The following is a 142,973-nucleotide window of genomic DNA, read 5'->3' as shown; positions in this document are numbered from 1 at the left end:
AAGTTTTGAGATCAGGAAGTTTGAGTCCTCCAACTGTGTTCTTTTTCAAGATTGTTTTGGCTATTTGGTTGGGGTCCTTTGAGATTCTGTATGAATTTTAGGCTGAATTTTTCTATTTTTGGAAAAAGCTCCATTGGAATTTTGACAGGGATTGCAGTGAATGTATAAATTGCTTTGGGTAGTATTGACATCTTAAGCAACATTAATTTTTCCAGTTTGTGAACACAGGATGTCTCGATGTCTTAAACTTCTATTAGCAATGCTTTGCAGTGTTCAGTGTGCAGATCTTTCTTTCCTTTATTAAACTTACTCCTAAGTGTTTTGTTCTTTCTGATGCTGTTATAGATAGGATTACTTCCCTAACTTTCTTTTCAGATTGCTCACTGCTGGTGTATAGAAATGCAACTGGTTTTTAATATTGATTTTGTATCTTGCTGGTTTGCTGAATTCATATGTTAGCTCTATAGTTTTGTGTGTGTGTGTGCGCGCACATAATCTTTAGAGTTTCCTACGTACAAGATCTTGTTATCTGTGAAAGAGATCATTTTCTTTCTTTCCTTCCACTGTGGTGCCCCATTCTCCAGAGCTCCTCTTCCCCATCACCCTCTAGGTCCTTAAGAGGCATCTGTCCCACTAAGTAGAACCTTCTGGAGGCAGACGAGACACTGAGGGTTCCATACTTGGTTCTGGAGATCCGTCAACTTGAGACTAGTTGCTGTGAAGTCCCCCAAGCTTGATAAAGGTTGGTAAGTGGGGCCACCAACCAGGCCTGGACATCAGGAAGGCCCACCACCTAGGACGGGCCACCACCCAGGACAGGCCACCACCCAGGACGGGCCACCACCCAGGACAGGCCTACACCCAGGACAGGCCCACCAAGCAGGACAGGTCACACACCAGGAAGGTCCACCAATCAGGACAAGCCCACAGTACTCCAGTGCTGCCTCCTTGCAAATGGATGATGGTCTGCTGTCTCCACGGAGCTGGGGTCAGGACACAGCCGCCCCTCAAAGTGGGAGCTGCAGGCAGCGTCCCGTCCACACCCGGATGCCCTTTGTCTCCCTTCCCCCTCGGTGGAGACGCGATCTGCTGCCACCACTCCCTCCTCCTCCCAAGACGTGATGTTGCGGAGGTCAGAGGTCAGAGGCCCCGGAATCATGTCCCCTTCACTGGGGGCTGAGGTATCCCTGGCAGGTGGGAAACGGCAGCTTCTGCCTCCTTTCCAGAACCTCCCACCACCTCGGGTGGGACCCTGGCTTTCTGATTCCCACTGAGGTGCCTCTTAATTAATGACACATGTTTGCCAATATAAAAATAAATTAAATATTGGCAGGTTCATAATTTCCTATTAATTCTCAACATCCAATTTGTGTCTTTAAGTTATGAACAATTTATAACTTTTCCCTGCCCAGCAAATTAACACAGTATTGATGGATTCCAGGAAACAAGCTCTAATCTGCAGGCAAGACTTGAGCCTTTACTTGATTCTGGTCTCAGCACAGAATCCCTGTAAACGCTCCTCTTGGCTCATTGGGGTTTACTCTGTCCGTTTCCCTGACCACACCCCAGAAGTACAGAGGAGCAGGGGTGTGACTGAGCAGGTGGGGTGATCAGGATATCTAATTCCAAAAAGAAAAACACCACTTCTAGAAAACAAAGACAGGTACATCTTGTCTCTGAGACAGCATAAATATGATCGTCTCCTCCCCCTCATGATTGAGGCTGGAGGGAAATTAGAACTGTCTGTATTTCACAGTACTACAGAACATTCACTCAGTCCATGTCATTGGTCTTCCGTGAACGGTGTGGATTCGTGCAGACAGAGGAGGCTCTGAGGATTGAGGAGCTCGTCGCTTGCTGCCCGGGAGGCAGTTGTGCCGGGAGAAGCCCGGCTGCCCTGCATCCTGAGACCTCAGGAGCAGGACGGCATCCCCTGGCTGTTCACAGACCCTGATGCTCTGTGTTTTCAGGAAAAGCTGTCCTGGTCCGCCTGTACGCACTTGGCCGGTCCTGGCGTTTCCCCCCGTCCGGTGCCCTGGTCCACTTTCTCCGGGGAATGTGCCCTGACTTTGGATCTTCAGAGCCTCCGGAGGCTGAAGCTGGCTGTGGGCGTCTGCAGCCTCTGCGCAGTGCCGGGCGCGCCCTGGCGCTCCATGAGGCGGCTGCTGCTCTTAGTTTTCTCCTCTTGACGCAGAAGGTTCTGGAAGCAGGTTTGTAATGTCAGCACTGAGAAGCCTGCAGACAAGTGTGGTGGACGCCAAGCAGCCCTGCACGTCTTCAGTGTGCCCAGCGTGTAGACCCCTCCCAAGGGAGAGGGAGCCCTGCTGGTCGCTCCTGTTCCACACGCCTTCTTGCCCTGGACTGGGATTTTGAATCACACTAGGAGGACCACCTGCCAGAAGCTTGCTACTGGCAACTATTCTTGAGTCCAGTCGCCATTTCTGAGTCTCACTGTCCATATTCCAGGCTTCTCCTGAAAGTGTGGAAGCTTCAGTCTGCGCGACTCTCTGTTGGTGCCCAGCGGTTCTGTGGGGATGCTGGTGAGCAGACTTCTGGCCTTCAGGCTTCAGACCCGGAGCTCAAGGGGATGTTCTGAATGTCACGGTCGCTAGAAGCAGCGCAGTGATGCAGGGAGGAAGAGCGTGGACACCGGCCAGGCGGAGGAGGACCTGCTGGCGGCCCTGTCTGCCGGCTGTGATCAGTGGTGGCTTCATTCTCCTCGGGTCCTGCCTGCCTTTCTCAGCCTGCGGGATGCAGATGCGCCCTCCTTCGCAGGACTGGCCTAAGTAGCACGTGGATTAACTCGAGGTGATGCCCCATCGCGGGACCCAGCACGCAGTGGGGTGGAGTTTCGGCTCCGGGGTGAGTTTTGTAACCTAGCTGCAGAGAACTGAACCGTTCGAGGGTGAGTGAATCGAGCTCTGCTGCTGGTGCCCTTCCCTTGGGGAAGGTAGGCTAGTGTTGAGCACTTCTCTTCACCCCAGACCCTTAAAGCCTTTTAGAGATGAATGTCTTTTTACACATCTCAACTTCATCTTCCTTTTAGTTTTTTAGATATAAATTTCCAGAAAATAGTATCATTATTAAGATGGACTCTAAAGAGTAAACTCTCATTCTTTTTTTTCTTTTTAAAGATTTTTCAGAAATACGTGCCTAAGAATAAAAGTTCAGACAGACGCATGGCCTCCCTCCCTCCCCAACACCGTGCAGTCCCCTCCCGGGAGGCAGCTGCCCTCACCATGAGCCACCTTCTCATCTGACTGGCCTGGCTGGGTCTGTTCCTCCTGTCAGTAATGCTCAAACCAGCGGCTGCTCTTCCTCCAGCCCCCGTGCCTCAGCCAGCTGGTCTGGGGGCTGGTCCCTGCCTGTCAGCACTGGGACAGCCGTGAGCTCACAGTGACTTGACTTGGTACTGAAGGGGTGCAGAACACGTCCCCCCAAACGTCCCGCATTGGCATCTGGTCACTCTGGGCCAAGGCACCTGAGGAGCAGCCAGTGCAGGACAGGTTCTCTGACCTCCTCTTTCTGCCTGAAGCAGGGCGTGAACTTCCCGTGAGGAAGGTGCCCTCCCTGCACCAGGAAGGGCAGAGCGTTCTTATCTCCAGAGACGGGGGTCGATGCGACGGGGATCTGGGCAAACCACTGACGTGACCCCGACCTCCCGGCTGTTTCTCGTCTGTTTCCCAGGCTCTGTCCCGCAGCTCACTGCCCCTTCGTCTCATCACGTCCCCACAACTTACCCTCTTTGTGTGAAGAGGTGCACGAGCTTTCAGGTCTAACAACTTCTTTGAGCTGCCATTTTCCTTCTGAAATCTCCTGTGGACATTTTTTAAAAATACTAATAAAATCTGTGTGCTTTTCTTCTGCTAATCTGCCTTGTGTCGGTTTAATTCTCAGGCCCAGCCACAGAACCTAAGAAGGTGGAGGGAACTCTCCCTGCTCCAGTACCAGCAAGAAGGTTGAGTCTCGAGACCTGTTCACAGACTGGCAGGGTATCAGCCAGGACCGAACAATCAGACAAAAACTCATGGGTGCAAGGTAAGCAGAGAGATGGACCACGAATGGCCAGGGAAGAGGTGCAGACGTAGCGGGGATCGTGATGAGGGCCACTGCAGAGAGGAAACGACACTCCTGGAGAGCTCTCAGGGCAAACGCGGAGCCGGTGTGCGTGATCAGGGGGCGCAGCGCGTGGTTCAGGTCACACAGGAGACGGACAGAGCATGAGAAATGACCGTCCCACCAGGAGAGCGGTCAGATAGAAGAATCAGCTGTTCTCAGGGCTTAATTCAGGTCCCACACCGTGACCCCTCTGAGGTTCAGGAGGACATCGTCTGTCCTTGCATGTAGCACTTGGCATTGGCCCTTGTGCTGCCACCTCCCTGGCCCACAGCACATGGCATGGGTTTAGAGTGGCCACTCAACAGATGTTTCTTAAGGCGACCACTTAGGTCTTCCTTCCAGAGGACCTGCTTTGGGAGTGTGGCTGGTGCCGCCGGCCCTTCAGACCCACGTACCACAGGCTGGGTGGCTCGTTTACCAGTGTGGACCAGATGGACTTGTTTGCCATCACTGACTGGGCCCCATACCTGTTCAGACAGGGTCATTCAACCCCTTTCATTTTGGAAACGGGAAGCTGGTGACCAGAGGATTTAAGAGGCTTGCTCACTGTCACACAGGACTTATTAAAGGTAGATGTAGACAGTGAGTCGAGCAAAGGTTAGGTGAGAATATATAGGTGACCTGTTATCAGAATTCAGATGGAGAGAAATTACCTTCATGGAGGAGTCAAGGGAGAAAGACGGTTTCATAAAAGGTGGTAACTGAATGTCTCCCTAAAACACAGATAGGATGAGGACGTCTGGAAATTCGGGAGGAAGGCAGAGGGGCCGGGAGGGACAGAGCAGGTGAAGAAACGGTGTTTCTCCAGACTGTTTTCTGTCTGCACCACAAGAGGGTATTTCAATCAGCAGCTATGCTGTTGACTCACCTCGGCTGACATACTTCTGCTGGAAATTATCCCCAAGAATATCTCCTCTTCACAGTTCATCACCACTGCCCTGGCTGGAAATGTGCCTGTCCTAAAATAATAAATGTTTTCTTAAGGGACTAGAACATTCCAACATGAACACAGACAGTAACTGATGGCAGCTGTCAGGAATCAGCCACCGGAGGCAGTGTTCGCAGAAGAGGTCCAGGGGACACCTGTGGAGATCCCAGGGGCCGCCTTGTCTCCTCCTCCTCACAGACTCAGTAAAATCTTTGTTCTTATCTTGGGGATGTTCTCACTGCAAACCTGGGTACTCATCCGCTTTTTAATTATGCTCTTAATGGAGGATGAAGGGGAAAGGGGGAACTAACATTTATTGAGCACCTGCTGTGTGCCAGGCATGCAATAAATTCCTTACACGTGACACCTCTCTGTTCTCACAAAAATCCATTAGGGATTTTACAGTTATGATCACCGCCACTTTGTGGGTGAAGAGATGTTTGCTTGAGCTTAATTAAGGTCACTCTTGATCGCGAGCACGGAAGCCTTAGAGTTCCCATCACTAGTGCTACCTTGTGGCCACCCTTTCTCACAGACATATCTGTCAAACTCGGCCTCAGCAGTCTGCCAGTCGCCTTTTCCCTTCATCTGAGAATAGCCAGTGCCCATGATGGGCACCTGCAGACCCAGTGTCCCCTGCCTGGCAGTGGTGGGGGGAGGCCCCAAGCAGAGCGGGCTCGTGGCACACGGGGTCTGAATGGCACCTGGTGCACATGGTGTGCTTGTCTTGGACGACTGTCACATGCATCAGGGGCCTGGGAGCGTCCTTAAGGGCCCTTTGGACACTGGCACCGTCCTTGTACCTGACTGTCCCCCTAAATGTGGCCCCATTAATTGATACACTTTTAATTGATACACTTTTAATTGATACATTTGTGATTCAGATGCTAACATCCCAGGACTCTGCTGGGCACTGGGCCACGTGGATGAAAAGTGGGGTCTTTCCCTCAAGGAGCTGATTGTCCTGTTTACACTCTGGGGCCAGCTGGCTGCTGTGTGTTGCGTTGCTACCACGTCGGGGAGTCGTGGATAAAACCCCAGCAGATCCACAGGGGTGAGTATGGTCTCCCGTGGGCATAAGTGCTCACTGGCAGGACCGTGACTGGCGGTGTGTGAGGAATTGCCCCAGACGAGGCTGGCTTGGCTGCACTCGGCACCGGCTCAGGCCTAAAGTGTCCGAAGGGTTAACCGCAGCCACAGAGGTGCTCCAGAGGAAGGCTGATTTTAAGGACCTTGCACCGAGGACACCCCAGCAGGAAGGGCAGAGCAGGGGATGCGCTCCGTCCGAGAGCCCGGAGGACCACGGCTCTGGCCAGCAGCCCAAGGCCAAGTGCGGAGAGAAAGAAAGTCTTGTTTATTGATTGTAAGGATAAAAATTCTTATTTTTTATTATTAATACACATAATCTCTCTCTATTCTCACAACACTTTGTTGCCTTTAGGAAATATTATTTTTCATGCTGTTAAAAATTAAAGCGAAAAGTACAAATAAGAAAGTAAAATACTGCCCCCTGAATCCCCTGACACAGAAACGAAGATGGTTCCTTTTCTGAACACGGAGACGAGAGCCAAGCCGGTGGTTGGGAAGAATTTTGTGATAAAAGACTCAAACGAAGATATTTACCAACACTAATGGGCGTTAGAGTTCATTATACTTGACTTTAACAAGTAAAAATTAGCGTTTGAGGAGAAGAAACTGAAATGAGATTAAAGGAGGTGCTGAACTTTGTAAAACTGTTTCTTCCCCCAAAGAATACTAGTTCCTCAAGGATCCTTGCAGGCAGTCTCCCTGCGGGGCTGAGCCTCTCACAGGGAGCCTCGTAACCTGAGGACCCACCAGTCGCCGTGCAGGACACTCTCCTGCAGCTCCCCCAGTGCCACCTGCCCGCAGGTGTTCCACCAACCTGCACACAGGTGAGGAAACTGTTTACAGCATCTGGGCTCAGCCTCAGCTCTGTGTCACGTAGGAACACAAGGCAGTTTGCGCGCGCGCGCGCACACACACACACACACACACACACACACACACACACACACAGCTGCAGTGTGTCCTGGGGAGCACTGCGTGGGGGATGGTAGTTTCCTTTTGCACCAAGAACTGTGCACCTTTTCTGAAAATAAATCCCCAGGGCAGCGTCACTCGTGTTGCTGGGTCACCATCGAGTGGGGAGGGGAAATACTGGAAGGCCATGCCCAAAACCGCGATGCTGCCCACCCGCACAGTGGGTGGGCTGTGCCCTGTGTGGGATGAACTCCTGGTGCCCACCTGCCCAGTTTCTCTCCCCAGCATTCACCAGGGCCGGTTTGGGCACCCAGCACCTTGTGGGTGCTGAGGACGGGTCTGTGCTGCTGTTTACAGCAGAGTCTGTTTTTAGGAAGCATGTTGGTGGTGCAGGTCGGCAGTGTTGCGAGTGGCAGGCAACTCGGATTGTGAGGGAGCCCAGAACACTCAGGCCAAGTCTGGATCTGAAGAGCAGGGCCGTCACTTTGTCACACCTGTGTCCCCAGCACACCCAGGCCACCAAGGAGAGGCCGTGAGAAGGCCTCTTAAAACTCCTGGAAAAGAAATATCTGCAGGGGTGATTCCCTTTCCAGGTCGCCCATCCCATGAAGACTCCGTGAACCCTGAGGACCTTGTGGAATAAATCCCCCACTTCAGCTCTTGCTACATGAAGGGTGATTTTAATGGTCTCGTTATTTGGCTGAAGTCTGCCTTGGCGAACTGGCAAGAGAAGAATGACAGTTTCCTCCGTGCTCTGTTCATTACTGGAGCTTCCACGTTGACTTCCTCAGAGCACATGCGGCAGAAGAGAGAGTTCAGCCTCTGCCTCTGACGTGGTGCCTGGGACTCGGGGAGGCGAGGAGAACCGGCCTGGAAGGGGCTCTGGGTGCCTCACAGCAGAGGGGACAGTGGGGCCTCTTCTCACTGCTGGCCCCTCACGCTTCCTGGGTGACCACCCACGGGGCCCCCGGAGTCGGGACGAGCCAGTGACCACCACGTCTCAAGTCTTTGAAGTTAGAGAGTCTTGCCCTGTGTGCTCCCATGCCTGGCTCTGTCCTCCCAGGACAGAGAAGGAGGACGGTCCACGTGGCACGGTGAGGCTGGGGCCCCAGAGTCCACGTCGAGGGCCAGCCCCGTGGTGAGAGCTGCATGACCAAACCTCAGAAACTGCCAGCAGCCGCCTGGAGCCTGGGACACTGAGGACAGAGGCCAGCGCCAGCAGTGACCGGGCCGGACAGGACTGTGCTCCCCAAGCCTGAGAAAGCACAGCCCTGGAGGCCTGGGGAGGCCCTTCCTGGTCCCACTGTGCGTGGTGGCGCAGACTGAGCCATGGGCATAGGAGTCAGGGCCCAGGGTGGGGGCGTGGCAGGGCCCGGAGCGCAGAGTCTCCGCCCCTGAACCCACACATGGAGCCCACTGAGAATCTAGACTCTGGTGCTCCTGGGGGCACAGAGTGAAGGCCAGCCGGCAGCACCCCCTCTGGTTCCTCCAGCCCTGAGTAGCTCTCATGTCACGGGAGCAGCAGAAAGAGACGGGGTAGCGGGGCCCATGGCTCAGGGGATGGCATGGGGTGGACGGTGCCCATGGTGACGCATCAGTGGCTCTGTTCCTGGCAACTTGGAGAGCCCAGGCTCTGCTGTCCCCTCTGACTGTGGCTTGTAGCTGCCCCCGGCTTCCCTGCAGCCAAATCCCCGAGGGACACACACTCCTCACACACTGGCAGACCGTCTCTGCCGCAGAAAGGCCACTGCATCCGTTAAGCTCTTCCCGCGGGCTCGGCCTGTGGAGAGGCTGGGGCGCCGAGGGTTGGAGGCCAATGCCCGTGGCTGTGGCGGCCGTGGGCTCTGGTTTTCCATCCTTCCTTTGAGGATTGTCCGGTGGGACAGATGAATCAAAGATTAGACACTCAGTGGAACTTAAAATGCTTAGAATTTTATTTCTCTGTGACATTTTCATCAACAGAGGAAAATTTTAGTGAAAGTTGAAAAGGAGGCTCACAGGAGGCATAAAAGAAACAGAGAAAACGCTTGACTCGTCGCCAATGTGTGCTCACCTGACAGCCAGACCCTGGTGCAGAGAAGGATGGAGACCCCCGGCCCGGGAAGGCTTGGCGCTCAGCAATCCCCCAGTGCGGGGAAGGGGGGAAGATTTGAAAAGCCTTCTTGTTCTCAAACGTTTGGGCCTGTTTTACCCCAACTGGGCAGTCTTTCGGTGGGGGTCACACTAGTGTCGTCAATGCAGACGAGAAGGGAAACAATAAAAAATCCAATCCTGACGAGTTCTCACTCATGTGGCTGGTGGGAGACACACGGCACCCGGACGGCGTTCTAGAAATAATTCTGCAAGTGGCTCTGAGCCTCGGAACCCACCCAGCGTTACATCTCCAACAACTAAGGACGAGTTGTGTGTACATGTCTGCACACACACCACATGGGCATCGTATGTTACGTGCAGTACTGTGTATTGTCTGCAGTAGAAATACAGTGTTGTTATGTAACACGTAACACACACTGACAGTTTATCACCAGTGCTAAAATTCAGATTTTCACTTGAAAGCCCGAATTTTGGAAAACTCATATCCAACACCACTGCTCATATGGCTTCATCTTCCACATTGCAACCAGCCTGTAGAACCTGCAGCTACTGAGGTTGGCTGTTGCATAGCAATTGTCCTTAGTTGTCGGAGAAGCGTATCAACACACTCCTGTCTTTCCCCACTCTACAGTGAGTTTGCTGAAGAGTTGGTTTTGAAAATTATACTTATTGTTCACTAAAATACGTAACTTGTGGTAACATAAGGGGTTTATTATTGTTCTTTTAAAATGAGTTAACATGTATTTCTAAATTTCTGTTTCACTTCGAGCATGGTAAACATCGACAGGCATTTACACGTAAGCGCAGCTCCCGGCGTGCACAGTGACTTCCTGGCATGTCCGCAATCCCAAGAGGCAGAGTACAGGTGAGACTGGAGTACCTTAGCCCAGGAAGCACGTGCGTGCTCAGAACCGCAGAAGAACTCACCAAAGTGTCAGAAACGCCAGCTTAGTCTCCCGCTGGCCACATGTGGAATAACTTGTGCGTTAAAGAGAACAGTGATGTTAACGGATGAAAAGGACCCTCTCCAAGACCTGATTCTGCTGGCACCTAGATCTCGGAATTCCAGGCTCCGGAGCTGTGGGAGACAGAGGTCTGTGCGTAAGCCGCCCCGTCCATGCTGTTTTGTTATAGCAGCTTGCTGTGGTCTGAATGTTTGTGTCTCTCCAGAATTCACATACTGAATCCCCACCGCCATGTAGTGGTGTGTTGGGGGGGGCCCTTTGGGAGGTAATGAGGTGGTGGGTGGAGCCCCCACAAGTGGGATTAGTGTTCTTGTCCTCCACGTGAGGACGCAGGGAGGAGATACTGTCTGTGAACCAGGAAGCTCTCACCAGCACTCCTGGCTGACATCTTGATCCTGGACGTCCAGCCCCTAGGACTGTGAGAAGCAGGTGTCTGTTGTGAAGCCGCCAGCCTGTGGTATGTCGTTACAGCAGCCTGAAAGCCCCAGCTGACAGAGACGCCCAGAAGCTCCACACCAGGCAATGCCAGGTCCTGTAGGAGAAGGGGAAGGTTACAGCTGAAATACAGAGGATCTTCTGAGGTCAGTTAAGAAGCCTTCTGGCCCTCAAGTCCCCTCCCCAGCTCCATGCTGCCCAGTGACGGCACCTTTCTCAACCCTGCAAAGATGGAGCTTGAGTCCCTAGAGAAGGTAAAGCAGAGGTTCCTGGGCGGGGACCGGGTGCAGCTAAGAGCAGGGCCCCATCCTGAGCAGGGCGGGGGCTTTGGGGTGTCTGCCTTGCTTTCTGCCTGCTGCTCACCCCTCAGGCCACGTCCTTGTCACCCTCTTGGGGCTCCCAGCCAGTCCCCAGCTCTGACGGCCCCTGAACTAGTCCTTCCTGGCGCTCACCGCGTCTACCTGTGTGCCGGGCTGTGTGCCGCCCCCTGCGCCTGCGTGCAGAGGTGGTGGTCTCGCTCTGGGAGTGTGTTGTCTGACACGTGTTTACCTTCTGTCCTCAGTGCTGCGGTCAGGGGTGGGCACGTAGCAGGACTCGCTAAGCACTCGTTGAGTGGGTGGTAGATGAAGGCCTGGGACTTGACGTGGGTCGTGGGGCGGGAGGACCGGGCTGAGGGTGCAGAGGACCAGGAGAAAGAGGGGCCCAGGGTAACAAGAGCAGGATGGGCTCCAACCCAGGAGGACCCCTGCCTTCCAGAGCACAGGAAACAAACTACACAGGGGGTCCTTTTGTAGAGAGCTGGTCGTGCCAGGTGTTGGTGAGGCGTTGGGCTGTGCCCGGCTGGAGGAGGTGTGGGCAGGGCAGCCCACCTGGAGAGGATTTGAGAACTCCACAGTTCTGCTTTCGGGTGCCCAGCTCGGGGAAATCCACACGGGTCCTTGAGCTCAGGTAAGAGGTACTCGCTCAAGCACCATCTGTGGTGTCTGGGGGCTGCCTGGCGTCCCCTACGGGCCAGAATGTGGTGTGAGTGTTGGAAGCAGCGAGTGAGATGGGCTGTGCCTCATAGATGGACTAAAACAGCTGCTTGGAGGAAAAGTAAGAAACGTGATGATGACACGTCTGTGTAAAATGTTGTAATAGATTAAAGACTCACGCACACAGAACAATAGAACTTCTGCAAGAATGTATTCAAATAAAAAGATCTGTGGTAGAACGACTGCCTGGCAGAGAGAGGGGCGGGGGTGCAGACGTAGGAAAGGGGGGCGGGGAGGATGGCGAGCGAGCACGTGCGGGCCGGCAGTGGCTGTGTCGGGTGAAGTGAGTGGCAGGACGCACGCAGCAGCTGTGGTCCCGGAAGCAATGGGGAACCGGCCAGCCACACAGCCAGCTAAACTGACGATACGACCAACCAAACACATAACTGAAAACAACCAACTGCGCCAAACAGTAATACAGCCAAGCAGCCAGTCAACCATACAACCAATCACACAACCTACTAGCTAACCACACAACCAACTAAACCAACAATACAACCACCCAAACATACAGCCAGCCTACCAGGCACACACCCAACTAAACCAACCAGCAACACCAACAGCCAAACACATAAACAACCAACTAAACCAACCAACAACATAACCACACAACCCCAGCCAACCAGACAACCAACCACAAGAATGAAGAGTGGGCTGTCCCGTGTGCGTGCGTATTTGGTTGCACCAGAGAGCTCATAGTTTGAAACGTGAAATCCATGCTTTTATAAAAATTGAAGTCCACGTGAGGGAAGAGCAAGAGAAAACTAGTGAAATTCATATCAGATGCTTTAAATGTCAGAGGATCCCGAGACGCCTGGCTGTGTTAACACACACGCACAGTTCTCTGCAGGCTTAATTATTATTTGCTGTGTTTGATTCACTTACCACGTGCCTGCAGCGTTCGGGTGTCTGAGTGGGAGAATAAAGTAGAATTTATTACTGCAAGTCGGAAGGAGCAGTCTCCTGTTGGAGAGGGCAGAGGCCTGGTCTGTCAGAAAATCCAGGCCAAGGCGAGAGCAAAGCCACATGCTGCTCTCTCCCTGAGAAGGTCTGTGTGTGCGGGGCAGCAGGGCTCTCCCCAAGAACAGCCCAGCTGCAGACCTGCCTGGGGGGACGGCGGTGGGAGGGCTCGCGAGCAGATGTGGCTGGTGTCCTGCTGTGCAGCGCTCTCAGCAGCCCAGCGTGACGGTGGCCAAAGGCACCTGTAGCAAACGGTAATTAAAGCCCAAGTTGGCAAACTATTCGCTCTGTAAGATAAGTTCCATCAGATGCCACTCATGTTTTTAATATGTATTCTTTTTTTATAAGATGCATTTTGTCTATGCACATACCATTTTGAGTTAGTAAAAAGTCAACCTTTATTCATAAAATACTAATCAGCATTGAAAAGGGGGTTCAGGGACCCGGGTTTCATGACCAGAACCTGAGGGCCAGTGTCGCAGGCAGAGTTTTGAGCCTGAGTCACACCTGAAGTCTCAGGGAGACACTCAGTCTTGGGCATTCATGTTCCCCCGGGACCTCACAAGACCTCACAAGCCCCCCAGGGCTCAGCAAGTGCCTGTTGAGGATGTGGGGAGGGAAAAGCTTTTCCTGTCTCCTCCCAGGTGCTGCTCTGGGGCCTGGAGATGAAACCTTCAAAAGACAGGTTACAAGAGGACAGCGGACAGTCTGCTGTCACCTGCATCATGCATGGGAACCCCAAGGTGCGCAGTCCAGGGGGGCAGTTAAAGCCTGGCTCACATGGCATCTGAATTTGCAGTAGTTGGTAGAGAAGTGGCGAGATGAGGGAAGGTGCATGTCCGGGGACTGGCGGAGGTGAGGCTGTGGGGATCCCGCCGCGTCTTCCCCAGGCTGGCAAGGGTCGCGCGTTGTCTCCAGTGATTGCATCTGGGAACCGTGGTCCTCTTCCTGCTACTGGAGAGAGAGACACGGTTACAGATGGAGATTTATGTCCCTCTTTTAGGAAAGCGGGGGGTGGGGGGCGATTCCTCAGCTGTCTTCAGCTCTGAGTGAGGCACCTGCTGGGGTGGTGAGTTCAGGTCCCTGCAACCATGGGAAGGAGGCTGTCTTCCGGCTCCTTCTGGGCCATACAGCTGTGGTCAGGATGCCATGTGCCTGCCGGGACCTGGGCTTCGAGGGGGAGCCCAGGCTGGCCGGGGGGCCAGGGAGGCAGGCGGAGGGAGGCCGCTGGGTGGGCTGCTGCCCCGTGTCCCTGGGCGGGGGGTCCTGTCGCAGTGAGCGTGCACCGTCCAGCGTTCCCCACAAGCCTTTCAAGAGGCCCAGAGGACTTTGCGCAAAAGACAGAAACTTAGGGTAAAAGAAACATTACACCTTCCAGGAAAGTCAAAACTACAAAGAGAACCTCCTGGGAAGACAGGCACCCTCATCCCCCAGGAGGTCCTGTTCTTAACTGACAGAAGCCAGCAGGCGTCCGTCCCCTTGAGGGGAGGGCAGAGGGACGCAGCTCAGGGCAGCCCCGCCCCGGAGCAAACCCACAGCCGCTTGTGTCCCGAGAAACGTCTGTTCAAAGCTGCTGCCCAGTGTTTCTTTAAGTTGGGTCTTTGTTGCTGTTCACTGCACGGTTTATAAGCTGTTCTGTACCCTCTGAGCTCTGTGACCCGGGTGCATTCAGGCTGCTGTCTGAACCCAGGCATCTCCTAGAGGCAAAGACGTTCTGCCTGAACACAAGAGTGATTTATACGTCAGAAAGTTAACACTGATTTCCAACTGTGAGCAACCACATGAACTGTCACCTGAGCCATGGCCTCTGGGAGCATGAATAAGGCTGCCCCGACAGCAGGCACCCTGAGGAGATGGCCCCTGGACTTAATATCAGCTCCCCAGGGCCCCAAAAGTGCCTCTCAGACCAGGAGCCACTCGGTCACACTCTGCGTTCGGTCTTGGTCTCTCCGCCCTCCTCCTGCCATTTCGTTTCCTTCTGATGAGCCCAGGTGGGTCTTCTTGAGAATGGCCTGCTCTCTGCCCGTGGTCACTCCGCCCCTGCAGGTTGGGTCCGAAGCCCGTCCGTCCTTCCTGTGGTGCTTATGTCACTGGACCCGCAAATGTTCCCGACTGTGTTAGAGCCGCTCTAACCTCCCCACATCAGCTGTTTCATCTGGGCTGTAAAGTAGTTGCCTTTCCAGTTGTCTTCCCAGCCACACTCACTACCAGGCGCTCTTCTGTGAAAAAGGCCTTTTTCCCTCGTCAAGGAGAATGAACCACGGTTTCTCTGAAGGAGGCAGGTTCCTATTTACTTTATTCCCCTTAGTAACCAATCTCCAAGGAAAGAGTTGCTTTCATGGTGGCTAGTCCTCTCCAAGGGGCACACAGGAGACGTGCCTGTGTGTCTCTGCTTGCTTCTGTCTCTGCCTGTCTCTGCCTCTGTCTCCCCATTATGGACCCATGGGTTTTTCTTTGTCCAGTGGGAGCCCCATCAGGCTGGCTCCTCATCCTTTGACATGTTCCCACTAATCTTTGAGGACTTCCCTGCTGTCTGAAAGCACCAGATATCCCAGGCAACCTGAGAGCTTTCCGTGTCCCAGAGCCGAGAGCAGCCATTTCTCCAGGGAACGAAGGGATGATTTCTAAAGGTAAACATTTCAGAATGAGAATCAGTATTTTGCAAGATCCCTCCTCCCCACGTCCCCACCCAGTGTAACTCATGATACCAGGTAGATTTGGGGTGCCTTCCACCCCTCTAGGTCCTCACAAGGTCCTGGTACATAAAAAAATAAAGAAAATGTCATTTTTCTTCCTGCACCTGGACAGGCAGTTTGAATTGAACCAAAGTGATGCAAGAAAAACGGATGTGGGGCGTGAGGAGGGCCGTGTACCAAGCTTTGGTTCAGCCCCTGAGACGGGCCCAGCCAAGTGTGGGTCCTTGGCTTCGTGCAGGAAAGAATTCAAGGGCAAGTCACAGTTGAGTAAAGGTAGATTTACTCTGAGAGATACATTGTAAGGGAAGAGAAAGGCCACGAGGTTTGGGGGCTGGGTGCTCAGACTAGAATAAAAGTAGGCACACACTCCATAGAGTGCGGGCAACTCTGAAGAGAGGGAGAGAGAGGCAGTGGGGAGGCGCCGTATTGCCAGTTTTTATGGGCTCGGTGGCTTCATATGCTAATAAGTGAAAGGACCAGTCTAACTAGCCTGGGGAAGGGGCTGGAGATCCCAGGAAGTTGGCCATTTCCCACTCTTTGACCTTTTGTGGCCAGCCTCGGGACTGCCGACGTGCCTGTGCGTATGTTGTTCACCATGTTAATACAGTGTTAATTACAACGAGCGTATAATGAAGCTCAGGATCTGCTAGAAGTTAAATCTCTCATCACCTTGAGCCTCAGGGCCTCCTGGGGGTTGAATCTTCCACCACTTTGATGCTAATTGCTGTAGCATTCCTTGAGTGCCCTGCCCCCTTCCTGTCTCAAAAGCATGAATGTAAGCTCAGAATAACCCACATTGATTTGCAGTGTCTAATTCAACTTCATTGAAATATCAGTTTTGTACTGAATCTCCCCATTGAAAAGAAAACCTAATAAACCAGGAGATGCGGCTCCCAAGCAATGTATTTTGCTAAAATCACTGAACCTGGACAAGGCTGGACCACCGACGTTGTAGAATGCACGAGTAAACTAATATCTTCTTTGGTTAAAATCATTTCACTCCCTCATTCGGTGGTTTTTAAACCACCCCATAGCTGGGATCCTAGACCTGCTTCTAAATTGTACTGAAGGGAACTCCACTGTCTCCTTGGATTCTACTTCCAGGGCTTAACTTGGGATCTTTTCATCGCAAATAAGCATATTAAAGGTTTCTTTCCGCATTTCCAGCCTCTTCCTCCTGCTTTATCAAGTAAGATCACAGCTGCCCCCATGTTCTGCGGATGAACGACCAGTGCTGCTCCGCTTCTGAGACCGCTTTCCTGAGCACCTGTCACGGAGGACGGCTGGTCCCCTTACAGGTGTATGTGGACGTCCATCCGCTGATGAAACAGTCACCACAAGTGTCTGTTGAGTGGGCGCGTTACTTGTTAACTGTATTACTGGGCTCGGGTGCCAAACAGAACACCAAAGGCCAGGGCCTTAAACCACAGGATTCACTTTCTCCCGCTTGGGAGCCTGGGAGTCCAAGGTCAGGTGCTGGGAGGCCCCTCCTGGCTGTGTCCTCACTGTGGGAGAGTGAGCCTAGTGTCCCTTCCTCTTCCTGCGGGGACACCAGTCCTGGGGGTCAGAAGTCCCCCTGTGAGAGAACGTGTGACAAGCCTCTGTCTCCAGGCCCCGCTGCCTCTCGTGTCCCCGCCGCCTGCACCCCCTCCCTGGGCGGTCAGTTCTCACCTCCCTTCCCGGTTGGTGAACTTGCTTTTCCCAGAGCTTCTCGCTGACCCTGGGTATGTCTTCTGGGTAGACTCCAGCCAGTCAAGGCTGCTTTAAGTCCTGATGGTCAGCCGCCTGTTTGCCAGGCCTCGGGGCGAGGGGCCCGTGGGACGCGCTCCCCAGGGCCTCTCTGCCCGGAGGGGGGCTAGCCTGTCTTCCAGGAGATGCACTCCCAGGACAGAGAGGACCCATCTTGACATCCCCAAAGACCGGGTGTGAGTCCCAGCACTTGTGCGGCCTCTCCGGCGGCCGTCCTGTTTTCTCACCTGAAGACCTGGTGATAAGTACCCATGGGGATTTGACGAGGATGACACCACAGCCCACTCGACACCTGGGCTGACACGGAACTACTCTGTGACTTCTGGTTGGGCTTCCTTATCGGACGGCGGATGCTGTCTGCCCCGCCAGGCTCAGGCGCCGCGCAGCTGGTCACCTCTTGGAGCCCCGTGCAGTCAGTGCCCCAGCAGGTGCTGAGGAGTCATCAGCTGAATGACCGTTAACGGCTGCACTGCCAGGCACGCCCTCATCCATCAATTTTAGTCTCGGTGAGCTGTGAATATTTTTCCAGTGCTATACCTGGCATGCTTTATTTATTTATTTATTTATTTTTTAGGGGGAGGGAGGTAATTAGGTTTGTTTGTTTGTTTATTTATTTTAGAGGCGGTACCGGGGATTGAACCCAGGGCCTCGGGCATGCTAATCATACGCTCTACGACTTGAGCTGTACCCTTCCCCCATCACTCTTGATAAGACAGTTTTTTGTTTATCAGTGGAGGATTACTCTGAGTACATAAGGTTGCTGCAGGTAGCGAGAAAAATTCTAATTTTCTCTGCTTCTAATTACAGCTTTTGAACCGCCCTGTCGATTTTGCTCAAAGTCATTCTAGCTTGTAATGCTATAAAACAGATTCGCATGAACATACACTTCTCCTGGTTAAGTCTCCTAACAGTTAGGAGTCTTCATTAAGCATCCGCTAAAAAGTGAATGACTTATGATAATTTTCGATAACAGCTATCATTTTGGAATGGCTAATGCCAGGCATTTGAAGGAAGAATTATAGTGGCTCCTGTTTAATTAAATGATAACCCTTTCTCTATGAGCTCGAGGAAGAACTGCATCTTAGAGGCAGCGGGGAAGTTAAAAACGGGAGCCAAGCACCAGGTCAGAATCTCACGGCGCCAGGAACCGGCAGAAACGCCACCCCTTTCTTTCCGGTCTGTAAAAGGGGCCGCATCTCAGACAGTGCGGAGGTGCCTTTGATGGGGACCCTCTGCTCTGCCGGAGAGCTCAGGCGTTGGCACGCTGTGCCCTCCGCCCTTTAACCCTAGAGACTTGCGTGTGAGGCTGTGACTGTGCAGGGCCAGGAGGTGTGTGGCCGTCATTGTCGGGAGGAGTCTGCGGATCAGAACATGCCGGAGGGACAGTGAACGGGTGCATCCTGCTGGCCGGGGCCAGCTCTGCCTGGAACATGGTTAGGGCCGTGTTTCTCGGGCCTGAGCCCCTGTCCCTTTTCCGTGCCATGCATCTTAACACGCCCTGGAGCCACCTTGACTTAGAGTTTTCAGGACTCAGTATGCACCTTAACTGCAGTGAGAGGGAGATGGGAGAGGAGGGGTTTACGGGGAGCATGCGTGTCTCTGCAGGGTCGTGTGTGGCGAGGACTGAGTGCCAGGGCTCTGGGGGCAGCGGACAGCGGGCAGGGCCGGTGTCACATGGCCTGGCGTCACGTGGCCCGACAATGCTTCCCCCGACAGTGAAGGAGTGACTCTCCTACCAGTGCAGAGCTGCAGGCCAAGTGCCCACGCTGTCCTGTCGGGGCCCCGAGACACAAACAGGCTGTAAGGGAAGCCGTTTCCAGAAGTGCGGGATCCCGGGTGGAGGGACCCTGGGAGCTGGCAGCAGCCGTGGGAGGAGGGAGGCCAAGGCTGGCCCTGCCCTTAAACACGGAGCCCCCAGTTATCGGGACACTGCTGTCCCCACTCCCCATTGCCAAGTGCCCCAGAGGCTGTGGCCTCCCCTCCCCGCCTTGAGTGTGAGACTGTCGAGAGGCTAAATGGCTGCCTCGTCCTGGAGGTGCTGGGTGTGGACTGATTTCTGGCCCTGTGGCCCAGGCCCCCTCGTCCCTACAGCGTCTGACAGAGACAGTGCTGGGAGCCAGTGAGCCGTCTGCCCACCCTGTGCAGGGGCACAGAACCGCCCCCAAACGCCCCATTTGGCACCTTGGTCACTTTGAGTGGAATCAGCAGGTGCAGGACAGGCTCTCTGACCTTATGTAAAAGGGCCTATGGCTTCTTTGGGTTGTTTTCCTCCTGAGGACTCTGTGTACACGTGAAAAGATTAAGTAAGTGCTTAGGCTCTTCTGCTAAGCTGCCTTAGGTCAGCTTAATTCTCAGGCCTAGTCACAGGACTGGAGAGGGTAGAAGTTTCCTTCCTCCCACCACTACTGTTCAATGCTTGTTACTGCATCGTTGTGTTTCAGACAGGGCGACCAACAGGAACAGTATTGAAAGTGCTCAGCAGGAGGCGGGACGTGGCACTGGGCAGCTGGAGCGGATGCAGCTGTGGACGGGAGCGGGTCCAGGGCACCCGCCTGTGCCCGGCACGCATCCTTCGCAGCTGGACCGTGAAGCGGGCCTGAGTCCTGGGCCACCACGGCCATTCTGCCAACGGGTGGGGACATTCCCACTCACTGAGGACAACCTGGCAGACCCGTGGGCTCAGCGGAGGCCGTGACCCAGCAGGCATGTCTGAGTCACGCTGCATAGCCGTGGATGAACGGCCTGCAGTCTGGCGCCAGCCTGAGTTGTTCCGTTAACCAGGTGGGTCCCCAAGGCAGCAGACGAGCTTTACTCCATGTTCGACCCTGTCCTCTGGACAGGCTGGGTGTGCGAAGCACCCACTGGACCGACCGTGTCTGAGCCACAGAGTCGTCGGAAGGGGTCCCTTGTGGAGGTGAGTGTGGAATAACACACTTGTGCGTAAGTAAGACCTAACGGCAGGCACGCCGTGGGCTCGTTGCTAGATACTCACCTGCGGTCTCTGTGACTTAAAAGAACCATTTTCGGACCCTGAATTCTTTCTAGGCATGTTCTGAGTAGATGAATTAGAGCGAGCACATCCTTGTGGACGTGGGTCGGCTTGGACCCTGAGGGGCAGGTGTCCGCACGTTGGAATCTGTCTGCACAGTGTGTCCACCACCGGCCAAGTGGCGTGAGTTTTCAGTCTCCACACCCCTCCTGGCACGCACTCGCCGGGAGGAGCAAGGCCGGCCGCACCAGCTCTCTGTTCTCTTTTGACTAGGGTTTGCTATGGCAGACACAGACTGGCTGCACATTTCTGTGCACCAGCCCCGCCCTCCTGCTCTGGACAGCAGGGCAGCTGCAAGTCTCGTCCTCGGTCATTTAATAAAAAAGAAAGAAGCTTGAAAGGGCTGTTGTGCCAAGACCAGGGAGGACCGAAGAGTGAGACAGCCCCTCCCCTGGGGTTCCAAGGAGGTACTCACAGAGGCCAGAGGGAGAGACGGGTGAGGGTGTGTCTGTCTGACCATCCGTCTGTCCTTTCTGATGGGGTGCGGCACCACCAGAGAGCCTCATGGAAGAGGGGCACTGAGACCAGCCTAGAACGGCTGTGGGGCCCCTCGCAGGAGCAGGAACACGGGAAGGCGTCCCCACGAGTCAACAGATGCTGCTAGCAAAGGCAGCGGACGTCTCCCGACAGTATCAAAAGAAGCTCTGACGCGACACCCTCCCCACAATTAATCAGACAATATTACTAAATTATAATTTGAATGATCTTTGCAAAAAGGTCTTGTAGATGTGGGACGAGAAGGACATTTCAGGAGATGCTTTGGGATGCAAGCTATTAACCTTTACCAAGCTAATTAAAGCCACCAGAGTTACCGTTGTCTGGAAGTGCGGCTGTGCTTCGCCTCCTTTTCCCCCAAGATCACCACATACGGAGACTTGGGGATTTCTTCTTTCTTTAATTTTGAAAATGAGGCCTGTCAACCCTGTTGTGTTTACCCACCGAGGGCGTCCCGGACAGCCAGGTCTTCTCAACACTTGAGATCAGCCCTCCCAGCGCCACTGACTGCGAACAGATTTAGACCTTGCTGGGGACCGTCTTCTTCACAAGAATTAATTCGAGGAAATTTGAAAATGAACTCTTGTGACTCAGGCTCGCTTGGCTTGCCCATCCATTTCCATCAGTGTGTCTATGTAAATGTAAACTACAGACTGGAGCAAATGTTCAGTCCTCCGCCTCCACTTGTCCAAGGTGAAGACCCACGGGCCACACCCAGAAAGGAGAAGCCGGGGGCCTGGGAGGAGAGGGGGGACAGGAAGTGGGCAGATCCAAGTGTGGCAGGGAAGTGCACGGAATATCCCTGGAGGCACATGTTTGAAGGCGTGGTTGAAACAAAACTGGGATTTTTAAGAAAAGTGAAAACAACACAATTTCCGGAACTTTAAGATGTGGGCTGTTTTGAACTTCTGTTGGCTTTTGGCAAAATCGAATTGCAGCAGCTTCAGTCCCAGCTGCACCCGAAGCGAAGACAGTCCCAGGGAGCCAGCAGCCAGAACGGAGGAGGGGCCATCGGGCACCTGCTGGGCAGCCTGCCGGCCTCACCCTGTGGCTTCAGGGCGCAGGGGATGCGATGAAAGACGGAGCGAGCTGCCGGGGCTGGGAGTGAGGCCGCAGAGCCGCGGTTTGATCTGCTCACGCTCACGAAAGGAGGGTGACTCTCCTGTCAAAAAACCCCATTCACGCTTGTTTCCTGGGCAATTTTTCAGGATCGCTAGCCAGAAACGTTACGTAAAGAAGCTTGCACATACCTAGCACTTCCACATGCGTTACTTCCGGGGGTTACACGGGAGGAGGAAGAATCACCCCCACCCGGGCCTGGCCCTGCAGGGTCTCTGCCTGGTGCTGGCGCCACACGAGGGTGAGTGTCCCGCAGAGCCCACCGCCCAGGGGCCTCCAGGCCACCAGCTGGGCCTGTGTGTTGGCGGCTCCTGAGAGGACCTGGGAGTGAAAAGCTCAGCCGCAACATAAAGATTCATGTTTTTGGTTTAAGAACGAGCACCTGCCGCCATTTCCTGAGTGCCCCCCACCCCGCCGCCTCCATGTGCAGCTCCTCGTTCCCTGGTGCTTGTCTCCCAGCTCTGCCACTTCCTCCTTGCCCAGGGCAGGATTGCAGCCTCTCCGTCTCCTCCCTGTGGCCTGGGCAGCCGGTGGCCAGCTCCCCTTGAATGACAGACAGGTTGTGTGATACCTCGTGTGGGCCCACAGCTCTAGCCCAGAGGCTCTGAATTAAATTCTCAGTGAAAAGTGCTTTTCAAACCACCGCTTCCTGTGTCTCTGTTTCAGTTCTTCTAGGAAGCTACTTCACCCAATACTGTAGACTGGAATTTTCAAGCTGGAAAGAGTGAGCAACGTGACCAGCGGAAACAGGCAGGGACAGAGCTCCTGGCCAGGGTCCTGTCACGAGACACGGGGCCCAGGAGGAAAGTGAGTCGCCCACGAGCCCCTGGCGGTGAGTACAGAGGGGCTCGGCCTGTGTTGCATCCTGAACACGGAGCAGCGACATGTGCCACGTACGTAACGTGGAGCAGTGACGTGAAGAGAAGCGTCAGCCCAAGGACAGTGTCCAGGCCTCTGGGGTGGGAGCGCAGGAGCAGCATTCCCAGGGAGGCGCGGAGCAGGTTTGCTGCGTGGTTTCCTCTGGTGCCAGTCGGGCCAGGGCTGGGCCCGGGTGCAGGAGACAGCTTGTCCAGCCTGGAGGTGGAAATGTGAAGGCTTGGGGTTGGGGGCTTCCTTGCCTCTGCTGCTCCCGAGTCAGCTCTTCAGCTCAGAGTAAATTGATACGAAGAGGACCTTGGGGCGACACGCACTGGCTTCCTTCAGCCCCGAGCCTGGCGGTGACCCTCACAGCTGCCCCTCGACCTCTGTGGGGGGAAAGAACCCAGGCCAGGCCGCGGGGATGAACCAACAAGCTGGGGCTCAGAGGGGCCCCGGAAGCTGCCAGGTTGGGGCCGGTCGGCAGCTGGAATGGCCAGGCACGTGTCCCCCACAGGGCAGGGGTTTGCCTGCGAGGAGCCGGGGTCCTCAATTGACTGTGAGCACACACTGAATCCATCTGTGAGGCTTGGAGACGTGGCTCACCATCACAAAGCCCTTTCCTGTAAAATCAGTCCAGGCTGTGAGCTGAATCCCTCTCTTGGGACCAGTGTCGTGGTTGAGGGAACCTGTCCACTGGAAGAGAGCAGATTGGTAGAGGGCCTGTGAGCTGCTCTGAGACGCCATCCCCGCCGTGTGTGCGCTTTGGAAGTGGTTCACACGGGTGGTGTGATAGCCGGCTGGGGGTTGTCTGGTCGGCTCCTGGGTAGGCGTGAGGTCAGGGGACCTCAGTCATCCAGGGAAGAGTTCCTTGGAGGTGATCCCCAGCCCCTGTCAAGTCCGGGCCGCATCTCAGTCCCTGGACCGGACCCTGGGCTCCTGCAGTGTTGTGGCAGAAACACACAGTTAATCTTCATCCCCAGCTCCTGGCTGGAGCTCCCCAGTCCTCCGCGGTTTCCGGAGAGAGGAACGTGCCAGAGCGTCTCTCCTCCTGGTGTGTGGTCTTTGTCGGGCCCGGTGTCAGCTGTGGGCTTGTCACTTGCGGTCTGTACTACGTTCAGGTGCGCTCCTTCTACTCCCAGCTTGTGGTTTTTGTCTTGAAAGGATGTTCAGCTTTGGCCAATGCTTTTTCTGCATCTACTGAGGTGATCGTTGGGCCTTTATCTTTCACTTCATGAATATGATGCATCAGAATCGCTGAACCACTTTGCCTCCCAGGCGTAAATCCTATTTGATCATCACGCAAAACCCTTCCAGTGTGCTGCTGACTTTGCTTTGCTGGTATTTTATTGAGAATTTTACGTCGAGGTTCATCAGGGACACTGGCTTGTGGTCTTTTCTTACAGTGTCCTCATCTGGCCTTTGTAACTGGGTAATGCTGGCCTCGTACATTGAGTTTGGGAGTATTTCCTCCTCTTTGGTTTTAGAAAGGATTGAGAAGGATTGGCCCTCAGAGACCAGCCTGTAGGTTGAGTCTGCGAGGGACAGTCTGCGCTGGGCTGGACCGGGAGCCTGGGTCCACGGGAGCGGGCCTGGAGTGTCCACCTGTGGGGCCGGCCTGGGCCTGGGCCTGAGCCCCGTGGGAGCTGCCATTGCTAGGGTGAATGGGGCCTGGGTTCACTGGAGTCTGCTGGCTGCCCGGTGTCACAGGGTCATGTGCACTGGGGGTCTAACACCACCAGGCTGGGCTGAGCCTGGGTTCACGGGAGCCTACTGGGTGCCACCGGGGGTCATGGGGTCAGCCTGCTGGGTGGGCTCGTGCTGGGGTTCCCAAAGAAACCAGGCGCACAGTTCACTCTCCTCTGCCGCGGGGAGAGGGTCTCCCTCTGCACAGGGCACCCGTGTGGGGGTGGGGGGGGTGGGCGTGGTGTGAGTCCATCTCCCACCCTCCTCAGTGGTCCCTTCCCTCATCTTTGGAGAAATGTCTATGCAATTTTTGCTCGTTTTAAAATCAGGTTGGTTGTAGTTTTGTTGAGTTTTAGGAGTTCTCTATATTCTGAATATTAATCACTCAAAAGGTACATGATTTGCAAATATTTTTCCCATTCTGTGGGTTTTTTTTTTACTCTACTGACAGTGCCTTTTGATGCACAAAATTGTTTAATTTTCATGAAGTTCAATTTGTCTGTTTTTTTAATTGTTACTTGTACCTTTAGTGTCACATCCAAGAAGTCACTGTCAAATCCAGTGTCCTGAGGCTCTTGCCGTCTGCTCCCTTCTGAGTTTTAAGCATTTAGGTCCTTGGCTCATGTTAAGCTAATTTTGTAGCTGGTGTGAGCTGAAGGTCCAACCTCATTCTCTTGCATGAGGGTGTCCGGTTTCCCAGCACCATTTGTTGAAAAGAGTGTCCTTTCCCCATGGAATGAATGGTCTTGGCACCCTTGTGGAAAACCGTTTGACCTCATGTGTGAGGGGCACTCCTGGGCTCTCTGTCCTCACCCACTGGTCTACGTGTCCTTTATGCCAGAACCACGCGTTTATTTCTGCAGCTTTGTGATGAGTTTGAAATCAGGCAGTGTCATGCCTTCACCTTTGTTCATTTCAAGATTGTTTGGCCATTTGAGGCCCTTGAGATTCCATCTGAATGTTTGGATGGGATTTCCTGTTTCTGCAAAATGTCATTGGGATTTTGGCAAAGAGTTAGCCAGCATTTCCAGCATGTCTTCTTCTCAACGCGATGCTTGTGAGACGTACCCATAGGGCGTGTGTAGGTCACTCACCTTAGTGCAGTGTGATACTATGTCGTGTAAACATGTCGTCCCTTACTTATCCACACAGTGCTGCACAGACATTCCTCGCTGTGTCTCCTTGTGTTGCACGTGAGAGTTTTTCTAAAGTATAAACCTCAGGATGGAATTACGAGGCCACAGTCTGTGCACAGCTTTGTCTGTACGAGGTGGCCTCAAACTGGCCTCAGCTGGCCTCCATCCCCACTTGCACACCGAGCAGGCCTGGCTGCCCTCCGTCCCTCCACCATGTCTCGGGCTTCCTGTCCCCACCACAGGAACACACGGAGCTGGGTAACCCTCTGTGGGGGTGTTGGCCTGTGCACTGCAGACATTGAGCCCCATCCCTGGCCTCCCCCTACCACATCCCAGTAGTACCCCTTGTTGTGAGACCAAAATGACTCCAGACACAGCCAAACATCCCCCACGGGCAAAGTGCCCTGGCTCTAGCACCCTGATGTGCTTAATTTTTGTCAGCTTCATGTAAACGGCCTCGTTATCTCCACCTGCGTCCCCAGGCACCAGGGAGGAGGAGTGTCCTTTCAGGACTTTTGGCCGTCGTATTCCTCTTTCGTGAGTTTTCTGTTTATAACTTTTGCCCATTTTTCTATTGAGTTGTTTGGTTTGTTCTTATCAATTTATATATTCTTTAAGCATTTTCTATACTTATCTAATGGTGGGAAATAGAAAGCATATCGAATTAATAAAACCCCACACATTTTTAGAATAGATTTGGCCTCTAAGACCCTGGACTGTTTGCTCTTCGCTTTGTTTTAGATGTAAGTAAGAGGAGACGATGTTTGGAGGTTTTCCTCTGGCTTGGCATCATGATTCCAATGCACAGAACGTGACAGTCTGCCTTTTCCAGGTAAAATACTAAGACCCAGAGAAGAGAGCCTGGCTACCTGGCAGCCATGTGGCCATTTTGTCCCCAGGACCTTTGGATGCCCAGGCCAGCAAACCCGCGATGATGTTTGAACTCTCCTGCCCTCAGAGAATACCAGGCAGCAATGGGCAAAGTGACTCTGAACCATCACCACTAAGGAACCTCCTCCTCAAGATCCGCTATGTGATGTGTAAAATATGTATTATTACCAGAGGCTGTCTTTTCTGGAGGAAAAGCCCTCAGTAACCCTTTCCTACCGAGCTCCTATTTGTGTTTTGGGTTTGTAGCCTAATTAACCCTAGAATGGATGTTCGTTCACACAACTAACACACAGAACAAAAGGAAATAAAGTGAGAGAACACCAGCTTCTGCCTCGTGAGCACCTGCCCTGCACAGGCTGGTCTCGTCCTGAATTAGGTCATGATCCCCCGGGGCACCGAACAGCCGGCCTCTGGAATTGGGGCAAAGCACTTTACTTTCCCACTAAAAGCATTAGAACCAAGTGTGTTTAGCTGTTTTGCATATTTATGTGAAAGGAACTGAAAGAAGGAATTCTCGGGAAAAGGCAGAGATTTCCCCAGTTCACGCGATACCCTAGCGAGATGCAGCTCTGACCTCGGAGAGTCCCGGAACCTGAGCAGGGACCCCACGGAGGCTGGGACTGGGATCCACTCACGCTGCTCCCAAACCAGCAGAGTTAGAAGCCACTTGGAAAAATAACTTCGGGAAATGGTTCATGAGCACTCAGAGGCCCGCGGCAGGAAGCAGAAGCTGGGAACAGGTGAGTGACGCAGTCAGCAGCCCCAGCTGGTCCCCCAACAGCCCAGGACCCAGCGGGCCTGTGCCTGTACCCGCTGATTGCTGAGCCAAACAGGCCTCAGGCGCCGGTTCATTGTGTCCTTGGTCCTGAGTCTCCCTTCCTCACGGAACTGGCATGGTTCCATCTGGGGAGGGGCAGGATGGTAAGTTTCCAGCTGGAGGAAGTGCAGTTATCACTAAATTCTGATGCCCACATTCCCCAGGCAAAACATTCTAGAAGAAAGAGAGGGAGACAGAGAAGCAGCAACTGAAGAGGGCTCCATTCTGTGCACACAGGGATCGCTGCCTGGGAACAGTAACATCCAGAGAGTCGCACTGCAAAGAACCAGAGTGCAGGGGACCTCTCAGGCCCGCTGTTTCCTTTTCTAAAGGGGGCTGAGCTCACCTTGCAGCCCCTCCCTCAGCTCCCACTTCCTGAATGAACACTGGTTTCAGCCCAGTCTGGGGTCTCAGGGTCTGTGAAAAATAGCTGATCTCTAGCAACTTGAGACAAGATAAGAGATTTAGGGAAAGAGTTTAGAGAAAGCTCAGCAATCTATTATCTGAAGGAAAAGGGCACTTTCACAGAAGAAGACAGCAGAGATGAATGAGTATGTTAAAGCTCAATAGTTCATTGTCCATTTGGCACCCCGGCAAAGATTGATTTCTTTTGTTTTCAATTAGGAACAGCTTCTGCACCCCCAGATGTTTCTCTTTTACCTCGACAGGTAAATTTTACCTCCAAAAGGTCCAACGTTGTTTTTCTGCTTCCTTTTCTCCTGCAAAAATCAAGACCCTTTCTGTGTCCTTGTTGCACTTTATGTTCATCTTCCCTAATCACAGTCAGCATATGGTTGAGACAAAGGGATATTCCCCCCTTCTTCTTGGGCGAGGCATCCTGTCACAGGAAAGTAATTCCTGCCTGTTTTGAAGGCTGTGGGCACCACTTTGAAATGATGGTTAATCACTGAGCTCACCATTTGGAATCGCAGTTAGAGTATCTGCAGTTTCGGAACTGGGGGTGCACCTGCCCAGAGACGGACCTGTGGCAGCACTGCCCTCTGTGGGGTGGATGGACCTCAGTGTTGTTTAACCTAAGGGACTGGATCACCCACAAAACGACCCAGGAAAATGAAAGCAGACATGAGAGAGAGGAGAAGGGGAGGGAGATGGCGTGTGAGCTGCCTGCTCTGATCAGAAATGGCTTTAAGATGACGTCTAAGCGGTGCCAGCCACGTGGTCGCCTGCTCCGTGCTGCGCTTCCTGTGAGTCGGCTGAGCCATTTTCTCCAGGACATTAATAGGACTTTCCTGATGATTTTTTAAATCTAGGAAATACTAACTCCCTCTTAAAGCTCTTTGTAGAACAGCATCCTTTCTACCCACTTGTATCTCTCCAATGGGAAGGGAAAATGTATGATCTGTAAACCTACGGGAGTGCCTGCAGACAAGGACATGCCAGCATCTCAGTCCACCGGGGAGATGGGAGTATGAATGTTACTTTGAAGGAACTCATACCCACATTAGACCCCCCCCCCACGTGGGGTTGGAAAGTGGGAATCACGTGGTCCCTGCTGTCACACGAAGTGTGTGTGTGGGCTGCAGCCCCGTCAGTTCAAGAGCCAGTTTTTAAGGGTTACATTCTTAACACATATAGTTGGGATATGTTCCAAGGGCCCCGTGGATGCCGGAAACCGCCTCAGGTGGTACTGAACCCTCTACACACCATGTTTTCTCCTGTCCCAGCATCCCTGTGATAGAATTTAATTTATAAACTAGGCACAGCATGCTGAGTTGCCAGCATCACTCCTCTTGAGCTTTGGGGTCCTTACCAAGTAAAATAAGGGTCACTTGAACACCGGACTGTGACACCTTGGCAGTCGACCTGGTAACCAAGACAGCTACTGAGTGACTGATGGGCGGAACGTGCTGGACGAGGAACGATCCACGTCCCAGTGGGATGGAGCAAGATGTCATCACCATACTCAGTGCACAACTTAAAACTCATGAATTGCTTATTTCTGGAATTTTCCATTTGATATTTTCAGATCACAGTTTACTATAGGTAACTCAAGTCACAGAAAGTGAAACCATGGTGGGGGGTGGCTACTGTATTTATACAAACAATGGCCAGACATATAAAGAGTAGAAATCTGACCACAACCTGCAGCAACCAGCCCAAGGAACCAGCTGCTCCTCTGCGGTCACCAGCCCAGAAACCAACCCATCACGTGCAGTCACCAGTCCAGGGAGCCAGACTGGAGGTTGGACGTGTACGAAGTCAGGCTCTGTCTCCAACAACCAGTCCAAGGAGCCCAGCCACAACCCATGACAGTTGACCAAACAGCCACGACTAGATCATAGCCGACAGCTGCCCTGGTTCTGTCCCCAGGCCCACCTGAGGACCCGCCAAACACACTCCCTAACCAGCCCTGAGGAAGCCCTGTCTAGCTGGTCCATTGCGATGCCCCACCCTTAGCCTCCATCCGGGCTGCCTCGAAATGCTGGACCCTCCCCACCTTCCAGAGAACCTCCCCTCTGCCCTGCCTACCTTGGAGCCTCTGCCAAACACTGGTGACGACGGCGGCCCCATCCGCAGCGGGCTCTGTGTGCACGGCCTCTGCCTGCTCTCGTGTGGATGGTTTTCATCTATTTCCACAAGACTGAGAATATGCTGGCTTCTCTTGGTGTCCTGACATCGCAGTCCCTAGGCACTGGTATAGATCTTTTAGTTTTCCCTCCTCAAAGTGTCAATAATCTAATATCTAGGGATGCATTGATCTGACTAGCAAATACTTTCCCAAGGCACTACATACATCTTTGAAGAAAGCCCCTTAATCAACCCAGAGAAACTCTGGGCAGCTTGTAGAATTTTCATTATTTGAGGCCCAACTTCAAATACTGCAGCAACACACCATCAGATTACTCAGGATGGAAAGGGCACAGCTGCATTTGCCTCAACTCCCCCTGCACGCAACGTATTTCAGATGTGGCACATAGTTTCCTCTGTTCCTGGACCTGCTCATCTCAACCAAAAGACATTCATCCAGTTTGCAGCATGAATACACGTCTTTAAGACCTGTCTTTTCTAAAGCCCTTCTTACCAGTATAATTACTGTCTGTCTGTGTCAGCCGGGCATTCCTTCCACAAGGGAGTTCTGCGTCCCACCCATGAGTGCCATGTCCTCAATGAGTTCCACACCCTGGATTTTGCAGGAGAATCTCTTTTTTAATGAACAGGACCCTTCAGGAAGATGTAGAGACGTGAGGGGTAGAATTGCTTTGCGAGTTGATTCACTTAAATTTATTCAGTCAACTAATAGTTTCTAAGTACCTGTTCTGTGACGATTCTGAACTCAGTTCTAAGCACACATATGAGTCAGACAGTGTGCGCCGCCCCCTGGGGGGGGGGTCTCGGTCCCGCTGGACACAGTCTTGGGACCACCGCCTGTGGTGAGGTCTGTGGTCAGGTTCTCCCAGCACAGAGAAGAACCTACCTCTCCCTGATTTCTCATGACTCACATGTTTATTTCATTCTTATGAAAACAGGGAAACACTGTGCAGAACAGAATCTTTTCCTCATTTCTCAGTATCTAGCACTTGCCCAGTACATGTTTGTTGAATGAATGAAAGAAGGACGGGATGGAGGCCGACTGGAGGAGGCCAGCTGCGCCTCCGAGTCCCTCACTGTCTCTGCGGGGCTGACGGTGGAGCCTGAACAGTGGAGCAGGTGTGGAGACCACCACCGACCACTTGTCCCCGATGCTCTTCTTTAGCACGTCCGGAAAGAGGTGCCGTACTTCTGGCTGGAAGCCACCAGGGCCGACTGGACCTCTCCAGTGGAGCTGCTCCTGGTCCATGGGCAGCCTGACCCTGTGGGACCCTCACTAGAGATTTTTATGGTGTTTAGAGATTTGGCTGGGAACGTTCCTAGATAAATACAGATTTATATTCTTGAGAATTGTCAGTGTCATTGGAAAGTTCTAACTACATGACATTTGACGAAAAAAGTCAGGATGAAAAATTTGAACTGAGAGAATAATTTCTTAAAAAGACAGAGAAAAGAGTGACCAGGAAAATTCTTACACATTTAAACAGGGATTTGGAGTGAGGTTCCCCAAATGCAGTGGTTGCCTGAGCGTTAGTTCCCTATTGCCTCTGACAAGTCACCGCGGACCATGGTTTACGAAGACACAAGCCATCTTACATTCCTGGAAGTCGGAGGTCTGGAGGGGGTTCTCGCTGGCCAGACATCCAGGTGTTGGCCAGGCTGTGCTCCCTCAGGAGGTCGGGGGAGCCTGTCCATGCCTTTTCCAGCTTCCGGAGGCCACTGCCCAAGGGCTCCAGCCCACCTGTGCTCAGTGGTGGGGCTGAGTGCTTCTCGGTTGGCTCTCCCTCTGGTTTAAGGAGCCTTGTGATCACACTGGGCCCACCCAGGTCCTCCAGGTGATCTGTCTCTTCTAAGGTCAGCTGTTAACAAACGCAAACTCATCTGCCACCTGAATTCTCCTTTGACCGAACGTATTGGTAGGTTCTGGAGATTAGGGTGTGGGCATCTTTGGGGGCCTACACACAGGAAGTGGTGAGACTCAACATTAATTTTACTTTAGTTTGGTTTTTTCCGAGTGTTGTTTAGCTTCTTTTTAAAAATAAACATATATAGTTTTTAGAATAAAGACATTTGTTTTAATTTTCTCTTAATTTTTTGGAAAAATCTTCCTATGAACTGAATGACAATGTCTGCGTCACACTCACTCTGCGGGTGTGCCCATCTAGGGCCTCCACGAGTGGTGCTCAGGGGGAAGAACCTCCTCCCGTGTGTAGGTCAGCCTGGTCCCTGCAGCGAGACTTCTGGAGAGGGATGTGGGTGTCAGGTCCCAACCTGCCCTCTCTCCCTGTCACCATGGAGCAGAACGGGCGCCCACAGCCTCTTTAGGGCACCCTGTCACTTTCACACCTGTTGTTAAGGGAAAGGTCTCCCTAAGCCCCAACCCTCAAGACAGCGTCCTTCTCATTGAGACACTGAAGTGGGTGTTGTGCGTCACAAGTGTTCGGTCTTGGGCCTGGGTGGGCCGGGCTGTAGGACCTATCTGAGAGGAGTCCCGGGGGTCAGACCTGGACTTGCACGGGTTTTAAACAAAACAAAGTGGGGCTGGGCAAGAGGAAGGGGGCAGTGAACTGTGGGACAGAGCCTGGGAAACAGACAGGAAATGGCTGGGAGGTTGGGGTCATGTCAGTGGTTTACCCAGATCCCTGTCGCATCGACCCCCGTCTCTGGAGATAAGAACGCTCTGCCCTTCCTGGTGCAGGGAGGGCACCTTCCTCATGGGAAGTTCATGCCCTGCTTCAGGCAGAAAGAGGAGGTCAGAGAACCTGTCCTGCACTGGCTGCTTCTCAGGTGCCTTGGCCCAGAGTGACCAGATGCCAACATGGGATGTTGAGGGGTGTCCTGCACCCTCCATGGACATCCCAGGGACCCAGCCTGGACATCACAGATGAGCATGTGAGCTGGGAGCAGTACTTGCATGTGGGGGCCGGGCTGGGACCCAACCTGCCCATCTGAAGGGGGCTGAGGAAGACAGTGGGAGCTGAGAAGGGGCGACCATGTGCCCTTCCTCTTGCCCAGCCCCACTCTGTTTTTTAAAAAAATTGTGCAAGCTCTGGATCCCTACTGTTTCTTCAGGTCTTCATTTTTCTTACAAAGACTCCCCTGTGCACATAAAATTTTAAATAAAATCTGTAGGCTTTTTCCCTGTTAATCTGTCTCATGTCAGTTCAATTCTCAGACCCAGTCACGGAGCCTAAGAGGGTGCAGGGAAGTTTTTCCTCCCCTGCAGGACTGCAAAACCTAATTCCTGTGATGGGAGAGTGATGGCTTATTTGGGACGGTGATCCACTCTTCCAGTGAGTGGAATCATCCTCATCTCCCCTGGGAGGTGCTCCCACTACCACTGCCGGGAGAGTCCTGGCTCAGCACGCTTAAGGACTCCCCACAGTCAGTAAGTCAAAGAGCAGAACTATTTATATTTTCCAAGGATCTTTTTAATTTGAAAAATACAGAAAAGTACAAAAACAGAAAACAAGTTTCCCATAAACAGGCATGTGACTGTTAGTAACATTTATGCTGTACCTTACATTTAACTGCCAGAACGTGAGCTTTTGTATATTCACCATCATTATGTATGCATTTGGATGTAGTCACTGAGGTCATTGTAGGGTTTTAACATGAAAAATAAGATAAATAAATTAGAACAAATCATTTAATTTAAATGTAAATTAAATCACATTGTGTAATTGTTGCAAATTCCCTGTTGCAATGTATAAATGGTTTATATTTTATAGAGTAGCAAATTTCTTAAAAATTCAAAACAGCAAATACTTTTTGAACACCCTGCATACACACTAGACATATGACATACATGACTTGTCCATAATATGATGTCTATGTGTGTCAACATTCATATATATAACTGCATAAACCTAAGCGGAGTTTTCCCACCCTGTTACTTCCTGCAGGTAACCAGTACTGAAGTTTGGTGCGAATCCTTTCAGGTTTTTTTTTTTAAGTAGAGCTAAATTGTAATTGTAATCCAGGTCAGTGTGCTCCAAATTCTGTGTTCTTTCCATTAAATGAGATAATGTGTATAAAATAAAATGGGTGCCTGGGATGTAGCAAGACTCAGTAGCAGCTGTAGAGCTCAGTTTCACTTCTGCCAACACTGTTAAGTGGAGTCAGCTGATCAGTCAGTGAATACGAGGTGCATGTGCTCTTCTCGGCACCACACCAGGTATAGAAGGTATCTGAGAGGGTTTGAGAGCTGTGAAGGCCATGGAGTGTCATTTTTATTTTGATATACACCCACAGTTAAGCTTGGCACAGACAGAGACCACTGTGACATATCAGGCTGTGAAGTAGATCTTCAAGGCCACGTTGATCTTAAAGTTTACAGATTGCCTCGGTCTCCACATGTTACCAACGTCCCTCCCTCAATTTCGATAAAGACTGATGGCAGGGGCGTGGCAATTTCTGTGTAGGTCTTTGCTGTGGCAGGCGTAACCAGCAGCACATGGATACAGCTGGCCTCTTGGCCCACCCCTCTGGAATAACATGATTTCAAGTCCAGCTGCCTTCCCTGTTCAGATCAGCCTCTGTGCCAGCCCCCCGGGATGAGGAACTGTCCTCTGAAGCAGCTCAGATAGCCCTGGTTGCTAGAAAATTCTATGTGGTGCCCTTTAAAACTAACTTTGCCATAGTAAAATCTCACCAAGTTGAGCCTTCAGACAGAGATGGCACACTTGATCTTTGTTAACAGAGAACGTACACCAGCAAATTGTCAGCACTCTCAGCCAATAAAGGCCATTCAGGCTAATGTTAGTGGCTTCCTCCAAGGAGGGCTCAGTACACGGAAGTTTCTTTAACCACGTCCTTCTAGATCCAGAGACGGGCTCTTAAGTGTAGGGGTTGTATTTTGGTGACACTGGGTTGTGAAAGGTGCACCTCTTATGAACTTTAACGATAGCATTAGTTAATTTTATAAAACTCATAAATGAGTGTATGACTAAGGTCACATTCCTAGAACTCCTGAGAAGCCCTCAGAATTCCAGAATGCCTGAAGCTCACCTGCCCCCTCCCCTTGCCATAGGTACTGTGCTTTGGGTTGCTGGCCTTCCCTGCTGTCTTCCAGAAATAATGCAAAATGTTGTTTAAGTATTCTGGAATTTAGTTTTTTTAATTTAGTCAGCCTGGCCTTCTTATTCCAGATAAGATGGCCTGGATGTGCAAGGGGTTACAGTTTAACTTGCAAAGAAAATGTTCAAAGCACAGGAATGCGGATATGCAGATGTTTCGAAAGGAAGCCAGTGGTCTGGGCACAGGCCCCCCCCCCTCTTTGGGAGAATCAAGGGATCCGTGTTATTTATTGAAGTGTTCTGAGTTGGGTTTCCACATTTTGTTTGCAGTGACCTGGAAGGGGCTGTGTTTGGATCCTGGCTTTGTTTTCTAACCTCTACTTTATGGTTTTTGACTTGTATCAATGTTTTTTCTTGCAGTGGGTTTCTTTTGACAGTAGCCTGTGGGCCCTGGGGTACAGGTTCATCCTGTGTTGGTAGTACCTGCCACAGCCATTGCCATGTGGACACTCAGGATTTCCATTCCCGAAGCCTCCCCAGCCCAGAAGGCCAAGCGTATTTGACCTGCTTTGAAAAGGTGTGTATACATACATTTTAAACATTCTTCTACATTCCCATGAAGAAGGAGGGCTTTAATTTCACCGGGTTGGGTGTTCTTTAGTAGGTGTTCTGTGGTTTTACATACGTTTGTAATCTTTGTGCCCAGTAGGTTGAGAGATATTTGGGGTCCTGGTAAGTGTCTGTGTTTATCTTATGAGCCTTGTGACTCACTGAGAATGGAAGGTGGGGACTCCTGGGCTTCTTGCCACAGTCTTGCTTTCCAGGTGACATTTAAAATTTGGTTTATCCCACTCAGCTCCTTGGCCCCTCCCAGGCCCTAACCCTAACCCTGTAACCACTGTGTCTGTCCTTGGGGCTCCTGCAGGCCTCTCCCAAAGACAAACTTAGAGCCTCTTCTGTTTCAAGTTTTGCTGCTTATCACTTCTGGAAAAACCCAGAAGGGACATTTGATATTTTTCTTTTCAGAGTCGTAAAGTTACAAAGTGTAAGAGAATGTTTATAGATGCCTACAGTTCTGGATTCTTTTTATAAAGTGTATTTTTAAATTCCTCAGTTAATACATACTTGGTGTGAAAACATAAGCAATGCTGAAATACACGGAATAAAAAGTTTCTCTGTAGATGTTAATTTGATAGATGCTAACAAACTGATGCTTTCCAGAAGCAGTGTGCCGTTCACTGCCACCCGCAGCCTGTGAAGAGTTCCCGGCGTAGCTCCTGACGCGGAACATCTCTGCAAACGTTTCCCACTTTGATAGGTGGGAAAATGGCATTTTACGCTCTTTTGTATTTCTCTGATTACAATGGAGTTGACTGTCTTTCAATATTTTATTGTTTGGCCCCTTTCTGAGACAGGAAGTAAAAGCCATCCTGTACTGGGAATGTGTGAGGTGCCTTTTGGTGAGAAGTAAGAGGGTGCCTCAGGGTGGGTCCTCCTCCAGCCCTGGCTGGGGTTCACCGTGACTGTGGCAGAACTGATCTCCTGCAGAGAAAGTGACAATTACCAGTCAGAGTCCCTTCTATTGCCTGTAAGCTACACCAGGTGGAGGGGGCACATGTCTCATCATCCATCGACGGTCAGGCTCCCAGGATGGAGGGACCAGCATGGTCCAGGCGGGTTCCAAGGTGGCCTGGCCAGCGCAGCTGTCCGCTGTGCTCTCAGGCCTTGGGCTCCTAACTGGACACTTTCAAAGCTCCCGTCCCTCGTCCCTCTGCCCCGCACGACTGAACAGGGTCCCTGCACCCACCTGGGCCGAGCTCAGGCTGCCTCCAGAGGCTACAGCCTGCTGTCCATTCCTGGGCTTAACTGCACCCTCCCTCCGCAGGTCCGTGCGCTCAGCGCCTCCGCCTTTGGGGTCCAGAACACCAGCCGCACAGGCAACCACCGGAGTCCCGCTGGCGGGCGCCAGCAGCACCCAGAGCCCTGGCTCAGAAGCAGCGCTGGGCGCGCGGGCGGGAACTGGAACCGCCCCCAGCCCCGCCCCCCGCGCCGCGAGCCGGGGACACTGGGCTGTGCGCACGCGCACTGCCCCCCATCGGCGTCTGGCGGCTGTCGCCATGGTGACCGGAGCCCGGCCGCCCCGCCCCCCAGGGACCTGGCCTCGCTGGACAGCGGGGTGAGGGGTGAGGGGGTTGGCTTGGGGTGGGGGGCGCGCTCGAAGTGAGGGGGGAGTCCCGCGGTGAGGGGGGACAGCTGAGGGGTGAGGGGCCTCTCGGAGTGAAAGTGACTGGGCCGAGGGGTGAGGGGTCCGGCCCCGGGTGAGGTGCGCTTGGGAGTTGGGGAGACCCCTAGGTGAGGGGGTCAGCTCGGGTTGGGGGGCTGCGCTCGGAGTGAAGGGGACCTGGCTGAGGGGTGTGGGTGACCCCGGGTGAGAGGTGAGGGGACCATCTCGGGATGGTGGGGGGACCCGGGGTGAGGCGGGAGGAGTCAGCTTGGGGTTCGGCAAGCAAGGTTAGGGCCTGGAGGGGCGGGGTGTGGGGGCGGGGACCTTGCTGGGGGAGGCGGAGCCTCGTCCTTGGGGTCCGGCCGGGAGCGGGGCCTGGCGGGGAGGGGGGAAGCAGTGACGGGGGTGGCCGCAAGCCGGGGGAGTGGGCTGGGGGTGTGGCCTGGCCTCCCGGCGGGTGGTGGGTCCGGTTGGGTGCCGGGACCCGGTCGGTGGCGGGTTGGGGTGTTGGGGTTGGGGACCTGGCCGGGGCGGGGGCGGGGGCGGGGGCCGAGTCTGGGGGGTGGGCCTGCCCCACAGCCCGGCCCAGCCTGGCCCCGCCCGGCCCCACTCGCCGCGTCCGGTGCTGCAGGAGCCGCAGCCCCAGCGTCCGCGCGGGGCGGCCGAGGAGGGGCGCGCACGGACGCGCGGACGCGCGGACGCCGGAGCCCGCCCCGAGCATGTGGAAGCTGGGCCGGAGCCGGGTGCTCCTGGACGAGCCCCCCGAAGAGGAGGACGGCCTGCGGGGGGGGCCGCCGCCTGCCGCCGCCTCCGCTGCCGCCGCGGTGCAGGTGAGGGGTCGCAGGTGGGGGCGCGCAGGTCGGCGAGCCGGCAGGTGAGGCCTGGGCTGCGCAGGTGGAGAGGCGCACAGGTAGGGGTGCGCAGCCAGTGAGGACCCTGAGGCCGGTCGGGGGGCTGCAGCTGTGGTTCGTGGTGCCCCCCACATTAATAGTCACTGAACCCTGCGTCCTCGCTGTCCCCTACACGCCGGTTCGGGAAGGCGGGTGCAGCCCGGGATGGGGAGGGCGACGGTCGCCCCCCGGAGCTCTTCCGAGTGGCCCTCAGGCCTCGGCCTTCCTGCGTGGGTGGACCCGCCCGTCTAGTGGAGGCCGCCCGAACCCTGGGCACCGGCTCCGCGCCGGCGACTGGGCCGGAATAACGGGCGAGGCCCGGGCCTCGGGAGCTGGTCGGCCTGCCCGGAGATCAAGCGCTTTTGGCGACCACAGCAGCGTGCGAAGTGGACTGAGTACTTGTTTGGATAACAAACAAATCTTAACCTTTGTGTGAACCTTTGGTTGGAGGAAGAAGGCAAATGTCCTTTATACAGAAAATCCAAAGACACTGGCCTTACTGGTTCAGAGATATGCCTGGAATGTTTAGAATTTTTTAATTAAAAAGGATCCAGGTGGATCCTGTATGCGTTACTTGCGCTGCCCCCACCCCTCTTCCTAGTGCAGCGTTCCTTTCCATGTGTATTGAATTTAGGTCAGAAATTCAGCTTTTTATTTTTTAAAGGACGATGGTCATAAAATTTATTTTTTGTTAGACGTTTGTAAACTCTCTTGCTGTTAAACCTGTTATGGAAGTTAGGGGTGATCTGTGTCTTTCTTCTCAGGACTTTTAAATAGTTCACAAGGTTCTTTCTTTCCCAGTTGGCGCTAAGTAACTTCCCTTGGGACTGAAGTTGTTTCATCTTGATAGATACTTTTTATAGGATTTAAATGCCCTTGATTAAGCATTTAAATATGATCTCTATCTGAAATGTCCTTCAGAAACCACTGTTTGCTAGTATCAGTGCTCGCCCTACTTCTTATTTTTTAAATCTCATAATTTTATGGTTACTCTAAACAGCAACTCTTAAAGATAATGTTGAGAACTTATGTGCGGTTTAAATGTGGTTACAGAGTTATTTAATTCTGTAAATGACAATTGTTGGTCAAAAATGAGCAATATTGTTTTTTCTGAATGAACTCTTACAAACTTTAAATTGATTCTTCCTATGTTTTGCTTTCTTTCTCCTCATGAATCCTAAACCTCTTTTTTTCCCCCTCTCAGATTTCTAGCAGGGAACAGTGGGAAGGGTAGGAGATTGATCATCCATGTATATCCCAAGATTCAACTATATTAACATTTTTTTTCCCTGATCTTCAAGTTTACAGAATTATAAGCTATACTTTCTTTTTTCTCTGTATTTCTTGTGTGTATTTTAGTTGACTTTATGTTTTTAGGTACCCAACAAAATTAAGTAGAAAATATAGAGAGTTCCCATATACCCTCTGTCCCCGCACACGCACAGCCCCTCCCACCCCACAGCCACCCCGCCTCCCCCTCGCGCTATCAACACCCCGTTTGTTACAATCAGTGAACCTCCATGGACACATCATTTTCGCCTGGAGTCCATAGTTTACATCATAGTTTCCCTCTCGGTGTTGTACATTCTGTGGACAAGCATATAATGACATGAATTCACCATTACAGTGTCATATAGCATAGTTTCGCTGCCCTAAAAATCCTGTGCTCTGCCTATTCATTCCCCCCAACCCCCAAAACCTTGATCTGTTTACCAAAACCTTGATCTGTTTACTGTCTTTATAGTTTTGTCTTCTCCAGAATGTCAGAGCTGGTGTGGGGGAAGAGGATAGCTCAAGTGTTAGAGCACACGCTTAACATGCACCAGGTCCTGGGTTCAATCCCCAGTACTTCTAAAGAATAAATGAATAAATAAACCTCATCACCTCCCCCAACCAAGAAATAGAACTTTTTTTAAAAAAAAGGAAAATATATATAAAAAAGCAAGCAGAATGTCATAGGGTTGGAGTCACACATTATGTTTATTAGCTTCTCTTATGGATTAAGCAGTATGCATTTAAGTTTCCTCTGTGTCTTTTTGTGGTTTGATAGTTCATTTCTTTTTAACACTGAATAATATTCCACTATCTGGATGTACCAGTTTATTCGTTCACCTACAGAAGGGCACCTTAGTTGCTCCCAAGTTTTGGCACCACAAATAAAGCTGCTGTAAAATATTGTGTGCAGGGTTTTGTGTAGACATTAGTTTTTAACTCCCTTGGATAAATACCAAGGAGAGTGCTTCCTGGATCACAGGGTAAGGAGTATGTTTAGTTTTGTAAGAAAGCAGACTGTCTCCAAAGTGGCTGTACCATTGTGTGTGCCCACCAGTAGTAAATGAGAGTTACTGTTGCTTCCTGCCCTGGCTAGCTCTTCGCGTTGTCAGTGTCCGGATGCTGGGCACCACCATAGGGATGTAGTGGTGTCTCACTGTTTAATTTGCATTTCCCTGATGACATATGATGAGAATCTTTTTATTTTGCTTGTTTGCCATCTGTATGTCTTAACTGGTGCGCTGTCTGGATTTTTTGCCCCACTTTTTAAGTGGGTTGCTTTTCTCCTTATTGTTGGATTTTAAGAGTCCTTTGTGCATTTTGGATTACGGTCCTTTATCAGGTATGTCTTTACCAAATATTTTCTCTTCTGTGGCTTGTCTCTTCATTCTCTTAAGGTTATGTTTCACAGAGCAGTTTTTAATTTTGATGAAGTTCCCAGTCATCAGTGATTTCTCTCATGGGTCCTGTGTTCGGTAGTGCTGTCTCTGACGTCATCACCACACCCAGCGCCATCTGGATTTTATCCTGTTATCTTCTAGGCGTGAGATTTGACTGCAGTTTTTATGTTATTTTATTAATGGTATCTGTAGTTTAATGTGTTGAAAGGACTTTAATATAGAAAAACAGACTTTTTGTGACAGGTTAGTCATACTCTAAATTTAGTTCATTTCATCAGGAAGATCGATCTTTATCCCAAAACCAGCTTGTCTTAAAATTAAATTTTAAAATTCATGACAAGTCTACCATAAGACTTCTACCTACAAAACTTTAAAGTCGAAAGAGGTAGGAATTATTACATGAGAAGGATTTAGTGTATTTGTTAAATTCAGTGTCTCATTAGAAAGTTCTCATTCTGTTTCATTTTCAGTCTTTTGCGCCGCCCCCCCCCCCCCCAGTCAGTCAGCCAGTTCATGTTAAACATATGGGCTGGGAGTACAATTTGCCTTACCGTAGAAAGGCATGTAGTTTGTATTCACATCTGCTCTGTTCAGCTTACTTGAAAATTAGGTCAAACGGCTGTAATCTGTGTTTTCTTTTAGAAAAGAAAGAGTAGTTTAATGTTAGGTTCTGTAAGTGTGAAGCGTGAAGCGTTCAGTCATTGCTCGTATCTAAGAAGCACTGTTACCACAGTAGCTCAATATTGTGGGAAACGAGTTTCCCTGAGCTGCGCTTAGCTGATTGCCCTTTTTTGTCATGAACACACGTCCATTTCGTATGAAGGTGTGACAGCGAGGTTTTAAAGGGTGAATCATGTGTCGTAATCATTTAACAAAGGGAGACTTAAACATTTTAATGAGTCTAATATTTATTTAAAAAGCAAATCTGCTCTGCATATGGTAAAAGATTTCTGGATAGTAAATGTTAGGTCATCTTCCTTTTTCCAGAGGGAAGAATTGTTACATTTTTTGTGTGGCCATCCGTGAAACATTTGTGCGTATACATAAATGTGTGTTTGAGTCATACATTTGCTTTCCCACTACGAACATTTTTCTGCACTTTGAATTGTTATCTCAAAAATAGAATGTGTATATCATGGAGCACTTCCCGTCTCAGCACTGCAGCTGAAAAAAAATCATGTTTAAGGCTGTGTATTAGTAAAGCCAAAATTTGTCTAACTGGGCCTCTTCTGATGGATTTTGAGGTCCTGAGCCCGGTTTAGGCACTGCCGGCAGTTCTGGGGGGAGCTGCAGGAGGAGGGTGCCCGCTGGCCAGGCTGGTGCTTCGTGTGTGTGTGTGTGTGTGTTTCAGTGTTGTGGGCTATTTTCTGGTGTGGAGATACAGATTTTTAAACCCTAGACTTCTATCAATGGCCTTTAGGAGGTTATTTCTAGTCTCTTTGTATTACAAACATGAGCATAAATCGCTTCACTTATCTGTGGATAAATGTTCAGAAGGGGAGCTGCAGAGGCCAAGGGGACAGACATTTATAGTTTCAACAGATGTCTCTCAGTTGCCCTTCTAGCTGGAAAATAGATTGTTTTATCCAAATTGTTCTAAACATACATAAAAGTTTTCCAATAACTGAATTGAGTATCTTTTTTTAAATTGACATTTTAATAACTTAAAATGCATTTCCTCAGTTGTCCCAGCCCTGTTCCAGCTCCCAGGAGCTGTGTTTAGCTACTGGTTGCTGAGTTGGACAGCACAGTTCCAGACTCTCCCCCGCAGACTCAGCTCAGCTCCTTCAGGGTTTGTGGATTCTCTCGGTGCCTGGGCCGTGGAAGCTCTGTAGGAATCAGTGAGGCAGGTCCCAGGGGTCCCCGGTTCTCCGCGACGTCCTAGCACAGTGAGGACCTGAGGATGGAAATGACTAGGGTCAGTGTCTCTCTCAGGCCCTCGCACGCTGCTCTGTGTGGTGTTTACCTGTGAATGCTTGTGTTCAGCATTTAGATTGAAATTGTTATTCCTCAGAGTTCAAAATCCTAACTCATATGATTCACTTTTACTGATTTGTTACTAGATCTTAAGGTCATGTGACTTAGAATATTCTTTAAAAATTGCTACGTATTATTACACTTGTGTTAGACTCTGGGTTTCAGTATGTGCATCCAACTGAATTTGAAGATCACCAAACAGTGTAGCTCACCTGTCCTCCTCGCCTCGCCCAGACCTTCCCAAGGTGGGTGCTCTTTCCCTGGAGTGAGGCTGGCGGTGCTGACTCTGCCTTAATGAGGTTGTCTGCTGGGAAGGATGCCTGCCTTTGCCTTACGTCTGGGCTTGGGGAGTGAGGTGGGTGCGCAGGGGTAAGAAGCCCTCGCTTTGGGACTGAGAGCCAAAGCCTGAAGCTCAAGAGGGCGTCTGTCCATTACTTCTGAGTGAGCCAAGATCCAGGGACAGCCGCTTGAGTCCTGTGCACCTTGCCTCGTTCCCTGCTCCCGGGTCGCACGTCGAGTGAGCTCTTGTCTGACTGGGTGCCGTGGATAGTCTGATAAACCAAAGGGTCTGCCTTGAGTCTGCAGAATCTGAGGAGAAGAGGGATCCAGCAGGCAGAGCAGAAGACAGGGTTCTCACCGGAGACCCGGGAGGCTCTGGCCAAGGCAGAGGAAGTGTCCCTGGGAACTCCTTCTCTTTCCTTGATGATAATAAATATGTGTTAAAGAAAGAAAACTATGGTTCAGCTTTATAATCTTACAGACGGGAGTACGATATTCTGTACAAAATGTACACTATTGCAACTAAGTGGCAGATACTGATCTGTTGTTGGGCTACAACATACAGCAGATGGAAGTCTTTATTTGGTAGAGGTGTTTCTTAAAGTAAGTGACGGTCTGGAGGTGGGATTCCGGCTCCCGCCGCCTGCCAGGCACTGTGGTGAGGGCTTCCTGTGTTGTTGCAGAGCCTGGCGGCAGCCCGGAGGGCCAGATGCAGTGGATCCTCGGTGGTCGTGCATTCCATCCTTGCACAGTTACTAGCAACCCCCAAGCCAGTGGTTGTGGTGCTCGCAGTCTCTCAGAGACGTCTGCAGAGCGGAGAACATTCTGAGTCCCACACACGTTCCCAGCCAAGGGTGAACAGGCGAAACCCTGACTTCTCACTCTAGCGCTCACGCTGTAAACAGGTGTCCTCTCTGCAGTCGGGTGCCATGTTTTTCATAGTTCTGTTCTTTTTTATTGGTGATTTTGCTGGTTTAATACCCCCAGGCTCAGTGCTGAAGTGCCGTCTGGTGTCCTGACTGCTGGAGGATGGGGATGTGTCTCAGGGAGGAAGTGCGTGTCCGGGAGGCTTCGTTCAGGGTGTGTTGGCCATGGGTCCAACATTAATGACTGGAGAGCATGTGTTAAATGAGTGCTTGTCCAGAAAAACGCTTACAAGGTCATGTGTTGATTGACTGATGAAGACGCTGTGGCCAGAGGCCGGCAGGGAGCTGACTGATGTTTCCTCCGAGAGCCCTGACTCAGCGCTTGCTGACTTGTTGTTCACGGTGACCTTTATCTGCGTACTCCAAATAACAGCCATCAGCTGTATTTTGCAGTTGAGGAACTTAGGAAGTTGAAAGCTTGTGTAAGTTACGTAGCTGCTAACAGGGATCTGAATCCAGGTTTCTCTGAGTTCGTATTTTTTGCTACACTCTTTCTCTTACCTTACAGGTCATTATAAATTTGGGATAACATTTGTCTTCGTTTTCCAAATATTCATATTTTATATTAAAAAATACTAGGGCTTCAACAATTAATGCTTTAAAGAGCATTGATAAAATTGTGTTTTGGCTCAAATTTCATTATAAAGAACTTCATCGTATGCTTTTACTTTTTGCTGTGTTTAAGTTTTATAATAATGAGTGTGTTTGCAAAAGTCTTCCTGTGGGAGGTGGATGGTTCTCTGGAGAATTAGTGTTTGAAAAGCATGGGAGCATGGTGAGACAGGAACTGTTGGACATCCGCCTGCCTTTCCTCCATACACCTCCTTTTCACTTAAGTACTTGAGGGGGAGCAGGTAGAATGTCAGCTGGTTCTTGAGGAATGAGAGTGAGAAAGGGAGGAGATGGCAGCGGACTGGGAGCAGAAGACCCACAGCAGGTTTGGGGGTGGAGGATGAGCCAGCTGGACTGGCACAGGAGGTTTATACGGGGAGAACTGGGAGGCCGCATCAAGGAGTTGAACCTCACCTCTTAGAAGAATTTTGAAGGCTTTGGAGTGAGGGCTTTCTGCTCTTTTACAAGGAATCCGTGTCTGAGGAGGTGGGATTAGAGGCAAGATGCAGATGAAACAGGATTCTAGTGTAAGGGTTCAGATGGGAGATAAAAGCCTGGGTTCTGGATTGATTAGAAGCCAAGAAAAACGGGAAGAAGTGAGCTTGCCAAGGCCGGTGGAAGGGAGCTGGTGCCTTTGGAGGAGAGGGTCAAGGCTGAAGGGCAGCTGGAGTGACCGGGACAAAGGTGTCACCTGTGGCAGCAGCTGGGGAGCCAAGGGCTTCGGTGGCAGGATGCTGAGTCGGTTGTAGCCAGGTCGACATTGAGACCACGTCTAACATCGGATCGAAGGGCCTCGCAGCTGTTGTGCTGGGGGGAGAAACTGAAATGCTCATCATTTGTGTGTAAAAAGTTGCAAGAACCTGGCTCTCCATTTCAGAACTTGCTGGTCAGCTGATGGGTGAGCTGGGACGGGGGAAAGGGGGTGGGCAGCGTGGTGCCAGGAGGCTGTCCCTGATTGTGTGACGTTAGATGACTTAGTTACTCCCTCTCCAGAATCCCTGATTTAAGTTTCGGTTTAGGGCAGGCATGGGCAGGCTTACTGTCAAGGGGTGGGTGGGCCGCACGGTCTTCGTCACAACCGCCCAACTTGCAGCTGTCTGTGCTGCGCGGCGAGGACACCTGTAAGTGAGCAAGTGTGGCTGCATTCCAGTAAAATTCTACTCACACAAACGGGGCTGGGCGTCACTTGCTGGCCCCTAGGGTAGACTAAGGGACCTTTGAAGTCTCTTCTGACTCTGAGGTGGCTTTACTCATTGGAGGTCTGACGTGGAAGGTGTTACGATTTAGGGCACAAATAGGAGGTCTTAATTGCTGAACTTGGAAGTAAATGGCAGTCCTAGAGCTCATCTGTATTCTCCCTGGGCTTACATTTTATTAATTAACAAGTGTGCCTTTGTGTAGCTTGGCGTGCTGTCACGTAAGTTAGTTGTCTTGTTTGGTCCTTTCTCTCACTCCATGATGAAACGAGTGATGCTTTTATGGTCACGAGGAGACGCTAAGAACAGCATGTGCCCATAGGCACCATCTTAGCCCTAACAGAGCACAGAGGTGAGAAGGAACTGGGAGACTTTTTTTGTAGATAGTGAGAACTCTGTGTAACGGTGTTCATCATCTTAGTTCTGCAGAGCCTGGGGGCTGAAAGGTACCCTTCTGAGAAAGACTGCTGATTTCCCCTCAATGTCAAGTGTTCATTGGCTGCACAGCTCCCCAGCCGACACTGCAATTTCCAGCATCCTTTGCATGAGCAGTGGCTCTGGGTCCAAGAGCTGGTCAGTTACGTATGAGAGGAGGCCGTGTGTGCACCTCCCGGATGTGTCCTTCTCTCCACGTGGGCTTGTGGTTTTGGCGGGCCATCTTCTGCCCCGTGGAGGAGAGCAGAATCCAGAGGTGTGTTGTACTGTGCTGTGCTGTGCTGCAGGAGCAAATTTTATTATAGCCCAGAGGCTTTATTACACAATTCTCCCCAGTGGCCCACTGTTAGTCATGTACCAGTTACTTCATTCTACCTCTTCTGTATCAGTTACTTAAACTTTAAAATAATTCTTGGTGTGATTTAGTGTTTCCTTGTAACTGTTTACATCTCTTTTAAGATCTTTGCCGAGTATTTGGCTGTCGCTAATACTAAGCTTGTTCACTGAAGATGAATAATAGTTTTTTAAAATAAAAAGTTGTTTTATAGTGATGGTGTTTTAAAAAATAAATGGGGAAGTTTGGCCCCATGGTATGATTACAGACATTTTGTTTGATGGGGCAAGAAAGTATGCTAAGAAATGTTACAGGGAAAAGACTGTGTATGACCATAGTTAAGAGGGATGATAACCCACACCTTTCCACTTTTGTCATAAAGATGTATATCCCCGTGTTGGTTTTTTTTTTCCCTGATACCAAGCAGTTCTCCAGTTCCCCGACACCAACTGGGTGTCCCTTCAAGTCAGTTCTGTTCTGACACTAACTACCTAAAGTTAGCACAGACCTGCAAGTTAAGGGCTGGGTCTCACAGGACTTCAGGGCTCAGCCACAGACGGGGTGCCCAGGCAGACTTGAGAGCAGTGATGCCAGCACAGTGGTGGAAAAGAAGCCCCAGACCTGCACCCCCACAGACACTGACTCAACAACACACGGTCCAAAAAGCCTTTATGACTCCAGCAACCAGTTAAGCAGTTGCAGTTAAGCCAGGCGAGCATGAATCCAGGAACATCTGTGTTGAAACAGGCACGGAAAGCTGCTTCATTTCACTCACAATAGCCACCCCCACAAGTGACACACCTCAGTGCACCTGGTGGTAGGCGCCAAACTCGGGCCTTGTCCTTCTGGAGGGAGACGGCAGCGTGGAGCACGTGCCCAGTGTTCTGGCTGTCTGAGAAGCTGCTCGAGGGACTGGTTTCTGGCTCACCTGATTGGCCCACTGGGTATGCTGGGGGCCACTGAGGACAGACGAGAGCCCAGCTGCTGGCTGCAGAGCCAGAGAACCTGGGGGACAGACAGATGGCAGAGGGAGGAAGATGAAACTGGAAAACTCTCTAATGCACAAGCTCAGAGAAGGCACTCCCAGAGAAGATTTGAGAGGCTCCGAGTCTCTAGCCAGGCTGATGGGTGAAGGTCTTTCCCCGTATGAAGCCAGTCTGTAAAGACTGGTAGAAGGGGCTATTTTTTCAAATCCCCAAATCCTAGCAAAAAATAATGAGGCATATGAAGAAACAGGGAAATAAGGTCCCATCACAGGAACAAAATAAATATCCAGGAGCTGCCCCTCTAGAAGCTGAAATCTCTGAGCTTCCTAGGAATTCAACATAATTGCCTTAAACTCAAAAAACTGTAAGAGAACATAAAGAACTAACTGCAATCTTGAAAATGATGCATGAACAAAATGTGAATATCAACAAAGTACAAAAAAGAACTGAACAAATTCTGGAGCTGAAGAATTCAATAACTAAATTGAAAAATTCTCCAGAGGGGTTCAACTACAGAACCAACCAAGCAAAAGAATCAGTGAATTTGGAGACAAGTCACTTGAAATTACTGAGTTGGGAGCAGAAAGAACAAAGAATAACAAAGCGTGTAGAAAGCATAAGAGACTTGTGGGCCGTGAATAAGTGGACTGACATATGCAGTACGAGAGAACTAGAAGGAGAAGAGGGCAGAGAGCATGTTTGAGGAAACAACAGCACAACACTTCCCAAATCTGAGGAAGGAAATGAACATTAAAATTTAAGAAGCTCAAAGAGGCCCAAACCAAGACACATTATAACAAAACTGTCAAAAGGCAAAGGCAGAGAGAGAATCTTGAAAGCAGCGAGAAAAAAGCGAGTTGTCTCATACAAGGGAGCTCCCATAAGATCTTCAGTGGGCATTTTGGGTGTAACATTACAGGCTGGGAGGGAGTGGGATGCTGTATTCAAAGTGCTGACAGAAAAAAAAGAAAAAGCCAACCAAGAAAACTGTATCTGGCAAAACTGTCCTTCAAAAATGAAGGAGAAATAAAAGCTCCTAAAGAAACAAAAGCTGAGGGAGTTTATTGCCACTAGACTTTGCTTTACCAGAAATACTAAAGGGAGTCCCTTCAGGTTGAAATGAAGGGATGCTAGGTATAACATGAAAACATGTGAAAACATAAAGCTCTTTGGTAAAGGTAAATATATAGACAGACACAAAATTCTGTAACACTGTAATAGTGGTACATAAGTCACTTTTAGTTTTGGTATAGAACTTAAAAGCATAAATAACTAACAACTATAAGATATTAAAAGATGTAATTTGTGACATTGGTAACATAAATGGAGGGGAGATGTAAAGGAGCAGAATTTCTGTATGTGATGAAGTTAAATTGTTATCAGTTTGGAATAGATCATTGTAACTGTAGAATGAATTATGTAACCCCCCATGAAGAAAATACCTACAGTAGATACACAAAGGAAAATGAGAACAGAGTCACGGCGCAGCACCGCAGAAAACCAGTGACATACAGAGGGAGGAAGTGAGAGCAGACAGAAAAAGGAGCAAACTGTAAGAGAGGCAAGAAACAATCTACAACATGGAAATAATAAGTGCTTCCCTGTTGGTAATGACTTCAGTGTAAATGGATTAAACTCCCCAATTAAAAGACATAGAGTAACTGAATATATTTTTTTCAAGTATGGCAGTATATCAGACAAATAAGTCAAACTGTCAGAAGAGACAGAGAAAATCATAATACAACTGTATGTATATTACATATATAATATACATATGTGTTACAGATATGTATAAAATCAGGGCTTCCAAATATATGAAGCAAACACTGGCAGAACTGAAGACAGAAATAGCAACATAATAATGTAGGAAGCTTGCATACTCCACTTCCAGTAATGAATAGAACAACCAGACAGAAGATCTGTAAGGAAACAGTAGACATGAGTAACACTCTGGACCAAACAGACCCAACTGGACTATACAGAACATTTCACCTAACGACAGCAGAATACACACTTTTCTCAGGTCTACAGAGAACATTCTCCAAGAGAGATGACATGTGAGGCCATAAGACAAGTCTTAACAAATTTAAGAAGACTGAAATCACACCAGAGATCGTTCTGAACCACAGTGGAATGAAACTGGAAACCAGTGGTTAAAGGACAACTGGGAAAGTCACAGATATGTGAAATTAACACACTACCGAATGACCAATGGGCTAAAGAAAAATCACAAGACCAGAAAATATCTTGAGACAAATGAAAACAAAAACACAAGATACCAGAATTTATGGGATGTGGCAAAACAGTATGAAGAAGGAGTTTATAGTGGCAGATGCCTGTGTTAAAAATTAGACCTCAAGTCAACAACCTGTATTTACACTTTAAGGAACTAGAAAAAGAACAAACTAAACTCAAAGTTAGCAAAAGGAAGGAAATCGTAAAGATTAGAGCAGAGATTAATGATTAAAGAGTAGAAAAATATTAAAAAATTAATCAAACTAAGAGTTGGTTTTTTGAAAAGATTAACAAAATTGACAGACCCTCAGAGGGAAAAAACCAAAAATCAGAAATGAAAGATGTGATATTATAACTAATGTCAGAAATAAAAATGATAAAAGACAGCTACGAACAACTAGAAGATATGGATGAATTCCTAGAAACATACAACCAACCAAGGCTTAACATGAAGAAATAAAAACCTGAACGATGTATAACTAGTGATGAGTTTGAATCCGTAATCAGCAACCTCCCAACAAAGAAAAACCTTAGAGCAGATGGTGTCACTGGAAAATTCTGTCAAACATCTAAAGAAGAATTAACAGCAATACTTCCTGAACTCTTCCAAAAATTGAAGAGGAAGGAACAATCCCAAACTCGTTTTATGAGGCCAGCATTACTCTAATAGCAAAATCAGAAAAAGATACTATAAGAAAAGTATATAATATCTCTCATGAATATTGATACAAAAATCCTCAACAGAATAGTAGCAAGCCAAATTCAGCAACACGTTAAAAGGATGATCACTAGGACCAAGTGGGGTTTAGTCCTAGAGGGCAAGGATGACATTTGAAACATTTGAAAATCAATGTGTAACACACGACATTAACTCAGTGAAGGAGAAAAACCACATAATCATCTCAACTGAGGCAGAAAAAGCGTTTCACAAAATTCAGCACCTTATCATGACAAAGCATTCAACTAATTATAAATCGAGGGCACGATCACAACATAATTAAGACCATATGTGGAAAGGCTACAGCTAACATCCTACTCAGTGGTGAAATACTGAAAGCTGCTTCTCTAAGATCAGTAATAATGTAAGGATGCCCATTCTTACCTCTCCTGTTCCATATAGTACTGGAAGTCCTAGTCTGAGCAGTTAAGCAAGAAAGAGACATAAAAGGCATCTGAATTGGAAAGGAAGAAGTAAAATTACCTCTGTTTGAAAATGAAATGATCTTATACATAGAAAACTTAAAGATTCCACAAAAACCTGTTATAACCAGTAAGCAAATTTGAAAAGTTGCTGGATATAAAGTCAGTTGTGTTTCTATATAGTACAGTGAAAGTTCCAAAAAGGAGATTAAGAAAAAAAATCCCATTTACAGTAGCATCATAAAGAATGAAAAACTTAGGAATATATCTAACCATGGGGACAAAGAAGCTGTAATGCTGAAACTAGAAAACATTGCTGAAAGGAATTAAAGAAGACAAGGGTAAGTAGAGAGACATCCTGTGATCGTGGAGTGGAAGACTGAACATTGTTTAAGTGTCCACGCTGCCCAGAGTGAGCTGCAGGTTCACTGCGTCCCAACCAAATCCAATGGCTGTTTTTGCAGAAATAGAAAAATCTATTTTGAGATGGACATGAAGTCAATCCTAAAGAACCATGACTAGCCAAAATGCTTTCTGAATAGGCCCCAATTTTTTTCTTGAAAGACAAAGCTGGAAACCTCACACTTCCTGACCTCAAAACATTACAGACTATAGTAACATAAACATTATGCTACTGGCATACAGACAGACATACAGACCTGTGGAACAGACTAGAGAGCCCAGAAATAAACCCTCACTTGTGTGGTCAGATAATCCTTGACAAGAGTGAGAAAAACACACAATGGGGAAAGAACAGTCTCTTCAGCAAATGAAATTTAGAAAACTGGCTATCCAAATTCAAAAGAATGAAGTTGGATCTTGATATTATACCATATACAAAAGGTAATTCAAAATGAATTAAAGACCTAAATGTAAGGCCTGAAACTAGAAGACTCCTAGAAGAAAACATAGGTAAAATGTTCTTCATGTTAGTCTTGGAAATGATTTCTTGGATATGCCACCAAAAACACAGGCAACAAAAGCAAAAATTGACAGGTTAGACTACATGAAACTTAAAAACTTCTGTGCAGCAAAGGAGACAATCAGCAGTAAAAAGGCAGCCTGTGGAGTATTAGCAAACCATATGTCTGATAAGGGGTTAACATCCAGAATATGTGATGAACTTCAACTCAACACCAAAAACAAAAACAAAACAAACCCCCCCCAAAACAAGCAAAAAAACTTATTAAAAAAATGGGCAAAGAACTTAAGGATACATTTCTCAAAAAAAAAAAAAATTATGCAAGTTGCCTGTATTTTACTTGCTTGGAAATGCAAATCAAAACCGTAGTATCACTTCACACACAGGATGGCCACTATCAGAAAAACAGAAAATAACAAGGGTTGGCAGGGATGTGGAGAAATTGGAGCCCTGTACACTGTTGGTGTGGATGTAAAATGGTGCAGCTGTTGTGGAAAACAGGATAGAGATTCTGAAAAAGGTTTAAAAATAGAATTACCATATGATTCAGTAATCCTGTTTCTATCTTTCTACCTGTCTATCAACCAATCCATCCATCCATCTGTATCTCACAATGGCCAGAAACTTGAAACAGCTGTAATACCTATCAAAGCGTGAATGGATAAAGAAAATGTGGTGTATACACACATTGTTGGAGCAGCAGTGTTTAGCCTCTGAAGAGAGGGAAATGTTCCAATACTGATGAGCCCTGGGGACACTGTGCTAAGTGGAAGAAGCCCGCCACACAGAGACGGGCACTGCACGATTCCACTTACATGAGGTATTGAAACAATCAAAGTCTCAGACACAGAAACTAGAGCTGGGTGCCAGGGGCTAGGGAGGTCAGGGAAAGGGGGCGTGCTGCTCAGGGGGTGGCAGTCTCAGTTTTGCAAGATGGAAGAGCTCTAGCGTTCTGTTGTAGAACAACATGATGTAGTCAGTACTGTACTTGCTACAGACTGAAGGTCCCTATCTTCCCCCAGATTTGTATGTTGGAACCTAGTCCCCAAGGCAGTGGGGTTAGGAGGAGGGGCCTGTGGGAGGTGATCAGGTCATGAGGGTGTGGGGCCTCATGAATGGGATTAGTGCCCTTAGAAATGAAGCACTGGGGAGCTCCCTTGCCCCTCCTGCTATCTGAGGACACAGGGAAGATGCCGTCTGTGACCCAGGAAGGGGCCTAATCACACACTGGATCTGCAGGCCTCTTCATCTTGGATGTCCATCCTCCAGAGCTGTGAGAAATTTCTGTTGTTCATAAGGCAACTGGTCTGTTGTATTGTGTACGGCACAATCCCAAACTGAGACAGCACTATATACTTAGAAATGGTTAAGACGGTAAATTTATTTATTTATTTTTTAACCAAAATTAAAAAGTGGGTGCCCAGGCTGCCCATGCTTCAGTCCAGCTGACTGCAAGTCGGGTTCCGTGTTCTCACATCAGGTTCCATAACTCACTAGGACAGCTTACAGAAATGCAAGAAGGCACTTTATCTAGGATTACTGGCTTATCAGAAAGGATGAAACTCAGGAACAGCCCATTGGAAGAGATGCAGGGAGCCCGGTGTGTGGGGAGGGGCACCGAGCTTCCTTGACCTCCCAGCAGGTGAGTGCCAGCACCAACCTGGAGGCTCCCAGACCCTGCTACTTAGGGGACTTTATGGGGGCCCCGTTGCCTGCGCAAGGCAGATTAGATTAAATCCCTGTCCACTGGTCCTTGAACTCAGTTTTAGTCTTTCCATCCCAGAGGTCGGGGCGGGGCAGGGGAGGCACTGAGAGTTCTAACTGTAGGGGTTGGCTTTTCTGGTGACCAGCCCCTATCCTGAAGCTCTCTAGCCCCCTCAGACCCCTATGCGTCATCTCATTAGCATACAAAAGACTAAATTCCAGGCCTTTGGAAGCTTTGTGCCAGGAAACAGGGACACAGACCAACTATTTTTTACTGTACCAAACCCTCAATATTTGGTTTGTTATAGATGTGCATGGATTTCAAATTAGACTTTTAATTAAATATGTAAGTGTTTTATTTAAAACTTTTAAAGAGGATAAAGTCTCAGTTTTTCTCTGTGTTGTTCCTCTTGCTTTTATGCTTAGAAAGGCATTTCCTTCCTTGAGATCAGATTCTTCCAGTCCCTTTATGGCTTCACTTAAAAGGAACAACTCTTTCATCCGTGTGGAATTTATTTTTCTGCCTGTTATGAAAATAAGATTTAAGTTTTTTTTCTCTCAAAATAGATAACCATTTGTCCTAAATCTGTTGTTTTTTTTTTTTTAATCATTGTTCTTTTACCCTCTTTGTCATGTCACTCTTAGTAAGATCGCTGTGTGTTAGGTTTGTTGGGTTTTCCATTCTGTTCCCTTGAATTCTGCTGTATATTCTTGTTCCCCTTCCACAGCCCTGCTTACTGAAGTTTTATATTTAATAACTGGTGGCACCCGTTGTCTTTCATTAGACTTTTAGAAATGTCTTCCTTTTCCTGTTTACTTTCTGTGTGTCTGTGTCTTACTGAGCTAGATTATTATCTTTTTTGTTTTTAATACAACCTTATTTTTTAGAGCAGTTTTAGGTTTGTTGCCAGAGAATAGGTTCTTTCCTCATGCAGGAAAGAATTCAAGAGTGAGGCATAGTAAAGTGAAAGCAAGTTTATTTAGAGAGATGCACACTCCATGGACAGAGTGTGGTCCATCCCACTCAGAAGGGGGAGTGGCTCAGGAGACACACAGTCCATAGGCAAAATGTGGGCCATCTCTAAAGGCGAGAGGGAGAGAGGCCGAGAGGTTTGGGGGTGTTTAGGTTAAAGTAAAAGTAGATACACACTCCACAGAGTGCGGGCCGTCTCAGAAGGCAGGAAAGAGAGTGACCACGAGGGGTGAAGTTGTTGGGTTGACGGGCTGAGTAATTTCATGTGCTAACAAGTAGGAGGATTATTCCAACTCTTTTGGGGAAGGGGTGGGGATTTCCAGGAATTGGGCCCCCTCACCCACTTTTTGACCTTTTATGGTCAGCCTGGGAACTGTCATGGTGCCTGTGGGTGTGCCATGAGGCTCAAGGTCTACTGGAAGAGGAATCTTCCACCACCCTGGTTCTAACCAGTTTGTCCTGTCCTCAGTTGCTGTGTCATTCCTTCAGTGATTGTGCCCTGACCCTTCCCTCCTGTCTCAGGTTCACAGCAAAATTGAGGATAAGGCACAGAGATTTCCCACATACCCCCTGCGTCCACCCATGCACAGCCTTCCCCACTATCAACATCCCCACCAGATGGTACATTGTTACGACTGGTGAGCCTCTGTTGACACAGTATACAGCCAGAGTCCATGGCTTACATTGGAGTTCATGCTTGGTGGTGTACAGTCAGTGGGTTTGGACAAGTGTATCATGACATGTACCCACCATTATAGTGTCGCACAGAGCAGTTTCACTGCCCTAAATACGCTCTATGCTCTGCCTGTTTCTCTCTCTCCCCCCTCAGCCCCTGACAACCACTGGCCTTTTTTCTGTCTTCTTGGTTTCACCTTTTCTAGAATGTCCTAGAGTTGGAATCACAGACGTATCCTTTTCAGATTGGCTTCTTTCACTTAAGATGCATTTAAAGTTCCTCCATGTCTCTTCATGGCTTGAAGGCTCATTTCTTTTTAGCTGAATAATACTCCACTGTCTGGACGCAGTGGAGTATTATTTATTTATCCATTCACCTGCTGAAGGACATCTTGGTTGCTTCCAAGTTTTGGAAATTATGAATGAAGCTTCTGTAACATCCATGTGCAGATTTGTGTGTGACAAAATTTTGGGCTTCTCTGGGTAATACTGAGGCATGTGATTGCTGGACTTTATGGTTAGTGTATGTTTATTTTCATAAGAAACTGCCAAACTGTGTTCCAAAGAGACTTTTTCATGTCACATTCCTGTCAGCAGTGAGAGCTCCTGTTGCTCTGCACGCTCAGCAGCATTTGGTGGTGTCCGTGTTCTGCAGTTTGGCCGTTTTCATAGTGTGTAGGAGACCTGTTGTTTTAATTTGCAGTTTCCTGATGAGATATGATGTTTGTCATCTTTTCTTATTTACTATCCATATATCTTTTGTTTAATGCTTAATTGTTTTCCATGAAATAGATGTGTTGTGTACCCCCTGATATTTAAATGAGCACACACTAAGGCTGGGACACTAGTTAAAACTGACCTCTGTGATTATTCATTCTTGCACGGGAAAGTGGAAAACAGGCTGTTTTTGTATGGGAAAGTAGAAACTCACCTTTTTGGTTTCACCCTGTATATCATCTTTTGTGAGGGGTCTGTTCAGGTCTTTTGCCCATTTTTAAATTGAGTTTTTATCTTCTTATTGTTGAGTTTTAAGAGTTCCTTGTATATATTGGACAATAGTCCAAATACCTGATAGATACTTGTTTTGCAAATATTGTCTTCAGGTCTATGGATTTTTTTCTCATTTTCTTGAATTTCACCTTTTCTTCTTGTATCCCCCACTCCTGAGGACCATGATGTAGAGCAGATGGCAGTGGCTCACTATCCGGAGGGACTTGGGGAAGAGGCGAGTGGGCTTAGATCCGAGTCTTCTGACGCCTGAGTGACTTGGAGCAGCGCTGTGTCTGCCCCCACTCCATGTGGAAGTCACGCTGCCAGACCAGTAATTTGAGAAGAAATTGTTCTCTAATGCTTAGTCTTGCCATTCAGGTAATGATTTTTTATCTTCATTTATTCAGGTCATCTTTTTAAAATAATTTGTTAAGGTAATGTGTAATTTTTTTTCCTGGACATGTTAAATGTTATTGTTTTGAGAGTAGCATTTTTTTCTATTCTTTTTAACTGCAATAAAACTTTATTTTTGTATGTTTAGTTTATATTTAGCCATTTCACTAGGTCTGATGATTCTTCATTTGGGGCTTTTCCATTTTCTAATTATATGGTCTTTGCCTAAATAGTAATAATTGTATTTTCCTTCCCAGGAGTCTTACTCGTTTCTGTTTTATGCCTTATACTGATTAGAGTTTACAAAGTAATGTTGGGTAATAATGTTAGAGAGTTACCATGTCTTTCTGACTTTAGTGGGTTATGCTCTCTAGAATATCACTTACTTTGATGGTACTGTAAACATACTAATATACACAGTATTTTAAACGCCGGTATCTATGGTGTTAATCAGAGAAGGAGAGTTCATAGTATCGCAGGCAGAGTTTTTTGGCTAGCCAGGAGATTGATTAGTGAGCATTTAAAAATTATAGAAAATGTAGATCAGAAAGTGCATTTAAGGTGAGGGTGGAGGAGGGGCCTGTTGGGTTTAATCCCACAGCTGTGTCATCAGGCAGAGGTCAGTGTGGTCTGTGAAATGCAGGCCAGGGCAGCACTAGGGAGTTTCCACTAGGTTTCAGACTTTGCCTGCATTCCCAGCATGTACGGCATCTCTATTCAGAGGTATTAGCTGAAATGTCATGAAGTCTGAATTGTAAAACTTTTCTAGATTTTTTTTTCAGGATAAACTCCGTCAAGATCCAGTTCCTTTGATTTACAAAATAAGAACCTTAATTTCAGGTTTCCTTTAAGCTCAGAAACCAGTGCTCTCACTGCTGGTGCTGGGCCCCTGGAGGGCTAGGGGAGGTGGGGCTGTGGGCGCTGTGTCGCTGGCTCACTTGACATATGTCCACATGGTCCTGGGGTGGGAACTTCATCCCCTAGAGTTGGACAGCAATTTTGCCGTTTCCCAGTGTCTGTGTCATTTCTCTAAGGCTGCACGTGGAGGTACTAGTCCATTTTGCTGATGTGGATCTTGGAGTCACAGAGAGGCTTTGTAGCCAAACACTTCCTTGTATTTTCACCTGTAAGGTAAGGTAATGTTGACCTGGAGTCTGCAGGATAGGCAGAAGCATCCTGGCCCCTGGGTTGGTGTTGATCTTGAGAAGCACTGAGGATGGCGCCCTCCTGCTCCTCCGGTGTTGTGGTGGTGAATCGCTGGCTGTTCCCGTCTGGTCAGCTCTGGGGCAGATTTCTAGGAGCCGTTCCTGCAGGCTCAGCATAGAGCCCATCCTTCAGTGTTACAGCAGTTTGACATGCAGCTGGTTCTCTGTGTCCAATCCCCGGGTTCATGTAGGCCCTGGTGTGCCGTTACCAGGACTGGAGCAGATGAGTTATGGCAACGAGCATCCATGCTTGGGCATCGTGACCCGTGAACAGAAAGGGTAGTGCACACCGTGGCTGTGCTACACACTGTCCCAGCGTAAAATTACTAATAAGAGCTGGGCATTTTCCTCCATTGCTGGGCCAAGGCTGGTAGAGCTGTTGGGAGTAAGATCTCTGGGCTTCTGAGTTTCATCTGCACCCCTTCCACAGTATTTTTAAATAGAATCACTGCCTCTTTTCTTTTTCAACAGCTTTATTGAGATAGCATTCACATTGAATTCATTCACTTAAATGGTACGATTAAATGGTTTTTAGTGTATTCATAGATATGTGCAACCTGCCAACTTTAGGAATTTTCAGGACCTCAAAAAGAAACCCTGTGTGCTGTAGCTATACACCCCCCATTTCCCTCCCCAAGTGCTTTCAGTGACAAAGTTTTGAACTTTTGTAAAACATATTCCTAAGTATTCTTTTTGATGTGTTCGTAAGTGGAACTGTTTTCTTAATTTATTTTTTGATTGTTCACTGTTGGTGTCCAGAAACACTGATTTTTGTACATTGATCATGTACCCTGTCACCTTGTTGAACTGGTTTTTAGGGGATTTATCAGGATTTTCTTTGTAAAATATGATGTCATTTGCAAATAGAAGTATTGCACTTTTTCCTTTCCAATTTGGATGCTTTTTATTTCTTGTCTAATTGCTGTGCTGGCACCTCAACATAGTGCTGAACAGGAGTGATGAGACAGGCATCTGTCTCAGTCCTGATCTGAGGGGGAAGCTTTTAGTATTTTACCATTTAGTATGGTGTTAGCTGTGAGTTTTTCATAGATGCCCATTATCAGATTGAGGAAGTTCTCTTTAAAAAAAAAAACAACACTGATTTAAAAAAATAGCATAATAAGCAAAACAAACACTTTAAACTTTTTGCTTCTTTACTTAGAACATATGACAGTTTTATTGTAACTAGACAGCATATGCAAATTGTACTTGAAACTTGAATGTTTGTTTTCACTTTAATTCATTTCAGACTATTTCTGATTTCCCTTCCGAGTTCCTTTTTGACTCTGGTTATTTAGGAATGTGTTGTTTAATTTCCACATAGTTGCGAGTTTTTCCTGCTGTTAATTTTCACTTTAATTCCTCTGTCATCAGAGGATCTACTGTGAATAACTTTATCACATTAAACGTGCTGAGGTTTGTCTTATGGCCGAGTACGTGGGCGTCCTGGAGACCGCTCCATGCGCACCTGAGGAGGACCCGCCGCTGCTGGACAGAGTGCTTACTGCACCTGTAGGTCTCATCGGTTTGTGGTGTTTCTCGTGTCTTCTGTCGTTCTGGTTTTATCCGTTATTGACAGTGGCATTCCAAAGTCTCTTTCATTGTTGAATCGACTCGTTCTCCTTTTATTTCTCTGCATTTGTGCTCCTTGTATTTTGCTGTTGTGTTATTATGTGCCTGTATGTTTTTAATTGTTATATCTCCCTGATGGTAAAACATTTTCATTATGAAATGATCTCTTTAGCGACTTAAAAAATCTGAATGTTCATGGATACAGCCACTCCAGCTTTTCTTGTGGTTGCTGTCTGTACGATGTATCTCTTCTCTCCCTTTTACTTCCAGTCTCTTCTTCTTTGGAGCCTTTTGTGCGTCCAAATTTTAGGGTGTTTGCTGTGTTTCTGTGAAGAAACTGGACACTTTAGATACTGTATTGTGGGAACTCTGGGTGCCACCCCATTCCTGTTGTTTGTTCATTCATTACTTGTTTGTTTGTTTAATGTCAGCTAGATTGTTTTATCGAGGTCCATTCCTTCCCCACTGCCCCCACCCCAGTGTTGAATGTCAGGTTTTGCTTCTTGGGGAGGTGCCGCTCTAGGTGCACCCGCCTCACCTGGGATGGGGTGGGTCTGGTGGCCTCCTTTCCTCTTTCCCTGACAGCATCCAGCTGTTAAACTCCACTGACTGCCAGCTGGCTGCTCTGTTATTGTCAGCAATACGCTGGGGCATACATTGCCCTACAAATGAATGCAGTCTGACTGGCTCCTTGGAGGGAAGCATTTCTGAGGCCCCTGTTTGATAACTGCTCTGAACTCGAGGGGCCCTTGCTGGTTTCTCTTGACCAGTTCTCTCCGGCAAGCCAGCTGCTCAGTTTACCAGAACCTTGAATCCTCCCTTGACTGCCTGCCTTTCACCACAACCTCCCTGCTCCTGACAGCACCCTTGGTTTTACACTTCTTTCTCTGTGCTCTGTTCCTAATGTCAAGTCAGGGCCTTTGGGAAGAGAGCCTTTTGTCCATAGCTCCAAACCCTACCTCTGTCTCACAGCTGTCTTGTGCCCTGCTCCTGCCCCAGGCAGAATCTCAAAGCCAGAGCTCTGGAGCTCGGGGTGGAGACCACGACAAGCTTCTCTCTGCATGGCCCCCCCACCTTAGGGGCAGGGTGCTTGGTGGAGGGGTGGGAAGCAGCCTGGCGTTGCCTCGTTTGCTTCTCCGGGCGTGTATTAGCTGCCACTGCCTAAGCCAGGCCAGGAGACCAGACCCCAGACTCTCTACAGTTCCATACCCAGGTGAGTGTGAAGGCTGGGGAGCCACTGCTCCTGCCAAGGGAGGCCTGGAGCTGAGACCAGTTTGAGTCCGAGCCTGCCCCTCCTCCCAGGACAGTGGGGAGGGGCCCTGGGAGGAAGACGAGCTGGAGAGGGAGCAGGAGGAGAGCAGCCCTTCCCACACCCAGGTCTTCCTCACACTCGGGGCCTGGTTTCAGGTTTCCAGCCCACCCAGGCCCGGGTGCTGCGTCCCGGACAAGGCCTGACCCTTCCAGGCCTGTTCGCACTTCTTGCATGATTTCTGTTCTGTTATGCAGAAGTTCCGGCTTTGAGGATAATTACTGGCCCCTTTTTCTCACCCTGAGCCTCGCTGAAGTGTTGGTTATCCAATGACTCTGGTTTCTGTCAGCTGTGTTCCCACCGCTGGAACTGAAGAGGGTAATAATCACAGGCTGTACCAAGTGCGTAGGCGTTCGGGGGGCTTCCCTTTGGCTTCTGGCAGCAGGTGAAGTTCGTCTGCCTGAAATATTTCTAGCAAGTAAAACCCCCGTATTTTGGATTTTAGTGGCAAAGTGATGGATTCTGTCTCTTCAGCAGGATTGCCTTGTCCAGTTTCTTACCAACAGAAGAGAAATTTAAAGCATCTTCCTCTTAGCCTGATGAGGCTGCTGTAACAACACACCACAGATGGAGTGGCTTGCACAGCAGAGCTCGTTTTTCACAGTTCTGGGGAGGGCCTTCTTCTGGGGGTAGACCTCGTGCTGTGGCCGTGTCCTCACGTGGAAGGAGGGTGAGGAGGCCGTCCGCGGTCTCTGTTAGAAGGGTGCTAATCTCATCTCCAGCTCCACCCTCAGGACCTGGTCACCTCCTCAAGCCATCACACTAGGGTTTAGGGTTCCAGGATGTGGATTTGGGGGGAATATACATTTACTCCAGAGCCTCTGATGCATGAAGAACAACACTCCTCCTGTGGAAGGCCCTGGGCCCCAGAGTTTTACAGGAGGGCGTGTGTAACAAACCTGCTGTTAAAGCCAGTTCACTCCTAATGACAGATGTGCATGGATTTGTGCAGGACACTCAATGCACTTACTGGATTAGTCCTTTTCAGCGCTTTGCAAACCTGTTGGACAAGAGTATTTGTACCAAAGAAGGTTGTAGTGAGCATGGTTTTTAAGTTTTCAATTACATGAGTACTCCACATGTATTAATTAATGTTTGTTTTCATCAGGCCTCCAAGATTATGTCAAGGCTATATTTTATATTGGGTACACAAATGAATATTAAGTAATCTTTTAAGAAGGCTAATTTTTATTTCAGTGAAATATTTTGTTAAAAGCTTGGGTGTGGGAAGTAAAAATTCCTAACCTAAATTCTGCCTTAAGTAAATAATTATCATCATTATTACTGTACAACTAGCCATTTAGTCTTCAAATAGATATTTTTAAAAGACAAGGTAGAAGTTTTTCAGAACGGGAAGTGATTAAAAGTGCAGCTTAAAAGCTCTGAATGAATTTATTAAGTTTGGGTTCCAAAATGTGCGTAAGCAGAGAACACAAGTTCTTCTGTCACAATGACTGTCTGTTACCGTCTTTGAATACTTCTGGTGTGTTAGAATGTAAGGGGTACCCCAAGCTTTATGTTGACTTTCTGCGATAGCGGAGCACAGAGAAATTGGTTAATTCAGGCTGTGAACTGCCTGTGTGCCTGCAGGCTCAGTGCTGATTCTATACCGTAGAGTCAGGACCACGCAGGAAGAGCCTCGGTGGAGACGAGCACCCTGGCCGAGTAAGCTGTTTGCTCGCTGCTTGGAGTTTCAGAGCAGCGCTTTTCTGCAGCGTTAGAGACGCTCCCCGGGGGCTGAGACTGCTCTGTTTCACCTGTTTCCTGAGGTGCAGAGTTCTGGGTCACTTGGAAGACACATTTCATTCCAGCCTGTGTTGCTGGTCACACTGGCTGATGACCTGAGTGCGCATCCCTGGGAGCGTGTGCCTGCAGCGGCGCTCAGCCTGAGCACGTTCCTTCAGTCTGTGGTGTGGGCCGCGGAGCGAGTTTCATTCTGAGCCCAGTGCTGCTCCGTGTGGCCACTCCACGTCTGTCTTTGATTCTGGAAGATTCGCAGCCATCCTCTTGCCCTTCCTGGGGAGACTTTTCTGGGATGCACAAACTGTTCTGAGATCAGCCCTGCGCCAGGCTCCATCTGGTGGCTCCTCCCCCCGCACCTGGTTCTCGTTTGGCAACACCTCGCACCCCGCATGTCCATCCCCAGCATCCGGTGTCCCTGGGCCGCCTCTCCTCTGCCCCCATCAGCCAGCCCTTCAGGGATGCCCTCTTCCATGCTCTGTCCGAGCAGGACACATGGTAGAAGGTTCTGAATGTACGGAAGAGGACATGATAGGTCTTTGTTTCTATCTGCTGCCCAGGTCTCTTCAGGTAACAGTTCCCTCTAGAGATGCTGTCTGTGTGGAACGTACACACAGACAGATCGTGAGAATGTGCATGTATGTACACAGATGTCGTTAGTGCAGAAGGTGGGCGTGCGTCCCCGGATCTGCACAGACAGGTGGCGGCACCTTGGCACCGTGCTTTCTGGTGTCAGTGCTGCGGCCCCTTCTAGCCTGGCTTCTTTCCCCCGGTCGCGGATGCACCACGTGGGTCTAAGGAGCCCTCCGCCGGCGGGGTTAGGGCCCCTCCTTCATGACTGTGCAGGGCTTCTGCCCACTTTTGCACAGAGATGCACTTTGCTTTGACTCACCGATGTCTTTCTTCCCTTCCATTAGCATGAATAATTTAATTGACTGTCAAATGATTAGCGTATTTAAAAGAAAAGATATAAACATTGTTGAACAAGGGACCAAGTAAGCCAAATAATACCCAAAGTTTAGCTGGCGGTTGGTCACAGACGCTTTTCACGTTTTAGGAACTGCTACACGTGCTTTTTACTGTCAACAAAGGTGGCTGAGAGTCATAACCTCAGCGTGGGCAGCTGTCCCTCCCGCCCTGTCCTGCTCTGTGGTGGGCGTCACTCGGACATGTGGGTCCCCACTGAAGACCGTTTCCACAGCACAGCCTTGTACAGAATGTTGTTGTCAGAGCAGGCCACGCCAAGCCCTGGCTGTTTCTCTACTTGATCTAAGGAGTTTCTGTGGCGTTTGCTGTGAGTGCCAGCCCGACAACGAAAGCCATCAGCCGGATGGACGCAGAGCCCAGCAGCTGGCGCACAGCCCGCGTGGTGCGGCTGTGGTCTGGAGAATGGCCTGCGCCGGCTCTGGGGAGGGACCCTCCTGTTACCCACACACCCTCGGCAGAGGGTGGGGCTGCTCCTCTTTGTGTTCCTGCGTTGTCTGAATGGGTTTTTTAAATTTTTTAAATTTAAGTTGACGTACAATATTATTGTTAAGTTATACGGGTGCGACAGCCATTCACACTGGTAAAGCGGATGTCCCGTGTACAGTTGTTATAAAACACTGGCTGCATTCCTTGTGTCGCACAGCGTCTGGTGTTTTGAGTGCAGCAGCTTGGACAGGCCAGCAGTGGGGAGCACGTAGGCTGGGGGGCGGCTTCCCTGGGCGTCACATGGCCGGTTGGTTCCTCCCTGGTACCCGGAAGGCTGGCATGTTGCTCCCTCCCTCCCTCCAGGAGCCTCCGTGTTTCTCTTCAGTGAGACCAGGAGTGGGATGACTGTCCTCTACGACCCCTGCACCTCGTGGATTCCCTGAGCCTGTGACGGTCCCACCAGACTGTGCCTGTGGCTGAGAATCCAGTCTGATAAGACAGCCTAGGGTTCTGGGTCACAGCTTGACTGCGAGGCCTAGGCTGGGTTGTGACATCTGTTTCCGCCAGGATTACCAATTTCTCAATAAATTCAGAGTGTTTAAAGATAAGGTTATTGTGAGTTCTAGAATTTAAAATGGTCAGAAAGAAAACTAGACTCACTACATTATAACCGGAACCTCAGCCCTGGCTGTGGCCTCTGCAGTCTCCCTTTGGGCCCATTCCTGGGTGGGGACTTGCAGCAGTGCTGGTGTCTCCCTCTGGCTTGGAAGTAAGGCCCTGCAGTCACTGTCGTCTCCAGAGCCCTCGGGCAGAGTCGGGGTGGAGGTAGCTAATGGTGACGCCAAGACCCCATACATCACCATGTCACCCACCCCCACACCGAATGCTTTTTACTTGAAGCTTCAAGACACGTATCTTAGCCCTTCCTTGCGGGCAAGTGATGGCTTTAAGCCCTTCCTACAGGACAACTCTGGAGCGAGGACCTGATACGACAGAGAAGGTGGCCTCTGGTTTCTGGTGGCTGGCCCCGTGCACTTCGACCTGTTTGATACACACGAGGAAATGACTAAGGTGCAGGTGACGGTGGGGTGACCACACTGGTGGTACAAAACACCCACCACTCACACCTCGCCCCAGGTGCAGGTGACACCCAGGCCGAACTCTGCCACTGCGGGGTGGCAGTAGGGTTTTCCTGAATCCTGACTGACAGAGGACCGCGACCGACGGGACCCCGACCGACAGGACCGACCAGAGCCCCATGTGGTGCTCCTCTTAATCGTCCCTTGAGGAGATTCTCATTTTCAGAGAGGTTTTGGCATAGTATTTCCTTTGTCCCTGCCATTGAAATGGTGCGTCTCATTTATTTATGTAATTTTTCTTGCTCTAGAGAACTTTGGGTCTTGACCCTCTTTTGGACCAAGAGTTGCTTGGCACCTGGGGGCAGGCGGCTGCTGCTTCCCCATGGCCTTCACCACGCGCGGACGCAGATGTGCCTAACAACTGGGTTACACACTTTGCCAGAAAAACTTGGGTTGAGAAATTTGCAGCTGTTGCATTTGGATAATTAAAGCACTTCAAGTTGGAGCTTTGTATTTGAGGAAAAATAGGAGTAAATGTAAATGACAGTATATTTTGGTATTTAACTTTGGGACATTTTGTTTAATACTTTAAGATGACAAATTGTGAGACTCAGTCTGAAGGATGGTGCTTTAGTGTGTTTAACTTGGTTAGACAAGATTCTGTTTTCCTCATCCAAGGAGGCAAAGTGTGCAGGTCCAGTTATTTTACTCTTTTCCAGTTTCATGTGACACAGTGGACACATAGCACTGAGTAACTCTGGGTGGACAGCATAGTGACCTGACTTACATGTATTTTGAAATGAGGGGAACAGTAAATTTAGTTAACATCCATCATCTCATACAGATAAGAAAAAAGAAAGGAAAAGTGTTTTTTCCTTGTGATGCGCACTCTCAGGATCTGGGCTGTGAACAGCTTTCAGATGCACACGACAGCAGCGTTGACCGCAGTCCCACTGTGCGTCCCTGGGTGTGTTTACCTCACAGCTGGGAGTTTGTGCCACTGACTGCCTTCCTCCATTCTGCCCACTCTCCTCTGTTAACCACAAATCTCATCTTTTGTATTTTGGTTTTGTTTTTCAAGATTCACTGATAACTGAGATCATATGGTATTTGGCTTTCTCTGACTGACTTCACGTAGCACAATGCCCTCAAGGTCCATCCGTGTTGTCGCAAGTGGCAGGATTTCACTTGTTTCTATGGCTGAATAACCTTCCGTTGTGTGTATATATTTGCCACTTCACTCATCTTCTAATGGACCCTGAGATGGTCTCTGTCCTGGCAGTTGTAAAAATACTGCTATAAACGTGAAGGAACATAAACCTTTTCAAGTCAGTGTTTCTGTTTCCTTTGGGTCAATACCCAAAAGTGGTATAGTATTTCTGGGTCATGTTTTTAATTTTTTGAGGAACCTCCATACTGTTTTCACGTGGCTGCACAGATTTACTTTCCCACCAACAGTGCACAAGGGCTCCCTTTCTCCACTTCCTCACCAACACTTGTTACCTCTTGCCTGTCTGGTGACAGCCGTTCTGACAGGTGCGAGGTGCTATCTCACTGTGGTTTTGATTTGCACTTCCCTGACGACGAGTGATGCTGAGCACCTTTCCACGCACCTCTGGCCGTCTGTGTGCACACTTTGGAAACACGTCTGTTCAGATCTTCTGTCCTTTGTTTACTCAGATTGCTTTTTGTTGTTGGTGATGAGTTGTATGAGTTCTCTTATGTATTTTGGCTATTAACTGCTTATCGTGCATATGGTTTGCAATTCTTTTCCCCATTCCATGAGTTGTCTTTTCATTTTGCTGATGGTTTCCTTTACGGTGCAGAAGCTTTTTCATTTGATGTAGTCCCTCCTGTTTATTTTTTGTTGTTCTTTCTTGTGCTTTAGTTGTGATTTCCAAAAAATCATTGCCAAGACTCATGTCAAGGAGCTTTCTTCTTATGTTTCCTTCTAGGAGTTTTATGGTTTCCAGTCTTACAATTAAGTCTTTAATACTTTTCAAGTAAATTTTATGGTGTAAGATAGGGGGCCAGTTTCGTTCTTTCGCATGTATGTGGCCGTCCAGCTTTCCTATGACCATTTACTGAAGAGACTCTTTTCTCTGGAGACTGTTCTTGGCTCCCTTGTCAAGTATTACATGAAGGGTATATGTGGGTTTATTTCTGGGCTCTTGATTCTGTTCTGTTGGTCAGTGTGTCTGTTTTTATGCCAGGACCATACTGTTCTGATGACTACAGCTTTATAGTCATTTCTTTGACATCAAGAAGTGTGATGCCTTTTGCTTTGTGCTCCTTTCTCAGGATTGTTTTGATGGTTCCATACAAACTTCAGGATTGTTTTGATGGTTCCATACAAACTTCAGGATTGTTTTCCTACTTCTATGAAAAATGCCATTGCAATCTCAATAGGGATTGCACTGAATCTACAGATGGCTTTAGGGAATATGGACAATGTTAACAATATTAATTCTTCCAGCCATATTCATGGGATACTTCCAATTTATTTGTATCTTCAGTTTCTTTCAATGTCTTGTAGTTCTTAGTGTAGAAATCTTTCACTTCCTTGTTAAATTTATTCCTAAGTATTTTTTGTTTTAGATGCTGTTGTAAATCAGATTGTTTTATTTTTCAGGTAAGTATTGTTAGTGTATAGAAATGGTACTAATTTTTGAATGTTAATTTTGTAACCTACAGCTTTACTTAATTTATTGAGTAGTTTTAACAGGGTTTTTCTTTCTTTCTTTCTTTTTTTTTTTTTTTTTGGTGGAGTCATTAGGATTTTCTGTATATAAAATTATGGATTTAAAAAAGAGAAACAGTTTTACTTCCTCCTTTCCAATTCTGATGTTGTTTGTTTCTTTTTCTTCTCTGCTCTGGCCAGGACTTTCAGTACTGTGTTGAATTGAAGAGGTGAGAGTGGGCATCCTTGTCTTGTTCCTGATCTTCTAGAAAGCTTTCAGCCTTTCATCATTGAGTATGTTAGTTGTATGATGTTAACAGGTGGCCCCTATTATCGTGAGGTATATTCCTTCTGTACCTGATTTGTGAAGAATTTGTATCATGAATGAATGTTGAATTTTGCCAGATGCATTTTCTGCATCTATTGAGACGATCGTTTTTTCCTTCGTCTTATTGTTGTGATGTATCTCATTTACTTGCTTTGTGTATTTCACCCATGCTTGCATCCCAGGGATAAACCCCACTTGATCGTGGTGAATGATCCCTTCGTTGTGCTGCTGCATTTGGCTTGCTGGTATTTTACTGAAAAGCTTGACATCTGTGTTCATCAGGGATTTTGGCCTGTAATTTTCTTTTCTTGTACTGTCCTTTTCTAGCTTTGGTGTCAGGGTAATTCTGGTCTCATAAAATGAGTTGGGAATGTTCCCTGTTCTCGGATTCTCTGTAAGGGTTTGAGGAGGTTTATGTTAATTCTCCTTCAAACGTCTTGTAAACCTGACCAGTGAAGCCACCTGGTCCTGGGCTTTTCTTCACTGGGTGATTTAAAAAAAAAAATTACTGATTCAGCTTTCTTACTAGTTACATAGGTCTGTTCACGTTCTTTTTTTTTTTTTTTTTTCCTTTTCAGTCTCAGTAGGTTGTATGTTTTTGAGACTCTTTCCATGTCTTTTGGTTGTTGGCATTACAGCTGTTCATAGATTCTCTTGTAGTGGTTCCTCTGTGATGTAAGCTGTAATTTCATAGTAGCTTCTTATGATCCTTGTGTTTATGCAGTTGTAATGTCTCCTTTCATGTATACTTTTGATTTTGGTTCTTCCTCTTTTTTCCTTGGTGAGTCTGATGAGAGGTTTGTCAATTTTGTTTGTTTTCAAAGAACCAACTCTTAGTTTTGTAAATCTCTTCTATAATTTCCTTGTTCTCTGTTTCACTTACTTCTTCTCTATCATCTTCTTCATTCTACTAACTTTGGGCGCAGTTCTTCTTGTTCCTTGAGGCATAGTGTCACACTGTTTGAGATCTTTATTGTTTCTGTGAACTTCTCTCTTAGCACAACTATTTTTGCATCCTGTAAGTTCTGGTATGTTGGGTTTCCATTTTTGTTTGTCTCAAAATCTGTTGGTTGCTCGGTTTCTGTGTATCTGCAGTTTCCAGTTTTCATCTTATTGATGGTGTACATCGTGGTCAGAGAAGGTACTTAGCATGCTTTCAGTCTTCTTGAATTTGCTCAGACGTGTTTTGTGGCCTAACACATGGTCTGTCCTAGAAAATGTTCAATGTGTGCTTGAGAAGAATGTTACTCTGCTTTTGTCTCATGGTGTTCTGTATGTCTGTGAGGTCTGCTGATCTGAAGTGGTGTGCAGGCTCCCTGTTTCTCTGGATGGTCTGTGTCCATTGCTGAAGGTGAGGTACATTGCCTCCCCAGCTGTCACTGTGTTGCTGTTTCTTTTCACCTCTGTTAGTTTTTGCTTTATATATTTATGTGCCCCAGCATTGGTTGCATAAATATTTATGGTTGTATCCTCTTGATGGATTGACCCCTTTATCATTGTATAGTGACCTTCTTTATCTCTTTTTACCATTTGTAAAGTCTATTTTGTCTTATGTAAGTATAGTTGTCCCTACTTTTTTTTTTAGTTACTATTTGCTTGAAATATCTTTCTCCATCTTTTCACTCTCAGCCTGGTTATCTTTAAGGCTAAAGTGAGTCTCTTATAGGCAGCATATTGTTGGATCTTGTTTTTTAATCCTTTCAGTCATTCTGTCTTTTTATTGGAGACTTTAATCCATTTATATTTAATTATTGTTAGGCAAGACACTTTAATTATTTTCTTGCTGTATTATAGACCCATTGTTACTTGCTTTTTATCCTGCTCTTTTTTGTGTGTGTTTTGATGTCTTTTGGTAATGTATGATTTGACTTCTTTATGTTCTTTTGTGTAATTACCACAGGTATTCCCCTTGGGGTTACCATGGAGATGATATGAAATATCTCACAACACCCTGTTTTAAACTGATAACAACTTAACTTTCTTCTCCCCCTCATATTTTAGGTCATTAATGTTACAGTTTATGTATTTTTTAATATTGTGTATTCAATAAAAGATTATTGGAGTCATAATTGTTTTTAGTATTTTCTAACCTTTAAGCTAGAGGTGTAAGCGAATTATGCACCACCATTACCATATTACAGACTCTAATTTTGACTATAAATTTACCTATAATAGTGAGTTTTACACCATCTTCATATGTTTTTATGATGTTAGAGCCCTTTTATTTTCACCCAGAGAACTTTCAGCATGTCTTGTGAGGCAGATCAAGTGTGACGACACCTTAGCCCTGGCCCTTGTGACAGCACAGCACCCTCCACATGGGCTCGCGCTGAGTGTGCAGTGGGCCAAGCTGTGCTCTCATGAGCTGCACCTTCTCAGCAGGACCTCTGCTGCTGGGCGACCGCTGCTTCCCACGGAGGAGCCTGGGGGCCACGTGTCCTGTCCCGCCTGGAGTCTTGAAGCCATTGAGGTTGTTCATGGTCTCCTGTGGCCCGGACATGGCAAACTGACACCCGTTCTTTGTGACCTCCGATTTCCTCTCAGCGGACACAGCACCCCCTCAGGAACATGTCATCTCAGCGAAGGATGCCGGCCTCCACCCAGAGTGGGAGTCCGCAAGCCTAGCCCAAACAAGCCAGAGGGGGCCCCAAGCACCTGGGTCACTGTCGGGGACCCCCAGGCACTGGGTTCAGGCTGCAGTAGTAAGTCCTTGGTCGTGGGGTGGCTAGTTTTCTGCTCTGGTAGACAGTTTCACAGCAGTGCTCACAGGCAGCCTCTTGGCTCAGTGTTCAGCACTGCTTTACTTTAATGTTGCATTTGTAGCATTTCAAATCATTTTAAGGCTAGGTCTGCCCCAGGGGAGATGCCCTTCCCCACTCCCCTCCCCATAAAAAGAAGAGAAAAGCAGCTGTAGTTGGTGTGAGTCTGGGCTGCCCGGGTGTCAGAGTGGCTCCCGGGGAAGGTACTTGACACACAGGACTTCTGGAAACATAGTTCCTTTTTCTCTTTCCTTATTATTACAGTATTTCTATGAATCTAAAATGCCAGGTACTGATTACAAGACACATCCTGATTTCAGGAATGAAAAAGTTGTATAAAATCATTTGCCTTAGAACCAACAAAATTCTCATAGAGTGCAACTGGAGGTTAGTGCGGGCCTCACCCCCATCGCTGGTTTGGGTGAAATGTGATTACTTCTCAGTGTGACTTAACGTGGGCGACTGTCCTCAGCAGCCCACAGATTACCTGCTGCCACAGAGAGAAACACCGCGTATGCGGAGGCGGCAGCACTAGAAACGGCGCCAGCTTCTCAGTCTCAGCTCCATGCTGCTGGCTCCTAAAATGGTGACCTGTTTATTTACTCATCAGGGTTGACCTTTCCTCCAACTTTTATCAGATTCAGGGAGCAAGTTTCCGAGGCTGGAAAGATGTGACTTCTCTGTCTTACAAGGATGATGAACAGCACCTGCTGGAAAGGCGCAGACCCCCCAAATCCAGAGGGTGAGTGGTGGCCGCTCCCGGCAGGCAGAGGGCAGGGTGTGCTGGGAGGTAAGCCGGGCTCCTCGCCCTGTGAGGAGGCAGTAGGAGTTGTGCTGGTAACAACGTCTGGAGACAGATGAAATGTACGTTCAGTAGAAGGTCATGGGGTGACCTGTACGCATTTGGAAGGACTGTGGAAAAGTGGAAAAAAGGCGTCTCAGACAAGCTCTCGAACTTAAGAATTGTCAACTGAACTTACTAGCTTTAAAGGAGCTTGGAGCCATGCTTAAGGTATGTAGTACTTTCAGAAAATCAAGGAAGATACACAGTTAAAAATGCGAAGATTGGTAAATTGTAAAAGATTTTAGAAGATTGAATATATTTAAGCTAACAGTGCTGCTAAGTTATAAGTATTTTGACGTTTTTAAAGATGTATTTGAAGACGAGAATATATATCAGTGACAACCTGACAGTGTTGCCAGCGCAATGCAGTGTGACAGGCAGGTGACTCTTGGTGCGCAGGAAACAGGGCACCCTCTGGGGATGGCAGCACCTCTGCACCGCCAGCCACGTGCGGCCTCAGCCTCCTCTGACCACACGGTTGTGCCCTCATACCGTCTCTTTTGTGAGGACTGCGCAGGTCAGTGAAGTCAGTGTCTGCTGTGTCCTGCTCCTCTCAGCCCGGTCAGTGGGACTTGTAAGGGGTCAGGTCTGGATGCCGGTGTTTTTACCACCATGACCTGGGGAGGCTCTCGGTAGCTAAGTGCCACCCCCCACCAGCTGCTGTTTCCTCGTGGTTCCCGGAGCTCTGCATCCTGAGCGTCTGAGCTGGGGAACTCCATGATTAACCTGGTGAGACCGGCTTCGTAAATGGAATAATCCCCCACTTCCTAATCCGGACCTGGGCAATCTTTTTTCTCCTTTGCTCAGAGACGAGCACGGCCTCCACATGGCCTTGAGAATCTGCATCCCTGTCATCTGAGGAGGACATCTTTGCTGGCGTTTTGCCAAGTGTGGCACCTTAAATAAGGCATTAATATCACGTAGTGACTGGCTTTTCCTTTAATATGTTAACATTCCAATTCTAATTTAAATTTGTGTGAGCTTTCTAAACAAGTAAAACTTTTCTTTAAAGAACATTTATAAAATAGACACAAGTTGAGGCCCTAAGATTATTGGATCACCAACACTTAACCCTTTCATCTCCTACAGAACAAATTTACGATTAAAAGAAGAGTTGAAGACTGAGAAGAAATCTGGATTTTGGGACAATTTGGTTTTAAAACAGAATACACAGACCAAGAAGCCAGATGAGATTGAAGGTTGGGAGCCTCCAACACTTGCCCTTGAGGATGTGGCAGCTGACTCAGGGGACACAGAGAGTGACCGTCTGTCCCGGCCAGGTTGGGAGGAGGGCGCCAAGGGCTCCAAGTACACCAGCCTGGCAGGTGCCGGGAACAGCTCCCGCTGGAGCCTCAGGTCGGCCGGGAAGCTAGTCAGCATCCGCCGGCAGAGCAGAGGCCACCTGACGGACAACTGGGAGGAGCTGGAGTGACGGTGTTCGTGGACGGCGCAGCTTCCAAGTATCAAACCAAAATCTGCCTAGTTTTGCACTTTTGTATCTCATTTCACTCAGATTCTTAGAGTTTGCCGTATCATGGTGATTTTTTAGTAGTGCATCCAGTTGTTTGGTCTTTCCCCTGTGAAGAGAGCAGGGAATCTGCTCTGAGCTGTTTCATTTTTTGACTGTCCTTTTCATATGCTGATTTAGGGAATTCCCAGCATCCTGTGATTCCGCGGACCGCACAGCGACTGCCTTACCGCGGAAACACCCACTCCCTGTCGTTCTCGCTGCTGAAAATGGAGACATGAGGCGTTGACGCTGTCCTGGGATGACTGCAGTTCTCCACAAAACCGTCTTCCCGCGTCCTCGGTCGTGCTTCTCTGCTCCTGACTTGACACCTTCTCTGCATGTAGCACCTGTGTAGAGTCTACGACACAAGAATGTAGCGGTTGTGCAATTCCCTTCTGTTGCCAGAAATCAGCAATCCAGGTGTAGAATCAATCTTCCAGAGTTATGTTACACTGTGTTTAACCTGGCAGACTAAACTCTTCTTTTGTATTAAATTTAAAAATATGTAAGTCATTTGAAAACTGCAGAAGCCAAGGCTGTGCTGGACCCAGCACGAAATGCCACCACTGCCTGCAGACGCAGCTTCGTCTCCTGCCTCCAGTGTGTGTGTCAGGTGGTGACGGTGGTTCTTTCTTATTTACTTCTCCTGAACTTTTGAATATTGATCTTTATTTTCTTCTAAAAACTTGTTCTCCATTTTTGATCGCAGATTAAAGAATGCTATAAAGCACGGATCAGTTTTAGTAACTGGACACAATTTTGTTTGGGAAATACGGACTTGCTCGTTATGGAGTTATGACTGTATAAAATGCTGGAAGTGCCTCTCTCCTGCACACCCAGGGTTTTGTTTCCCTTTGATGAGAGACTGAGGTTGCTGCTGGAGCCCTGGGCTGCCACACGGTAGCACCACCCCCTCCTGTGTCTCTAGACTTGAACTGTGTCCTTGACCGAGTGACCTCATGTCAGGTACCCAGGCATGTGTCTCCGCGGCGGGACAGCTCAGAGCCACAGGAGCACGGGTCTGTCTTAGGTAACGGAGGTTCTGCGAGAAGTTACAGGTTTCTTTGGTTAAAGCCTCCAGTTACACTGTGCGCTCTTCTCATAAAAAAGGCTGCCCTCCGGTTGTTCCCCGAGAGTGTCTATGCTGTTCAGCTTAAGGGGCGTTGTGGGCTTTCCCACGGGCTCCGGAGGGGGACAGAGTCATTACCATCTGTCAGTCCATCTGCCTGTGTCTCCGTATCATCTCTTGTTTTAACAGAACAAGAAGTTTACTTCACCGAGCCCTGGACGGGGAACATGTTGTAAGTGGTGTTCAAATCCATTTTGTGGAGATTTTTGTTTCTTAACAGCAGAGTTGGAAACCTTGCTCCTCAGGTAGATAGCTGAGCACGTAAAGGCACTTGCTATGGTTGTGCAGACGGCTCTGAGCGTGATCCGCACAGCGTGTTACAGCAGGAGCCACTGTGGGTGTGTCTTGTGCTGATCCTGCATAGAGGTGGTGGCAGGGACACTGAGACTCTGGGAAGTGAGCCCCGTGGGGTTGGGGGTGGGGATGCTGGCACCCCCCAGGTCTGCGCACCCGCGAGCAGTGACAGAAGTGCCTGTAGCCCCTCTTGGTTGACGCCCCCGGGATGCACCTGTGTAGTGTTTCTCGATGTGAAGACAAAGCCAGATGGGGTTGGAATATGCAAACCATACTTCTTATCCACAAAAATGAATGTGAAAATGAATTTTTCTTCTGTTGTATCTGATCAAATGAAAGTAACTATGTTTGTGGCTTTTAGTATATTTATTGGCGTGCTTTGGGGGAAAATATTTTTTCTTGATAGAATTTACCAAAGCAACTTTGTTTTGTTCATCGTTTTTAATAGGAAGGGGACTGACTTCAAGGTAGAATTCATCCTTAATGCTGAGGTTTCTTTTAAATAAAGACGTGGTTTGTATCCTCTCACCATCAGTTTGCGTGATTTCCGGCGTCTGCACCTGATGACTTGGGGACCAGTGCTGCGGCCCCGTCTCCGCACTCCCAGCCTCACTTCTGGTGATGACACGTGAGTAAACACTGGCTGCAGGCTCCGTTCTCAAAATGTCATCTTTCGTGAATTTGCGTGGCCTTCAAGGACCACGCTGCCCCGGTGTCAGTGCGCGGAAGCCCTGGCCAGGACCAGTTGTGAACGAGGCCTGGAGAGACCCCCGGCTCCTGGCTGTCCAGCGAGCACGTCCTTCACTTAATCATCTGTCTTTCGGCTCGACTTCCAACCCTCTTCCCAAAACAGTGGCCTCTTGGGAGGGGACCCGCCAGCCGTTTCTGTGCCTTTTTCCCTGCTGGTCTCTCGGCTCGGACCCACCACTGTCACCCTCCCTGCTCGCCTCTCTCCCCTGCTGGCGCTGAGAAGACTCCGGTCCCATGCTACCTGCAGTGCTGCCCCCCCACACACACCCCCAAGGCCTCCGGCAAAGCTTGGCCCGCCTGCCTCTCCTCCCACCTGTTCCGAGCAGGGTGGGGTCTCTGGAATAGATCCCTGCAGACCCTGCTCCCCAGTCCTGGGGCCTGGGACCCCGCCCTGGCCAGGCCTTCGGGCTCACAGCCGCCCAGCAATGCCTCCCCTCCTATTGAGGACACTGACCCCACCCTGGGCCCCACCCTCACAACTTCCCACCACCACCTGCCTGGGGCAGAGCTGTGGCAGGTGAGCTACGGCCCAGGGCGGGTGGCACTGGCGACTCTCGACGGGGCAGAGGCCCTGAAGTGCTGCAGACGTGGGTACCTGGGGTCCAACGGCCCACCTCTTCCTCTCCTGAAAGCACCAAAGATACAGTATTTTTCTTGGGAGAGACTTGATTTCAATAGCAGTTGCTTCTTATCTGATTTCATTCTTTTTGACTGGGAGCAGAGGATCAGGGAGGGAAGCTGGTCGTGTAGGTACTGGAGGCCAGCGCCCGTCTCTGGAGCTCAGTGTCCTTGTTGCTAATGGTGGAAGGAAGGAGGTTTTCCCTGACTCCCTCTGAAGACTGTTTCCTGAACGTGCCCCAGAGCAGTTCCTCAGGTCTGACGGGGAACTTCCCAGTTTTAACCATGATGTTTACATCTCAGGTGTACAAGCATTTGTACCTTTTTCTAGCACCACAAGGAATAATCAGGTACATTACTGTCAGCTAACTAGCGTGCGAAGGTGGTGGAACACGTGCAGCCCTTGCGTCGCGTGCTCATAACAGGACCTTAGGGAAGGTCTGATTTTCAGTGTGACCTCAGGGCATCCGGGGGGCGGTGGGGACAGGAGAGCTGGTCGTGGGCCCGAGCCGACCTCCTCCTGGAGAGAATCCTGGGGACATGGCTCCAGAGTCAGTGCCAGGGTGACCCCAGGACATGAGGGTTAGTGCCCCATCTAGGAGAGCAGCATCACTTTGAAACCACAAGACACTGTGTCGTCAGCACCCCTGGCCGGGCCACCATGGCTTCCCCGAGACAGTGACACTGCATTGCATCAGGAGGAAGGGATGACCCTGACCTCTATCTTCTCTCCCTCCTGGAATGTGCTGGAAATAAGGCAGAGGAGCCCGCAGACCACCCTCATGGCAAACAGCGCGAGTCCTTGTCCAGCAGCTCCGTCGTGTTCGCACGAGGATGGGCCACACAGGAAGGTGGGTGCTGGCCCCATGTCTGTGCCCTGGGCTGGCGGTGCGGCCCCGGCCAGTGCTGCAGGAAGTGGGCCACCACCATCCGAGGTGAGAGTGGCCCGGGGCACGTCTCACCCGGCACAGACGAGACCAGCCCGAGTCTGCCCGAGACTGGACATGGCCTAGAGGGACAGCCACTGCAGCTCGTCCAGCTGCCCAGGTCCAACGGGACTTGGCAGTGAGACTACGTGCAGATGAAGGAAGGACGCCATCATCTGAGTTCCTGCATTTTGGTTCCCAAAGTGGAAACTCCAGTGGGAAAAACATCCCAGGTGAGGAGCCAATCTGACTTCCTGAGAAAACCCCGAGTTTAGAACGGGAAGTGCTTCAACAGAGGACAGGCGAGTGGCTGGCGTGCGGCGAGGGCACCCGCGCACCACGAGGGACCCAGGGAGCCTGCTGGCTCGTGCTCAGCGAGGGTGGGTGGTGGGGCCACCGCTGCCCCTGTTCACGGGTGTCCAAGTGAGCTGAAACCAGGCCACACCAGGATCTGACATTGGTGGTTAGGCCGGACAGATAGGCTCTCTGGTGACCTGCCTCCTCTAACCTCCCCGTGGGTGGGGGAGAGGGGCAGGGTCACTTTAATTACAGCGAAGCCTCAGGGAGGCCCAGGCCGGCGAGCAACCAGATCCAGCAGGAGCGCACAGCTCCAATTTAACCAGTGTGCAGAACCCATGTGGGCCGGCAAAAGCCAGTCTGGTGCCCCTGGCCCCGGGGGTCACAGGTGCAGCATGGACAGCAACCGTGGGATGGGCAGGCGACCCCTTCCACGGCCTGGGGAGCTGTTTGTCCGGGCCAAGCACATGGCACAGTGACCCCAAACCCACACTTGGTTGGGGCCCATAGGGAAGTCACTGGGCAGCTACCCAGAGCTGGACCCCTCCCTGACTGCAGCCCCGAGGGTGCATCAAATCACCAGAAATAGAAGGTGCCTCATCTGCTTCCCCATCTGAGCCCACCTGGAACATCAGCTACTGGTCCGATGTATGGTCTGGTGTCAGCTCACCTGCACACCTGTGAACCAGGGGAAAACCAGACATCCTCACGCAAGAGAATGAGGTTGGGCCCTTCCTTACCCCAGATGCAAAAACTAACTCAAAACAGATCAAAGACCTAACAGCTACGATTATAAAAGGCTTAGAGGAAGCAGGGTGGAAGCTCAAGGCACTGGACTTGCCCGTGAGTGCCTGGGTGTGACCAGGAGGCACAGGCCTCGGCCCACATCCAGGTGCGAGCCCTGTGCGTAAGAGGGCACTGCCAGCAGAGCGGAACGCAGCCTCGGGAAGGCGAGGAGTCGTTTTCAAGTCGTGTCTGATGAGGTAACACACACCCAGAGCTGTAGTGGTTCCTTCTATATTTAACAGAAACACATAAAACGCGACTTAAATTGGACTTGAATAGACATTTCCCCCAAGTGAGACCCACAAATGGCCAACAGGCACAGGAAGCTGCTTAAACCTCACTCTTCCCCAGGGAGACACAGCTCACAGCCACAGTGAGATGTCACATCACCATCCGGATGACCACCAAACCAAAAACCTCCACAAAGTCCGTGCTCGTGAGGATGCAGAGAAATTGAACCCTTGCACACTGCTGGCAGGAATGTAAAATGGTGCCGCCACTGTGAAAAAGTGGCAGTTCCTGAAAATATTAAACATACAATTACCACGCGATCCAGCAAGTCCACTTCCAGGTATGAACCCAAAGGAAAGAAAATCATTTTGTAGAAGAGAGATTTGTAGACCACGTTCACAGCAGCCAAAAGGTGAAAGCAACTCAAGTGCATCCACAGATGAGGGATGAGCTTAGCCTGGTCCACGGCGGAGCACCTCGCAGCTTGTGAGGGAAGGCGGTCCTGACCCACGCTACCACGGGCGGGAAGGAGATGCCGTATGGTTCCAGGTACACATGCGTCTACAGGAGTCAGATCCACCGAGACAGAGAAGACGGGGGCCTAGGGATGCAGGAGGAGGGCAGGGAGTGAGTGTGTAACATGCTGATCGCCCACTGTGGATCAGGTGCCCCTGAGGAAACACAGGTGTCGCCTAGATTTGGGGGACGTGGCGATCAAGGTGTTCATGGGGGACAAGTTCAGTCTGCAAAGATGAGAAGTATTCTGGAGATGATGGTGGTGATCTTTGCACAGCAATACAAATGAGCTTAACACTACTGAAGAATTCACTGAAACATGGTTAGGATGGTAAATTTTATGTGTATTTTACCGTAATTAAAATTAAGTGACATCTGAATTTTCTATGTAGATTAAACGGTAAAAAGCTACTTGCATTCATCTGTGCAAATTTCATCCAAACAGCACAGTCGGGGTGCCTCTCTCGTATGGCTCGGAAGGTCTTGAGCAGGAGGAACGACGGTGTGTGCTGAGGAGCCCACCGCCCTGAGCGCGAGGCAGAGAAGCCAGGCGGCGGGTGAAAGCCGCGGCCCGTCCTGGGCTGGCTGTGCTCTGAGCACTGCGTTCTCGCTGGGGGACTGAGTCAGTGGGAAGTGAGGGGGTGAGGGAGGGGCAACAGCCCTCCGAAAGGTCACGCCTGAGACACGCATGAGCCCACGGAGTAGCCGGACAGCAAGGACCCCGCCCACACACGGGGGTGAGCCGCAGGTGCCCCTGCTGGAGGGGAGGGCCCACTGCACTGGCCACAGCTCCGGTCAGGACGGGCTGGCGCAGCCTCTCTTCAGGTGCACACGGCACCGTCCCAGCCAGGATTCTGGGAGACACTGAGCTCAGTCACAGGGACCCCACTGCTTCCTGAAAGTGAGGGCCTGCTCCCTCTGTAGGAACGACAGAGGACGGAGCAGGGAGGCAGGCTGAGAAAGAGTGTGACGCTGGGTGTTGGCAGGTCCCAGGGCCCCTCCCAGGTCTGCAGACCCTGGGCATCTCACAGTGGGGGTGGGGGTGGGGTGTGCTGATGCTGCGCTCACTTGGGATACAGGTGGGAGTGGGGGAGTAGGGCTGTGCGTCTCCTCACATGGTTAGTGAAGGAAATAATGTCATGAGCCAAGATATCATCTGCCTTGAGAACTGCAGTTCCAGAGGACAGCATGTCCTTCTGTAACTCTGGGCACAGCAGCACAGGTTAAGCTTACAGCCATTAACCACCAGGTCAGGCCCCATAATGAAGCAAAAGAGCTTTAACCAGGGCCCATGTTCACTCGGACAGAAGTGCTTATCCTGTTAAAGGCAAAGGACTTTCCAAAAGGGGGACACGACTACAATGAAAACGAAAGTTTCACTCAGGAAGTTCAGTCTCCCGTGTATTACCCTAATGTTTAAAGGAGGGCCTGCACCAATCGTCCACAAACTTCCTAAAGACAGCAGGGGTGGGGACCCTCCCAAGGCGAGCCCGTCCTATGAGACTGTTCACCCTGATGCCAAAACCAAAGACGTCACCAGAAAAGCACAGATTCATCTCTCTGGTGAAAACTCAGTAAAACCCAGTAAACTAAACCCACCAACGGTGTGCAGAAGCCACATGTCCCATGGGTCTGGGCAGGCAGGGTTGGTTTGACATACAAAAGTCAATCACAAGACCAACTCAGTAGCTGCAGAAAAAGCACATCTCAAAATCCAACACTTTCATGATAAAAGAGAAAAACCTCAACAAGGCAGGACTGGAAGGGAACACCTCACCCTGATGAGGGCATCCATGGAAATGCCCAGTTAGCACCACCCTCATGGGTGAAGGCCGAGAGCGTCCTAGGATCACGAACATACAGGACACATGTCCACTGCCTCACCGTGCACAGGAGGGCCTGGCAGGAAAGCTGGCAAGGAACAGAAACAGCAACCACCTTTGTGTGCAGACGACATGATGTGTGTGTCTCCTCCTAAGGAACCTACAGAAATACCACTAGATTTAGTGACTTCAGCACAGCTGTGGGATATAAAGTCAGTGTACAAACATCTCACGTCGGCATTTTGCTTGTATATGATTCTAAAAGCTTTTACAAGCAAGTTACACAGATCCTTCCACACTGTCCCTCGAGAAGAGACGGTTCTCCACGGATGGCCCTGGGCAGCAAACACACACAACACAGATGCTGTAAGAGTCCAGAGCAGCCCCTGAACCTGCAGAACCCACTGTGGCTCCCGACGCACACCCAGCTGAGACGAGGGCCTTTTTCTACCTCGAAAGGCGGAAGGAGATGTGGCGGTGCCTTCGGGGTGGCTCTGGGCAGAGCCTGAGGCCCGCTCCCTGTTGTCCTGAGAGCCGGCCCTGCCCTGGTCCGCACACATCAAGGTGGCAACGCCTGTGCAGCCCTTGTCAGGCAGGCCCCCTGACCGCCCCGCCCTCATAAGCCCCATGTGAACGCGCAGCTCAGGACCGTTCGTTCCTCTTGTTTCTCTTCCTGCTTGGTGCTGCTGTCGGAGCTCCTGTGAATGGCTGGTCCGGGCTCGGGCGCTGTCCCTCCCTCATTCTATCAGCACCCACACCAGCTACCAGCGCCGCCCGGCCTCACTCACCTGCCCGTGTGCAGCGCTGGCTCCCAGCGCATCTGTTGCCCGTGGGACAGCTGGACTCCTCTCCCAAGACTGTGAACATTATTTGGAGAAAAGAAGTCAACTTCAGTAGGTTAATGCCTGTTAAGGAGAAATTAATACCAAAAAACCAACACCCCAAAAGTAAAACAGGCAGAGAACACACATTAGGTCCAACCTCACAGCCATCTTCTTGTGCCCACCTTCAGGGAAGAAAGGTGACAGTGTCCATCCTGCCAGTGGTCTGGAAATACCCTTAACAAATACTGGATGCTTCTCCTGCATTCTGCTTCTCGCTTATCTTACGGAGACAATCAGATGCACAAAAGCACATGTACTGTGGTACTTATCACAAAATGACAGGCACTGTTCCATCTGTGTGATACCATCTATCTAATAAAAACCATATTTTCATGCTTTTGAAAAAAGGGTGGTTATTAAATGAAAACAGTATATTCAGTGCTTATGGTTCAAGCCTTCACTCAGACACACACACACACACACACACACACACACACACACACAGAACCTATTGTTTGACAATGAAGCATATTCTTGGCTGTTAGTGTCAGTTCAGCATAGAACGTGGTGCTGAAAATACAGAACCTTTATGTAAATTTGTAAAACTGCACATTTGCACGTGCTCTGAAGGAGGCAGAAATGATCTTGCTCGGGTCCTGACCCTATTCAGTCTCCCCTGCAGCTGCCAGGGCCACTGCTCCATTTCTGGGTGGCAGGGTTATGCATGAGTTTTGTTTTCTTTTATATGCTTATATAAAAAAATCAAAAATAAAATCATTAATGCTACTTTTTTCAGTTAAGATGCAAAATGACAAAGTTAAAATCAGTAAACATGATTTATTACTTTGCCTATAAAAGTGGTTTTAGAGCAGTGAAGTGAGGCTGCACTGGGCTGTTCTGACTGGGTTGAGACCCCAGGGTCAGCAGAGAGCAGGGCCATCCCTGCAGTGTCTGCTGTGAGCCCAGGACCACAGCCCACCACCAAACACATCTCCCCAGGTTCCTTCTGCATCAGGGAGGGTTCATCTGGATACAGTCAATACAGTTAAAATACATCTTAGGAAAAATAAATATTCTGTGCAGTGTCCTTACAAGAATCAATGCTCTGTATCTACCCCCAATTACTACAAAATCGAGAAACTATCATTTAACAGTTTAGAAGCATATTATGGGCTGTTGGTGTTAATTCAGCACAGAAATGTGCTGAAAGTATAGAATCTTTTTTGAACCACATTCACAAATATGCAAAGTTGCAAATTTTAATGTGCTTATTAGCAGAAAAGAATTTCTTAAAGAAGGAAGTAGGAATGATTTTGCTGGGCATGCCTGATGCCTTTCAAAGATGGGCACACAGCAGTGCACTCCTGCCCCACATGCCAGGGACTCTTCCCCACAGCCTTCCCCGTCCTCTCCAGTGCCTGCACCAGCGGCCACGGCGGGGTGACGCTGCTCTTAAAACTTGAAGAGGTCAATGAAGTGCTGCGGGGACACGGGTGTGAAGCAGCTGTCAGGGTCGGCGGCCGTGCAGGGGTGCCCCGAGTCCTGCGGGAGGAGGGCAGGCATTACCACAGATGCATCTTTGTGGAGGGAAGACAGTGGCTCAGACGTCACCAGCTGTTTGTTTAAATGGACCCCAGGCCCCACCCCCGCAAACGTATGTGGACAGTAACCCATGAGAATCATGGAAACGAATCCAGCCATGCAGCTTCTCCGCGGGGGAGGCTTCCCGCAGGAATCCCTGCTCCAGCAGGTGTGAGACGGGGGGCCCTGAAGCCCACAGTTCTGCCCTGGTCCTCGCCCTGCTCTACCCATGCCCACTGTGGGTCAGGGTCCACCCCTGCCCACCTGCAGGCCCAGCACCACATCTCACAGAACAGATCATGTGTGGAAAACAGACAGACACAGCAGCCTAAGGCCTGTGAGGAGGCAGGAGAGACCTGCGGTGCCATCCGTCCACCTGAGCGAGGTTCTTACAGCCAGGTCCACCACCTCCCCCCAGCTGGGCCTCCGCCCCACAGGCCGGCCTACACGGCAGCTCATGGGAACCCTGTGGTGGCAAAGGGGACTGGCCTCCGGGGACAAGCACAGCACACGGCAAAGCAGGAGGTACCTCGAGTAATAAAGCAAGGCGGCGGTCCTTGGAGGCGTGGAGAAAGGGCCAGGAAGGAGTGCAGTGGGGGAGGAAAAAAGGGAAAACAGGGTCAGGAAGAGGCAGGCTGTTCTCAGGACTTCGGTTTGACAGCAGTATTTATGGAAGCATCTAGAATCATCAGGGAGTTAAGTCTGAGCAGTGGAAGTACCACGAAGGACATACAGGAGGCCGTCTGAGCACACGGATTCATGTCTCCGCTTCAGAGTCTCTGACGACAATGAGGCCACGGAGCTAAAGCGCCACCTGACTGTGCCCTGAAAACACGCAGCCTGGCCGCCGTCCCCACCTTCAGCTGACAATGAACGCGTCAGAGCACGCTTCCTGGAGGGTCACTCGCTCCCTCTTTAACATCTGAGGGTCAGCTCCGCCAGAGTGTGGGAAACGGACTCCACCTGAGCCTCGGGCCCGGCGGCCAGGCTCCCCTTTTGCTCGCCCGTTTGCAACACGAGATAGGCCCCTGCCTGCTGCTCTCACGTCGCCCGTCCTGCTCAAGGTGAATGGACTAGCCACTCCATGGCCTCCCTCACCCTCGCCGCAGCCCCGTGTCCACACCTGATGTGTGCACACGCTTCTGGCAGTGGACATGCAGGGACAACAGGGACACCGGGTCCTGAGTCCTGGCCTTGAACTGGACTCATTCCACCAGCTTCCCACCACCCGACACCCAGTTTCAACTGGAGTTTCATCAAGTTGAGAAGCAGACACACTCGGCTGGAGGACGGGGGGAGGAAGGAGAACTTGGTGACCGTCCACGCTCGGCCTTCCACTAAGGCACCCAGCCTCCAACAGAGTGAAGCCTCAATAGACAAGACCTGGGGGCAGACAAGAGGCTGGGGGGCCACCTGTCAGAGGGTCCATGTGCCCAAGATGATGCGTTGGCCAGACCGCAGGCCCCACTGACACTCGAGGGGGTTGAAGTTGCTGGAGTCTCCCCATCAGGCCAAAGACGGAGAGAAACTCCAGCAGGTGCCACTCCCTGAGCACCTCCTCGAGAAGGGTCCACCCCACAGGAGGCCTGTGAGACCCAGGACAGCCCAGTGGCTGGTGTGCAGAGCAGAGGGGTTCCTCAGGCGCCAACCTCGGAAGCAGGTTACGCCAGAGCTAGAGACGCATCTATTTCTGAACTTTCACACAGATTCAGAAATGGTGTTGGCTGTAACTGCGTCTCCTGGAGCAGCCTATGGAGAAAAAGTGCGACGTGACCAGGCAACCGGACCTAGCCAGTCCTGGGGGCCCATGGCTCGGGGAAGCCACGGCCCAGGTGATGAACATTTCAGAACTGAAAGACTGGTTTTAAATTTTCATAAATAGAAGAAACTGCAAGCAAATTCTTTTGGAAAGCTAAAACATACCCTCTCTATTTTTAACAACGCAGAACTTTCATGCTCAACACCCCCACAGCACGGCCTCACACCAGTGACACAGAAACTAAGGAGAGTGTCTGCTCCCTCATTCACTGCTCAGGACACAGGGCTCCAACCCTCCCAAACACTGTACTTAGAAAAACATCTCACATGCCAGGCTGAAGACTTCTGTCCCAGGAGTAATGTTGTCCCCTGAAACACTGCTGCTCCTGGTATTTCTTTAGGACAGAACAGTCTGCTCAGGAGAAGAGCGGAAACCCTTGGGAGGAGCTTATTGATTCAGAGTGGGAACCAGGGCGCCTCATGTGCTCTGACTCATCCCTGAAGACGTCCTCACGGTTTCCATTAGCACCAGGGACCCCACACACTCGACCGCTGGCACCTGCCTGCGTGTGTGTTTCCGTCCCTGGACTGGGAGAAAGGGCACAAAATACGAGCTCTCCTCTGTGTGCTGTGGTCCCCACCAACTGACCGACTCCTGACGCCCCAGCCCGTCAGACGTTCCCCGAGTCCCTGCAGCACGTGCCTGGCACCCAGGCCAGGAGAAGCGGGAGCTGTCCCTGCTCCCGAGGAACAAAAACAAATACTGCAACCACAGACGGCATTTCCTCTTTTAGTTTCAAGAAAGAAGTCACACTAAAACATAAAACAATAAATCAGAACTAACATAACCTCCTGCTATTCGTACATGGAGGCATCAGGACGCTGCTCACCTTCTGCACGGTAAGTAAAGCTCTATTAAAACATGGACACTCTCACCCCTGGACCACAGGCCATAACTCAAAAAAAAGCCATACTACCATAAATATAATCCGAAATGAAAAAAAATGTAAAGAAGTCATTTCTTTTCCAGCAATTTACAGATAAATGAAAATCCAAAGAAATAAACAGCTGTGGTGCCAGCCAGGCAGGCTCAGGGCCCCACAGCCACCCTGCCAGTTTCACCATTTCCCCCACAAACTCAAGGCAAACCATGGAAGTGCACTCCAGGGCAAGACAGTGTTAACGTGCTGAGGAGACAGGTTCTACTAGGAGGAGGCGCAGAAGCTCCCCAACCTGAGACCTGTTTTCATCGGAGATGAGTCTGGACAGAAAAGTGAAGGGAACCAGGGCAGGGCTGGGGAGGCTGACGAATTCTGACATGGAGATGGCAGGGGACGCACCTCTGCGGCTCAGTCCCTGCTGAGAACTGCACTTGCTAAATTTGGGTCCAATACACTAGAAGCCTGGATGCCTTTGTGGGCCTCACCTCTGCTCCAGGGATGGAGCTGGGGTCCTGACAGTGGAGGCTGAGGAGAGTGTGGACAACACCTGGTGGGTGCCTTCCCTGTTTCCAGAAGAGGATGGAACTGAGCGCTGCAGGGAGCCTGGAGCCACACCCTCGGGGACAGTCCCCAACACACTACCATCATCCAAGGGGACAGAGGTGGCCCCACATCCAGTTCCAACCACAAGCTGTGTGTTTTACCTCCGTGTTCGTGTTCCCCTGCCCCAGTAATTGGTGATACATCAGTAAATTTCTTATCACAAATACAACTTTCCTTTTTTTTTTTCGCATTACACTGAAAATATAGACAAACAATTTGTTTCTCCAAATTTTAATCCTCAAAATCCAACAACATATTTAAAATTCTTACCTTCCAAAAGAGAATGCTGCAGTGCCGACAAAAATGTAATGTGTCTCCGTACTGCTCCTTAGTTGGGTAGTATTTCTGAAGTGCAAAATACATCAACTTCCATTCGATGTGACCTTTTTCTGAAAGGATCAAATGTCTACAAAACTAGACAAACAAAATCCTGTTCAGAATCAGCAGCTGATTCTCTATGTGCATAAGAATTTTCTGCATGAAACATGAAGTGCATGCCCCATCCCCAGTCCCATGGCTGGTACTGGTCCTGGAGGGCTGGGGGCAGCCCAGGGCAGCACCAGTGGGCCACACGCAGCCCCAGGAGAGGCATCATGGGGGAAGACAGGGGCCTGCCCTCGACAGAGTGAGAACTCACTCTCCTTCTGCTCTGTTCTGGGCTGTTTTTAGAATCATGGCTTTTCTGAACATGAAAAATAAGCCTGAGCACAGTGATTTTTGTCAATTCTGCTTCTTCCTGAGAAATACTATCCCTGAGCAGCTCGTCCCGGCCCCACACTCACCTGCTTCTCGGCGAAGTGGTATTGGCAGAGCTTCTTCCACAGCCGCCGGTCCTCACTGAGAACGGCCAGCGTTGGGGTCACCTGCCCCAGAGTGACGATGTCCCAGCCATCCGAGAGCCTGTACAGGATGTTGTTGAGCATGTGCACCGGGAGGTCGCTGAGTGTCAGGCCGCCACTCACATGCTGGGAGGGAACAAACACTCAGTCTGCGACAGCACCAGGCAGCCCCGTCAGGTCCCACGTCTTCCTCCTCCTCCCGCCTCGGGATGTGTGCGCCCACCTCCCCCCACTCCCGTCTGAATAACGCACAGCAGCTGGCCCCGCCGGGACCTTCCCTGACAAGCACCCCTCCTGACGTGGCATCACGACTTGCATCAGCCACATGGGTGGTGGCCATGTCTGTCCAGGCCTCGACAGACAGGCTCCCCGGGAACATGTCTTGCAGACGGATCTCCCAGGACAGGGATGACAGGAGGGCAGCGCTCTGGCCGACCTCACATTAGGGCCGCATAGACCTGACTGTCAGGTCACCCCTTAGAGCTGAACTAGGGATCCCTGCTCTTTGTAAATCCTTTATTTCAATGGCAAATACGTGGCCCAAAGCTAAGTCACCTTTGAAAACCACCACCTTCATGTGGAGCCTCGAGTGCAGTGACAAAGGGACCTTGGCCCGACCGAGGGTGCAATTTGTAGATGACTTACACTCTAGGCCACATATTCCATTTAACTCTTTCTCTTGTTCAGCACCAGAGATAAATGAAACACCTCTTAGTCAATGGTGTCAATGTTTTTCTTGTTGAAACTAGTTACCATAATAAACAGAAAACATGAAAGCAACTGGCGTCATCTGCAAGTCCCCTCTGAACGACACACACACACAACGTACAAGACGAGGTGGGAAACATGAACCCTCCAGAAGTACCAGCCAGATGAACGCAGTCACTGCAACACAACTGAGCCTTAACTTGTCAAACGTCATTCTGGCCTCAAACCCCTAACTTCCTGTGAAGGTAATGACTTCATCACCCACAGCATCTCTTCTAATTACCATCCCTGCTCTCTTCCCACTGATGACTGTAGGCCATGAAAGGACCTTCTGGTCTGAATTCATCTTACAACAGTTTAATGCACACTTTTGAGATGTAAGGAAAAAATTCTTTCAAAAAGCTCTAACAGCTTTTCACACACACCGAGAAGCAGCAATGACCCTGATAACACAGCACAGAGTGTAATCACTTTCGGGCCAGAAGATTCACACCTTAGTCATCTGAAGATTCTGTAGCTGCTGCTGCCAGCTGAGAACAGTTTCTAGTCGGCAAATCCAAATGTTGATATTTCCCACCAGAACAGACTTCCCCACTCCTCTGATCAGAATGCAAAGGGTAGAGCTTAGGTCTTGGAGGAGATCTTTGATTAGGCGAGGGTTTTGGTGGTCACTGAGAACTGGAAGAAACAGAAACAGAACCACACACTGGTCACTATCGCTGCTCGAAGCGAGGTGCTTTTGTAACCCAAGGGTCCATCAACAGACAACACAAATAAACTGTGCTTTACACACAGTGGAGAATTACTCAGCCTTAAAAAGGAAGGAAGCTGATATGTGCTACCCCCAGGTGAACCCCGAAGACTTTATGTAAGTGAAATAACCAGTCACAAATGGATAACTATTGTTTGATGCTCCTTATGTGAGGTCCTTAGAACAGTCAAATTCATAGCGACAGAAAGCAGGCGGAGGTGCCGGGGCTGGAGGACGGGTGGGGAATCAGTGTTTAACAGAGACAGAGTGTCAGTTTTGCAAGATGAAGAGTTGTGGAGATGGTGGTGGAGACGGCTGCACAACAGTGTGAATGTATTTTATTGCACTGAACTGTATACTTAAAAATAGTTAAGATGGTAAATTTTATGTATATTTTACCAAAATAAAAATGACATAATTTCACTGTAACCCTACAGTGGCATCATTTTTGAGGTATCACAAATATGATGAGATTAAAAAAACTTTAAAATATTGTCTGCTAGTCTTTTTGGTTGACTCTACGGTTTTACCTTTGAAACTGTCAGTAGTCTCTGTTTTCTTTGGTACGTGTCATGAAGGATTGGTATTTGTTAGTTTTTGTTTTTTGTTTTTTCTGGTAGTCTCATGATTTTGTGCTTAATTCTGTAATACCTTTAAAATATATTTAAAATTTTTTTTATTGAAGTGTAGTTGATTTACAATGTTAGTTTCAGGTGTACAGCAAAGTGATTCAGTTATACATATACATACGTATATATATTTTTCCAGATTCTTTTCCATTATATGTTATTGTAAGAAACTGAGCGCAGTTTCCTGTGCTATACAGTAAGTCCTGGTTTATCTATTTTTCATACGGTAATGTGTAAACCCTGTTAACCCTCAACCCCTAATTTATCCCTCTCCCCCTTTCACCTTTGGTAACCATAGTTCATTTTCTGTGTCTGTGAATCTGTGTTTGGTTTGTAAACAGAATTTGTATTGTAAAATTTATTTTTTGAGTGAACTTAATCAGAAATCTAGTTTTAATTTTATTTGTAATTTCTTTTTTTTTTAATATTACTGTACTTTTTTTCATTTTTCAGTTTTATTAGTTAAAATTGTTAAAATCTGACAGCACATATACAATACATGGCATGTAAATACATATATACAATACACTGCACATCATTTTTTTAGTTTACATATATGTTCTGTTCATTGTTTCTAAGAACAGTTTAGAGCTTAAGCTTTTTAAACTTACATAGTTATCAAAGGAATAAAGTGAAGCACAAAAGAAGAATCAACAGAATGCAGTAATCCAATCATAAAGGACCTTCAGATGTGCTTACATGTATTCAAGAAATCAATCATCTAAGGTATAAATAGTAGTTCATTTGTCTTTTTTTTTTTTTTAAGATACCACATATGAGTGATATCATTGAGCATTTTTCTTTCTCTTTCGCTTACATCACTCAGAATGACCATCTCCAGGTCCCTCCATGTTGCTGCAAATGGCGTTACTGTTTTTCTGGCTGAGTAGTGTTCCATTGTAAAGAATTGATATTTAAAATAGCATAATATGCATAAACTCAGTTTCATTTATTATGGCCACTAACAAACCAAGACAAACATGAAATTAAAAAGAGAATTACAGGCGCACTTGCGCCTAAGCAACAAAGTCACGACTTGCTAATAATTATGGGAACACTACATAGTGAAGGCGGACTGTGACTGTTAACCAGGGACAGTAAGGTGTCTTCTTAAAGCTCAGGGACTAGTTACCCTTTGTCATTGTAATACACCCCTGTGTGCGCAAAAGCACCTTGGAAGGAAACAGCAGTGACACTAGCACAGTATTTGACACCATAACACTGGGTAAAATGATAGAAAGATCCAATCTCCTTGCACCAAATTCCTAACTAAGATTTAGATGATTAAAAGTATCAGTCACCACTTACCCTTCTGAACGATTTTGTCCAGAATGTGGAAGTAATTTTTCTGGGCCACACCACTCAGCGAGGTCAGCTGGGACTTGGCGATCAGCTGCAGCAGCTGGAGAGAGAGTCAGGGTGAGGTCCCCTCAGCAGGGATGCAGGCCCGGCCCCTCCCCCGGGACAGACGCGTGTCTGCACTCCATCTGCAGGAGGTGACCGGGAAGGTGGTCCTGCATGGGCTCCAGGTCTGCCCAGCCCCACGGCTGCGCCATCTCCTGTGAAGACCAGTCACAAGCTGGCCACATACCCGACCATCCTCACAACTGGGTCCCCCCACCAGTCCTCAGACCCCCTCTTCCTGCCTGCCATCCCGTCCTGGGTCCTGGGCCTGCCCTCGGGCCCCTCTCAGCCCAGCTTCTCCTGCGGGGGGCGGGGGCTTCGCAGCCTTGTCCCCTCTGGCCTCTCATCTGAGATGCACAGACCTGCCCTTGGCCCTAGTGTGATGTCCACCCTGACACCTGTCTGGTCTGCATGCCGTCCTGCCTCCTGGGCTCCTCACCTCCCAGTGGTGTGCTGCTCTCAAAGCTGGTCACGTTCCTTCTTTGTTAACCTGCTCTGAGTGAGGCAGGGTCCCTGGTGGGGAAGGGGCTCCTCAGCCGGAGCACTGTCCCCTCTCCTCTGCTGCTGCAGGGAAGCTCAGTGGTATGACTCTCAGGTGACCACACACCCGTTAAGTTTCCAACAGATTTTGCTTTATATGTCTCTGGCCTCCTTTCAGTGAGATATAGAAAGCAAAATCTGTTGGAAACTTAATGAAAATTTGTTAGAAACAAATATTGTAGAGATTTTACATACCTCTTCAAATCTGACAACTAAAAACAAGGAAGGAGGTGGAAGAACTATATGACCACCAAACCTTGTTCTACAAAAAGAAAACATTACATCCCTAAAATAGAGACTCTGCAACTTTCTTATGTGTCAACAGACACACCTTCCCTCTACTCAATCTCGATATTTCCACAAAGTGGAGTTGAATCCCGGTTCCACTATGGAGAGAAGAGGTAACTGGCAGAAACCCCGTCTGGTGAGAACTCAGGGTGAGAACACAGAAACCCACGATGGGACTCGGCCTCAACACAGCCCCAGCCTGGCGAGGCTGCCGGGGAGCCCACGGCCCCAAAGGAGCCCCAGGTGCTGGTCACGTCAGTCCCCTGGCAAACTCTGGGGCCAAATCAAACAGGAATAATCCACTCAAGCTTAAAGTCACTTAACTCCCCAACTTCTTATCCTTCTGGTAACACTTCCAAATGCCTAGGAACCATTACAAGGAAAATCCTCCCAAAGTCTCACAGCACCATTAAAAACCTCAAATTAACAGCTTCCTGACCATCACTTACTCTGCCCACAGGAATAGGAAGGTGAGAAAGTCACAGGGTGATTCATCTTTGTGCAAATAAGAGTAAACCACACGTGGAATATATGGTAAGACCCTTTCTTTCCTGGATGTAGGCTAGGAATTAAAATCTCTTCTAAAACATGTCATTAACACAGTGAAGCTTCTGTGGAGTTCTATTTTGTATGAATTTCCTTTTTTCTCTTAGCCCACTGTTCCTCTGCTAAGGAGGGCTCATACTCTGTGAAGAACAAAGCAGAAAATGCACATGTAACAACCGGGTAATGAATCCCAGGAAAAACTCCGATCTCCTCTCTATCTCTGAAGGTTCCAGGTTGCACGTGGGGCTCAGTGAAACCTCAGGAGGAAAGCGTGGGGAGGTGCCCCAGCACCCGCCGAGAAGCCTCAGGACCACGCTTCCTCCAGACACGCTCCCTGGGGGTTTCCTACCCGCGAACAAGCACAACCTTACTCAGCTGCCAAAAGCATCTTAAATATTTTACACTCAGCCTCCAAAATCCAGCCACTCAAAAGCATCACCAAGTGGCTTTGAAATAAAACACTCACTCTGACCACATAATTGAACCTTCGGGTGTCCTGGATCGCACTGGAGAAGTCTAAGCGATTAAAGGCTTCCCCCAAGGTACAATAGCCGTGTCTCTGGAAAAAACAGATACACAATACTTAAAATTCGCTGAATGAGTCAATGAGTCAAAATGAACTAACAGTTAATGTCAACCAGTCTGTATGATTTTTTTTTTTTAATTTTGGCAAAGGATGTTAGTTTTTTATTTATTCCATATTTAGATGAGAGTAAAAATAAAGCAATACTAAATTTAAGTCATTTATGTATAATCCGGATCCCATGCACTGGCATTTTTACACCACTGTTGATATAACGACAAAAATAGTTATTAAATGTCTTGTTGATTTGTTTTGTTGGGATGTGTGTGGGGGAAGGTGACATTAACCCTAAAATCATAGAATAACTGGATGTGTTCTGGCTGTACAACTACAAATACATACTCAAAGGCATGGCTATTGTGAAGAAGCACCTGCTACGGACAGACATGTGGACACGTTCAAGTCCTCTGCAGGGAGTCACATGTGCCCGCAGGCCCAGCCTGGCCTGGCCCAGCCCAGCCCAGCCCAGCCTCACAGGATCAGGGTCAAGGGGCAGCTGAGCGGGTGGGGTTGGGGGGAGGTTCTGAAAACCAGCATTTGGGTGGAGAGGGCTGGGGCGATGGAAGTAGTGGTGGTCAGTGTCCAGGCTGGGAACCCAAAACCTGAGAAGCCAGTAATTAGGCCCACAGGTCCAAGAGGCAAAGGCCACAAGGGTGACATGAGTAACTGTCTTTCAGGACCAGAAGCACTGCCGTTCTATTTCAGATGTTCTCCCTCAACGATATGTCCTATACTCTACTGATTGGTACAGATGTGTACCTCAGGTTGCAGGAGACATTTTAAACCCTATCTTCTGTATCTGAAATACTCAGAACACAGATATTCACCTCAGAGTTGTCGGGACAGAGAGTGGGGAACAGTCACAGAAAACACGAGACAGATTTGCCTCACATTTCAAATTGACACAGGAGGGGGTCCAGAGGGCGGCTGGAGCAGGAGCACCGTAGTCTCAGACTAAGATGGCTGATCTGGTTCTGCACCCAGATCCCAACAATAGTCCCAATGTGCCACAAGTCAACAACATACATTTATTTAAAACATTCAATATGTGTGTTAACTGAATACCTACTCTGTGCAAAATATCTTCCTGTGAGCTGTGAAGGAAGTAATTAGACACAGATCATAATCTGAAATCAGTCCCAGCTGATAATTCTTCTCTTCTCAGTGAACAGAATTCTAAATGCTAGTGTAACAGATTCCTTCCAGGCAGCCACCATCTCACCACAGCCTCTTCTTAGGGGGAACTTAAAATTGCACATTTGAGCCACATGACAGCATCCACCTCAGGGGCTGTCCCATCTGGGGTTGGCCACGGGAACAAAGCAGTAGACAGCTGGCCTGCAGCAACTGAGAAGACTAAAGGCATAAGGTGGTGGTGAGAGTGGGGGAACCCCTTCCTGCGCCTGCCTGTGCCCCATCCCCAGGATCCAAAAAACACCCCTGCACACTCGCAGGAAGGTGCCCTTCTGTTTCCTGAGCCAGCCTCACCTGGATCTCCGTCCTTTGGTCAGTGTGGTAATTCCCACAGTAAAGTATCTAACAGTCTTTCCTAAGTTCAGATTAGGTTAGATTCCACCCAATACCTTCCAACGGTGCCCTGGAGTGTATCTTAAGGATCAGAGTGGTTTCACATTCATTTAACAGTATTAACCATCACCAAAGAGGTCAAATAAATTCTGTCTCGAATCAAGCCCTCAAGCTTCTAGAAAGCTGGGCTGGTTTCAAAACACACATCATTAACACTTCTGGAACACGTTAACTTATGCTAAAGTAATATATGCCCCCTAAATTATTTTCCCCAATTGCTGCAAAATAAGGCAAATGTTTTTCTCAGACTACAGAAGGAAACAAGCCTCCCCAGATACCAAGCAGAGAAAAAAGAAACATGCAGAGTTGAGGTGAACAGACTGTTTGCAAAAGAAGGTAGGGGTAGGGCTCAAACTGCTCTCTGCAGATTCCAGTTTAATTACTAATGCACCTTAGCTAATGTACAAAATAAATGAGGGGTCTACAAATGTCCTCACCCTCTCAAAACACAGGAGAGCCAGGACACATCCCCATCAGTCCCAGAGGCTCACTATGAACAGCTTGGGGGGGACAGTGGGAGAAAACATCAAAGTACCTGGGGATCCACACTTGTTCTGAAATAGCCCTCTGCTGATTTAGATTTGTACCAGGGGCCCTGACATACACTATGCACACACACAAATCACTGTCTTAAAGACACTCACATGCTTTCACCTGCCAGAATGTGAATAGAGATTCAATACTGCAAAAGAAATAATTTAATGTGACATCACATATTCAAGAAAAATAATACAAAATATACTCTTATTTATAACAGAATACTTACTTCTCTTGTGCTTTCTTTATGGACATAGATCCATTTTTCACGATAAAAACCTAGAATAAAAATTAACTTTATTTTAAAAATCTGTTAAATCATTACAAAATGAAGAGTTTAAAGAACTTCAGTAGCTGCACATGCTAAAAAAATTATCTGACATTGTATGGATAAGAGATGTCTTTACTTGGCTAAATGTAAACAGAACTGCTTTGTTTCCTAACAGAACAGCATCTTTTTAAAGGTGCTGAAACATTTTTACATGAGAAATGATACGACAGAACCAAGTCTTAGTAACTCAGAAGAAAAGAGTGAACTGTGACTACAGTCCTATCAAAACATATGTAGCTATAAACATGCATTTTGTATACACCCTAATAAAATTTCCTCCTTTACTGCCTGTCCATGGTATTCCATTTAAATACATTTTTCCATGTTACTCAAATCCCAAAGCTTCCACAACCACACAAAATCTATGGGATGCAGCAAAAGCAGTCCTAAGAGGGAAGTTCATAGCGATACAGGCCTCCCTCAAAAAAGAACAATCTTAAATAAACAATCTAACCTACCAGCTAAAAGAATGAGAAAAAGAAAAGCAAGCAAAACCAGAAGTCAGCAGAAGGAAGGAAATAATAAAGATCAGGGAGGAAATAAATAAAATAGAGATTAAAAAAACAATAGAAAAAAATCAATCAAACCAAGAGCTGGTTTTTTGAAAGAGTAAACAAAATCGACAAACCTCTGGCCAACCTCACCAAGAAGAGAAAAGAGAGAGCACAAATAAGCAACATAAGAAAGGAAAATGGAGAAATTACAACCAATACCACAGAAATACAAAACAGCATATGAGGATACTATGAACAACTATATGGAAGCAAAATGGACAACCTAGAAGAAATGGACACGTTTCTGGAAACATACAGTCCACCAAGACTGAATCAAGAAGAAACTGACAACTTGGACAAACCGATCACTAGAAATGAAATAGAATTAGCAATAAAAAACTTCCCTGTGAACAAAAGTCCAGGACCGCATGGCTTCACTGGGGAATTCTATCAAACATACAAAGAACTCATACCGATCATTCTCAAACTCTTTCAGAAGACCAAAAAGGAGGAGTACTCCCAAACTCATTCTATGTAGTCACCATCATCCTGATACCAAACCCAGAAAAAGACACTCCCCCCAAAATGGAAATTACAGGCCAATATCACTGATGAACATAGATGCCAAAATCCTCAACAAAATATTAACAAACAGAATCCAGTAGCACATAAAAAAGATCATACACCATGATCAATTTGGGTTCATCCCAGGGACACAGGGGTGGTCCAACACACACAAATCAATCAATGTGATACATGACATCAACAAGAGAAAAGGACAAAAATCACATGATCATCTCAATAGATGCAGAAAAAACACTGGATAAAATTCAACACCCATTTATGATAAAAAACTTTACCAAAGTGGGTATAAAGGGAACATATCTCAACATAATAAAAGCCAAATATGACAAACCTACAGCCAGCATAGTACTCAACAGTGAAAAGCTGAAAGCCTTCCCACTAAAATCTGGGACAAGACAAAGTTGTCCACTCTCACCACTCCTATTCAACTGAGTCTTGAAAGTCCTAGCCTCAGTAATCAGGGAAGAAAAAGAAATAAAGGGGATCCAAATTGGGAAAAAAGAGGTAAAACTGTCACTATATGCAGATGACATGATACTATATATAGGAAACCCCAAAACCTCCACACAAATACTAACTAGAGCTAATAAAAGAATTTGGCATGGTGGCAGGATACAAGATTAATGTACAAAAATCAGTTGCGTTTCTTTACACTAACAATGAATCAACAGGAAAAGAAAGTACAGAAACAATCCCTTTTAAAATTGCACCCAAAGTAGTAGGAATAAATCTAACATAGGAGGTGAAAGACTTACACACGGACAACTACAAAACATTGATTAAGGAAATTAAAGAAGACTTTAAAAAACGGAAAGATATCCCATGTTCCTGGATTGGAAGAATTAATACTGTTAAAATGCCCATACTACCCAAGGCAATCAACAGATTTAATGCAATCTCTATCAAATTACCCAGGACATTTTTCACAGAATTAGAACAAATAATCCTAAAATTTGTATGGAATCATAAAAGACCCAGAATTGCCAAAGCAATATGAAAGAAAAAGGATGAAGCTGGAGGAATAACCCTCCTAGACTTCAGACAATACTACAGAGCTACAGTAATCAAAACAGTGTGGTATAGGCATTAAAAACAGACACATGGATCAATGGAACAGAAGACAGAGCCCAGAAATAAAGCCACAGACCTATGGTTAACTAATCTTTGACAAGGGAAGCAAGGATATACAATGGAGAAAAGACAATCTCTTCAGCAAGTCGTGTTGGGAAAACTGGACAGCAGCATGTAAATCAATGAAGCTAGAACACTCCCTTACACCATACACAAAAATAAACTCAAAATGGCTTAAAAACTTAAATATGAGACAAGTCACAATAAATCTCCTAGAAGAAAACATAGGCAAAACATTATCTCACATACATCTCAGCAATGTTCTCCTAGGGCAGTCTACCTAAGCAAATGAAATAAAAGCAAAAATAGACAAATGGGACCTAATTAAACTTACAAGCTTTTGCACAGCAAAGGAAACCATAAGCAAAACAGAACAACCACCTACAGAAAGGGAGAAAATATTTGCAAAAGATGAGACTGACAGGGGCTTGATTTCCAGAATATACAAACAGCTCATACAACTTAATAAGAAAAATACAAACAACCCAATCTAAAAATGGGCTGAAGGCCTAAACAAGCAACTCTCCAATGAAGACACACGAATGGCCAACAGGCACATGAAAAAGTGCTCAATATCACTAATTATCAGAGAAATGTGAATCAAAACTACAATGAGGTATCACCTCACACCAGCCAGAATGGCCATCATTCAAAAGTCCACAAACAATAAATGCTGGAGAGGGTGTGGAGAAAAGGGAACCCTCCTACACCATTGGTGGGAATGCAATGTGGTGCAGCCATTGTGGAAAACAGTATGGAGATTCCTCAAAAGAATAAAAATAGACTTACCATATGATCCAGCAATCCCACTTTCAAGCATATATTCAAAGGGAACCTTAATCCAAAGACACCTGCACCCCAATGTTCACAGCAGCACTATTTACACTACCTTAGACATGGGAACAACCTAAATGTCCATTGACAGATGACTGGATAAAGAAGTTGTGGTATATTTATGCAACGGAATACTACTCAGCCATAAAAAATAATAAAATAATGCCATTTGCAGCAACATGGATGGCCCTGGAGAATGTCATTCTAAGTGAAGTAAGCCAGAAGGAGAAAGACAAATACCATATGATATCACTCATATGTGGAATCTAATTTAAAAAAAAGACAAATGAACATATATAAAACAGAAACAGACTCACAGACATAGAAAACAAACTATGGTTATCAGGGGCAAGGGGGTGGGAAGGGATAAATTGGGAGTTCGAGATTTGCAGATACTGAGTGATATATACAAAATAGATAAACAAGTTTATACTGTATAGCACAGGGTACTATATGTGATATCTTGTAGTAGCTCATGGTGAAAAAGAATATGAAAGTGAATATATGTATATTCATGTATGACAGAAGCAATGTGCTGTACACCAGAAATTGACACAACCTTGCAAACTGACTATACTTCAATTAACAAAAAAACCCCCAAAGCTTTGAAGACTGTGACTCCATCCCCCATGGGACCCTCCAAGGCCCACGATGGAATTCACTAACATGTTCCCAGTAGCACAGGGCCTTTCGGAGCCCCTGTTCCCCACCCCCGGACCCATCCTGCACAGCTTCCAGTGCTGACCACCTCCACCTGCTGCTCCAAATCAGCAGCATCTCCTGCACCAAAGTCCAAAGTCAAGACACCTCAGGTTCCACATCACAGCTTTGGGGCAAACTGACCGGAATTCAGGATGGCTATTCCACATTCAGACACAGAGGCTGTTTTATGGGTTTTGCTGTCTTTTGTTTTGCTGCTGCAAATCTTACTATTTACTCAACTAAATGGCTGAGCTGTGAAAGCCTGACCACTAAGCCAGCGGGAAGCAATGGACATGGTGCTGCTACTCACATACCTGCATCAGCACTGATGTCAAAGCACTCCAGGCACCAGCATCCTTAACAAGTGAAATATCATAAAATTATTAATGAAGATGATCTTACATTGAGTATTTGTGTCATTTCTAAAATGGTCCTTTTTCCTTTTTTTGGATGCATATTCATGCTCTTCATTATTGAATATTTCTTCATCTTCACTATTTAAGATACTGAAAAAAAGATACATCTTATTAAAATATTTTGACAAGGATTTCATTTGTCACCAAAAATTAAAAATAACACCTGGTTTGTAATTCAGGAGACCAAAATGAAAATCATGTTAAATTCTGAAAGCAACCAGTTAATTTTCAAAGAAACAAATCACAGGTTTGAAATTATAAGGCTACCATTCAATTTTTTGTTGTTGTTGCTTTGTTTTAAAAAACCTGAGATTTACCCTGGTTCTTTTCAGAATGTGATATCTAGAAGTGATGAATATGGTTTAGAATCTCATAAGGACTTAGACAATACTCAACCAAGACAGTTTCAGACTGTAAAACTATAAATAAAATCTGAATTAAAACATTTTTTTCCACTTGAATACATCCAATTTTAAGCTTTCCCATTTTCTGCATGAAATAAGAAATTAAAATCATATGATAACTAAACAGCTTGAACACATTTTCTTTAAAAAAAATTCTTTCTTGTAGTTAAAAAAAAAAAAAAAAGACTATGCAAAAAGCAGCCCGCCCCCTCAAAATTGAAGATGCACACGATTTTTATTTTCAGCACACTGATAACTGAGCTGTTTCTGGTCTGACAGCAAGGAGGGCGGTCTGTGGGGCTGAGCTGGCTAGCAGAGGCCCAGGGACTGAGGCTCAAAACCACAGGAGTAACACTGCTTATTTCCCCATCACTACTCAGCCAAGAAAACTGTACACAAGGAGTTCCAGTCAAGATGGAGGGGTGGTAGGACCACAAGCTTGCCTCTCCTCGTGACTACAACAAAACCACAACTGAATGCTAAACAACCATCGAAAAACAGACTGGAACCTAGCAAAAAAGATCTTTTGCAACTGGAAACATAAAGAGGGAACCACAGCAGGACTGTAGGAGGGGTGTGCTCACGATATAACTGGGCCCCATACCCCCCAGGTGGGCGACTCATAAGTTGAAGAATAGTTAAGCTGCCGAGGCCCTCCCACAGGAGTGAGAGCTCTAAGCCCCACGTCAGGATCCCCAGCTTGGGTCCCAGCATTGGGAAGAGAAGGAGACCCAAGGACATCTGGTTTTGAAGGCTGGGGGGCTTGGCTCTGGGAGCCCCATGGGACTGGGGAAAACAGAGACTCCATTCACTTGAGAAGTGTACATGGAAACTCATGTGCACCAGGTCCAAGGACAGAGGCAGTGATTTCATAGGAACCTGGGCCAGACCTGCCTGCTGGATTTGGAGGGTCTCCTGGGGACGTGGAAGACGGCTGCAGCTCACTCAGGGGACATAAAAGCTAGTGGCGGACATTCCAGGACTGTTAATCTACATGAGCTTTCCTGGAGGCTGACATCTTGATTGGATCATTAGCACCAAGACCCAGCCCCACCCAGCAGCCTGTAGGGCAGCCTAAGGTCAAACAACGTACAGGGTGGGAACACAGCCCCACCCATCAGCAGACTTCCTAAGTCACAAAGGCCTCTAGACACAGCCCTACCCGCTAGAGGTCCAGGACCAAGCTTCACCCAGCAGTGGGCAGGCACTGGCTCCTCCTGCCAGGAAACCTGCATAAGCCTCTAGTCCAGCCTCATCCACCAGGGGCAGAGTCCAGAAATAATAAAACAATAATCCCAAAGCCTGTGGAAGGAACCCACAAACATGTAGAAAGACAGATGATATGAAGTGGCAGAGGAATATCTGCCAGGCCAAGGTACAAGCTAAAATCCCAGAAGAAGAAATAAGTGATGAGGAGACAGGCGATTTATCTGAGAAAGAGTTTAAAGTAGATGGCCAAGATGTTCAGAGAATGCAAGAGGAATATAGATGCACAGAGTGAAGTTTTTAGCAAAGAGTTGGAAAATATAAAGAATACCTAAACAGAGTTGAAGAATAAAATCACTGAAATGAATAACACACTAGAAGGAACCAAGAATAGACTAAATGAGGCAGAAGAACAGATCACTGAGCTAGAAGGCAGATTAGTGGAAATCACTACTTCAGAACAGAAAACAGAAAAAAGAATAAAAAGAAATGAGGATAGTCTAAGAGCACTCTGGGACAACATGAAACACTCTAATATTCATATTACAGGGGTCCCAGAAGAGAAGAGAGAGACAGAGGACCTGAGAAAATTTGGGGAGACATAATAACCAAAAACTTCCCCAATTTGGGAAAGGGAACAGTCACCCAAGTCCTGGAAACACAGAAAGTACCACACAGAATCAACCCAAAGAGGAACACACCAAGGCACATAGTCATTCAAACTGACAACAATTAAGGATAAGGAGAAAATATTAAAACTAGCAAGAGAAAAGGAACAAATAACATACACGGGAACTCCCATAAGGTTATCAGCTGATTTTTCAGCAGAAACTTTATAGGCCAGAAGGGAGTGGCATGATATATTTAAAGTGATGCAAGGGGGAAACTTACAACCAAGAATAGTCTACCCGGCAAGGCTCTCATTCAGACTTGATGGAGAAATCAAGCTTCACATATAAGCAAAAGCTAAAAGAACTCAGCACGACCAAACCAGCTTTACAACAAATGTTGAAGGACTTTCTCAAACCACAAGAAAAGAGTAGAAAAAGAAGAGAGAGAGAGAAAAAAAAAAGAGACCTACAAAAGGTTGTTTTGGCTATTCAGGGTATTTTTGTGGTTCCTTATAAATTTTGGAATTGTTTGTTTTAGTTCTGCGAAGAATGTCACGAGTATTTTGAGGGGGGTTATGTTGGAGCTGTGGATTGCTCTGTGTAGTGTGGCCATTTTGATAGTGCTGATTCTTCTACGCCAAGAGCACAAGAAATCTTTCCATTTCTTTGTGTCATTTCAGTTTTCAGAGTATAGGTAACCTCCTTAGTTAAGTTTATTTCTAGGTATTTTGTTATTTTTGATGTACTGGAAATGTCTTTGCTGGTAATAAAATTCCGGTTTTTGAAGTGGAAAAAAAAAAAAAGTGAATGAAGGGCTGCAAACGGCAAAATAGCCTTCTTTTTTTATGGATGAGTTGTATTCCATTACACACACACACTGCATCTCCATCATCTATTCAACTATTGATGTGCACTTAGGATGCTTCCGTATCTTGGCAATCATAAATAATGTTGCTGTTAATACCAGGGTGTATGTATCTTTTGGAGTTAATTCTTATTTTGTGCTTGGCTTTATTCCTTTGATAACTATGTAAGTTTAAAAAGCTAAAGCTCTAAATTTTCTTAGAAACAATGAACAGTACATATATGTAAATTTAAAAAAATTTGTGCAGTGGAAAAAAAAAATCTATCAAGCCATGAAAGACATGGAAGAAACTCAAAAGACATATTACTAAATGAAAGAAGCCAGTCTGAAAAGGCTACAAACTGTACAATTCCAACCAAACGACATTGTGGAAAAGGCACAGCCATAGAAATAAAGACTGTGGTTTCCAGGGGTTTGGGCAGAAGGAAGGAGGGAGGAATGAATAGATGGAGCACAAGGGATTTTTAGGGCAATGAAATTATTCTGTATGATAGATATTACAGTGGCTACATGTCATTGTGCATTTGTCAAAACCCATACAATGTACACCATCAAGAGTGAACCCTAATGTAAACTGTGGACTTTGGGTGATCATAAAGTGCCCATGTTGGTTCATTAATTGTACCAAATATGCCACACTGATGAAGGATGTTGGGGGTAGGGGAGTATATATGTATGGGTGGGGAGGGCTATGTGCCAACTCTGTGCTTTCTGCTCAGTTCTGTTGTGAACCTGAGACTGCTCTAAAAGAATAAAGTCTATTTAAAAAGAAAAAAAAGAGGCCAATGCAAAGGGGAAAAAGACCACCAGAGTTAATTCATAAAAATATTTAAGAATGTCCTGGTCACTCTCAGTGAATATAAGAAGAGAGAACTGTGAAATAAAATTTATATTTTATGGCAAGACAAGAAAATTTAAACAACAAAGTTTCTCTGCCCTTTGGCCTCCTTTCTGCTCACACTGTACATTGTGCATCATACATTGACCAAGCCTTCCCCATCAGCAGAAATTTCCACTCAACCATAAGAAGCAACATTCTCATAAGACAACTCCTTAAAGATAACATTCCTTCTTGATTAAGGGGTCACGTGGTGCTTAGGTCTGGGTTATGCAAACTGTCAATACACCATTCGATGCCTGTCTCAGAAAAGGTTATGTAACTGTGTCTTGACTTCTGAAGGGCAGAACAGTTCTCAGAGTTTTCTGAGATACTCTTCCTTGGTTGTAATCCTCAAATTTGGCTTGAATAAAATTTTCCATTTCTTTCTTTAAAAAAAAAAGGAAGAAAATTGTACACAAGCTCCTTCCACTAACCAGTACTCACTTTTAACAAAAACAGCTGAATTTGCCAAATGAATCCATTTATCACTGTCAGAATAGACTTAAACAACACTGGCAATAGTCGTAAATTATCAAGACAGGCAAAAGTGCATTTAAAAAGACAAACAAGTTACCATTCAGTGGCAGGCGTTAAATATACCAATTCACAGAAACTGGCTGATCCTGGTTGTAGCTCATATTTAATCTCACACTAGTTCACTGCCATTGATTCAAATACGAATGTAGATGCTTTCAAATCTGAATAGCTTTTCTAACTACAATCACAAACACATCAAAGAAAAGCAGAAAACCACTGTTTCCAGAAACAGTGTCAAAGAAATGAAGCCAGGTGCCAGGAGCGGAGAGCTGACCCTTCTGTCACAGGAGACGAGGGGCCCTGGGGAAATCCCTGAAGGGCCGGCCCGCCAGCCTCTCTTGTCTGAAGAGGGAGACAGACCGGGAGACAGGTGTACATGAAGGGACTGTGGAGCATCTCCACGTTTAAAACATGCCTGTGAAGAGACTCTTGCACCCTTCACGTGGGAGGGGCGGCTTCACAAGGATCTCAGCAGCAAGGATGTTTTTTAAGTTGTAGACATCTTTTAAATGGATAAACTTTAGAACTTTTAAGAGAGGTTTCTATCTGCTTATCATTAACCTCCACAGTTTCACGAGTGTTGCCTGAAAGAGCAGAGTAATCAGTACTCAGAGTGGGGGCGGGCGGGCAGCCCCCAAACTGGCCGCGCTGAAGTGAGAGCCATTCCCTCTGAACTTCGTCCTAAAATGTGGCGAGAAGTAAGCAGGAGGGTATTTAAAGGTCTTCTATTTTCATGCCCATTCAGAAAAAAGAAAATTAACAAACTTACTTAGAGTCCCAATTGCCTAAATGATTTTTACTACAATGATTTTTCCAATTTTAGAAAACCCAGCCTCTAAATCAACAGGAACAGGAGTGCTCTGTTTCCTAAAAACATCCGGGGGGAAGATAAGGTCTCATTTTACATAGTGATTTAAAATGGTGGTAACATAAAATTTTACCTTCTTTCTCAAATTCTAGTTTTGTTTCTAAAGTAAAACTGCTTTTTCTTCTGGGGGAAAAATATCAGATGTTTGCCTCAGTTTCAGGCCATCCCTGACCCCACCCCACAGGTATGGATGTGTGGTCTGGTAGCAGTGGGCAAGAGGAGCAGAAAGACAAGAAAACAGGCAGAGCGTGAAAGAAAGGCAGCGGGATGGGGGAAGGAAGGGTGCTGACTATCTCTCCGCTCACTTGTTGACAGTGCGTGTCCACAGTGCTGTCACAGAGCCTTCTGTCTTAGGAAGGACCCCCTGCACTGAGAAGCTCCCATTGGCACTACTTACTACTGCAAAGGAGTCTGGAATGAGTCTGAATGCAAGTGGGTACGTAGGAGTGTTTTCGGGGAAGGGGCTCAGGGAGACGGGAGGCCACGAAGCTGATCAAGCAAACATGTCCTGCTTGTATTCTCTAATTCTGTGTGTGGAGACACTCCCAGTAATGTGGGATGAGGGGAAAAAGGATACGTGAGGAAAAAACAAAGACCTGCAAATTCCTTAGTGCAGATGTTGCAGTTAACACTCTCTCTCACGCGTTACAGCTTTTTTTAAAACCAACACTCTGTAACCTATTTATCCTACAGAAGTGACTTGAGGAGTCTCCACACTGAATCATGGACATTGGGACACCTAACATTTCCATATACACTTAACCAACTCTAAATTTTTAAAATTTGCTATAAAAATTGTAACACAAAAATAACCTTGAAAATTCTTAACTGTGTAATACTAATTACCTAATACTAACAGTATATGTAATTATCAACTCTATATAAATTTTACAGCCATCAACATTAAATAAAATTCAAAATGACAGAAACGCCTCAACAGAAATTCAACATATATTACCTGTTATCTTTGCTATAATCTGAAATGTAAGATTAAATACTGCCAAAACCAATCTCTAGTCTGAAGAAGTAAATTCCTGTCAGAAAAACAGATGACCTGTCAGTTCAAAATCCACAACCGATAATTATGCAAATGTGAGAAAAAAATGAGCAGTAAAATCTATGAGGAGACCTATGACCCTGTGGAGGAAGAGGGCCCAAGCCTCCCCACACTCACGCACACCAGGCCGCACGCCTGCTTCCGCGCCCACAGTCTGACTTCCACCTGGACCACGGCCACCAGGGGAAGGACAACCCCGGCCTCCCTGGCAGCTGGTGCTCCAGCCAGCGAGTTGTGGGGGACGTGCCACCTGTGGTACAAGCACCCTCGGCCACCTCTACTCCAGCGGGTGGGGTGCAGATGCACCGGGCCAACGCCACCCTGCACGGAGCAGACGAGGCCGACTCTGGGCAGCAGAGTGAGAAGATGTCACCGTCTGAACAAAGTCGCTACACAGCCTGGGCCTCTGAGAGAGAACATCTCATGGGCCTCCGATGCAGGCTGCCACAATCGTGTCTTTTAACTTCCTCAGCTCTAATGGGAGGTTAATAATAATAATACTCATCTCTCAGATTATCATAAGGATTAAATGTTTTAAACAGAAAGAAGAAAGTAGTATCTCTGGGTGGGTCCTAGGCATCTACGAGGCTCAGTCTTCAGCTGAATGACGTGCTTCCTCCCTCACACCAGCCCTGCGTGGGGGCGACTCCCAGCCACAGTGCTGTCCTGGGGCTTCACAGAGACACGAGAAACAAACAAAATCCATAAATGTTCAGCAGGAAGTGACACAGCTTTGCTGAGCTGCAACTCACATGCTGTGACTGATGTTACACTGGTTATTCTCCCTTTCAAGTTCCTGACTCCAGGGCTCACATCTTTTCCAGCCATCTTCTGTTTTAATCCAACTCCATCCAGGAGATCTCCAGTCCTGACCCAAAAATGGCATGGTTCTATTAAAAAAACGGTTAATTTATGTTAAAAATGTTATGTGTAATTAGTAAAAGTTTCTTTCCATTTATAACATTTATTCATTAATTTCTTTAATGATTTTTTTGCCTAGAGTATTTGATTTTTTATTTAAGTATAGGTGATGCACAGTATTACATAAGTCACAGATGTACAAAACTATGCACAATTTTTAAAGGTTATTTATTCATTAATTTTAATGAATGAAGTTCTTACTTAACATTTAAATGTCTGCACACGCCTTCAGTGCTAGGCAGGCACCAGTGATGGGACAGTGGTGGTCACACAGCTGCACTAGAACCGGGAGATGGACAAGCACTGCTGATGTTAGCCCAAAGCTGCGTATCTCACTCACACCTGACAGAGAAGAGTGTGGACAGGGAGTGAGGAAAAAAAGGGAATATTAGACCAAACAGAGAAAACTTGCCAGAAATCAGACGCAACACCACATGAAACATTCCTGCTCAGCGACGCCGAAGCTGACAACGTGAGGGGGAGTGGCTGCCAGCGAGGATGGAGAGCAAGTGAGGGGCAGTTAAGTCAAAAGAGCTGGACTTTACTCCGAGGACACTAAGCAGCCAAGGAAGGGGCTTTCCTCAGGGAGGGAGGGTTTGACCAGGTCTGAGGGTCACAAAGAACTCAGGGTGACGCTGCCTCCCGGCCATTGCCCACTGTCTCCACAGTAACAAGTGCTGTGCAAACAGCGCCTGTCTGCAGCCTGCCTTCCTCCAGGAAGTGCAATACCCACCCACCTGCACCGAGGCCAGGTACCCCAGAGCGGCCCAGCAATCACCGAACGGTTCACCCAAACGCACAGAGAGACCCACGGCTGGGAGAGGGGTGAGGCTGCACAGCAAGCAGGAAAACCATCCGCATTGAGTCAGTAAAGGCATGGGGGTGGGCAGACTGGGAGAAGGCAGCCAGGCAGCGGTGCTCAGGGCCCTGACATTTAAAGGGCAGCAGGTGAAGATGAGCTGAGAAAGGCACCGAAAAGCAAGAGCCACGAGAAGAATGTTTTTAGGAAAGAAATGATCAACTGAAGAAACTTACAAAGAAGCCAGTATGGTAAGAATTAGAAAGCATACATTGACTTTAGCTACAAAAAGGTAGTTGATAACAGAAACAGTTTCAATAGAGTGATGTGTTATATAAACCTCATGTCCTAGGTAGATTTGAGACATTTCATCAGTTTGGAAAAATATGCCACAGAGTACAGGACAGATGAAAGTGTTTAAATACCATCTCCCAACTATATTTACCATTACAAAAAACAGGTTACTAAATAGGCATTTATACTGGCTTAAGAAAGACAAAAAAATTTCAGAAGAAAATAATAAGTCTTCAACAATACTTCTGGGTCCACCTACAAGCACCCAATTACTGAACTGGAGTATGAAACGGATGAAGTACATGACGAAGTAATCCAAGAGGATTTCAAAACCTCACTAAACTAATCAGGAATCAGAACACAACTTTTCCAGTCACATACTGTTTAACTTAGATTCCTGCTTTAGAGGACAATCAAAATAATTCCTTAAATCTCATCACTACTTTGATAAGCCTCATCTTACAGACTTGTTTCACAACTACTGATCACCCTAAAATGTAAAAGCCACCACCATGTCCAGTCAATCAGATTATTTAAAATCGTCTCCAACAGCATGTGTCTGATATTTTGATTTTCATGAAGCTTCAGACACAGGCCAGAGAACACTCTTACAGAAGAAGGCAAGTACCATGATGAAGCAGATGATAATGGCAAATTCAGTCTCATAAAATACATACAAGACAACAATGTCTGTTAGGACCATCTCCAACAATTCCCAAAGTATCCCTGGTATCACATTTAAACTGTGTTTAAAAAAAAAAAAAAATCAAGTGGCAACCATGCAGAATGCTGCTAATAGGCCAGATATAGGATTACTTCAATGACAAACACTTAAACACAGACTAAATTTGTTATTACACTGTACGTCCCTTCCCTCAGAGTATACCATCTAGCTGATGAACTACAAAAACAACAGCAAAACAAATGAAACCCCAACCCCACAAATACGTAAATATATATATATATATATATATATATAAATATGTGCACATGAAAGTAATCAAAAGGTACAAACTTACAGTTATAAAATAAGTACTACTGATGTATCGTACATGATAGAGATAATTAACACTGCTGTATGAGTTACATCTTTAAATTGTTAAAAGAGTACATCCTGAGAGTTCTCATTGCAAGGGAAAAATACTTTTTTTCTATCTTTTTCTAACGTTGTATCTGTATGAGATAATAGATGTTCACTAAACTTACCATGGTAATCATTTCATGATGTATAAGCCAAATCAGTATGTTGTACACCTTAAACTTAGACAGTGCTATATGTCAATTACATCTCAGTAAAACTGGTTGGGGGAGGAGAGATTACGTAGAAAACTGTGCTTTGAAGAATTCCTTGTAATAAGAACAAATTTTAATGATTATAAATAATTAAAATATCCAAAAGAGGCTTTGTTAAATACATTCGTTATTACATTGGGGTAGTAAATGGCTCTTAACAATCAATAATTGTATGGATATTTATTAACACGAAAAGATTTTCAGGATATATTAAGTGAAAGCAACAAGTTTTAGGAAAATATATGTGATACTTCTATGTATTTCTAAATGTGGGCACAAACTTATACATGTGCATTGGAAAAATCTAAAAGCAGATATAGCAAAATGTAAACAGTGAATATCTCTGCATATTTGAATTCCAAGTGAGTTTACATTATTTTTTCTTTGGGACATTTTTAATATTTCTTTTATTACATAAACATTCATTACCCATGTGATAATTTTTATAGAACACAACTGATCTGAAAGGCAGAAATGGTGATGTTAATTTGTATTCTTTCGTGCAGCTAAAGAATCTTCCCCAGTATTTGTTTCATTTTTTTCCTTTTGTGATTTGTATGCTCATAGGTTTTACAAATTTATTATTTTAGTTTTCTTCTAGGATAATTTAGAAGTCTTCATATATTTAAATTAACATACTTGGTTTACCATTTAAAATACATGTGTAAATATGCATACTTACAATCTTGTAACGTGAGTACCAAATGAACGGTAAAGAGAATAACAAATTCAGAGTAAAAAGCAAATCACCTGGGAAACCTCTGAAGAGGAACTAGGACATGAGCTTGGCCCTAAAGCATGGTTAGCTCTTAAGTGAACAGAAAGGAAAGGAAAAAATACCAATCAAAGAAACAGTGGATGAAAAACTGAAGATGGGAAGACATGTAATATGTCTGAGAATAAGCAGAAAGGCTGGCTGAGGCAGAGAAATGTACAGACCAGCAGATGGAAAGGGGACCAGGAGAACGCTGACTGTCAATGGTATTTGGGCTTTATTCTCCAAATAATTAAAAGCTTTTGCGCAATCTAGCACCATGAGCAGTTGATTTGAGAACGGTCTGCAGGAGAGAATGAATGGGAGAATGGGGCAGAAAGAACGACTAACTAGGCAACAGAAACTTCGAGCCTACACCTCAGCCAACGTTAAGTACTTTTAAGACTTGACGCACAAACACCGCACTTACCTATTTAGACCCTACGCCCACTCACCACTTAATACACTTCTATTCAGGCCTCACAGGCAATCAACATTTACACTAACTTCCTACTGTGAAGTTAAGAGTCAGCCTGGTGTTTCCAGTGAGATAAGATTCTTTTTTACAACTACCAAAACTCTACAGATAACTCACGTTGACTCAAATATAGCTGGCCAGAACTTTTCACCTGCTAAGCGTTTGCATTTCCACAGGTTGAAGGAGTGAAAAGCAGCTAAGCAGACTGTGGAAATAAAAAAACAGTACATTTCCAAGAGTTTATTTTCAACACAGAGAAAAAGAAACTCTTGACATGAAAGAATCAGAACTAACCAAGAAACGTCTTTCCTTCAGCAAGCATGCTTTTTGTTAACTAGTGAGACCAGCAGACACTTGCTACATTAGTATGGGTCAGGCATCACCCTCGACAGTTTACCTCTATTATCTCATTTAGCACTCACACTACCCTACAAGGCAGGAAATATTACAATCCCCATTTTACAAGTTCAATTCTCCATTTTATAGATGAAAAAGAAGGCAAAAGGTTTGGTGGAGCTGGCATTTACACTCATGGAATCTCACTCCACAATCCATGTTCTATCACTCTCTTTTTATAACAGCAATTTCTGAACACCCTATAAAAACAGATATCATAAAATTGCAGGGTTTTATTTTCTTTTACATTTTTTACCTTATCTGACCTACATCACCAGGTGTGATCTAAAGTAATGGTCAATTTACATATAAACACACTAAGGCAAGGAAAACATACGACAGGAAATATAAATAATAAATTTGAAAAGGCTACATGTATTTTGCTATTTATTTTTAAGTTACATGAAAAGGAAGTGGTGTAATCAGTACTTACTGCAGTTATCAAGTTGATGTTCAAAACTATAACTGCAGAGCCAGAGCTAGTGCTGTACATAGTACAAACAAATAAGAAATAAACAAATTTCAGTGAAAATAAGGGTAAAGCAGTTTGAAATTCAGGGAGAAAAAGCTGGCAAAGGAGTTTCTTTTGTCCTTATTTCTTACTTTTCTTCATAAATTTTTAAAAAGTAATTTTCTTTGTTCTGCGATAAGGATGACTGGTCCTCAATTTGATAAGCATTTGGCCTTTTCTATTGCCTTCTTTTCCTTACAAGATTTCCAAATAACTGAGTCAAACAATTTAAGGTCAAAACTGAATATGGCTTTTAAGTGCGGAAGAATCTGGTCCAGAAAGAACATCAAGAAAGGGTAAACTGAGGGGCTGATAATTGGAAATGCGAGGTACTGCAAGAAGGCCTGAGAGACACAGACGCTTCGTGGAAATGGAAACCGTGTGCCCAGATAGGGGAAAACAGACTATGAAATAATAAGAGAAAGTGTATCACTTCTGACTAGGGCTGCGCGGTAAGGGTCTGGAAGACGCGAGAAAATAAGGCTCCACAGGAAAATCCACGAATTCCCCGATTCCTTCCAAAAGGGGCTGGGCGAAGGGTCAAACCGAGCTTACTGCGACGGGAAGGATGCAAAATTCAGAAGTATCAGCGTAAGAGAAATAAGCCAGGACGGAGACTGAAGACGAGCCCGGAGCCACAGACACGGGAGAACGCGGTCGCACCCAGGCAGATGCTCCAGGAGGAGGGGGCTCGGCGGGGCGGGGGCAGACGGGGAGACCCGAGGGGAGGAAGGGAGGGGCCGGGAGAAGCGGAGAAGGAGTTCGAGCCTGGGAAGCGGGAGGGTGGGTCGGGGGAAGGGAGGCGGAGGGCGGATCAGGCGGAGGCGGGTGGAAGGACGAGGGGTGGCAGGGGGACCAGGGTGGTGGGAAGGAAGACCTGGGGAGGCGGGGGGCGAGTTCAGGAGGGAAGGCGGGGAGACGGGGGTGGTGGAGGACCTGGGGAGGCGGGGGGCGGCAGGACGCCCAGGGTGGGCGGGGGTGGGGGACCGCGCCTTGTGCCCCGCGGACGGTCCCCGGCCCACTTGACGCGCGGACGCCGACAGTCCCCACCTGAAGCGCCCGTCGTCCGAGTCCTTACCTGCAGCGCCGACTGTCCCCGGCCCATCTGGAGCGCGGACGTCCAAAGGCCGCACCTGACGGCGACGCGTCGGCCTTTATTGCCGGAAGTCGTCCGCTGCCTACCGCGAAGCGCCGCGGGGAAGCCCCGCCCCCGGCCGCGCTGATTGGCCGGTGAGGCTCCGCGTGGCCTTGTTGCTACCCTGAGCCCGGGGCCGACGGCGCGCGCGTGCGCAGTGGGAGCCGCCCCCCGCCCCGCTCTTGTCCGCGCGCGCGCAGTGGGCCCAGCCCGCTTTGGGCGGGGTCCTGGCAGGGGAGGCCCCAGGTATGGTGTGTGTTGGCACCTGGGGAGCCGGGAGGGCGGCGTGGGCTGCAGTCTGATACCTATATACGCTCACCACAACCTACTTGACTTTACAGGCCAGCCGCCGCCAGAAACGGCTTGAGTTTCTGGAATGCAGCTTCGATTTGCCCCCAGCCCCTGTGCGCCTCGTTACCTTGTGTACTGAGTTTTAAGGCTCAAGTACTTTGTTTACAAACGACTTAGACTATTGTGCATATCTTTCTGGAAGGTGGGAAGTGCCCCCGAGGACCAGCCTCATCTAGGGGTTTTCCCGGTTAGGAGAGGCGAGAGCAGGGGAACAAGCTCTCAGCTGGGCTTCGGTTCGAATCAGAACCCGCTGCCCGGAGGCGTGGAAATCAATGAGTTCCTAAGGTCTCTGCCTCACATTCCCCGCAAGTAGAACGGAGACTATAATGGTGCCTACCTCACAGGAGCTGTATAAGAAACAACTGAGCACATTAAAAATATTAAAAACAGGGCCTGTTTGTTGTGAGCAGTATGTATCCGATCTCAGTATTTTTCTTGATGAAATATGTTTGTATGTTTGTATGTTTGGAACACGCTGCAGGAAGCATATGGTAGGTACCCATATTTTAGAAAAATATTTTAGTAAAGTATTCCTGGTGTGCTTGTCTTAATAGCGTCCTTTGTCTACATGCTTTTAAAATAATGCAAACGTTATTATGGAGGGAGGTCGGCAATATTTAAGAACCAGCCCCTTCTCCTCCTCCTCCCCCTCTTTCTCCTTCTCTCACGGTTGCGGAAATTCCATTCTGTGGACTTACCGTACTTTATTTAGATTTTCTCGATGGACGAACATTAGGTTCTTTCCAGTACTTTGCCATTAATACTACCCAATGAGTAACTGTAGTATGGGTCTTTATTTTTAAAATCTGTGGTGGGGTGTTTGCAGGTAAATTACTGTAATTGGAATTGTTAACGTCCGGGGTGGAGTTTCCATAGGTACTGCCAAGCGAAGACCCCACTGCCACCAGAGGGGTCATAAGGAGAGTATTAAGTTTAGCCTAATTTGCCAGCATCCACCTGCTCCTTGTGGAGGAATTCCACTGGCTAGGTCAAGAAGAAGCTAAGTAACAGGCATCCACAGAGAACTAGCTGGAGCCCATGGTCAACAATGGTCAACAAATACCTCTGAGAGCTCTTGTTCCCCTAACTGCACTCTTTGCTTGTAAGACAAACCTGCACACTGCCCTCTATAAACACCCCCCCCCCGTGGAGGAGGGGAGACAGTAGAGGGGGCAGAGGTGTTCCTGTGATGGTGACCTGTGGCTGGGGACCTCAGGGGAGGGCTCAGTGTGGGGAGATGGTCCCCTGGAAGAGCGGCCTACTCACCAAGCATCTGTTCGTCTAACATGTGTACCTGTTTGGTGATGGAAAATGCCAGGTTTCTTCATTTTCTTTAAAATAATCCAGTTGTGATTCTATCCAAGGACTTGGGACATTTAAATCATTGTTACAGCCCCTCCCCAAAGTTGGGGACCCTCGTAACGGTGAACTGGGACAGTCACTGGTCACAGGCGTTGCTGGGTACCTGCGTGCCTCACTTGGGCTTGGGGTGATGGCCAGCACAGGGGCCCCACTCTTCCTAGAGGCCACCACACGGCTGTTCCCAAATGCTGCACAGGACAGGGTGTGTGTCCTTGATCCTGAAATCTCAGCTTTGCTCCGGCCAGGCTCAGGGAATTGTCGCTTTTCCTCGTCCACCTCCTCTGGAACACATAGTAGGTTTAATGGCATCTTTACACACCACATGAAGACCAATTCTGTTTTCTATACAGCGATGATACTGGGGTAAGAAATAAAAACTAAACCAAGCCACCCAGACAGAACCCTGTCACCCTGGTGTAGAACTGGTAGAGCAGCATGTACCGTAGTGTCTCAAGCATGAACATGCCACACAGACCACATGCTGGGTGGGCACCATGGCAGGTGGTGTGGATGCGAGGTTGAAGTCCTTGATTTTCAGGAGCTCACTGTTCAAGGAAGTACAGGATGGCAAGCACACAGTGAAAAAGCAGGGTGATGAGGGCTATAAGCACGTACAAATCTGGAAGGGATCGGGGCCAAAGCTCGCCTGTGTCGGAGACACCGCCAGGCCAACAGGTGCGGAAGTGAGGCCACAGGGAGGAGCCAGCATCTGGCAATCTGTGTGTTTGCTTATTTGTTTCAAATCTCCTCTTGGTCTTGGGTCTCCTTACCCTTAAAACAGGGATTGGAACAGAATTTTATGGTTGTAAACCAGGTTGGCGGCCAGGAGCACATGGTGAATATGATGTAGGAATGGGGGCAGGGGGCATGAAGACTGCACTGACTCCTACAGCCACCTCACCCCTCCATTTCAGGAACTCTTTGCTTGCCCAGCAAAATGTATCATCAGCAGAATTCATCCTGAGAGCAGCCAGTCTGCACCCCCACAGCCCCTCACCCAACTCGGCAGCCGCTCTGTTCAGCCTGGTCCAATGCCACAGCCAGGTGGCCCTGCCGTGTGCTGAAACAGAGTCTGGGGGTGTTTACAGGCTGGGGCAAGTATTGTCACATAGAAATCCTGATAATCCCCTTTTCTTCTACTTCCCTTAACCCTGGTATACACCAAAAAGGAATCTTTACTGTCCTTGTTTTATCATTATAAAATAATAGAAGTATTTTGCTAGTTAAAAAACAAAAAAGGCCTTGGTTTCTCACCTGCAGTGAAGGTCATGGTATCTGCCTCTGAGGATATTGGGAATGTTAAATGTGTGAATATTTGTATCCATTTATTCAGCAAACGTTATTTCCCTCTGTCTTTCTTGCATGTTTTAGGCAGTGAACTGATCTATATGGAAAAGGTTAGGCTGCCTATAACCTGGCTTATGGACACATTTATGTTAATACATAGGACCCAGCACATTCCATCTTGGGCATTTATCAAAGATAAATGAAAACGTGTCCACAAGGAGTATGTGCAATAATGCTTGTGGCAGTTTTATTCATTGGAACAGCCTAGATACAAGAAAGTGGGCAGACAAACTGTGGACTATGCAAGTGGTGAATACCACTCCCTGGTGCAGAAGTGTGAGCCTCCGACATGTGGGACAACACGGGTTGTTATCAAGACTATTATCTTAGTGAGGGACGCAGGCACAGAGGTTCATGCAGCATGACTCCGTTCATGGGAGTCCCAGAACAGGTGGCGCTAACACGTGATGACAGAACCCCTTCAGTGGTGGGTTTGCAGGGCTGGAGGAGGGACAGAGGCCACCTTCTGGGGTGATGGAAAAGTCTGGTGTCATTTGGGACGAGATTACAGGTGTCTTAAATATGACTGACAGTGTTACCGTAAGTATGTTAAACCTCAGTAAACCATAAACCAAGACATATTTTTTCTATGGGAGGAACATTTTCTGACATCCTTGGTCAAATTTTATACACCATATTGAATAAAAAATCAAACAATCAGCAAATATGTTGAGTGCTTACCCTGCAGCCAGAATCCCATTAAGAGTTGTAGGAAGTGCAGAACAACATAGAAATCTTCCTCTGCTGCTGGGAGTTGTGGTCTGTGACTGTGGCAGGAAATGCATGTAAGAACTGTCAGAGAGCAATCAAACTTTTATTTAATTCAAAAGAACCCAAGGAAGGGCCATATCAGTTGCACAAATGGCTAGTAACTTTTATAGGGGGTCACAGGTGTAGAGAAATTACTTTGGCAGGTGAAAGGTGAAAAGCATAGTTTCATAACTTAGTATGGAATCTAACAGGGCAGACTTTTCTGTAACATCTCTTAGAGCCATGCTCACCTTCCTCTAATGGGAAACCCCAGATAGCAGATACTCCAATCTAGAAAAATAAATAGTAAATCTCCATTACCTCCCAGTTCTTGTGACATGAAACTCTACGCACAAATTCAAGGGAGCATCTCCACACTGTTCCAAATTATACTTGGCCTGTCCGCAGGACCCTACTCCTTAAGACTCAGATCAACTCCCATGTCTTTACAGAACAAAGCCTTGCTAGTAGCAGGAATGACGTTAGTGCCTGACACTGACTTTGTGCTCATTACACACTAGGCTCTGTGCTGAGCACTCTGCTTCAGCTATGCTCAGAATAACCCTAGATGTCAATCCTATCATTACCACGTCTTGAAGACAAGGCCCCGAGGCTTCCAGAAAGCTTGGCAACCTTGCCGGGACCCTACAAATAGGCAGACGTGGATCCAGGTGAGAATTGGTTCATCTGACAGTCACTCGTCCACCATTCCTGGAAATTGCCCCCGAGGGGCCTGTTTTAAGTGTCCCTCACCCCCAGCCCTCTGAGTGCTTGTAATCTTTACCACTCTCTACACGACCACAGTATCTTGTAATACATTTCAGTTATTTAAATCCCAGCCCAGCACTGCCCTCAACCTTTTTAAAAAAAAAAAAAAAATCTCACTTTTGCATGAAGACCATAAGCTCTCTGCAGGCAGGGACTAGGGTCTGACACTTTACGGGGCCTGGGGAGTCTAGTTCCCCATGGAGAAGGGAGGGAGAGACTGGCCACCATCCAGCCGAAATCGTTTGACCTCAACAACACAACCACAGCCTGAACAGTGGGAACAGGTCAGCCCTCCAGGTCGCTTCAGAGGTGGTACTGAAGGTGGCTCATCACGTGTGATTATGTCCTTGCTGCTCTTCTGCTTCTACGTTGCTTTGTGTGGGACCCACTAGAGGCAGACGGTTAGAACCCAGAGAGAACTCCTAGAGGGAGCCCAATCCCTCACTGCAGATACGGCCAAACCTTCAGGACTCAGGCAGCGGTGCCCGGACAGCAGGACTGGGACAGGAGCCCCGCCTCCCACTGCAAACGTTGTTTTCTTTCTCTCGCACGAGACGGGTTTCTGTGTCTGCTGTTGCCTGAGCCTGGAGTTTCCAGACCCCTCTCCCTACGTCCATCTGACTCTGGGGCAGCATGAGCCGGGCTTGGTCGCTAAGGTAGCTGCAGCCTTTTAACAACAGCATCCCTGGGCCTCTGCTTGGCCGGCCCTCTGACCGTCTCCAGCTTCCAGGAACCTTTGGTCACCCCGGTCTCTTGTCCATCAGGACTCTGTCCCTCTGCCTAGTAGAAGGGACGACTGACTGTGACCTCCTGGGACTGGGCACAACGCTCCAACCTCTGGGTGAGATGAGCAAAGCCTTTCCAGGGAGCCCTTTGAGAGGTGGATGTGAGCATTGCTGGATGTGAGCTGCCCCAGTGGGCAGCTGGGAGGAGAGGGAGAGGCTGAGCATTGCTGGCTGTCTGGACAGCAGGTGGGTAAGGAGGCCAGGCCACTGACTAGATGCTGGCTCGGGGAAGCCAGGGGAGAAAACCAGCCACGTGGTGTAGTGTCAGCACCCTCCTCAGCCCCGCGGGGAGGAGGGCTCTAAGGACCACCAAAGGTGTGTCACGTGAGGGCACAGGCCGTGAAGCACCACGAGTTCTGAGCCATCCTGGCGGTGTTGCCAGCTAGGGGATGTCCAGTGCGTGCTGGTAAACCAGCTCTCAGAGGAGGGAGAGAAGCCCTGACTGTAGTGTTTGCCAGTTTCTGTAGTGTAAATACTCCCACCACCGACAATTTCCAGCTGCCGATGTGACATCCCTGAATGAGGAGCTGGGAAGACACGTGCTTAACAACTCTTATGAACCAACGAGAGCCCCACTGGGTCTGTGTCGGCTGAAAACTGCAAAGGTGGGTGTGTCCTGTTTCTCAATGAGCCCTCATTTCAACACATTTGATGAGAGTGTTTCTAAGCGTCAGATAGTCCAGTCGTGAGTATCTCCCGAGCTCCTGGTTAGGATCACTAGTTGCAAAAATGAAGACAACCTGCCACAGATGCCCGCCCCGTCACCAGGGTTACAGTGAATGCCTAATAAATTGAAGATAAATTCAAAATTGCCTGCTAAATAACTGGGTTTTCCAAGCAATTTTGTCAGCAGAAACTTACTGCTTTTTTGACTGAATTGAAAAAAGCAGAAACAATAGAAAGGCAATATTTTAAATACATCTGGGTTTTAGTAAATCGTTATGGTAACGTGCTGTATAATTTTGGAAAATTAATTCTGGTTTGGTTACGAGCAATAAAATGGTGAAATGGTTAATGGGCTGCATTAATTATTCTTCCAGTAATGTATGGGAGAAAATGAAATTAAAGCAAATCCAACTAATTTAGAAAAGCAAATGGAAACAAATGGATGAAAATGTCAACAGAAATGATTCTTATCTTTTGAAGCAAAGTATCTAACACACACACGGGAAGTACAACCAGAATACAGAAATTTAGCTTCTCTGTTTAGATGAAAACCTCAGCATCACCTGACCTGAAGAGGACAAGAAGAAAGGGCATGACTCCTAGGCACATATCCAGAGGGAACCTTAATTCAAAAAGACACATGCACCCCAATGTTCACAGCAGCACTATTTACAATAGCCAAAACATGGAAACAACCTAAATGTCCATCGACAGATGACTGGATAAAGAAGTTGTGGTACACTTATACTATGGAATACTACTCAGCCATAAAAAAGAATATAATAATGCTATTTGCAGCAACATGGATGGACCTGGAGATCATCATTCTAAGTGAAGTAAGCCAGAAAAAGAAAAATACCACATGATATCACTTACAGGTGGGATAAAAAAAAATACAAACTTATTTACAAAACAGAAACAGACTCACAGACATAGAAAACAAACCTACGGTTACCAGGGGGCAGGGGGTGGGGAGGGATAAATTGGGAGTTTGAGATTTACAGATACTAACTAATATATATATAAAATAGATAAACAACAAGTTCATACTTTATAATACAGGGGACTATATTCAATATTTTGTAGTAACTTATGGCGAAAAATAATATGAAAATGAATATATGTATGTTCATGTATGACTGAAGCATTATGCTGTATACCAGAAATTGACACAACATTTTAAACTGATTATACTTCAATAAATATATATATACAAAAAACAAAAAAACCCAAAACATAGTATTTCTTATTGTGAGTCCTCAAGAGTGTTTATAGTTTGAAGCCATGGGTGGTGACTCTTCTACATTTATTACCTTTATAGCATGAGTTCTTTCATGTTGTCTAAGGTTAAAATATTTACTGAAGGCTTTCCCACAGAGATAACATTTATATGGTTTCTCTCCAGTGTGAATTCTCTTATGCAATCTAAAGTTATAACTTCTATTGAAGGCTTTACCACATATATTGCATTCATATGGTTTCTCACCAGTGTGAGTTCTTTCATGTCGTCTAAGGACAGAAGAGTGATTGAAGGCTTTCCCACATAAGTGACATTCATATGGTTTCTCTCCAGTGTGAGTTCTCTCATGTCGCTTAAGGACAGAAGAATCAGTGAAGGCCTTCCAACATAGATGACATTCATATGGCTTTTCTCCAGTGTGAGTTCTCTCATGTCGTCTAAGGACAGAAGATTCAGTGAAGGCTTTTCCACATAGATGACATTCATATGGTTTCTCTCCAGTGTGAGTTCTCTCATGTTTTCTAAGGTGAGAACAATGAGTGAAGGCCTTCCCACATAGATGACATTCATATGGTTTCTCTCCATTGTGAGTTCTCTCATGTTGTCTAAGGTAAGAAGTTTTACTGAATGTCTTCCCACATAGACGACATTCATATGGTTTCTCTCCAAAGTGTGTTCTCTCATGTTTTCTAAGGTCAGAACAGTAAGTGAAGGCTTTCCCACACAGATGACATTCATTTGGTTTCTCTCTGGTGTGAATCATCTCATGTCGCCTAAGGTTATAACTTTTACTGAAGGCTTTCCCACACAGAAGACATCCATATAATTTCTCTCCAGTGTGAATTCTTTCATGTTTTCTAAGATCAGAACAATGAGTAAAGGATTTCCCACAGAGATGACATCCATGTGGTTTCACTCCAGTGTGAATCATCTCATGTCGTCTAAGGTTAGAACTTTTACTGAAGGCTTTCCTACATACATGACATTCAAATGCTTTCTCTCCAGTTGTGGCATTATTGTGTTGTCTAAGGGCGGAACTTTGATTAAAGACATTCCTACGTTGATGATATTCATATGATGTACTTCTAGCATGAATTTGCTTATGTAGATTAAAGGATGACAAGTAATTGATGGGTTTTCCAAAATCTTGGCTGACACAGGGTTTGTTTCCCATTTGAGGTATCTCATGTTGAGTCAATGTTAAGATTTCAGTAAATGTTTCTCTGAAATCATTGTGTTCCAGAGGATCCTCTTGAGTGTGAGAGCTCTGCTTTTTGAAAGGAAATGAGAGACTGTTAAAGGTTTGCCCACATTTACTCATTTCTTCATTCACTTCTCTACATATAAATTCAAGAGTAACCATTCAGTGACAGACTCTAGTTAAAACTATTCCTGTATTATGTACATAAACATGGGGTTTTACTCTCTTGCAAGCATAGAGATTGTGTCTTTCGTAGTATCCCAAATGCAGACATATATGTTTAATTTTAAAGACATTATTATGTTTCAATGATTAGGAATATAAGCCACGATTACTTAATTGTCTGTTTATAAGAACTCAGGTTATGGTTTTCACTACAGGTTAATGTTTCTTCCCCCAAATCAAACTAACTAAAATTTTCTCCTGTGGGAGCCCATGATCCCAGCTTTACCTACAATCAGGTAATTATGCCAAATTCCTAACTTGTTCAGTTCCCAGGTCATCATTTGCAAGAACACATTCACACCCATGAAGCTCACCACTGTCCTAATTAAAGGTGCGTCCTTCTTGTTGATACGCTGCATGGATATCATTTCTTGTTTTTTCAGATCATCTTCTCTATCTGAAATGACTGGAAAAAAATAAATTGCTATAGTGGTATTAGGAGGATTAAAATGTTGAAAAGACCCAATGCCCACTTGTGTATGTTTCAAATATTGACACATAGATGGGAAAGAATGTTAAATTATGAAATACTCTAAGGAGAAGAAACATATTATAGTAGGCTGTAACAACTGTCATTCTCAGGACTAAAATATGAGAAAAATAAAATAAAGATGAAAGGTTGGGGAGGAAAAGAGAAGGTCCTATTCATAGAATAGGAACATGAAAAGGGAATTTTTGTGAATGCTTAACTACAGTGAGTACATACATTTCACCTTGCCTAAAGCCAAAGACAATGGCAGAAAGATATGTGAATAGAAATTTTTTACCTGCAAGGTATGACATCATCTGAAAAAATTTTTCCCCTATGACATTGTCTAAATTTAAAAATCATCACTAAACTTAGGTATCTTCACTTGCTATTTCTTAGGGCCTATTCAGTCACTGACCAGGCACCTCCTCCTATTGAAGCACAGCTTCCTGTAGCTCATCTGGACTCTGGCCTTGCAGAAAATCTAACCTTTCTCTTGAAAGTTGCTCTCCTTGCTCCAAATGGGAAATCACATCTGATTTGTAGAATTGATTGCCTGATTATAGGAGAAAGATATGTGGATTTTGAGTTCTGTGCTTCTAACAGTGCATGATCATCAGTACAGGACAGACTAATGGGGAAGAATAACCTCCAAAGTTCAGTACAGAAAGAGTATGTTGAAAATAACATGTATGATCTTTGACTTGCAAAATGACAGCTCTTGAACTTGTTCCCAAAGACATTAATGACCTATCATTGCTGATGCCCATGCCCCAAAGACAGACTGCGGAATCTCCAATATTTTCACTTATTGTCAAAATGTAAGTTTTCACAGTGTTTTAATATTATATCCAAAAAGAATTCAATGAATACAACATCCACCAGAAACATCTAGGTTCTATGTGAAAAACAATACATCTATTATTCTTAACACTGTAATCTGATCAAACCACAGTCCTTGCCTTAAAATAATTAAAAAAAAATCAATCCATTTACTTACCCACACAAAAATAGTGAGTTCTCACTATTGTTTGAGGGTTAGAGATTGAGCAGCAAGAAAGACATGAAATTGTGTCAGGAAGATTACATTGTAGTGGGATTGATAAACTAATTATAAGTAAGAAGGAAGGAAAAATTGCTATAAGGTAGTTGTGAGAGCATGAAAAAATCAAGACAGAGTTTGGAGTGAGAAATAGGAAAACTTTTCTACACATTTGATAAATGAATGAATACATACAAAAGAAACAGTAAGGGACTCACCAACTGAGACCAGATGACTAATGTTCTCTAGCATCACATCTCTGAATAGTTTTCTCTGGGATGTGTCCAGTAGGGCCCACTCTTCCTGGGTGAAGTCCACAGCTACATCCTCGAAGGTCACTGATTCCTAAAACATTATGGACGTTGTTTCAGACAGGACCATCTCTGCTGAGGAGGATGTTACATGTGACAAGCACTAAGGAAGTGGGGGTTGAGAGTACAGAAATCTCAAACATTATTCTGGGTCCAATCACATCACTCTTAGTGTTGACATGGACATTTTACTTTCAGATATACCTACAGAGACATACTCTAAATACATAAAACTTCATTATAAAGCCATAAAAAATGATAAAATAATGCTATTTGCAGGATGGCCAACATCAATGGCCCTGGGGAATGTCATTTTAAGTGAAGTTAGCCAGAAAGAGAAGGAAAAATACATACAATATCACTCATGCGGAATCAAAAAAAAAAAAAAAAAGACAAATGAACTTATATATAAAACAGGGACAGACTCACAGACATAGAATACAGATTTGTGGTTGCCAGTGGGGAGGAGGGTGGGAAGGGTTAGACTGCGAGTTCGAGATTTGCAGATACTGACTGGTATACATAAAACAGATAAACAAGTTTATACTGTACAGCACAGGGAAATATATTCAATATCTTGTAGAAGCTCATGGTGAAAAAGAATGTGAAAATGAATATATGTATATTCATGTATGGCTGAGGAATTGTGCTGTACACCAGAAATTGACACAACATTATAAACTGACTATACTTCAATTAAAAAAAAAAGAGAGGTAACATATGAGGTATGGTGTAATATAACCTGGAGATTTCCCAATAAATCTGTAAACATGACTTCCAGATCATGATTATGAAATTTTCACTTGAAAACTTACCATAAAAGTCTTCTCAACCAACTTCAAGTAAATCTAAAGACTCATCACAAGGGATGAGGTATCCATGATCTGCCACTTTTAAAGCATGACTATGGTTAGCATGACTAAGCCCTTTTGACCTCAGTTTCTTCATCAATGAAACTGTGTAATAATCTGTTATGAGTTCTGAAAGATCTACTGAGCTAACATGTAAAGTGCTAACTATCTAACAAATATTTCCTAAATATAACTTGGAGGTTTTTTATTCACTAAATGGCAGAGAACATTGAAGCAACGTCCAGATTCTGCATAAGTGACTAGATTCATACAGATCTTGAGGTCAGCAGGTATAGTCGTTTATCTCTACAAAACTGAGGTGTTCGTTACAAAGGGTAAGTAGTTCAGCAGCTCAGGCCGGAGGCTCTGAGACTTCCATACTGAGGACACTCTGATCCTGACTGTTCCTACAGTCTGAAGCCTCCCCTTATTCGTGGACTTCCAAATATCACTTATTTGGGTATAAAGAAAGTCGCCTTTTGTTTCTTCATCCTGTCTCTCTGTTCAAGAACACCTGAAGCCACGTGATAATTCTGGCCTCTTCAGTTAATCAAAAAATTCCTCAGGGCTTAAAGTTTTACTCTGCCTCCTATATTCCTTCTCCTGAATCACAGCCCAAATTAAGAAAACACTACTCCCTAAATATTGTTTCCAGTTGTGAAATTTTAATAAAGGGAAAATTACACAAAGGGGGAAAATGTATGATTCAGGACATATGTAGTAATGAGGATTTTAGTTTTCTTTTTTAGAAGTTTTCAAAAAGCACAAATACATTCTACGAAAACTTTAAGAGGTTGAAAATTTAAAAAATAATGGAATGACTCCTCATTGCCTTCTCTGGTATAACCATCATTCGTTTTCCCTCAACACTAATCAGCACTCCCTGCAGCATCTGTAACACCGGACTGACTGGTCTCACCTGTGGAAACATCTGCTCCATTGGGCTGTGCTGTTTTGCTCCTTACTTATGGTTATCATCTGTATTCACCTCAATCATAAGCCCATTACAGTTAATAAAATGGTTAATAACTAAAACTTTTTTGCCAACTAAGCCATGGGCTGGATGAGAAAAAGAAACCCCCTCTCACCCCGTCTATGAATACGCAGCATCGACAGAGACTAGACCATCTGAGCCTAATGCTGGGAAGGAGACAGCCTCTCGAGGAGTCCCTGACCCAACATGACCTTTCCAGAGTTCTGGGGGAACAGCTTTAGTTCAGAGCTTTGAAAAGTCTCCTGAGTGCACTTAGAACATATTTGCCTACAGTAGAAGTAAGCCCATATACTGATAACAGAGACGCAATTTCAGTAGAAAGAGTAATTCCCTCTTCACCTGTGAGTCCATTGTAACTAGTTCAGCTGGCAACTGTCTTCTGGTTTTTCACTCACACACAGTCCAAGCAACAGAAGGTCAAACTGAGGAAGAAGGAAAAAGCCATGAGACTCCAGCTGTTCACAGTCCTCATACTCATTTGCCATGAAGCCCCAATCCCTCACCTGGAACTAGCCCCCAGGACAACCAAAAGAAACATACGGTGTGCTCTAAGAGTGAGAATGGGTAGCTCTCCCCCAACCAGAGGGCTAAGACTATTGGTGGTGGTAAAGAAGATACAAATACCTTCAATTTAGAGATCAGACTGTGAAAAAACAAATGAGCTTTGTTTGCTAATTAACCCACGGTATTCAGAAGCGTCCAATTCCCTCACAATTCCAAAATACAGGGATCCCTGACTCATGCCACACGTGTCCCCACCTCTAGCAACCACTGTGGAACTTCTCAGGCTTAATTACTTTTAGTCTGTACACTAGTGATTTCCCCCGTTCCATCCTGGCCCTCTACTGCCTCAATTATCCTTTCTTTTCTCTGACCCTGTACCTCTGGATACACTCATCCTGAATTATTTTGTCTCCTCCAAGGGTTTTCAACAATAACGCTCCTGAAACACTCTCTTTTAGATTTCTTCTGCACGGACTTTGTTATGAACCAAGAGAATTAAGAATATATTTTAAGGTTGCTCTCTCTCTTGCCTTCTGAGACGGCCCACACTCTGTCTACGGAGTGTGTATCTACTTTTACCTAAACACCCCCACACCTCTCGGCCTCTCTCCCTCTCACCTTTCTGAGATGGCCCACATTCTGCCTGTGGAGTGTGTATCTCTCTAAATAAACTTGCTTTCACTTAAAAAAAAAAAAAAAAAGAATGTATTTTAAGATAGGGTTAATTCAGGTACTTATTTCATTTGGAGGAATCAATGGCACCTGTCTTGCAAATTTACCCCTTCATGCCCCCTTCTTCACAAAATCTCAGGAGTATGTGGGTTATAGTACCACTATTAGGGCAGTAGGCTCAGAAATAGAATAAAGAAATTTGAGGAGGAAAGTTAGTTGCTCCACCTAATATTTTAGAAAAGTAGTAGTTGAAATCCCGCCCTTTGATCAATCACCATTAACTGCAACTTCCCTGAATTTCATTATTTCATTGTGTGTATGTCTGTGAAAGCATTTATAAATTGTAAATCCTTCCCTAAAACATCAATAATTATCTTTCATGGACAACAGATAACGAGTGTAAACAGAAACAGGTTTAACTCACGCATTTGTACCTGATGTCAAGAAAAGAAATCAATAAAGTTTTACTAAACGTGACTCTCTGCTTTGAGATTTACATACATTTGCTTATTTATTCCTCAAAATAAGCCTACTAATTATAGTTCATTTATCAGTTTAATAAATAACACCATCAGAGTTTCAGAAACTTTATATGTGCACATAAGCATACAGTAAGAAGTAATGCAGATATAGTTTAAATTTTCCTCCCCTTGCCTTCGAAGCTGAAAGTCTTTAAGGGTTACACATGACACCTCTATTGTACCTGGAATAACACCTCTAACATTAATAATCAGAGGCCCCACCCTGTTTTTGCAAATCATTCTCCTTTTTGCTTTTTCACAAAATGACTCCCTATGCTCAGGTTCTCCACCACACACTATTGTCCCAATTTCCAAATATCAGCCTCCAACACTTCTCATTTTTAATGCCCAGTTCAACTCAGTTACTCACTTCAGTAGATATTTACCAAGACCAACATTATTTATGTCCTTCTGATTATTTACCACATCTGCTGATCAAGAACTCAACAGCTTTGAGGCAGGGGTTATAGCTCAGTGGTAGACCACAAGCTTAGCATGCATGAGGTTCTGAGTTCAATCCCCAGTACATCCACTAACAATAACAATAAAAAAAAAAAACACTGGCCTGTTCCATAACTGCATCTGACATCACAGGAGTAGGATACTGACCCTCCTCTAAACATGAGGTCACAACTCACTGAGGCTTCTAAATAAATCAGGCAACCCCCCTATGTCTTGATAATTAATTCATTTTTCATGCTTCATAAATATTTCAAACCTTTTCAATGCCTTTGAACCCACACATTCTAACTTCTCCCCCTCACTTTCAATCGATGAGCTAGTTCCTACTATTTTGATAAATTATATGACAAATTACCTTAGTTTAATATCATAAAATGTACAACCATTCCTGCATATATACTTTTTAGTTATTCCTTAACTCCTATCAAATTGAAGAGTCATATCTACTCCTGGCTGAGTCCAACGTCTCCAATTGTTGGGAACATTACATTATTAATTTAAAAGTCTATCTCCTTTACCAGCAACCTCTCCCTCTTGTCATGGTTCATCCCCTCACCATTTAAACCTATTAAGTTTCCTCCATCTTGAATATGAAACCATGTCTGAACTTCCTTCATCTTAAAGCCCTTCTCTCCCTTCCTGCCCTTACAATCAAACTAAGAAATGGAGGTGTAGTTGTCAAATTCTCACACTCCACTCACCACTTGACTCACAATACCAATAACCTGCACAAATGAATCCACTGTATGTGCCTCAGGCTTTTACTTGGATCTATATAAGTATAACATGACCTCTTTTTGGGAACATACTGTTTCCCAGGTTTCTCTGACACCTCAGTCTACTGTCTTTAAAGTAATCTTGTCACTCTAACTCCTTATCACTTTCCAAGAACTTCTCAAACAATATTGTTGAAAGATCTCAAGACTCCATCTGGCTTCTTCATCCTGCTCTACTTAGATACACTGCCCAGGAATGCTCATATATTTATACAGTTGCTTCAATTTCTTCCATTACTTTTTCTAAAATAAGTGTGACCAAACTCATGTCTGAATTCCATTTATGACTTTGCATCTTTCTGAAACTAACATACACTAGAAATAAAATACAGCTCATAACACTATCTCCCACACCCCCTAGATAGTACCCTCTGTCTAGTCTCTAATCTTTTCAATGTCTCCACCTGAAATCCAACGGTTGACATTTTATATGCTTTCTCAGAACATCATGAATACAATGAAGCATTGCTATCACTTCTACACTGTTCACTATTATCCTTCACTTCCACTCAAATTCACAAATACACTTTTCTACCCCATACTTATTTCCTTCAATCTGTTCGAATGTCAGTTACTCAGATATCTTTTCACTGAAGTCCTACCAAAATGAACACTTCTCTTCACAAAAAATCATTTACAAAATAAAGGAGGTCTGTCCCTTCTGGTGAAAATGATCTTCAGTACTCACCAGAAACCAGACACCAGTGAAGCCAAATACTTACTGAGGACACTGCCACAACATTTCAGAGTTCCCAGCTTCTCTTTCTAGAAAATGCATCATTTTGATGGTGAACTATCTTTTAGTGCAGTTGATAACCTCATCAGTGTTGTAATCCAAAGGACAAATCTGATTAACTCAGGCTGCAATCTAGATAAATCAAGAAATGCCTCTTTAAGGAGATTCCTTCCTTCTCATTAGGTTAATCCTGTAGATGAAATTAAGGACAACAAATAATATCCTTTAATTCTGCAATTCTTCTAAAAGTCTTAAAAGCAAACTTGATGGCTTTTCTCAGAGATTTCACTGTTTTACGGATTTTGGTTGTTCTGGGCAGTACTGAAAATCTACAGCAAGAGAATCCTTCCTGCTCTTTATTTTTAAGATTTGTAATCTACTGACATATTCTCAGGTTGTGGACCTAAGTGTAACTCTACATAAATGTAAATGTATGTGCTGAATAAATATCTAAAACCAAGGGAAATATCTTTCAAGGTTCTAGAATATGCATTTTTTTTACTACCAAGCAAGAAAAAGCTCATCCAGTGTAGGTCTCTTCAAGTCAGGTCTAGCTGATGTCCTAAAAACTGTAAAGCCATACAACCCTCAAAATGTTAAGGATTTCCAGAATAAATGATCTGTTTCAGGATTCATTTTATTATACACAGAATATGTTTCCATTTTTTTACTGCGGTAAAATACACATAGCATTTACCATCTTAGCCATGCTTAAGTGTATAGTTCAGTGGTAAATACATTCATAAAGTTGTACAATCATCACTGCTGCCCACCTCTGAAACTCTCTTCATCTGATAAAACTGAAACTCTACACCCATTAAACAACTACCCCCATTCCTTCCTCCCCCTGCCCCTGGCAACCAACATTCTGCTTTCTGTCTCTGAATAGGTTATTTTAAAAACTGATGTTAAAAAGGAGATTAAACAGTTAAAAATCTTAAGTGATTTCTTTATAGAAGGATATTATTTCTGAAGGAAAATCAAGCAATATATTTTCATTTTAGCATAGGCATTTGATCCCAAAGAAATAGTTTAATTTTCTTTTTTTAAAAATTATACTCTTATGACAGTAAAAATGATTTAGTATTACTTTTTTAATTAAACTATATCAATTATTTGATTTTCATGTAACTCTGAGATGTCCTGTCTTTTCAGCCTATGTACTGCAACATATCTGAGGCAAGTGATGATCTCCTTTTGCCATAAATGAATCCATGTTTCATGTCAACTCAGAACCAAGATTGTAGCAGGGAGTGAATTCATACTGATGAGTAAAACAGACAGATCATTTGTCCCTATGGAGTTAAAAGTCTAGCTAAGAAGAGATTATTTAAATAAATAATGACAAGAACACTCTGTGTACATATACTAGAGTATTTCATTTGTTGAGGTGGTGAAGCTCCCGTGAAATGCACTCATTATTTATGACACTTAAAAAATTTAGTTTGGCAAGGACCGAGGGACTTCTACATAGATGGAAATAGGTTTAGAAGTAGAAAACAAGTATAAAATCATGGATAACCAAAAGCCATAAAACAGTGAGATCTCTGAGAAAGGCCAACTAAACTTCATATTTGGTTGTGCACAGTAATAAAGATGGCCTGTCTGAGGCCTGTCTAAATTTATTCAAAAATTATCAGAAGGAAATAGAGGTAGGAAGTATCCTAGAAATCAGTGCACACGATGCTTGAGTCAGGACCAAGAAAAACAGAGGAAAGGAGAGGAAATTAAAAAATGGAGTTGGAGGGGAGGGTATATATAGCTCAATGGTAGACTGTGTGCTTAGCAGGCACAAGGTCCTGTGTTCAATCCCTGGTACCTCCATTAAAAAATAAATATATAAACCTAATTACCTCCCCCCTTAAAAAAAAATGGAGTAAAGCAGCTCATGTAGTGATTCTCAGAAGATACGATTTCAAACTCAAAAAAATAGGAAAATCCATTTTAACTATCATACCTAATATCTTTTCAAGTGGACAAATCCAATCTTAATATACGGAAATCACTATTTCCTGTTTAGCAACAATAATTTAAAAACTAAGTAAACACACAAAAGCCAGTCTCTACATACAACAGCAAAATATTATGACTCTGATTTGAAGTAAATTTACAAACCCATGTAAAGAAATTTTAAAACTTTGTGAGGATGTAAATATGACACAAACAAAGTCTGCCAAATCAAATTCTTAGACTAGAGGACATGGTAGCAAAAAAGTCTCAGTGACTGCAAAAATTCGGTGCAACTCGAATCTAAAAGTCATATGGAACATTTCACATAAAAAATGAGAATTGTTTTAAAAGTCAATTTTCTCTCTCTTTTGATTTGGGATGAGGATATAGCCAAAATAATTGTGAAAAGGAAAAAAAAAAAAAAAAAGAAGACAGGTCACATTACACCTGAACCTGTATTACTTAAAACTTTAAAATAATTCAAATTAAGTAGTTGAAACAAACAATAGTAAACAATATATTAGGACTAAATGGAACATAGTATTTTATAATATGAAATGCATGATAGCTTCCAAAAGGGGGGTGGAAGGAGGCCATGAAAGAATTTTGGTTTCACTGCATGAATATTATCAGACCAAAGTGTACATGTGTATAATTAAACTAAAAAATAAAAAACATCTAAATGCACATCAAAAGTCAAGTAGAAAAATTCATGTCTATAAAGAAAAAAATTTATTCAGTCTCTTAAGTAATTAGTAAATTGGAAATAAAAACAAAGAGCTGTAATTTTATTCAAATCTACAAATATACACAGTTATAATGAAGTCCTGGTTTAAGTATGGGGGAAACCTCAGGAGTTGGTGATGGATGAGGATCTCTTTGCAGTTTTGTGTATGTGTGAAGAGGAGACTGTGCCAGAATCTATTACAACATGAAATGTATCATCTCTTGGCCCAGTAATAAAACACCAAGTTACTCTAAATGGAAGAACGCTGAGATACCTGCAGAGAGGTCAATTCTTTACAAATTCATGAACACCAAGGTCTCCCTAGGATGAATGTGCTATGAACAATGTTTAAAAACCTCTTACTGTTAGACATTTGGGTTGATTCTATTTTTTAACAATTACAGGAAAAAATATACTCCATGATGTGGATGAAATGCCGCCTTAATTTCCCATGGTTATGTTTCTAATCTCACCCTTATACTGCAAATCATTAATATTTTGAGGCCAAAAAAACTGATTCACTTTGCTAAGTTTCAAATGCATGACACAACCTGGTAGAACAAATTTACCCGTAGGGATATATTTTTCCATTATTTTCTACTCATTCCTGACATTGAGTACTAACGTGTGCAGTCTCTTTAACCCTGGGCTATAGTACATCCAGATCTGCTCCCTGTGCAATCGCTACTGGCAAATCTTATTGACAACGTGGTGCCCAGTCCTTGTCTCTAATCAATGTCTGGCCTGCAGCATTTCTCTTGATGAGCCCCCAGATGGAGCCACTTCACACATGGCATTGTCACTGGCTGACAGTAAGATGCAATTGGTCTGTAGATGAGAGAGGCCATGGATGAGTGAGGAAACGTGTTAGGCAGGAACTCTGAGTCAGATTTTAGTATGTCCTAAAAAACAGCATTTCAGGAAGGAGAGGATAGGAAATATGACTTTTTCCAAATAAGTATTCATTCTTGACTCCTCATCTTCTTCCTCCTCCGAGTGCCTTTCTCAGCTAAGAAGTCACTCCTGAGAGTTGAGAATGTGCCATTCAAGGTCTTATCTCCTGCCATGCCACAACCACACACATAGGGAGAAATTCAACATTTGGAAAAAATGGTCCTCTGCTGTATGCTGAACAATCAGGGAGCAGGGACAATAAACTCCTACATGGAGACCAACAGCTAAGTTTGTCTGCCTGTCACTTCATATATCCTTCTATCCTGTAGAGCCCACACTTTACATGGCAGCTATGGGAAGGTGAGTTGGTGAGACCTTCCTTTCAAGTCACAATCCCCACAGTGTCTTCCAATACCTGCTGAGCACAGGATCACCAGGTGAGGATGGGTAGAGTGCTCCTTTTCTCCTATTCCTAGGCTTCTCAGGCTCTCTTCCATTCGTTAACATCCAATTACATTGCCCTTTCTCCTCCAAGCTCTCTTCCCAGAGCCAAGTGCCATCTCATCATTGGAGAAATTAATTTTTTTCTTTTGTGTTCAGTTAAAAAAATATTAGTCTTTCCCTACCAGATGCCTTTTGACTGTGTGAATGTGTTTCGGACATGTGAACAGGAGGGAGCAACAATTACTGACCTCACAGGCATGGGGTGGTCTGGACTGGATAGTGGCAAGGCTTGCCATTCTCACCACTGCCCCTAAAGATTCCAGACAATTATTTCCTTTTCCTGAGCAAGGGCAAGTTCTCTTTCATGGTTTTAATCATATTGACTAAAAGCATTTAATTTATCTTTCCCATAATACATACTTCCATAAATAATTTTAAAAACACCTAATTATCGACACTGGGAAAAAAAGAAGTTCAGCTATGGAAATAGCTCTGAGTAATGTATTCATCATGAACAGATAAGATTGGCTAGAACAAAGCTCCAGAACCATCCAGCCTATCCTTCAATATTTGCAAAACAAAGGGAATTTGAAGAGACGATACACTTAGTTGGAAACTGTAGCTTACAGAGCAGTAAATGTAAAAAATCATATACTGAAGAAAAGATGCTGTTGAATACTACACTACCTGTTTAAACTTGGTTTTGACCGTTAAGACAAAAATCATTATCCTTACCAACTGCACAGTGAAAAGTGTAAAACTTATTTACTAAGCACTACAGAATTCTTTTAGTATACAATAAAGACAGGGAAAGCGCTGAGGCCTCATGATCTTAATTTGATACGGTAAGTTTAAAAAGAAAAGTAATTTGGAAAGTTAAAAAAAAAACCTAATGAATTTGGAATCTATCCTTCTACTGTCCCCAACTGCTACTGTTGTTGAAAGCCCCCTCATCTATTCTGTCCTTGGCCACCTCCCTGTTGATCTCTTTTGTCTGTTTTCACGTATCCTACTGCTTCTTGCCCAGGTCACTTTCTTTTTCACCTGTATTTTGTCTTTCCAAGTCCAATCCGTCCCCTCCCTCCCCCCTCGATTTTACTTTCCAAGTCCTCACTGTCCCTTACTCCTTCGGTCTCGTCCTGTCCCACCCCTTGCCACAGCGCAACGTCCACGGGGGTGGAACAAAGAAGCTCTCTGCCCAGGAAGAGCACACTTTCCCGTGAGACGTCGGGAATGCAAACACCGTGGCCGGTATCGCCAGCGCGGCGGGACACAAGGACCCGGGGCCCCTCCTCCAGCCCGGGGCTCAAGGGCCCTTCTGAGGCGGTGACCGCGAAGGGGCGCGTGCGGCAGGGCCCGGCCGCAGGAGAAGACTGGGGTCTGCGCAATGCCAGGGCCAGGGAGGGCGAAGCGGGCAGTGAGGGGCGAGAGTGGGGCCCTGACACCGCGCGGGCGGGGGCGGAAGACGGTGAAGAGACCGAAGGCGGAAAGGCGGCCGCGGACGGCCTCGGGGCGACTTTAGCCCGCGGCATCCCGGGTCTCAGCGCGACAAGGGCAGGAGCGGGCGAGGGAGGGGTCCGTCACCTCCGCATCCCCGGACCCTGGGCGTGGAGGACCGGACAGGGAGGGGCCTTGGAGCGCGGGCCTGAACCGCAGGGACCCGGAGCTCACTCACCCGAGGGGACCCTCGCTCCCGAAATCCGCTTCCGGGTGGGCAGGAAATTCCGCCCTGGGGGCGGGGCCTTAGTCAGGGAGCCGCTCGCCGGGCGCGGGGCGAGAGCAGAGGGGGCGTGGGCGTGGCGTGGGCGTGACATGAGCCTGCCCCGCCCCACCGCCCCACCGCCCCACCGCCCCACCCTGGCCGCTCCGGCTCTGCGGGTCCTTCAGCCCGACACAGCTCAGGTCTCGGCGTCTGTTCCGTGGGGTGTCCCGGGAGTCGGCTGCACGCCCCGGGCGCTCCGGGCTTCAGGTTAACGTTTGGGACAGCTCCAGTAGTGTCCCCTCCGCGCACGAAGTTGCAGCAAGAAACCAAAGATACCTCAGTGCAGAAAGCAGAACACTGCCAGCCGGCAAATACGCCCTCAGCTGGCGTCTGGGAACTGGGCTGCTTTAGTGGGTTGAGTGGGGCTCTGCCCCAAAGCTGTATCCATGTCCTGACCCTTTGCACAGTGGTTTTAGAATTGTTAGGTACTACACCCCAGAAAGAACTTTATAATATAAAGCCCACAGTTTAACAATGGTACATTTTGCCTTTGCAAAATGATTCTGTTCATATCCAAAGTTAACAGGTCAGCACCTTTTGCCCCACCACCAACTGAGTTTTCCATCGATTTCTAATATAGTTGGATTCTGTCACATTGTGTGTTCTATCCTGCGACACTGCTACACCCTAAACAACTAACTTTGAGATTATGATTGACCTTTGTGTTGTGCAAATGTGTGGGCTTAGACTCGTAGTGACACCAACCTAAATATCACATGGAATACTTCAATCCCCCACTCTCACCCCGTGATCTGCTTATGTGCATAGTTTTGTCTTTTCCAAAATTGTCATAAATAGGGCCATACTGTGTGCAGCCTCCTCAGACTGGATACTTTCACCCAGTAATATATAAGTAAGATTTACCCGTGTCTTTCCTTGGGTTGATGGTTTTATTTCTATTGCTGAGTAATATTCCACTGCGTGTGTATGGTAGGAAAACCAGTTTTCCCTCTCCCCTTCTAGGTTCTTGGTTGACATCCCCCCACCCCCTAATAAGACAGGTTACAGGGAGAAAAAGAAACAAATTTAATAACGTGTATACCTCCTGTATACAGGGGAGACACCCAGGACAACTGAGTCCCTCCCTGAAATAGCCAAAGTCATCATCTTAAATACAATATTTAGCTAAAAACAAAAGCAAGGCCTTGGGGAGGAAGGAAGTAGGTTTTGGCAGGTTACCATGAAAGCTCAGTGAACAAGGGTGTGTTTGTTATGCAGATCTAAGTCAGGACTTCTCTATTGATAAGAGGTAGTTGAGGTTTAATTTGCCTTCTATTTCTGGTACAAAGAGGGACATACGCTTACAAATGTAGATTTTCCTATTAAATGTAAATATCACTCCCAAAAGGGCAATCTCTACTCAGTTTTCTATGATTTTTTTAAATTAGTCAGACCAGACTAATCCTTATGCCAAAGAGGCCTATTTGGGGTTGCTCATTCTGCTCCTCTTGACATGCATGTACCCCCGTTTGCTTATGCTTCATCTATTGAAGGACATCCTGATTTCAAGTTTTTAGCCAGTGTGGGCAGAGCTGCTGTGCATAACTGCATCCCAGTTTGTGTGTGGACATAGTTTTTCAAAGTACTCGCCTAAATACTGAAAGAGGGATTGTTGGATCCCAAGGTGAGACTTGTTTAGCTTTGGGAAAAAATTCCAACCTGTCTTACAAAGTGGCTGTGCATGCATTCCAGCAGCAGTGAGGGAGAGCCCTGTTGTTCCTCACCACCAGCAATGGGGTTGTCATAGTTTTGGAGTTTAGTGGTCCTAATTGGTGTGCCGTGATATCTCGTGATTTTAATTTGCAATTCCCTAATGGTATACGATGCTAAGCATATTTTTGTATGTTTATTTACTATCTGTATGTCTTCCTGTGCCAGGTGTCTATTCAGATCTTTACACATTTTCATGGGGATATTTTAGAGTTCTTTGTATATTATGAGACATATCACTTATCAGATATGTGTTTTGTAAGTATTTTTCTCAGTTTGTGGCTTATCTTTTGGCTTTCTAAGTAAGGTCTTTCAGAGTAGAAATGTTTTATAAAGTCCATAATATTACTGTTTTGTGGATTGGCTTTTTGTGTTGTGTGATAAAACTCAAAGGTCATAATCTACGTAACCAAACCCAAGGTCATGTAGATTTTCTTATGTTTTTCTCTATAGTTTTGATAGTTTTGGATATTAAATATGTATGAATAAATCTGAGTGAGTTTGTTGTAAGTTTTAAAGTTTGTCTCCATTCAATTCATTCCATATGGCTTCCAATTAAGTTTTCCCTAACTATTTGGAGAAGTTACGGGTATTTGGCTCTATTTCAGTTTGAAGTTCCAGTTTAAAGGATTGAGCAGAGCTGCTGTTGGGGTGGGGGGGCTCTGCTGGCTGTGAGGGCAGCTGGGTTCGCGCTTTCCCATTGGCTGGCCGGAGCCCGCCTCCCCCAGCTGCGTTCTGCCTGAGGATTTGGCGTCCTGCGCAGCTGACTGGAGCCGCATCTCCTTTGGACCTGCCGGGGCTTCGGGACAACAGGGGGTTATGTCCCCGCTGACAGGAGCCCAGTCTCCTCAGGACCCAACAGGAGGTGCTGCACTGAAGGGAAGGTGAGGAGGAAGGAAAAGTGAGGGAAAGTGAGGAGAAGTTTCCTGTGAGGGGCTGATGGCTGAGGAGAATCCCTCCTCAGAGGCCCTGGGAGAGGAAGGGCTGGATGTGGGAAGCTGTGGGTTTTAGTCAGGTTTTGTGTGTGGTGTAGAGTGTGCCGTGTCCTTTGGCGTGTGGTGTCCAGTTTTCCCAGCACCATTCATTGAGGAGAGTGTCCTTTCCCCGGTGCAGGTTCCTGGCTCCTTTCTTGTGAGTTAACTGACCACACACCCGTAAGTTTATTTGCAGACTCTCTCTGGTCCATGTCCTTGTTGTTGTGCCAATTCCACAATTTTTTGGTGACTGTGCTTTTGTAATGCAGTGTGAAGTCAGGGAGGGAGATGCCTCCAGCCTGCTTCCCTTTTGTAGAGAATCTCTTTGGCTGTTGAGGGTCCTTTGTGTTTCCACACGAATGCTGGGATTCTTTGTTCTGTTTCTGTGAAAAATGCCACAGAAGTTTATTTTATTTTTTTGAAGTGTAGTCAATTCAGTGTTCTTTATTTTCTGGTGTGGGGCACAGTGATTTGAAGAGGCTAGCTTTGAGTTTGAGCACTGCTTTGGGTAGAATGGACATTTTAACCATATTAATTATTTCTGTCCATGAGCACAGGGTATCTTTCCATTTATTTGTGTCTGTTCAGTTTCTTTCCTTAGTGTCTTAGAATTTTCAGTGTGCAGGCCTTTCACACTCTTGGTTAAATTTATTCCTAGGTATTTTTTTTTGGATGCAGTTGTAAATGGGATTTTTAAAAATGTCCCTTTCTGATGTTTCATTATTAATGTATAGAAAGACAACTGGTTTTTGTGTGATGATTTCGTACCTTGTAGCTTAACTGAAATGATTTATTAGTTCTAAGAGTTTTTTGATGGTTTGATGTGGAAAACTAGAAATCAGAAATCACCCTGTTTGTACTCCATCCAGGTCATCCACAGCACCTAAAATACAATGGCTCCTAATTTTCCCACACTGCCTCTAAGTTACATGTGGACTCCTGCAAGGGCAATGAGTATCAGCACTTTGGGTGAACTGGATTACGTTAAGGGTTTGCCTCTGTAAGGAAATCTGATGTCTTCTCTGCTTTTTTTTTTTGGCGTGGTGTTGACATGGTTGTGTTCAAAAGTAATTTCGTTTCTCATAAAGTTTCTTATAAAGTTTTCTTATGAAGTTCCATATTAAATACTTTAAATAGCATTTCACAGTACTCACATTTGCCACCTCACATGGAATACTCCAGTGGGTTTTACCTAAAACTGGGATACTCTCCCAGGGAACCAGCACATAAACCCCAAATGAAGAAATATTATGGTTCACCTTGTAACCCCATCCACAGGCCCGCTTCAGCCTTCCCAATTGCCCCAACTTATGGAAATCCCTTTTTTTTCATCGTTGCCAGGTTTCTTTTCCTGAAACTTACTGAGAGTTTCCCTCTTTTTCAAAATCTTAATGGATTTAAAGCACAAGGTGAATACGATCTAGGTGGCCTCTTCTGTGTGTCTCCTTTCACTTAGAATGTTTTCAATCTTTATCCAATTTGAATCATTAGTGATTCATTCACATTTTTCATTGTCATTAAAAATACAGAAGGTAACATTTACCATTTAAACCATTTAACTATGCAGTTCTATGTATTAGCTAGATTCACATTGTTGTACAGATGCCTCACCGTCCATCTCCAGAACTTACTCACTTTCCCCAAGTGAAGCCCTGTATCCAGTGAACACTGACTCCCCTCAGCCCCTGGCAGTGACACTCTTTCTATCTCCGCATTTGGCTTCTCTGGATGCCTTGTATAAGGGGAATCATACAGTATTTTTCCTTCTGTGTCTGGCTTATTTCACTTAGCATAGTGACGTCAAGATTTATCCACGTTGCAGCATGTGTCATAATTTCCTGACTTTTTAAGGCTGTGCAGTATCCCACTGTGCATACACCACATGTAGTTTATCCATTCACCCACTGATGGACAGGTGAGTTATTTCCACCTTTTGCTGTTGTGATTAGTGCTGCCATGGATATGGGTGTACCCATTTCTATTCCAGTTCCTGCTTTCAAATATTTTGAGCATATATCCTGAAGTGGAATTGATGGATCACATGTCAACCCCATGTGTAAGTTTTTGAGGAACTCCTGTATGGTTCTCCACCGTGGCGGCACCATTTTATTCCTTTATATGGCAGAATAATATGGCAGTTTATGGATACACACTATTTGTTTATCTGTTTAGCCTTTGATGGGCATTTCAATTGCTCTACTTTTGGGGCCATTGCGAATAGTGCTGCTATGAATATTTGTGTCCCTTTTTTGGTTTGAACACCGATTTTTAATGTTTTGGGGTCTATTTCTAGGAGTGAAGTTGTTGAACCATAAGGTAACTGTATTTTTTATCTTTTTGAGGAAATGACAAACTGGAAACATGGGCTGTAGGATTTTCCAATCTTTCAAGTAATGTTTAAGAGTTTCAGTTTCTCTACATTTTGGCCAGTATTTGTTGTTTTAGTTTTCTTGACTGTAGGGCTTCTAGTGTGCTTGGGAGGGACGGCATTATGGTATTCATTTACATTTCCATCACGGCTGACTTTTAACATCTTTTCTTGTGCTTGTTGACTATTCGTCCTGTCTGGAGAAGGGTCTATTTTTTTAAAAAATATTTAATTCTATTTATTTATTGGTGTTTGTGTTCTTTTTCATTTTATTAGGTAGAATTATTACTGTTTGACTGCACGTATACATTATATTGTATGTAAATACATATATACAATATACTGTACATTTTTTTTTTAGTTCTCATATAGAGAAGGGTCTGTTTAAGTCCCTTTACCATGTTAAAAATTGGGTTTATTTTGTCTTTTTATGAGTTGTGAAAGTTCTTGATATATTCTCGATAAATTTTTTTTCAAGTATATAATGTGCAAATATTTTCTTTGATTTTGTGTGCTGTCTTTTCAGTTTCTGGATAGCATCTGTGATGTACAAATGTATTTAATTTTGAGGAAGGGCAATTTAGTTTTTTCTTTCCTTGCTTGCGTTTGCTATCAGATCTAAAAAAATTGCTAAATCCAAGGTCATGATGAGTTATCCCCATTGTTTCTTTGAGAGTTTATACAGCTTCCCTCCATGTCTGTGAGGTATGGGTTCCAGGACACCCTGTGGACACTAAATATCTGTCGGTGCTCAAATCCATTATATAAAGTGGTGTAGTATTGGCAAATAATCTAAGCACAGCTTCCTGTATTCTTAAAATAATCTCTAGATCACTTATACCAAATAATACAATGTAAATGGTATGTAAATAATTGTGAAGAAAATATAGGTTTATTTAAATAGTTTCTGGCATGCCAGAAATTCAAGTTTTTCTTTATGGAACTTTATCAAATTATTATCTTTTTTTTTTTTTTATCTGAAGGTGGCTGATTCTGCAAATGTGGAATCAGCAGATGAGGGCTGATTGTCACTTTACCACTCTTTAAATTTAAGCTTTTTATGTATCTTGAGTTAATTTTACATGTGGTATGAAGCAAGGATCCAATTTCATTTCTCTTAGAAATGAAAAAATTTTACTCGATAGACAATTGCCTGGCACCACTTGTTGAAAACACAATTTTCCCCCCAATTTAATGTTGCCCACTGTGGTAAAGAAAAAATCAGTTAGTGCATGTGTCTTTTCACATTAGAGTTTTGCTCTGGATACATGCCCAGCAGTGGGATCTCGGACTTCTTTTGCTTCTGACCTAAACAGGAGGAGGTCACCATGTGGAACCTACACTTCAGGAGTGGGGGCTTTAGCTCCACCTCCTTGATGGATGTCATGGATTTTTAGGAATTCTTCTGCATAGGAGTTTGCCATTCAATCCCATTTATTAAAACAAAACAAAACAAAACAAAACCAACAACCTATGTCATCATTTAACTTCACCATTGTGGACACCTGGATAGTTATTTAAATCTTTTGGTTATAATCCAGCACTACAGGATTGGCTTCTCAGTTCATTCCTGCTTTGGCTACTGAGAACTCTCTCATTGGCTCCTGTTTCATTTGAGATCATTCCATGTTGGGTTTTTTCTCCCCTGGTACTTCCTTACTTTCTGATACAAGATTCAAGATGATCCTGGCTCATATACTGACTTTCTCAGTCCTAGTATAAGCCATTTCTTCAAAGAGTTCTGATTCCTTTAATTAGAGAATGGTATTAAGAACTTACATATGGGAGGAAACTGCTCTCAGTTGACAATGCAAGGAAATGTGTGCATGTGTTCCCACCTTAGTGTATTGTTGTTGCTCAGGGACCACCATCCCTCATTCATCTGCCACAACCACATAGTGTTTTAAATTTAAGTTACTTAGAAATGGCCAAAGCAAGAGGAACACTCTGACCCCCAATCTATCTCCCTAAAAGCAGGAAATAAGCCTGTCATGTGAAAGGTTCAGAAGGGTGTACAAACGTATCTTGTAACTTCTTTAATTTACCACCCCAAGCCCAAACTGTAGATTCTTCATTGAATACCCAAAAGCTACATTTCTTTAGGCTGTCAATTCCTAGCAAATTTATAGTTTTCTAGATGTATAAAATCTGCTTGTCTTCACTACTTCTTACTTTCCATTTCTATGAGACTTTTGTGTGTAGGAATTAAAATTTATAGTTTTTTGAGTACAAGTCTTTTACATCCTTGGTTAAATTTGTTCCTGGATATTTTGTTCTTTTTGATACAATTATAAATGTGATTGTTTCCTTGAATTTTCCTTCTGATGGGTTATTATTAGTGTATAGAAATGCAGCTGATTTTTGTACATTGATTTCTTATTGAACTTTACTGAATTTATTTATTTTAACAACTGTTTGTTAAGTGTTGTGGAAAATTGTAATGTTAAAATCTCACTATTTCTCCTGCATCCCAGGTCATGCACAGGATCCAAGACTCGGTGGCTACTGGTACACTCATCCCACAGTGCCTCTTAGTAACAGGTGGATTCCTACAAGGGCGATGAGCATCACAACTCTGGCTGACCTTGGTCTGGGTGAGTCTTGGCTTCTATAGCAAGGTTTGATGTCTGTCTTATCAACTTCTCTGCCGTGGTATTGATATGGTTGTTTTGAAAAGTGATGGACTTTCCAGTAATTTCTATGACGGTAAAAACTACTCACAGTTGCCACTTTATACAAAATACCGTAGGGTGCTTTACCCCAAACAGGGGTAGTCTCCTGAGGAGCCTTCATATACCCACCAGTGAAGAAGCCGTGTGGCGTCCGCATCACTGTGTGACCCGCCGGCCCCTTCAGCTGTCAGCACTTGGTGCAGCTGCTGGTTCTCTGTTTCTGGGTTTGTTACTGAGACTCTCACTGTGACAGCCTTGATGGATGTGAAGCACACACGGTGACCATGTGATCAGGAGAACTTTTCTTTATGGCTCTTTCCACTAGGGATCTTTTCAGTGTTTGTTAATGGTGTAAGTTGTATCAGTTCTACATCCCTACATGATTTTCACTGTGATTAAAAATACATATGACACTTTTAACTGAAATCATTTCAAGCACACATTTCTGTGGTGTGAGCTTCCTTCATGTAGTTGTACAAACAAGTTCGAGGACTTGGGTGCCTGCTTTGAGCCTGGGAGGTGCCCAGGAAGTTGAGTAGTTCCCTGAGATGGCCCACGACGTCACCCGAAATGCCATCTTCTTCTAACAGCAAGAGAAAGGCAGGTTATGTTCATTATGTAGATTTAAATTTTAGCCTTCTCTATGGATAAGTTTTCTGAGATTTAGTCTTCCTTCTATTCCTGGTACAGAAAGGGGGATTACTTTTCAAATATAGGTTTCCCTTATAAATGTAAATTTGCCTCACAAAAGGCAGTCTTGACTTGGGTTTCACAGAGTCTCATGTGTCTTATTTTTAAAGAAATCTGCCCATTGTAATCTTCATGCCAAAGAGATATATTTTAGGGTGTCATTTGCCGTCTTTTCATGGGTATACCCCAACTTGCTTATGTATTCATTCACAGAAGGACATCCTTATATTTTAAAATTTTTAGCCATTATGAGTAGAGTTGCTATGAATAATTTGCTTGCTAGTTTTTGTTTGGACACTTTATCAAAGCAATTATCTAAATACTAGATGTGCAATGTTGGATTCTAAGGTGAGCATTGAGTAGCTTTGGAAAAAACTGCCAAACTGTCTTTCAAAGTAGCCACACAATTATTCCACTTGCCGTGAGGGAGAGTTCCTGTTTTTCTCCATCTTCCATCAACCACAAGTAATGTCATTTTTTTAGAGTTTCGTGGTTCTCTTAAGTGTGCAGTGTTATATCATTGTTGTTTTAATTTGCTATTTCCTACTGGTGTATGATTTTTGAGAATATTTTTATATTCTTATTTACTATCTGTGTATTTTCTTTGGAGAGGTTTTTGTTAAGATCTTTACCTATTTTTATTGTGGTTGTTTGTTGTAAAGTTCTTGGTGTAATTTGAGTCCAAATCCTCAATCAGTTATGTGTTTTGTAAATTTATGTTTCTCAGTATGTGTCTTGTCTTTAGGTTTTCTGAATAAGGTCATAAGCAGAGTTTAAATTTTTAATTTTTTAAATTCCATGATTTAAACTTTACTTCTGTGGATAGACTTGGGGATTTTCGTAAAAGTTCATCACCTAGACAAGGTTATGTTGATTTCCTTACAGGTTTTCTTTTAGAATAATCCCAGATGTGTATTTTATAATTGTCTATGAACGATTAAGAGTACGTTTTGGTGTGAGTGGTTGTGGCCTGCAGTTCCCAGCTGCAGTTCCCGGGTGGCTCCACACCTGTTCTCTGACCCTCAAGGTGCACGTGTCTCACTGGAGGGTTTGGCTCCTGTGGGAACTTGGCTCCCTGTGGGGCTGGTGGAGGCTGGGTCTCTTCAGGACCCACCATGGCTTCAGCTTCAGGACAACACTGGACCAACCAAGTCCACCC

The 142,973-nt window shown here is 46.4% G+C and overlaps 3 protein-coding genes across 25 annotated transcripts; 1 reads left to right on the top strand and 2 right to left on the bottom strand.

Annotated features, from left to right (window-relative positions):
• Window positions 1–36,129: 36,129 nt before the first annotated feature.
• Window positions 36,130–74,550, top strand: TDRP (testis development related protein). Of its 3 annotated transcripts, XM_074353348.1 has the most exons (5): window positions 36,130–36,773; window positions 37,453–37,651; window positions 70,884–70,987; window positions 72,179–72,549; window positions 72,738–74,550. In XM_074353348.1, exons 1-4 carry the CDS (start codon window positions 36,262–36,264, stop codon window positions 72,519–72,521), a joined length of 1,158 nt encoding a protein of 385 aa, XP_074209449.1. In that variant the 5' UTR covers window positions 36,130–36,261; the 3' UTR covers window positions 72,522–72,549; window positions 72,738–74,550. The 3 variants fall into 3 exon arrangements, with proteins under 3 accessions (XP_074209449.1, XP_074209448.1, XP_074209450.1); XM_074353347.1 differs by having other exon boundaries at window positions 72,179–74,550; XM_074353349.1 differs by having other exon boundaries at window positions 36,765–36,780; window positions 72,179–74,550.
• FBXO25 (F-box protein 25) lies at window positions 42,092–111,688 on the bottom strand. 15 transcript variants are annotated; one of them, XR_012502370.1, is made up of 14 exons: window positions 111,534–111,687; window positions 106,132–106,272; window positions 105,762–105,899; window positions 98,568–98,671; window positions 94,318–94,367; window positions 91,848–91,940; window positions 89,912–90,005; window positions 87,717–87,901; window positions 86,459–86,641; window positions 85,947–86,090; window positions 80,758–80,826; window positions 77,455–77,628; window positions 66,806–71,157; window positions 65,168–66,774 (listed from the first exon to the last, which is right to left on the bottom strand). XR_012502370.1 is itself a non-coding variant. In XM_074353340.1 (12 exons), the coding sequence occupies exons 3-12, from the start codon at window positions 105,893–105,895 to the stop codon at window positions 42,107–42,109; spliced, it is 1,230 nt and encodes a 409-aa protein (XP_074209441.1). In that variant the 5' UTR covers window positions 105,896–105,899; window positions 106,132–106,272; window positions 111,534–111,687; the 3' UTR covers window positions 42,092–42,106. The 15 variants fall into 15 exon arrangements, 13 of the variants coding, with proteins under 13 accessions (XP_074209441.1, XP_074209443.1, XP_074209438.1 ...); XR_012502369.1 differs by having other exon boundaries at window positions 65,168–71,157; XM_074353340.1 differs by lacking the exons at window positions 65,168–66,774; window positions 66,806–71,157; window positions 77,455–77,628 and adding an exon at window positions 42,092–42,280.
• A 6,172-nt stretch (window positions 111,689–117,860) lies between these two features.
• Window positions 117,861–133,380, bottom strand: ZNF596 (zinc finger protein 596). 7 transcript variants are annotated; one of them, XM_045523325.2, is made up of 6 exons: window positions 133,314–133,379; window positions 127,610–127,813; window positions 124,292–124,374; window positions 122,015–122,141; window positions 120,600–120,709; window positions 117,861–120,129 (listed from the first exon to the last, which is right to left on the bottom strand). In XM_045523325.2, the coding sequence occupies exons 3-6, from the start codon at window positions 124,301–124,303 to the stop codon at window positions 118,879–118,881; spliced, it is 1,500 nt and encodes a 499-aa protein (XP_045379281.1). In that variant the 5' UTR covers window positions 124,304–124,374; window positions 127,610–127,813; window positions 133,314–133,379; the 3' UTR covers window positions 117,861–118,878. The 7 variants fall into 7 exon arrangements, with proteins under 7 accessions (XP_045379281.1, XP_074209451.1, XP_045379280.1 ...); XM_074353350.1 differs by having other exon boundaries at window positions 127,610–127,755; window positions 133,314–133,339; XM_045523324.2 differs by lacking the exon at window positions 127,610–127,813 and having other exon boundaries at window positions 133,314–133,380.
• Between the last annotated feature and the right edge of the window lie 9,593 nt (window positions 133,381–142,973).

Source organism: Camelus bactrianus, chromosome 26 (genome assembly GCF_048773025.1).
Source record: "Camelus bactrianus isolate YW-2024 breed Bactrian camel chromosome 26, ASM4877302v1, whole genome shotgun sequence".
NCBI classification, from domain to species: domain Eukaryota; kingdom Metazoa; phylum Chordata; class Mammalia; order Artiodactyla; family Camelidae; genus Camelus; species Camelus bactrianus.
This window is presented reverse-complemented; position numbering and strand designations above follow the sequence as displayed.

Bases quoted from the DNA above. Each gene is read 5' to 3' on its own strand.
- TDRP (XM_074353348.1), top strand. From the start codon at position 36,262: ATGGTCCAGGCGGGTTCCAAGGTGGCCTGGCCAGCGCAGCTGTCCGCT. The intron at 36,774-37,452 runs GTGAGGGGTGAG...CCGGTGCTGCAG, and splicing joins TGGCCTCGCTGGACAGCGGG to GAGCCGCAGCCCCAGCGTCC. The intron at 37,652-70,883 runs GTGAGGGGTCGC...AACTTTTATCAG, and splicing joins CCGCTGCCGCCGCGGTGCAG to ATTCAGGGAGCAAGTTTCCG.
- FBXO25 (XM_074353334.1), bottom strand. From the start codon at position 105,895: ATGCCATTTTTGGGTCAGGACTGGAGATCTCCTGGATGGAGTTGGATT. The intron at 80,827-85,946 runs GTAAGAATTTTA...TAATGTTCACAG, and splicing joins GCAGCATTCTCTTTTGGAAG to TCTTGGGAGAGGAGTCCAGC. The intron at 78,232-80,757 runs GTGAGTGAGGCC...CTGCATCCCTAG, and splicing joins CCAGCGCTGCACACGGGCAG to GCCCCCGTCTTCTCTGTCTC.
- ZNF596 (XM_045523324.2), bottom strand. The intron at 120,710-122,014 runs GTGAGTCCCTTA...ATACCACTATAG, and splicing joins TAGTCATCTGGTCTCAGTTG to CAATTTATTTTTTTCCAGTC. The intron at 120,130-120,599 runs GTGAGCTTCATG...CCTTTCAAAAAG, and splicing joins CACCTTTAATTAGGACAGTG to CAGAGCTCTCACACTCAAGA.